General features: G+C 42.4%; 2 protein-coding genes across 6 annotated transcripts; one reads left to right on the forward strand and one right to left on the reverse strand.

Moving 5' to 3' along the window:
* The first annotated feature begins 15,016 nt into the window (after positions 1–15,016).
* Positions 15,017–85,385, forward strand: LOC147623318 (aromatic aminotransferase ISS1-like). 3 transcript variants are annotated; one of them, XM_086821450.1, is made up of 10 exons: positions 15,017–15,233; positions 20,226–20,273; positions 20,388–20,516; positions 20,689–20,748; positions 45,672–45,828; positions 45,967–46,079; positions 46,413–46,471; positions 57,338–57,446; positions 84,401–84,450; positions 84,551–85,385. In XM_086821450.1, the coding sequence occupies exons 1-9, from the start codon at positions 15,111–15,113 to the stop codon at positions 84,422–84,424; spliced, it is 822 nt and encodes a 273-aa protein (XP_086677576.1). In that variant the 5' UTR covers positions 15,017–15,110; the 3' UTR covers positions 84,425–84,450; positions 84,551–85,385. The 3 variants fall into 3 exon arrangements, with proteins under 3 accessions (XP_086677576.1, XP_086677575.1, XP_086677574.1); XM_086821449.1 differs by having other exon boundaries at positions 15,019–15,233; positions 84,320–84,404; positions 84,551–84,590; XM_086821448.1 differs by lacking the exon at positions 84,401–84,450 and having other exon boundaries at positions 15,019–15,233.
* A 16,598-nt stretch (positions 85,386–101,983) lies between these two features.
* LOC147623319 (auxin response factor 12-like) lies at positions 101,984–110,416 on the reverse strand. Of its 3 annotated transcripts, none has more exons than XM_086821453.1 (16): positions 109,495–109,861; positions 108,173–108,879; positions 107,787–107,899; positions 107,597–107,695; positions 106,826–106,882; positions 106,584–106,736; positions 106,386–106,470; positions 106,187–106,277; positions 105,923–106,090; positions 105,645–105,767; positions 105,473–105,548; positions 105,184–105,325; positions 103,581–104,921; positions 103,229–103,488; positions 102,952–103,142; positions 101,984–102,658 (listed from the first exon to the last, which is right to left on the reverse strand). In XM_086821453.1, the coding sequence occupies exons 5-16, from the start codon at positions 106,847–106,849 to the stop codon at positions 102,505–102,507; spliced, it is 2,808 nt and encodes a 935-aa protein (XP_086677579.1). In that variant the 5' UTR covers positions 106,850–106,882; positions 107,597–107,695; positions 107,787–107,899; positions 108,173–108,879; positions 109,495–109,861; the 3' UTR covers positions 101,984–102,504. The 3 variants fall into 3 exon arrangements, with proteins under 3 accessions (XP_086677579.1, XP_086677577.1, XP_086677578.1); XM_086821451.1 differs by having other exon boundaries at positions 108,480–108,879; positions 109,495–109,860; XM_086821452.1 differs by lacking the exon at positions 108,173–108,879 and having other exon boundaries at positions 109,495–110,416.
* Positions 110,417–144,179: the final 33,763 nt, after the last annotated feature.

The following is a 144,179-nucleotide window of genomic DNA, read 5'->3' on the forward strand; positions in this document are numbered from 1 at the left end:
GAATCCTCCCTAGCTGACACATAGCTGACTGCAAATTGAATTAGATGGTTGATGCTGACCCCAGTCTGAAATGAGTCCTCTAGGCTCTCCTATAACCCGTTAGCATCAGCTAACCTCAAACCTACAACCCTAGGACCTCATTGACCAATTTGCTGACCCTCTGCTTATCTTCTACTGATGCTTGTCTGAATCAATCTGACTGAAACTGATTCAGCTATTTGAAATAGACTCGGCTAACTCAACTACCTTAACTGAATCAAAAACTTTCACTTAGGTGTCCTTTGACACTTCTTGAATCTCGAGAAGCTCTAATTTCAAAGATATATCACACCAAAGACTTTGTTGACTACCGCTGACTCACAGCTATAGTCAGCAGACTACAACTGATTCACAACTATATATACCACACAAAAGGCTCTCTGCTGACTACAACTGACTCCAATCTTATTGTTCTAACCAAATCGACTCAGATGACTGTAACTTCCTCTCCTCTTTGTCCTCTAACATGCTCAACCCCTCAAAACACTCAAATCTCACAAGGAACCAGCACTATAAACATTTAGCTGGCTGCAGTTAACTCACTGAGCTGACTTTGAACAATCATTCAGCCCACAAACCCATCCGACTACTGATTGTTGTTGCTGACTACTACTACTGACAATCCTCTAACTGAGATCACACTCATAAACACTTATCCCAAACCCAGATAAGCCAAACCAAGCCCTCTACACCTTTAGCTGATGATACCTGATGCTCAGCTGACCCTATCTGACTCTGAACCTTCAAATCTCATTTTGAGTCAGAATGAGATTTGAGCACTGACTCAATATCAACCCACCAAATAGCCCACCAAACACTAGTTTGACACACATATGTGTTCAATCTCTACACCTTTAACTGATGATACCTGCTGACCTTATCTGACTCTGAACCTTCAAATCTAATTCTGACTAAGTCACTGACTCAATATCAGCCCACCAAACTCTAGTTTGACACACATAGGTGTTCAATCTCTACACCTTTAACAACTGATGATACCTGATGCTCAACTGATGATACCTGATGCTCAACTGACCTTATCTGAATCTGAACCTTCAAATCTAATTCTGACTAAGTCATAATTAGATTTGAGTTAGCACTAACTGATATTGAGTCAACACTGACTCAATATCAGCCCATCAATCACCATTCTAACACACACAAGTGTTCAATCTCCACGAACTCAATCAAAACAACATGTTTACCACAACTAAAACATCAAAACATAAACACTTTGTATCCATTCACAACTGACACCATCCAAACTCTCACACTTCATCATATAACTTCATCATATAGATAAAAACACTAGTGTCTCAACATCCCTGAGACATGGGCTCACACATATCAGGAGAAAATTTACAAAGCTCAAGGATCCTCAATAAATAGATGCGATAACACTTCAAAGAATTATCTCGCCCATGACTTCAAACTTCACAGAAATCAACATTCATCTAACACTCAACTGACTCTTTGGTCTTCAACACACCCTCAGCTCTGACCCAAACGAACCTTCCCACAGTGGGTGCAAACTTGAAAAAATCGATAGGACCTCTAGCATGCAATCTCCAACAAACAAAACAGACCTGCAAGAGACCTCTCCACTGCAGTCCCTCTCTCCCTCTCCTCTCTCTGGTGGTCTCTCTACCCACCTTGTCTTGGAGAGTCCCCTGAAAACTTCCCAATTCTCCTTCTTCAACTCCATCGTTGCCTCACTTTCTTCCAGAACAATGTGCCGCCTGATTCCTTTGCTCTCCCATACACTTTCTTCTTTCGTCTTCCACATGCGCATATCACTTGGTTGCCACATGTTGCTTTTTCCATCTAGTATCCACTTCACACCATCTTATATACATTTTATTCACCAATGCACCATGTTTTGATTGGGCTTGGGATTCTCCTCACATATTGCCCACCCCCCTAGGTGAAACACTTTCAAGTGTCTCATTGTCACCTTTGAGCTCCAAACTCTTTTCTTCCACAAACCACTCTATACAACTTTATTAACAGACTACAAAAGACACCATCCAGCATCTCAACACCCTCTTGGATCAAAAGTGTACAACACCATCTTACAAAGCCATCCAATTGAACTGATCCACCCACTTGGATCAAATACCTACAAATAGTCTTCAGACAACCCCTTAGTCTTGCCTCTATCAAATGGTTGCTCAATCCAAGAAAACTCTGCATCATCAAACCAAAATCCAGAAACATCTTGAACACTATCAAGAAAAGAGCCCAAATTAGCAACCCGCTGCACCCTCTGGTTAAGATCCTTTGCTTCCTCATTCCACAATCTACTCACAACATCTAACAACTCATCATCCCCAACACACACTCTAGTTTCCACATAGGCATCAACTTGCTCACCATCGCCTAGATTCACGGATTTTTCAAACAAATCAAAGACACCCTCCAGGCACTCATCCAATAGAGCACCCCTCCAACTCTGGGTCCACAGCCACACAACCTGCATTCTTTGTAACTTCATGAACATTTTGATCCAATGCTTTTACATCCTCTGACACATCACTCACACAGTGATCCAGGACATCATGCGCAGCGCTACTAGCACAACACACATCAAGCAAATCAAATGTAGTAACTCTACCTGGCCTAGTGGGTGGCATACACAAACCAGCTCTCCATCTCATCTTCCTCTCTCCGTGTACATCGCAATCTTCACGGCTTCCACAAAAGTGAGTGGGTATTTCACCTCCGCCTTCTCCTTGATCCTATCATGTAGCGCTTCAATAAACTTATCCTTCTTCAAAAAATTAGGAGAAACCTGGTTCTCTCCCAAGGTCTTGAGCATCTTCCTTCATGCAGATTCAAACCTATCCACAAAATCAGACACTTCTTCATTCTCTCCTTGGTTCAACCTGGTTAGTTCTCTCCACAAGTCCTCAAGACTAGCTGCCTTTCCATACCTTACCTTTAGGGCTTCTCTCAATCCATCCCAACTTCCTCTCTCAGCATCTATGGCCTCATATTCAAACCACTCCCTGATATATCTTCTAACAACAAATTTGTCATCCTTAGCTTATTGGCATCATTATTCTTGTTATTGCTCAAAGCCACCAATTCAATCCTCCTCAAAAACAGAGTGACATCCTCACCCTTCTCACCTCTAAACACATCATATCCAAAACCAACCACCATCGGTCCTAAGTTGATCTGCCAAGTGGATTCCAACCTGCTGATCAAAGCCCTAAACAAGAACCTTCAGATCCTCATTGGTGGGGGAATCAAACCATATGAGGTTGCTGGGTGATGGCCTCAATAACACCACCAACAGACACACAAGAAGAAAGTGTAAAGGGATCAGAACTAGGGAACGCTAAGATCCCAGCTCTAAGGGCACCAATAAACTCTGCACCTATTCTCAACCCTTCAATTGACACAATCAGACATATCCACACCTTCTAATCTGACTCAGCTGACTCCTCCAGCTATCTTCCCAAGTCGATTCTGACCTCTAACCCTCTAATCTTCCACTTATATAGCCCAGCTAACCTCCTCTGACAACCAGTTGACTTGAATCCACCCCAGCTGACACATAGCTGACTGTAAACCAAATCAAATAGCTAATGCTGACCCCACTCCAAAATGAGTCCTCCAGACTCTCCTATAACCCTTCAGCATCAACTAACCTCAAACCTACAACCCCAGGACCTCACTAAACACTTTGCTGACTTTTTGCTAATGCCTATCTAACTCTAAAACTAATTTAGCTAGTCTGAAATAGACTCGGCTAAATCAGCTGCCTCAACTGAATCAAAAACTTTCATTTAGGTGTTTTCTGACACCTCCTGACTCTCAGGAAACTCTAATTTCAAAGAGATATCACATGAAAGACTCTCTGCTGGCTGCAACTCACTCACATGAAAGACTCTCTGCTGGGCTGCAACTCACTCACATGAAAGACTCTCTGGCTGACTACAGCTGACTCACAACTTACTCCAATTTGACTGTTTTGACCAAACCGACTCAGCTGACTCAGACTTCCTCTCCTCTGACACTCTCAACCCCTCAAAACACTCAAACCTCGTAGGATCCAACACTATGGACACTCAAACCTCCTCTCCTCTAACACTCTCAACCCCTCAAAACACTCAAACCCCGTCTGACGCTGACTGCTGACAATCCTCCGACTGTTAGATCAGACTCACAAACACTTCCCTCGAACCTAGACAAGCCAAACCAAGACCTCTACACCTTTAGCTGATGATACCTGATACTCAAGTGACCTTATCTAACTCTGAACCTTCAAATCTGATTCTAACATCACTGACTCAATATCAACTCACCAAACACCATTCTAACACACACAAGTGTTCAATCTCCATGAGCTCAATCAAAACAACACTTTTACCACAACTAAAACATCAAAACATAAACACTTTGCATCCATTCACAATTGACACAATCCAAACTCTTAGACTTCATCATATAGATAAAAACACCAGGGTCTCAACATCCTTGAGACATGGGCTCACACATATCAGAAGAAAACATTATAAAGCTCAAAGATCCTCCACAGATAGATCCCCATGATAACACTTCAAAGCATCATCTCACCCATGACTTCAAACTTCACAAGAATCAGCATTCACATATCAGGAGAAAACATTAAAAAGCTCAAGGATCCTCCACAGATAGATCCCCATGATAACACTTCAAAGCATCATCTCACCCACGACTTCAAACTTCACAAAAATCAGCATTCACTCAGCAGCTATAGTTGGGCAAGAATCTGGACTGAGTCAAGTCTCTAACAGAGATAATGCACAGAGAACCTAGGGCATACACATCCTAGCTGACTCTCTGGTCTTTAGCACACCCTCTACTCTGACCCAAACAAAACTTTTTACACTACACTGGTCTTCTCTTCTACAAACTTGAAAAAATTACACACACACATAAATAAGGACTAGTTCATGCCCATAAAGCTCTGAATTCCCAACAAAACCCCCATTCAGAGAGTGAAGGTCATGAGACCCTCATGCAAAGAAAGTTACTACCACCTAAGAGCTAGACTCACCATATGTACCTCCCATGCCATGGTCACAGAGTCTCTTCTATCAGGGTAAGACCAAGTGTAGGGAGGCTAAGGCTTTGTCACCCCCTAGCTCCTATCTAGGGTTTTATGGAAATATTAAAAATCCTTTTATAACACAAGGAAATATAAACACACATGACAAACGTGTTTAGGGGGATGACCCAGGCAGAGAACCCATGACTCAACAACACACATAAAAGAAAGAGGGCTTAGAAAGCCCAATCATAGTCTTCCTCATTGAGAGAGATTTGAGGTGTTACTACACTAATCTTGATGATGCCATCACTGGGTTCTTCTTCAATTTAATCATCCTCTATAAAACAAGATTGACATGGTACTTTTCTTGCTCTTTCTCCATCTTGAAGCAATTGGTTTCTTTATGTCCCATCCGATTGTAACCTCATTTTCTTATTATTTTCCTTCCATTCTTGAACTTGTGGAAAAGCCTTATCATACTCAAGGTTGTTTCTAGATGGCTCTCTTTCTTTAATCCTTAAATCCTTTTTGATCAACAAAGCCACCATATCTTCAAATTTTGTTGAAGCTAAATGTAGGGCTTCAAGTGAATGTTGAAATTGAGTAACATCTTGCATACTCTTTGTGAGGACTGCCACTTTGTCTTCGCATCCGCCGGCTCACACTTTACACTAGTGAGTTGGACTAGTGAGTGAAACTTGGCAAGGTGGTTAATCATCATTCATTTGGAGATCATAAAATTTAAGCTTAAGAAATACTTTTGAGTGTAATTATATTGCCAGAAATACCTTCCAGCTTTTCTCAAATTTATCTTTTTCCATGGACTTGAAATCAACATGATGCACCAATTAGTCTACAAGCCTGAGAGCGATGGCTCTTTAGTTGTATTGCTTCCACAATTTTAATTTTGTGCTTGATGTTTGTGGATTCTTCTTCATTGCAAACAACCTCCCATACTCCTTCTTGCATAAGGAGCAATTACATCTTTGATTGCCATGTGGGAAATCCACTTCCTGAGAATATCTTGACAAGTGACACACCTAATGATATCACTGCTTATTTTATAAACACATAATACCTCTCGAGGTGGTTCACATATAAACACACACAAATAAATACACACATAAATAAGGACTGGTTCACACCCATAAAGCTTTGAAATCCCTGACAAACACAGTAGGTTTACCTAACATTATACGGACCAATTATGATTGCCTTAAAGACTCATACGAACATACCTATTCATGTCCTTATTATAAATTTTATTTGTCATAAAATCTGTACAACTAAAAACTTTAAGGAAAATTATAGTCTTTTACAATTATTGGAGAACTACACTATACCCCCAATAAGTACACACCAACCCTTTCATAGGCCCATTCCTAGGTTTCCGTGCCTCAAGTAGACTTACATGAGCCACGTTCATAGAAAAAAGAGGTGAGCATATATAGTTGAGTTTGAACATGTAAGCTTATAGACGTAAGTATAGAGACATGAACCTAGACATGTGAATATGGACACATAAACTAGCTACTTGAGCTTGAACATGTAAACCTGAAAGACATAAGTCTAAAGGTGTGAACTTGGATACATGAGCGTACGTACATGAGCTTGTAAAAATAAGTCTAGTGACATAAACCTGGACACTTGCGCTGGTGGACATAAACTTGTAGATGTGAGCCTAACAAGAAAAAAGCACTAGGACCTTTGATGTGAGCTCAATCTAGACTATACAGTCAGCTATAGTGTATCAAACCACACTTTCTCAAACCCACCAAGCCTTTGATCCCAGTAGTCCAACACTCAATAGAGTGATGCATTGTTAAGAAGTCTAGACTCCTTGGGATTCACCTCGAGAAAGGAGATTATGGGAATAAATGAGCTGATAAAAAACACAGATGTGAGAGCAGAGAACAACGGAACACTTGGAAATAGGAGCTACCATAGTCCTTTTGTGATAAACTAGCTTTGTAAACAATACCATAAATTTTATGAAAAAAGGCATTAAATTACCCTAGCTCGAGTGGAGTGGGAGTAGGACTAAGAACCTCAAGGTTTGTCCCGTAGGAAGTGGCTAAACCATGTCAAACGCCACAATGTTTCAAACCTTTAGTGTCAATCTTGAGCTGGGTTTATCCCAAGCACACCATGACCAACAAGTAGCCCAACAACCATAGTTACGATAGTTAAGAAATGTCTCTAGGGATAAGTGTTCCATAATACACCCAATAGCAAGTGCACACATAGTGCAAGAAGGAATCCTGCTCTCCATAGGAGCTCATTATAGAAGTATCTTTACCATGGAATTCAAATTCTTCTCCGTTTAAACGAGGAACAGAGAACCTAGGGAAGGATAAAGAGCCAATGTCTAGGACTCCCTTAAACGAAAGGGATCCATGAGATCATTCTCATAACATGTCCTCAAAGCCAAGATGAGTGACATTGGAAATTGTACAATCCAAACCCATAGGGCAAGAGATCTCGTACTTTGAAGTAGAGGGTTTTGTGCAACCACCTCCTTACATTCCACTATCATATGTGAACATGTAGAAGACATGCTACAGATGGTGTTTGAAATGGGAAGAGGAGGTTATGACATCATAGCACCTAGAGGCTCAAAGTTGGGCAAAACCAAGACAATCCACATCTCAAGGATGATGACCATATTTGATGGAATTGGATAGTACCTAGAGAAGTTTGATCAAATTTTTGAGGCTATGGAACGGGTTAATGATCCCACCATGGAACTGAAGATCCCATTTAGGACATAGAGAAGCTTGATCGAATTTGTGAGGCCATGGAAAAGATTGATGATCCACGAAGATCTGCTCATTCAAACTTTGCCTTGAAGGCGAAGCAAGCTAGTGGTTTAGATCACTAACTTGCTTGAAAAGGCCAACTACGAGGTCACAATTTCACTATGGGATTCTCACCCAGTGGTGGAGCTAGATCACTAACTTGCTTGAAAAGGCCAACTACGAGGTCACAATTTCACTATGGGATTCTCACCCAGTGGTGGAGCTAGATGAAGCCTCATTACACATATACACAACCCCAAGCAGGGAGGAGGGAGAAGCAATATGGGATTACATTGCTAGAACCAAGTATCTCCATATAAGATGCAACACCCATAAAAGACTAGTTGATTTATCGCCTATTGATCGATTTATGATCGATCTTAAGAGCAAGAGGTTTCACGTGACCCTCTTTAGGTCTAGGCACTACATCTTTGATGAGTGGTGTTGTGAGGCAATACTCGGTAGGATAATATGCAAGATAAGGATGTAGAAGTCATCCAATCGAACCAAGAGATATGGGATGCATCATCCAAAGCCTCATCAGCCAAGGGTGCCTAACCACCAACACCAATCCTAATCAGGGACATGAGCATGGATGAGTTAGTATAGAATCTTCTAAACCATTTAGGCTAGTTGGTAGAGAATCTTCTAAACCATTTAGGCTAGTTAGTATAGAATCTTCTAAACCATTTAGGCTAGTTGGTAGAGAATCTTCTAAACCATTTAGGCTAGTTGGTAGAGAATCTTCTAAACCATTTAGGCCAGATGATGGTAGGGCCAACAGCACTTCAAGTAGGACATCCGCATCTATTCCTATGAAAATATATATCATAGTGTGCAATTTGCCACCAACATTATATAAGTATGGAGTGTCCAATGTTAAGTCCTAGTATAGATAGTGAAAATTTTATGCTCATTATTACCAGTGCCACAAGAGCCATGACATAGCTCATTGTTTGGTACTAAGGAAACCTAGTAGAATGGACTTCAACACCACGACAAATGCTCCCCGCACCAAGGCAGCCATTGACCTTGCTAGCCTCACTAGTCACTTTTTGAAAGGTACAAGCTCTAGTGCCTACGTATCAAAACCCCTTACCTTGATGTATGTATAGATCTCCCTAATTTCCATATCTGATTTTGGTACTACCACATCAACCGGTTCCTCCAAGAATCACATCAATACAACAATACTTGGTGACTCTGCCCGCAAAGCCAGAAAATGAGGAACAAGAGGGCTATGAGTCTTATGACCAACAAGGCCCATATATACGGAGTAACAATATGATTCGTATAGGTATCTTCAACAAGCCCATAGACTATGCCTCTTTGTTCGAAGCCATGGTGCAACAAAGAACAAGAGACCTTAACAATATGATAAGTAGGCCATCAATACAGTGCTTCCGAATGAAAAGGCTCACAAGGTTCCCTCATAAAGACCCTACACCAAATGAAATGCATATTTGCAGGATTTAGTTTCAAAAGCAAAGAGTATCGTTTCTATTAGCCTATGACAAGCAAGATAATAGTGAGTCCGGATTTGGTAATTGCTAATACTCACAATGCAAAAGGCAAATCATAGCTCATTATGGGTCCACAAGATGTGTTTGATTCTTTGTTGCCTTTGTCCTAAAGTGGTGCACTAGATTCTGACAATGTGAATTAGCTTATTAAGGCTTGAACACCCCAAAATCGCTAGCAGCCTAAGTTTTAGCCCATTCATTATGTTGATGATGATCCAAAACAAGCTGCATCATCAACAAGCTAAGTTTTAGCCTATTCATTATGATGATGATGCAGAACATGCTGCTATAAGGGGAGGCCAAAGCAACCCCAAAAAGGCTGTTAGATACTTTGTGGGACAAAAAATTGTCCGCTTCTCAGCCTGGTAGAACAAGATTAGCTAGTCTAAGCTATTTTGTTGTTTAGGTACTCAGAGCTGCAACATGCAATGTGAGGAGCTTGTTTCTTTTGAAGATTCTTCAGAAAGTGAGCATTGGATGGCTATCATGCAATCAAAAATTAATTCCATTCATAATAATGGCATTTGGGAGTTATGTGACATGCCCGCAAAACAAGCATGCCATAGGCACTAAGTGGGTTTACACGCCATAAATTAGATGGTAGCATTGATCGCTGCTACAAGGCGAGGCTAGTCATCACAAAGGAGTATATATCCCCAAAAGTAAGGGATTGACCATAAAGAAACCTTTGTGCCCACTTCACATATGACTACCATAAAGAAACCTTTGTGCCCACTTCACATATGACTACCATACATTGTGTCATTACATTAGTAGCACACTTTGATTGGCAAGTGCATCAATTGAATGTCAAAACATCTTTTCTCAATGGGGATTACTTGAACCATACATTGTGTCATTACATTAGTAGCACACTTTGATTGGCAAGTGCATCAATTGAATGTCAAAACATCTTTTCTCAATGGGGATTACTTGAAGAAGCCTAGGCGCCCAATCTTTAGGTTTTGTTTAGAAGGGTTCAGAGGTCAAGGTATGCCGGTTGAGTAAGGCCTTGTTTGGTCTGAAACAAGTACCCACCACAGGCATGGTACCAAAAAATTCATGCTCACTTGATTGCTCTTGGTTTCAGCTATACTCTGATAGAGAGCACGCTTTATGTTCACAAAGTTGGTGAGGATTTCATTATTCTCATACTTTATGTGGATGATATGCTTTTGACTAGTCCCAAATGAGGAGAAAATTGCAGCCCTTAAGGCTAACTTGCAATGCTCATTTGATGTGATTGATCTAGGCCTTTTGCACTATTACCTTAGCATACAATTTGTATCAGTGAGGGGGTTCTTATCATGTAGCAGTCCAAGTACATTGGACAACTTCTTTAGAGGTTTTGGTCTAAAGATTGCAAGCCATTTGTTTCTACACCTGTAGAAACCGGATTCAAGTTTTCACTAGAGGATATTGAAGAGCCATTTGATGCCTCTCTTTATCAATAGGTTATGGGATGCTTAATTTACTTGTGCAATACTTGGTCGGATATTCAGTTTGGGGTTTCGCAATTGAGGAAATTTATGCACTGCCCCGATAGAAAGCATTGGCAAGCCATGAATCGTGTCTTTCATTATCTCAAAGGCACTCAGACATTGGGTCTCTTCTATGGCAGAGGCTTGTTATCTTCCTTGCATGCTTTTATAGATATCGATTGGGCTGGTTGTTAACGACACAAGAGTGTCCACTAGTGGTAACTATTTCATCCTTGGTGGATCATGCATATCATGGCTCAGCATAAGAAATAGCTTACTGTGGCCACCTCTTGCTATGAGGTTGAATACAGGGCATCATTTTTTACAACTACAATTGAATGTGTATGGGTGAGAAGCTTATTGGTGGGGTTGATCTACGTGTGGAACATTAGTCCTCCACTCCTATCTACACTGACAGCTGTGAGGTGAAAACAAGAAAAAAGACCATGCCTCTATAGCCCTTCACCTCCCAAACTTTGATAAAACACCACGACAACGGGGGCACCACCAGCCACCGGCTGGAACACTTCTCACAATTCACCACCCACCCACACCAGAAAGGTAGCTCAAAACCACGATAGACAAATGATCATCCAGCAAAAACATACACAACATCATCCACACCATAAAACTTTGGGAAAATCAGTCCCATCTTCACCACACTTCAAACAAACTCAACAATTACACCAAAAACCAAGACTCTGGCTTGGATTTACTGCCAAGGGAATTCACCCTTGCGTCTGACAACCAAGCCTCTCTCCCGGTCTCTGCACTGTACTCTCTGCCCACCCACACAAAAACCGGCCACTTCTCTCTCTTCTAAGGGCGCCCCACCAGCAACCCTCGACTTCAGCAGCTCTCTCTCTCTCTGTCACGACCACCAGCAATGCCAACACAAGAGCCTTTGCATCTCTCTCAGCTCGTCAGCCCCTACACACCTTTTAGAGAAACATCCTTCACCTAGAAGGCGGCCACCCTCCAGCCACCACCAACTTCAAGCTTCCCTCTGCTCTTTTGCGCTCTAGCCATGCTGTCCACCAGCCCTATCCACCAAAGCGCTTCACCAAGGCCATCCCCAGAGCCACACTGAGATGGCTTCCTTACAGTCCATCGCCAGCCACACCTGAGACGGCTTCCTTACAGTCCCTCGCCTTCTCTCTGTTGTCCTTCAATCCTTCTGTCGCCAGCCGCCGCTGCCAGTGCCAACTCGTCCAAGGCGGCTCCTTCTCTCGGCTGCACAGTCGCCAGCCTCTCTGTCTGGTATCCTTGCCAGCAGCTACGCCAATAGCACACCTCTCTTCTGTCCTCAAGCTGTGAGCTCTCCACGCTCACCAGAGCGCCTGCGGTTGCTACCCCTTGCGCCTCACGCTCACTCGAGAGCCATCTTCAAGCAAGGCGGCAACCACACCTAAAACCCGACTCCACTCTGGAGCTCCTTTCTCCCCTTTGCTTTGGCGATCACTCAAGAGGCATCCCGGTACATCACAAGGCGGCCACCTTCTTCGAAACCGACTCGCCACTCTTGCCAACCTTCTAGCATCTGCGTTGGCAGCAAACAAAGCTTCCACGTGGTCTTCTTCAAGCTGGCCACATTGATGGTGTATTTTATTCTTTTTTTTATTTTAGAAAATGGCCACTATGCTTTAGAGGGCCTCCTCCTCCTTGTGTTTCACCTGAACATACGACGCCTACAACCTTCCAAAACAAGTGCAAGAACTACCCACAGCCTTCCTTAAGCTGCATCATGACTTACCAAAACACGACCATTGCAGTCGGTGCCATGCTCTTCCGATCATCATCACATTCTTGCTAAAAATGGAGCACCATGTCTGCATCCAGGATCAGCCATATTGACCAACCATCATCACATTCGGGGTTCCCGTAACACTTTCACGTAAAGGCATCACCAAGAGCTCATAAAAAAAAAACATAGAACCACCCACTCTGTACATTTGCCAGGGTATTCAGGGCATTCAGGGCAAAGCTTATTCTCGCAAACCATGCATCCCATATGTACACAGCCTCAAAACACTTCTCAGATTTTTACCTGATAACAGCCAGGGTGTAATTGCGAGGAATCCGGTGTTTCATGCTCGCACAAAGCACATTGAGGTGCATTATCATTATGTCAAGGAAAGGCTCCATGCTAGAGAGATCAACCTGGTGTACATGTCTACAGAGGGTAATGTGGCAGATTTGTTTACGAAGGCTCTTCCAAGAGGAAAGTTTAAAGTCTTCTACAAGACTTTAAGCTTGCTATCGTTTGGGTATTGATATGCTATTCTTTGTATACATTCACATCATTCACTCTAGGGGGGTCTGTTACATGTGTTATGTATACTTTCATGGTCATTCTGGTGTGAATGGACTCTTGTACACTGACACTTTTACCTTCTTGTACACGGGTACTTTTACCTTCTTGTTGGGAAGGATTTTTTCCCTGTGTGACCGCCCTCATAGGTAGTGGTACTTGAGTACTCTAGATTATTATACTATCACTTCCCACATTTGCTTATCCAGAAGAACTATTCTAGCTCTCTTGCTTGTGTGTCTCCATCTCTCTGTGTGTGTGTGTGTGTGTGTGTGAGTGTGAGCTCGATCCCCCTCAACCCAACACGTCCCTTCTAGAGGAATAATGAATTAATCACACAACCACTCCATGTGTTGTAGTTTCATTTCCAAGTGCAATAACATCATCATATCCCCTTACATCGTTTCTTCTAGTATGTGATAGTATGCTAACCAGACCACTTGGGTTAATATGGATCTTCATCGATTATGTATGCACTTCTATTGTTCAAACGTCTTCACTATGTTGAAATGTTAACTTTTCTATGTTATAAGCACTCCATTGATGCTTCTAGGCCTTGTACATCCAAGTTTGAACATGAGAAACTTGGCCTAGAAGGCCAATTAGTTGTAAAAGCCTTGTAACTAATGAAAGGTGGCCTTAGGATCTCACTTACTCCAGAATGACCTAGTGTGAGAAAAGACTAACAAAGTATAACAACCAATTTATCATGCTTGTAACTAATGATAGAAACCCTTGGGATCTCACTTATTCTAGAATGGCCTAGTGAGAAAGACTTACAAAGTATAAAAGCAGGGAAGGGTAGCCCTGTGTGGGTATTTGTAACGTAGTTGCTTAGATTTGTTTTCCTCTATTGTTAGGTGAGGCACATCCTTTACCTTTACGTGTCGAGACTCCTCCTAAAACATGACATCTTTACTTACTTGCAATTTAACCTAGAAACATTTTGGCAAATTTTGGATCCAAAATTTGCATGTTTGCAGGGTACATGCATGTAGCAAAATCACAACAAAAGACTTTGAAATGTGTAACATAAGGCTTTTTATGCGAGTAGGCTTGTTATAGAGTTTTGCCATCCATTATCTTTGCTGCACTTTTTTTATGGATATAAACTTATGTGTCACTACTTTGGATGTAAACTACTGTGTTCACCACTTTGGTCCCAAAAGAATCTGGTAGACCCTTCCCTTTGAGCACGCTTTAAGCCAATGTCTCCATGATTGTCTGATTCTTGCACTATGACAACTACATTTTGCCTATGAAGTATGAGCTATGGTAAGTTATCATATGTTGAATCCCAATTGAAAACAATGATAGAGATAAGAAGAGTATATTATAATAGGCAAAGATACAATGATAGAGAGAAGAAGAGTATATATTACAGTAGGCAAAGATACAAAGATGGCCACATTCCCCACTTGTGCACTTCCACGGAGGGAGCCTAGATGGCTGATAAAACTACTAAGAGTGTGGCTATAAGGCACACTACTTTGGCCCCTAAAGAATATGCACTTCCACGGAGGGAGCCTAGATGGCTGATAAAACTACTAAGAGTGTGGCTATAAGGCACACTACTTTGGCCCCTAAAGAATATGGAAGGCCCTTCCCTTTGAGCACACTTTAAGCCATCTCCATGATTGTCTTATGACATCTCCATTTTGCTTTGGAGTAAGAGCTCTAGCTCTGGTAAGTTATCATGTTGAGTCCCAAATGTTTACGATGGGCCGTGTCCACACGGGGCGCCGGCGGGCGGGGAAAACTCCCCAAGGGACGTGTCACGTGTGTAAACGATACAGGGACTGGGGACCCCCGCAACACGTGTGCAAGGTAGCACTACAATGGGGACCACTCGGCTGAAGTCCCGTCTTTGGTGCAGCGCAGCGCACACTGCGTGCTGCGTTTCTCACCTCGTCGTTCATGCTCTTCTCTGCAGCTGCAAGCACAAAGCCTGCCCCTCATCGGTACTGCGTGCAGACCATGGCAGGCGCCTCTCGACTAGCTAGACGTGTCCTGGCCACCGAGAACCCAGTCATGATCCAGGTAAGCCTCCTTTGCGTAGCTCGAATTTCTCTCTACTTTGTATGATCTCATGTTGGCACTCTTCAATTATCAAGTATTTTCTACTGATTTAAACAGATCCGTCCAATATTCGGACGATTCCCTTTTTAATTGTATGTTGCAAGGGTGTTGCAAGAAAGAAAGAGAGAAAGGTATATTATCGTCTTCAAAGGACCCAATGGGTGGAAAGACCAAAAAAGTCAATAGGGTAGACGAGCTGTATGCCTATCTCATCATCATCATCATCATCATTATAGCGAGCATGTGTGTATACATGTGAAAATATCTCTCCATATCAATACAAAGGACAGCTCATGTGGGTGTGGTTACTGGTATCATCCTCATCCATCCAAAATATCCTGCATGGGGGAGTCCATGACCGGAGAGAGGCTCGCCATGTCCACCATTAGTGAGGGAGAGCCCCTATGTCACTGGAGAATCTCCCCAATCTGGAGCTACCATCTGGAGGGTTGCTGTGGTGGACCGGGGCCTGTGGATGTCGAGTGCATAGCTGGTGGGCACGGTCTAGGATGGCAATAGGGGGTCAAGGTGGGCTGTAGATCGGCATGGTATAGATCGGCATGGTATGGCGATTGGTCCTACTGGGTGGGTCTGAGAGCAATTCACACAGTAAGGTTACCACTATTGCTAGAACCTCTCCTCTTGGGTGATGTTGATGTGAGAAGTAATGTCACAGCACATACTCTAGGCTATACGATTCTTAAAGCCTAGCAGCTGATGTTGCTGCTGCCACTCTCTGCTACTACCTGCTATCAAGAGTGTTGTGCAATGATTAGGGCATGGTAGATTCAAGCGGCTGTGGTAAGGGTTTCTTTGACAAGCAAACAAGGCTATTAAGCCCAAGCCAGTGGGGTTATTTAGAATAGTTCTAAGCTTCATTACCTTAGTGTACTTTTAGGTTAGAGCCAGAGAAGGCGCTTCACTTCTGGAAAGCGAGAAGAAAAATATAAATTGCTTTTTGTGTTTGTAATAAAGGTTTGTTTTTTTGGGTGAAAAGGCATGATGTATGTATGTTCAGTCATGAGACCTTATGTCATGTGTGGAAATTGATGATCTAAGTTAGAAATGAAGGGGCTGAAGGCGACTTGATTTATGTGCTTTGGAATGTGGTGCTCCTATGTTTTATTGGTTAATTACAAGTTTCTTGTTTTTCATTTGAGAGATTATTATTCCTCAAAATAAGTCTGTCAAAACGCATTAAATAAATGTAGGGGAGCGAAAATAATGCTACGATGGAATCCTAGGAAGATTCATTGTTAATGTCCAAAAGCCTGTTTGGTGTGCAAATATGGTGGTGGCCATGGCAAGATTTGTTACATATGGCAGTTGGCTATGCAGAGGATGGACTGTATATCTTGTCTCTAGAGTTGGGCACTACATGATGATCTCCAATGAGAGGGAGGAGCTGCTGTTGTGATGGCAATTATGGTAGATTTGCGCATGGAGCCTGGTAGGAGAGCAAGCCCATGGTATTGGTGGTTAAGGGTCTTCATGGCATAATTTTTTTTGTTCCTGTCTTATATAATACTCTTCTTTCTTGCTGTTTGAAACATGGTGAAAATGAGTCTTCTTTCTTTATGTTATTTCTGGATGCTTGTTCAAGGGTAGAGTGGTTTCTGCTTGAAGTGAGTCCTCACACAGAGGAGGATAATAGAGTACAGGCTAGAGTGGCACCTTATATAGTCATCTCCCTAGGCCTGTTGTTTTGGAGAGGGGTGGTGGGACACGGGATGAGAGCCTTCCCAGCAGCCACCATACTCTCCCGTGGGGGTGCCATTGGATTGCGGTCTCTTGTGTGCTGGCATTGCTGTGGGTGCATACGCCAACTGCTGGAGGTTTCCTACATGGTATTAGAGTGGAGTCTGATGGATCCCTAGGCTGCTTCATCTCTTGTTGGTGGCGTGCCGTGTTGGGGTGGCAAATGGTGTAGCTAATCTCGTGTTGATGCATGGCTGGAAGGTGTGTTGGATTATCCCGATTCCCATTTATGGAACCATGGGAAGTTGAAGATCCATGGATAGGCTAGAGTGGCACCTTGTCATAGTCATCTCCTTGTCATAATCATCTCCCCAGGCCCGTTGTTTTGGGGAGGGATGGTAGGGCAGGAGATGGGAGCCTACCCTTATGCCTTCTTGTGGGGGCGCTGCTAATTTGTAGTCTCCTATATGCAAGCGTTGCTGTTGGTGCATGCGTTGTTGGTTTGTGGTCTCCAATGTGCTGGCGTTGCCGTGGATCTGTACACCAACTGTCGGAGGTTTCCTAGATGGAATGAGAGCAGAGTCTGAAGGAGCCCTAGGCCGCTTCCTCTCTTGTTGATGGTGTGATGTTGAGAGCTGTTTCCAACTCCTACTCTAGCTATAACTAGCTAGCACTGCAAGAGGGCTAGACGAGATCAGGTTTACAAGACACCACTGTTAGCAGTCATCTCCTATCCCTACATATTACACTGTAGGGAGTGAGGGCTAGTGTTGTGGGTGTGCCCGCCTGGTGTGAGTGTTTCTCCATTGTACATATTTTTGCTAGTCGTGGGGTGTTGTTTTTCCCTAGTTGGCTGTAGTAGCTTGCTAGCTAGGAGGGCCATCTGTTTGCTAGCCGACCAGACCTAGTCATGGCCGACTAGGTGGTGTTGGTTGTGGGCCAGCCGACTTGGTTTTTATGCTGGCCGACTAAGCTAGGCCTACTTGGGAGTTGGTTCCGAGGCAGTCAAAACGGTCAGTCATTGGTGTCAAGTGGGGTCTACAAGACTAAGTATACATCCGATGGGTCGGTGGACAAGCACAAGGCGGTCAGACTCGTGGCTAAGGGCTATGCTCAGCCGCCTATCATCATCGGCTATGAGGACACTTTTGAACCGACAGCTAGGATGACTAGGATTCGGACCGTTCTTGCCCTTGCGCCTTCTCCGCAATGGTGGCCGGTGTATCAAATGGATGTGAAATCTACGTTCTTGAATGGTTACTTGCAGGAGGAGGTGTGTGTTGAGCAACCTCCAGGCTTTGAGGTTCCAGGATCAAAAGGTATGGTTTACAGTGAAAGAAAGTGAAGCAAATATAAAACACAGATGTAGGCCTAGGTACAAGACCTGTAAATGCTGGAAACTGATGTTTATTGCTGAAATCTGAGCACGAAGGAAGCCCGTAGGTGCTGTACAATGATGAGAAGCAATAGCAGCTGCTAATGATCTCAACTGAATGCTGAAAAATGAGATGGACTGAGGGAAAGGGAGCCAACCCTTATATACTACCTCAACGCTGGTCGGCTAGCTGTAGCAGGTCGACAGCATGGCTGTGGCATTAAATGCTACATAAAATGCCAAAAATGGTAGAAAAATGTTGAATAATCTCTACTAAGAATCGGCCAACTGTAGTAGGCCAACAGCATGGCTGTAGCATTAAATGCTACATAAAATGCCAAAAAAATACCAAAAGATGGTATCTACCATTGATGGAATTTGCTTACAATAATTCTCATCACACAGCAATAGGAATGAGTCCTTTTCAAGCCGCTTATGGTCATACACGAGTTGTGCCATCAAACTTTGTTCTTCAACACAAGGTGGCATTAGCAGATCAATTAGTTCAAGAAATGCAAGATGTTCTTCTTCAAGTTCAAGATCAGATGATTCGAGTTCAAGAACAATATCAACAAGCAGCCAACCGACATTGCCGACACGATGAATTCAACGAAGGTGACATGGTTCTTTTGTTCGTGGCTCCTCATCGATATAAAACAGTGAAATCAGTTTTTCCAAAGTTGCGACCGCTTTACTATGCTCCTTTTCGGGTTATTAAGAAGAATTCTCCTTTGAGTTATAAGTTGGAGTTACCACTTTCATGGGGAAAGATTCATCCGACTTTTCACATATCATGGATCAAGAAGTTTATACAAGGAGATTCTCCCATTCCAGATATTTCAGATTATGTTCCAGAGATTGAAGATGAGCGTATGATCTTAATCCCAGAAAAGATTCTTGATGTACGACATAAAGAAACTCGGCAGAAGATTATTACAGAATTCGTAGTACAATGAAAAGACTTGGATGATTTAGATTCAACTTGGCAAAGTGATGAAGATCTACAACAATACCCAAAATTACTTCAAGACTTCTTTCGCCAACAACAGTCACTTATATAACCATGGATCTTATTTTAAGTGGGAGGGAATGTCACGATTGTGACTTAATTACCCTTAATTACTCTTAATCATTGAAAGGACACCAATGAAGGGTCACACCTTGTCACATGGGTCATCATCAAAGGACACGTCTCTTCAAAGGGACACATCTATTGATTAAAGGACACACCTCTACGTCCAAAAGACATAACTATTCATTCAAGAGTCGCACCCTTTCGTCAGGGATGTGCCTCTTCATTTGTACCTCTTCGGGCCCTATTTAAACAAGGCCTTGTGTCTCAATGCAAACAACCTAGCTTTCTGCTCTCTAATTGTCTTTAGTTCTTGTATTCAATCTTAGTCATGTCTCTTAAAGTATTAATAGACTAGGAAGTCCTCACAACGATGATGATCCATACATATCTACATAGGGATTAGTGTTAGCTCTTTTTGTTTGTTGTCTTTTTTTCCATGATGAGATTCCATGGACACATTGTATACCTTTTGTCTCATAGACCCGTTTGGTCTTTTGCACGACGTTAATATATCTTCTTCTTCTTCTTCTCTTTAACCCTTATGCATCCCTCCCATGGCTTGAGCTCCATCTTCATTCTCCCTCAAGCCTCATCTCTCTCCACTGCACATGATGATGATGATCTTCCTGTCATAGATCTTGGTGCACCCCCATTTTTTACAGTGTGGGCCTTTGCATTGAAAACATTACATCGATGGTGGCTTCCTTACCTCTGGCTTTACAGTCTCGAACACTTTCATGGCATCTGCATCTAATATATGGGATGTCAATTCACAATGTGATTAGTTTGTGTGTGTGTTTCGCAGATGCAAGAACTGCTACGTGGTACAAAGGATTGTATGTCACTTGCCCAGGTACCACTACTATCCTTGTCACCCTACATGAACTTCTTTTGAATCTATGGAGAGCATACAACTTCGAACACACATGATTTTAAGTCTATTTTAAGTTTTAACACGCTTTGCCAGGGAGTTGTGCATTGGCAACCACCGGCTCAAGCCCTTGAGAAAATTAAGGAGTCCATCTTCATGCCATCAATCAGCAATTATGGCCCTGACGACGGGCTTCCAGAACTCAAAGCTGCTCTTTTAAACAAGGTACGGCCCACACCAGCAGTTAACCTATAAACCTTATTTGGGTTCATGGTTAATTTGAATTTTCTATTTAGTTATGCTGATCTTGCATGGCAGCCCAACACGTTGTAGTTTACAAAAGCTGTGCAGATGCATGCAAGTGCTAGTCTAACTTTAATATTTATTTTCTTCCCAGTTAAGGTTCGAAAACAAACTGAGCAAATCTTCTGTGATGGTTACAGCCGGAGCCAACCAGGTATCTCAAATCTTCATTCATCTGTGATTTTGCTGAGATTAATCAGTTGAATGCATTTTATGGTTTTGTGTTCATGAAGTGCATCAGTTTTTAAAGGGTGGCAGGAGTAGAAGCGTTTAGTATTGGGGTTCTCTCCTATGCTTGCCCAAATGGTCTTGCTGCACTTCTTCCATAGTTAATGGGAACGGCAGTTTTAGGTGGCCTAAAATGGGGAAACGCCATGTCAACAAGGGAGACGTACTATAAGGAGGAAATAGAAGAAGACGAAGAGGAGAAACACATTGACATTTGAGAAATCAAGAGAGTACATGCTTGGAGATTGGGGGAAAGGAGATTGTTGAGGAGAACGAACAAGAAAGAAGTTAATACTGCCTTGAAACTGGGGTTTTGGAGGGGAAACACCAAGTGATACTTGGGGAATGTTTCCCCTGCCGTTTCCCAACAAAAATGCGTTTCAGGCTGAGTCACCGTTTCTTACATGTAGAGGTGCCGTTCCATCCGTTTCCTGTAGTTATGATCTCTTTGGCCAAGAGCTCAGTTTTCAAGCCCAAATTATCATGTGGAACCAGTCTCAACAGCCCAAAGTAGTGCTAGTCCCATGAAATAAAGTCAAACAATTGGTAGATATTCCGGATAGCAAGCTGGCAGCTTCAGAAGGTAGATCTTTAGAAATCTGTTGTATAGAGTAACTAGGTAGAGATGGTAAAAACCCTTTATGAGGGCAAAGATTGTGAGGGAGAGGGAGGAGGGGGGGGTGGGGGGCAGGACTAACGCGTGTGGGGTAGAGGCCTTCGTCATTGTAAGCCCAGCGGGATGTGTCGTGACATATTCAACCATGTGTCCAAGTTATAATGATAGAGAGAGAGGAGAGAGAAAGAAGAAAGAAAGAAAACTATATTAACGTCCTTTAGAGGCCACATCTGACCTATAGGACTAATCAGATACATCCATGTGATTACATTCCACTTCGGGGGCAACAAAATGAAAATAGAGATAAAACTAAAAATAGTTCAAATTCCCTACATGACCGTAGGAGAATCCTAGATAACATGAAGGATTTCTCTAGCAGCTACTCGTCATTACTACCATGTTTGGTTGTCCTGAAATCTGCAATAACAACTCTACCTCTACGGTAGACTGCCCATTTTCCTTGTTTCCTTGCTTCGTATACTTTATTGAGTTCTTGTTTCCTGTTTTTTAGTTGTGTGGCTGTGAGTTCATCCGCCATCCACACCTTCGTTCCCTTAAGTGACCTTGTTTGCTCCATGACTTTAATTTTGTCTTTCATATCTGCATATCTCAAAACCACATGTTTTCCTTTGATTGCCACTGAGGGATCTCCAATGTCGATGAAAGGGATAGCTCTGCACAGCTTTCTTTGTAGAATCTCGCATTCTGGGACATAAGTATCATTCGCAATCTCCTCGTCCTCCAATACCTCCACCTGTTCCCAACCCTCTGACAAACCACCCACCCTAATTTCTTTTGCAATCCATTGCTGCTCGTTCTCTTCATTAATCTGTGATATTACTTCTTTAATGAGAATTTCTTTAGGCTGTGGATCAAGTAAATTTACCTGTGTGATTTCCTTCCTGTTTTCTTTTTCGTGTTGTTGTTCCTTAATGTGTTTCTCCAGGGTTGAAAGATGTTGTTTTGTCTGATGTAGTTCATTTTGCAAGGCTGAATTTGTTTGCTGAAGATGTTGAATCATGCTCAGGAGGTACCGCTCCCATGGTGATGGTTTTTCATTGGGTTTGGTAGGAGGGGAGATAAGGGTTTTGGAGAAGGTTTTCTTGCTGGCCATGTCAAACTACTGGACTGTTTGAGAGGTTGCTCTTCATGAACCCCACCCCCATGAGTTGCAAGCCCTTACCTGCTTGGAGGTGGGTTACAACCCTACCCTACAACTAGGGTGAGCAGGTGGGCAATAGTTGCACAGGTGCGTATGTGAGTAGCAGGAGAGATGGGCAACGGGAAAGAGAGAGAGAGAGAGGGAGAGTTATGTTGCTGCCTTGGGGGCCTGAGCAACGGCGGGTGGCAAAGAGAGGGCGACGGGCGGGATAGAGGCGAAGAGAGAGAGAGAGAGAGAGAGAGAGAGAGAGAGAGAGGGAGGGCGACGAGGAGGTGAAGCAACGGGCGGGAGAGAGGCGAAGAGAGAGATGAGAGAGAGGGGGGCAAGCAGGTGAAGCGACGGGCGGGATGTAGGCATATGCTCACTTATGGTAGTGCTATGTGTGAACAGGGCTTAACCAAGGGCACTTTTTCCCATGTGGTTTTTCCCCTTGGACATCAAGTGTGAAAGGACACTCTAACATATAATATTTTGTACTTCTATATTATATATGGATGTGGCACACATGCAAGGGTTGACTTGCATTTTGTGGATACCACACTTTTGGCTCTCTCTCTCTCTCTCTCTCTCTCTCTCTCTCTCTCTCTCATTTCTGTGTGTGAGCTTCTCTACCCTGCACCTAACCCTAATGTGCAGGTTTGTGTGTGTGAGTGTGTGAGTCCAACATCCAACATTTGGTATCAGAGCTGGGAGCTGGCCTTGGAAATATGCTGCTGGAAAAATTTCTGTGAAATTTTGTCCACAGGCTGCCGAATTCCGTCGCTTGCATTTTTCCGTCCGTCAGATTCCGTCGCCGTTGTGTTTCCGTCCGTCGGAGCTCAGCCGTCCGGCCGCCAGAGACGGGCGGCACTAGTGGGGAGCCCACTACCTCCGCCCAGCCTCGCGGCGGCGCTTCCTCTGTAGCCGGCGACCCAGCACCGGCGCCGCCCAGTTCCGTCAACGTCCAGGTGCGCCCCGCCCCGCCGTTCCGTCCAGGCTCCCGCTCTCGCTCCCGCCTGACGCCGTCCGTTCTGCTCCGTCACGGTCCTGCTCCGGCGTCGCTGTCCGTCCGTCTACGACGTTCAGGCCCCCGTCGCTGTTCCGTCCACGCTGCGTCCGTCCGTCTACGCAGTGTTCGCCGTATGCTCCACTGCTCGCCCGACGCTAGTCCAAGGCCACCGTCTATGCTCCGTCTCGACTGGCGTCCACTCCAGGCGCCCTCTGTTCGCTCCCAGCGCTACCCATGACTGCCTCGTGGTCTTTGTTCGCCGCCTTCGCCTAGTTCATCGCAAGCGACTCCGGCTCCACTGCTTGCCCGCCTCCGTCTGACGACTCGCCCGACGCCTGCCCAGCACGACTATGACACGATGGCTGCCGTTGTTTCTGTTTTTCGCTGCAGCCGGGCCCAGGTGCAGCTACACGTGCAGCTAGCCTACGGCTGCCGTTCCGTCTTTCCTATTGGCTCCGTTAGCTCCAGTCCCAGCTCCCCGTTGGCTGCCCACAGCCATCCGCCTTCTCCACCTGCAACGACTGGCCACCTGCAACGACACCTTGCCTGAAGGTATTTTTCTGTACAAATTTCTAGGTCAAATACAAAACCTGCAGCCATTGCAGGGCAGGTCATATGCCGATTTTGCAGACAATGAATACTGTGCAAGTCGGATTGAAAAGAAAATTGTAGATGAAATTTGGGGGTTTTTGAAATTGAGGTCAAAATCAGCAAATTGAACCTCTTATTTGCAAAAATTTGGGGGTTTTCAAAATTGAGGTCAAAATTGGCAAATTGGAGCTCTTACATTTGCAAAAATTTGGGGCTTTTGTGAAAATTGGCCAATTAGATGCACATTGAAGCAATTGGAGTGCATAAAAATTGGGGATTTTCTGATTGGAGCATGTAATTGGGCATTACAGCTGCGATTTGTCGCGTATGTATACACATTGAGTGTAATTGGACAATTTGGTGCAGGTTTACACTTGCTTTGGTTTGCAGGCATACATTTGCACAGGACATTTGGTTGCCTGGCAGTGCACATTGGTGCTTGGTTTGCTTGCAGATATACTTTGTTGACATGGCACAGAATGCTACGGATGTATTTGGTGTGCTCACCCAGGAGGACAAGCTGGATGGATCTAACTACTCCCTCTGGAGTTTTATGATCCGTAATTTGCTGGTAGCCAAAGGGCTTTGGGGCATCGTGTGTGGTGATGACACACGCCCACATACCATTCAGCCAGCCACGCCTCAAAGGGAAGGTGCTCAAAGAGCTCCTGATGTAGATCCTGCTCCCACACAAGAGCAGAAAAGATGGGACTCTAGAGATGCACAGGCCATGTCATTGATAGCCCTTTCAGTGAAAAGGACTATTATTCCGCACATTCGTTCATGCAAGACATCGAAGCTTGCATGGGACACATTGGAAGCAATGTATCAGGTACGCAACGAAGCAAGAGTTGCCTACTTGAAGAGGCAATTGGATCTTCTTTCTATGGATGAGGGTGACTCCATGGCAGATCATCTCACCAAAGTGGAAGATTTGCAGGAACAATTGCTCAACATTGATGAGGTTATTCCAGACAGACAGATGGTCACCAACACTCTTCATTCTTTACCGCCTTCCTACTTGGGCTTTCACACCTCTCTCAACCTCTCGATGAGAGGAGGTGGTGATCCCGTCACTTTTGAAGAGCTCGTGGGTTTACTCTTGCAGGAAGAGCAAACAAGAGCAAACATATCGAGCAACCGTGGTGGAGAAAAAGCATTTACAGCCAAGGATAAGGGTAAAGCAACGAGCTTTAAGCATGGGGGACAACAGTCTAGCAAGGCTGGTCATGGACAGCCCTCTTCTAGTGGTGAAAAGTCTGACAAAGGGGATGCAAACAAGCCCAAAAAGAAGAGCAAATGTCACTACTACCATAAGCCTGGACACTACATCAGTGAATGTAGGAAAAGGATTGCAAAAGAGAAAAAGAAAGAAGCAGGCAATGCAGAGTAGCATACTCTTCGAATGACAAAGCACAGCAATCAGCTAATGTAATCCAGGAAGAGTACACTTTTTTGGTCACATGCACTAGTGACACACCAGGTGCTTCAGACACTGATATGTCTTGCATTGCATCTGACAGACAGAATGCATCATGGTATTTTGATAGTGGTGCTTCGAGCCACATCACTTCATGCAAAGATGTATTTCAGCACTTGGTTTATGCTTCAAATGGCCGCACTGTATCATGTGCAGATCATACCACATATCCAGTAAAGGGAATTGGTAATGTCATACTTATTGCAGCCAATGGTGCCAATATATGTATGAAAAATGTATTGTATGTTCCAGGGATAAAGAAAAATCTGCTCTCCGTCTCAATGGGGAATGGACTTTGTTGGACCCTTTAGCCCTTTGAAAAGCATGCAAGTGTGACATGTTATCATAGCTAAACGACCAAGGTTTAAAGATTGAATTTGAAGATAAAAAGTGTTTGGTAAAAGACCCATCAAAGGGTTATGAAATAGTCACTTCTGGAACACGATACAAAGGCTTGTATAAGCTGGACAGCTATGACAAGCGCACTTATGATGTAAATACAGTGGCTGCCCACACTCCTGCTATGCATGATGCAGAGCTATGGCATGCTCGTTTTGGGCATGTAAATTTTCAGAGTTTGATGCTTTTGCAGAAGCATCATATGGTTGATAATATGCCGCCTCTTGAGTCTCCACCAAGACATATATGTGAGGGGTGTATTTTGGGAAAGATGCAACGGAAACCATTCCCCAAAGATGGAGCTGTTAGAGCTGAAAGTAAATTACAGCTCATACATAGTGATGTATGTGGTCCAATGCGGACACCATCCATAGGGGGCCATCTTTACTTCGTCACATTCATTGATGACTACTCCAGGTTTGCTTGGGCTTACCCTTTGAAAGCAAAAGAAGATGTGTTTACATGCTTTCGACACTTTGTAGCAATGGCTGAAAATATGTGTGCATGTAAAGTCCAAACACTCCGCTCAGATAGAGGTGGAGAATACATGTCAAATGCATTCAAGGAATATATGCTTCAAAAGGGCATCAAACACCAATGTACTGTGCCTTATACACCGCAGCAGAATGGTGTAGCTGAGAGGAAAAATAGATCTCTCATGGAGATGGCAAGATGCATGGTGAAAGCACAAAAGTTGCCTCACAAATTCTGGATGGAAGCTATAATGTGTGCAACTCATGTGTTGAACAGGTGTCCAACAAAAGCTTTGAAAACCATAACACCATTTGAGGCTTGGTATAGCCGAAAGCCAACAGTGGATTATATGCGTACATTTGGGTGTTTGGCATATGCACATGTGCCAGAACAACTCCAAACAAAGCTAGATGACAAAGCAATTAAATGCATTTTTGTGGGCTACAGCAATGAAAGCAAAGGATACCGTCTTTATAATCCAACTACACGAAAGATTTTTGTGAGTAGAGATGTGGTATTTGCTGAAAATTCAGAACAGCCCATGGGCAGCTTGTATAAAAGCAATGATACAGGCATACAGGACATGTTTGATGGACTTTTACCCATTGCAATTAGGGGAGATTCAGATCAGCCAGCCCCTACACAAGAAAATCCACATGTAGAACATGTGGACCAGCCAGCCATTCAGCCCCCTTCTGTGGAAGAAGTGGAAGATCTTGTCAGGGAAGAGCAAACAGCCATAGACACAGCCAAGTCAGTGCCAAGATGGTTGCTGAAAACTTTGCAAGAAAGCAAACTTGCAGCTCCACTCACAGGTAGAACAAGGGCTAGTTCCAGCCATGCCTTGAATGTACATCGTGGGGAGTCTGCATTCGCAATGGGTGGTCTCTTTGATTCAGAAGAGCCTTCTTCTTATGAAGAAGCACATGAGAATGAGCATTGGTTGTAAGCTATGCAAGCTGAAATTTCTTCTATCATGAAGAATAATACATGGGATCTTGTGGAATTGCCTAAAGGCAAGCATGTAATTGGCACAAAGTGGGTGTACAAAGTCAAAAGAAAGTCTGATGGTACTATTGACAGGTACAAAGCAAGACTTGTGGCTAAAGGCTACTCCCAGAAAAAGGGAATAGATTATGAAGAGACTTTTGCTCCTACTTCGAGAATGACCACAATAAGATCTGTGATTGCATTGGTTGCCCATAAAGGATGGAAAGTGCATCAATTGGATATCAAAACTGCATTCTTAAATGGGGATTTACAGGAGGAAGTATATGTAAATCAGCCCATTGGTTTTGTAGTTCCTGGTGAGGAACATAAAGTATGCAGGTTGCACAAAGCATTGTATGGGTTAAAACAAGCTCCAAGAGCTTGGTATGATAAGATACATGCTCATCTAACCAGCCAAGGTTATGAGAATAGTCCAGCTGAAAGCACATTGTATGTGAAGAAAACCGATGCCGATATTCTCATAGTCATCTTGTATGTAGATGACATGCTCATTACAGGTACTAGCAAAGCACAAATTTCAGATTTCAAATCTGATTTGAAAGCTGAATTTGATATGTCAGATTTGGGGCCTTTACACTACTATCTTGGCATACAGTTTATGCATACAGATGATGGCATTGTTATGCAGCAAACTAAGTACATAAAAAGTTTGCTAAAAAGGTTTCACATGGATGAATGTAAGCCCATTTCTACTCCGGTAGAACCAGGTGTACGGCTTACTATGCATGATATTGGAGAGCCTTTTGAGGCCAGCCTTTATAGCCAGGCAGTGGGATGCCTCATTTACTTGTGTAACACGAGGCCAGACATATCTTTTGGAGTGTCTTTGTTGAGCAAATTCATGCACAGCCCAGGCACAAAGCATTGGCAAGCAGTCAAACGCATCTTTCGTTATCTTAAGGGTACCCTGGATCTTGGTTTGTTCTATCCCGGGGGGGCAGCTTGCAACTTTATGCATACAGTGATTCAGATTGGGCTGGTGATTATGATACCAGGCAATCCACCAGTGGGAATTGTTTTTTTCTTGGGAGTTCATGCATATCTTGGTTGAGTAAAAAGCAACCCACTGTTGCTACATCTACTTGTGAGGCTGAGTACAGGGCAGTCTTTACAGCTACAGTAGATTGTGTATGGTTGAGGAGACTATTGGCTGATCTTCGTGAGTGTCAGCAGACACCCACCACCATTCTCACTGATAGCCAGAGTGCTATGGCCGTGGCACGAAATCCAGTATTTCATGCACGTACCAAGCACATAGAGATTCATTATCACTATGTCAGAGAGAGGCTACATGCAGGGGAGATCAGTTTATCTTATTGCCCTACACAGGATAATGTTGCAGATCTATTCACAAAGGCTTTACCTCGAGAAAAGTTTGAAGCTTTCCGCAAAGCTTTGGGCTTACTCTCATACAGAGAGTGATCTGCTACCTTGTACAGGTTCACACTTCCACTACAGGGGGGATTTGTAGGCATATGCTCACTTATGGTAGTGCTATGTGTGAACAGGGCTTAACCAAGGGCACTTTTTCCCATGTGGTTTTTCCCCTTGGACATCAAGTGTGAAAGGACACTCTGACATATAATATTTTGTACTTCTATATTATATGGATGTGGCACACATGCAAGGGTTGACTTGCATTTTGTGGATACCACACTTTTGGCTCTCTCTCTCTCTCTCTCTCTCTCTCTCTCATTTCTGTGTGTGAGCTTCTCTACCCTGCACCTAACCCTAATGTGCAGGTTTGTGTGTGAGTGTGTGAGTCCAACATCCAAGGCATATGCTCACTTATGGTAGTGCTATGTGTGAACAGGGCTTAACCAAGGGCACTTTTTCCCATGTGGTTTTTCCCCTTAGACATCAAGTGTGAAAGGACACTCTTAACATATAATATTTTGTACTTCTATATTATATGGATGTGGCACACATGCAAGGGTTGACTTGCATTTTGTGGATACCACACTTTTGGCTCTCTCTCTCTCTCTCTCTCTCTCTCTCATTTCTGTGTGTGAGCTTCTCTACCCTGCACCTAACCCTAATGTGCAGGTTTGTGTGTGTGAGTCCAACATCCAACACGGGAGAGAGGCGAAGAGAGAGAGAGAAGGGAATAGGGATCTTGCACAATACACCACACTGAGAGGGCGACGGGCGGGAGAGAGGCGAAGAGAGAGAGAGAGAGAGAGAGAGAGAGAGAGAGAGAGAGGGGGGGGGGGCGGCGAGCAGGAAAAGCAACGGGCGGGAGAGAGGCGAAGAGAGAGATGAGAGAGAGGGCGGCGAGCAGGTGAAGCGACGGACGGGAGAGAGGCGAAGAGAGAGAGAGAGAAGGGAATAGGGATCTTGCACAATACACCACACTGAGCGGGGAACAGGTCCTATCCCCTTTCAGGAATTTATTCAAGAACAATCCACGGCCACGCTGACCAGGATCAATACAATCAATGAATACAAAAGCAAACAAATATGCTGATGTAGAATCCCTAAGTTGAAGTCGGTGTTGAGGCATGAGATCTCTGATGCCGAGCACACCACAGGGATGATGACCAACAAGAATCTCTCACCGGGCTAGTACTAGATCCAATATCTAGAAGTCCAAGTCCAAGTCCAAGAATCACTCACTCATCCCATAAGTAATCTCCACAACTCCTACAACCTTGTCGATGAAGAAAACCATGAAAAGCTCTTTCTGGCAAGAAAACTGATATAAAACCTATTTTAATGGTTTTCGGGCGATAAAAACCACCAAAAGGCAGTTTTTAGGGTTTTTGGAGTAATTTTAGGGTTTTTGAAATTTTTTAGGGTTCTTGAAATTTCAGTCCGTATAGCTCCGCACATGCCTGTGCAGTTCCGCACATGTCCATACAATCCCGTACGGCTATACGGATCCGTACAGTCGTACGGAAAGATGATGACATGGCACTATAGTCAATGAAGGCGCTCTAAATCAATGGGCAACGATGAAAAACTCCATGGTTTGGTTCATGATCAAGAAGATGATTTCCAAGCTTCAACAGAGATGGCAACACCTTAAAGATGAAGAGGTGGTTCTCCACTTGATGCTCAAGAGGCTCATGCTTCTTTTATACTTGAAGAGGTTTTTGCCAAAAGCTTATCCATGCTTTGCTTTTGTCTTTTTACTCTTTGCTTTTCCTTTTTGCTTTTCAATAATAAAATATTAGTTAACTTTTGTCAAAGTTATTTAGCTTTTGCTTTTCTGACTTCAAGGCCTTGCTTTTTGGCCCTAGAGCTACTTTTTGGAAAAGCGGCTTTTAGCTTTTTGGTCCGGCTCAGTCTCCTCTTGCCAGTGGTGCCCTTGGCCCGTGGTTAACCTAGTTTGACTTTTTGCTTTTTCTTGCTTTTTGACCAAAACTGGTGCTTTTTCTTAATCAAACCTTATGGACCTTGTCTACATGTGTTCTTCCACTTGTCTAGTGTCTGGGCATGGGTTTCATCATGTGATATAGAGCTAGGAGAGCTAAATAGTTACATAACCTTCCTCTTATATCGCAATTGTCCTTAACTCTATGGACTACAGCACATCCATATGTTCCATGTATATCCATGTGTTCCAAGTACATCATGTACTACCTCCATATGTTTCAAGGTACTAGCCCCATCTGGTGAGCTTGTGCGTTTGGTTTTTCCCTATATCTGTGGTGTCATCTGCTCATTTGGCAACATCTCAATGTCTGTTCTTTGACCAATAGCTTTATTCTTGATGGTACTTCTTCATGGCCGGTCACATGTGTTAGATGTAATAAATGTATACTTACCTTCTGCAAAAATCTACTCGAAAACCTAAGGGTTCGTTGACCTTCCAAATTCTCATATGGATAAGCCGGAGGAAGGTGGGGATGATGTCAAGACTATCGCTCAAGGCCTGGTCACTAGGACCGCTCGAGAATTCATCATAGTCATCTAGGCCATCTGGTCGCATTGTGTAACTCGCGGCGGGTGCCCAGGGGACTAGGGCCTTTGACACACTTGTTGATACCATCAATGCATATTAAAACATTTATCAGCCTTAACACATATCCATCATCACTTTGCATAAAACATAAAAGCTAGACAAAACATCCACAAATGCTAAAAATGGAGCTTGCACGTGTGACACCGCATAGAGGCCGGAATGGGCCGACCCCCCCCCCTTGGAGTATTTTATTACCCAAGGAGAATAATATCATGTACAAGCTTTGAGGGCCTTACTCTCCCCACGGGAGATGCCGGATTATCCCTATACAAATGCCATAACACAGCCCAACACGAGGCAACCAAGCCGGAACATAGGCTGTAGAAATGCCGAGCCAACAATATAATCCATATACCTCCGTGTGGGTACTGATTCTTCCCCAAAAACCACGGGTCTTCATGCAATAGATAGGGTACAGCAAGTACAACTCTCCATTCAGCCGGTACAACAAGTACAATGGTTGGTACAGCCGGTACCGTGGTTTGTACAGCCGGTACGGTGGCTGGTACAGCCGGTACAGCAAGTACAGAAGCTGGTACAGTCGGTACAATGGGTGGTACAACAAGTACAGAAGCTGGTACAGCCAATACAAGGGTTGGTACAACAAGTACAGCAAGTACAAATGCTAGTACAACAAGTACAATGGCTAGAAATCATAATAAATGATTAAATACCCTTGCCTTCCGTATTTCTTCGCGATGGAAGCCTCCAAAACAGTCCCCAACAGCCGGTATTCTTCATGGGTAGCCTTCAAGAGAGAGAAAGAGAGTAGCCATCATTAGGGCAGCCTGTAACGGTGGTAGAGGCTAGTGTGCAGCAAGAGAGCCTCCATTAATGAAGAGAGAGGGCTCCAATTTATAGATTTGGGTCTCCCATGAGCTAAAATGGCAAGAGAAGGTTACGATGACAAGTGGAGAGCCACACAATAGCTGAAGTGACAAGTGTGAGGCCACGTGTCTCACTTTGATCCTTTTTCTAACAAGTGTCAGGCCACTTGTCTCACTTTGGTCCACTTTCTTGCCACATGTCCCATGGGTCCTTCCATAATCTTTACCTCTAAAAATATCCCAACTGGTAGACATTTTGTCATAGGCACTTTGCCAACTCTTGGTATCTGCTCAATTCCAGATGTAATGACGCGAACAGAATTTCCATCAGAGTCGGGCCAAAAATAGTAACTCTCCTAAATTTTAGGAGTGTGGTCCTTTGTATTCTAGGATAATCTCCCATTCCCAAAGCTTGTACTTTCCAAATATTTAAACATCCTGGAGTCCACCAGACCCCTTTCAGACTAGGAAATGTCCAGGCTGGTGACATCCTCCCCAGCTTCTTAAAAGTTGTCCGCAACTTTAAGCTTCAAGCCATATATTCAAGATATAATCATGTCCCATCGATTGGGCGAGACGAGACAGTCTCAAAAATCCAATATAATTGAAGAATCCATGTCCCAAAGAAATGGGCGAGACTACCATAATACCAATATCAGAATCATGTCCCAAGATAAATGGGCGAGACAAAAACAGTCCCATAAGTCCAAATATCATAATCATGTCCCAAGATAAATGGGCGAGACAAATCGGTCCCATAAGTCCAAATATCATAATCCATGTCCCAAGTAAATGGGCGAGACAAAATAAGTCTCCTGCCAACAAGACATCGGTCCACATGACCCTTGGCATAGACATAAGTCCCGTCATGTCCACTTTACCACTTGCACTCCGTGTTGGTACTCTGACCACACACCTTGGATGAGAGGTGGGCTCAAGTAACAAGATAAAACAATCACTCGCAGGCATAGATAACCTGGTGTTCCATAAGCATTTCTACTACACATAGTTTATAGGCATTTCGGCCACCAATAGTTTGTAGGCATTTCGGCCACCAACTCACACTACCCTCTTAAGTGCCCATGTTCCCTTCCATTTGCTCTCTATTGTTCCACCCACACATGGTAGAAACAATCTTCAAGAGAGCACGTAGGACAAGAGAACATTACACAGGGTATGTTGTGCTTGTCACTACCCTTTGAAGTGTCCATGTTCCCTTCCATCTGCTCTCTATTGTTCTACCCACACATGGTAGAAACAATCTTCAAGACAGCACGTAGGACAAGAGAACACTACACAGGGTATGTTGTGCTTGTCACTACCCTTTGAAGTGCCCATGTTCCCTTCCATCTGCTCTCTATTGTTCCACCCTCACATGGTAGAAACAATCTTCAAGAGAGCACGTAGGACAAGACAACACTACACAGGGTATGTGAACAATGAGTTTCATAAGTCCAATGCATCCCAAATAAAGAGAGCCAAAAAGAATAATCCATAAACCTGAGGATGGATCCAAATCCCTAGAAAAGAAGTGTCCAAGAATCCATAGACCTGTATACCATAATCCTTGTATACCATAACTCTTACCACATACTCTGTGCTAATCACACACCTTGGAGTAGAGGTGGACTTTATCCATAAAAGCATCATATCCATGAGATATCCAATGATTTCTTCTCTATAAACTCGGACAGATTCGTCCATAGAAATTGCTTGTGAAGCCCAATATCTATATAAATCTCGTCCAAGAAAGAAATCTCCATGGATATAATCCATCCCAATAAAGGGAGCCATGAAAAGAATTCATCCCATTAAAGGGAGCCATAAACAATCTTTCCCTGAAACCATCTCAAGGCAAACAACAACACCTTTCTCCTTGCATAGCTATACAAGGGTCAGTGAACATCAAAAACACTTCATAGTAAATAGCAAAAGCACCAACTTTGCAAAGTCAAAGTATACTTAGCTGTTCTTTGCCAGGTTGGTCATGAAGCCAAAAGAAATATCTCCTCACCATATCCTTAAGATATCCCGAGATATATCTCCATATAGCTTGCCTGTAAACTTGATAATATAATCCACAATATCCATATGGAAAGAGTGCTAAATGTGTGCACATAAAGCCAACTCCATACTTCCAAGATAAATTTTGTGAATTCATAAATCCTTAAATCAACAAGCTGTCTACTGCTCATGCTCTTGCTTCATAAGCTATGAAGCGGCTGGCCATGCTTAACAGCAATGATGGTAAGTGTGGTCCCCACTTGAGATCTTTTCTCTTCCTTATTGATAGAAGGAAGCCTCCGCTTCCAAGAAAGCCTATGCTCTGATACCAATGAAACTCGCGGCGGGTGCCCAGGGGACTAGGGCCTTTGACACACTTGTTGATACCATCAATGCAAATTAAAACATTTAAACATGGCCACAGCCTTAACACATATCCATCATCACTTTGCATAAAACATAAAAGCTAGACAAAACATCCACAAATGCTGAAAATGGAGCTTGCACGTGTGACACCGCATAGAGGCCGGAATGGGCCGACCCCCCCCCCCCCCCCCCGTGGAGTATTTTATTACCCAAGGAGAATAATATCATGTACAAGCTTTGAGGGCCTTACTCTCCCCACGGGAGATGCCGGATTATCCATATACAAATGCCATAACACAGCCCAACACGAGGCAACCAAGCCGGAACATAGGCTGTAGAAATGCCGAGCCAACAATATAATCCATATACCTCCGTGTGGGTACTGATTCTTCCCCAAAAACCACAGGTCTTCATGCAATAGAAAGGGTACAGCAAGTACAACTCTCCATTCAGCCGGTACAGCCGGTACAATGGTTGGTATAGCCGGTACAATGGCTGGTACAGCCGATGCGATGGCTGGTACAACAGGTACATCAAGTACAGAAGCTGGTATAGCCGGTACAATGGGTGGTACAACAAGTACAGAAGTTGGTACAACGAATACAAGGGCTGGTACAGCAAGTACAAATGCTGGTACAACAAGGACAATGGCTAGAAATCATAATAAATGATTAAATACCCTTGCCTTCAGTATTTCTTCGCGATGGAAGCCTCCAAAACAGTCCCCAACAGTCGGTATTCTTCATGGGCAGCCTTCAAGAGAGAGAGAGAAAGAGAGTAGCCATCATTAGGGCAGCCTGTAACGGTGGTAGAGGCTAGTGTGCAGCAAGAGAGCCTCCATTAATGAAGAGAGAGGGATCCAATTTATAGATTTGGGCCTTCCATGAGCTAAAATGGCAAGAGAAGGTTACGATGACAAGTGGAGAGCCACACAATAGCTGAAGTGACAAGTGTGAGGCCACGTGTCTCACTTTGATCCTTTTTCTAACAAGTGTCAGGCCACTTGTCTCACTTTGGTCCACTTTCTTGCCACATGTCCCAATCTAAGAGATGGGTCCTTCCATAATCTTTACCATAAAAAATATCCCAACTGGTAGACATTCTGTCGTAGGCACTTTGCCAACTCTTGGTATCTGCTCAATTCCAGATGTAATGACGCGAACAGAATTCCATCGGAGTCGGGCCAAAAATAGCAACTCTCCTAAATTTCAGGAGTGGGGTCCTTTGTATTCTAGGATAGTCCCCCATTCCCAAAGCTTGTACTTTCCAAATATTTAAACATCCTGGAGTCCACCAGATCCCTTTCAGACTGGGAAATGTCCAGGCTGGTGACACATTGACTGCTCAACTATGAAATCCAATACAATCATCTGGGCCATTTGGTCGCATTGACCACCCAACTGTGAAATCCAATACAGTCATGTGCATTGTGGGCCATCTGGTCGCAATGACCGCCCAATTGTGAAGTCCAATACAGTCATCTGGGCTATCTGGTCATAATGACCGCCCTACTGAGAAGTGTAGTCATCTGGACCATCTGGTTGCAATGACCGCCCGACCGCAAAGTCCAATACAGTCATCTGGGCCGTCTGGTCGCAATGATTGCCCGACTGCGAAGTCCAAGATATCTGGCATCGTTGCCGTCAATGAGTCATTTGGCATCGTTGCCTCCCATATACAAATCTTGCTCCTTGGGCTATCGGGCATCGTTGCCACCCAAACTAGAGCATGTCCAAGTAACCATTATATAAGCAGAATAATGGTCAATTCCAGATGTATTTGACGTACAGGCATAGACGTCTTACGAACAAGACAGATTTAAGAGGGAGGGATTGTGCCTCTAGCCCTCTTTATTCTATATGATCAACCGATGGCTAGAGGCACAATCCCTCCCTCTTATCATATAGAATAAAGAGGGCTAGAGGCACAATCCCTCCCTCTTAAATCTGTCTTGTTCGTATGATGTCTTTTTTGTACGTCAAATACATCTGGACCAATTGCTTCCTCATAAGCTCGAAGAATATCTAGGTAGTCCTTGAAGTACTCTTTTGGCATCCATTTCGTATCCATAGGCGAATAATTCTTAAACTTCAAGACGAATTTCTTGACCACCGTCTTTTCTCTTTTTCTCACGGAATGGAGTACAATCTATTCCGCCTGCAAGATTTCTTCTTGTTCTTTCACTTCTGGTGGATCCTCCAAAATAGGTTCCTTTGGGGGTAGTCCTATATATGGCTTTAATAAACTGACATGGAAGGCATTATGTATCCTTCAGTGATCTGGAAGATCCAATTGAGAGCATACATCGTTGATCTTCTCGGTAACCTAAAAGGTCCATAGTATTTGGGGGCAAGCTTGGGTTTCTTGTTCTTGTTAGCTTTAGACTTTCTAAGTCAGCCTTTTTCAAATCGCAATAAAACCCAATCCCCTTCTTCAAAGGTGACCTTTCTTCTGTGCTTATGTGTAGCTTTCTTTTGCTTGGCTTGGAGATTTCTCAATAGCTCTTCGAACCTGTGCAAAGGCTGTATCCACATCTCGAACAAACTTGTCCACATGGAAGATCTCTTCCTTGGTCTTTAGAATGGGCAACAACAGTGATTTGCCATAGATAATCTCAAAAGAAGCTTTGCCTGTAGAGGAGGGAATGGTGGTGTTGTAAGCAAACTCAACCAATGGCAGGTACTTCTCCCATTGTTCGTTTGCTTTGAGAGCATAACACTTTAGCATATCCAAAATAGTGAGGTTTGCAATCTCAATTTATCCATCTGTTTGAGGATGATAAGATCCTCATGTTGTCAAGAAGAGCTCTCCAAAAGAAGCTAGTAGTCCGAGGATCTCTATCCTCGATAATGGATTTGGTTAATCCATGATGTTTGAAAATATGCTGAATAAACAATCTTGCCATATGCTCTATGCGGATAGTCTTTCTTCTTCACGGGAATAAAGTGGGCTTGCTTACTGAATCTATCAATAAGTCCATATTCCATCATTCCTAAATCCTGACTTTGGCAATCCAAAGATAAAATCCATAGCAGGCAATCCAAAGATAAAATCCATAGCAGTGTTCTCCCATAGAGCATTCAATGGGTGCAATAGTCCTGCTGGTGTTTGTCGATCAAACTTGACCTTCTGACAAACCAAACATTCTCGAATCATAAAGTTCAATGTCCTCTCTCATAGTGGGCCAATAGAAGTAGCTCTCCAAAGCTTGAAGTGTAGTCAAGGTGTCTCTATGCCCCATGTAGGGAGGAGCATAGCACTCTTCCATTACTTTGGTCTCAATTCCTTGTGTCACACAAAACCTGGGTTTGCATCATAAGAAAACCCTACTTGATGACAAAAAAAGTCACCAAATCTCTATTCTGCAATCTGTTCCAAAACATCTTTGAAATCCTCTTTGGTAGCATAAGGATCCTTCATCAAAGTGAAATCTATATGGTAATCCATAGAAACCTCATGGCCTAGTAGTCTTTGAGATAATGTATTTGCTTCCTTGTTTTCTTTGACGTTCATAGGCCACAACATGGCCTTCTTGGTTCAAGACTGCTCCAATGCAATCTCATCATGTTCAACCATAAAAAAGGTCTAGAATAACCAACACTGGTTCTTTGCTAGCATAAAGTCTCAATGCTTCAAAGGATTCTGTTCCAACTTTGGTCCACAAAGATCCCACGACTTTCTTTTGTCAAAACTTCCGATCTGTCTGGCTTCTTGCTTTAGCTTGTCAGGACAATTTGCAGCCAAGTGTCCCTTCTTTCCACATTGAAAACACTTTCCTTCTTTGGCATATTCTTCACGTTGCTTGAGTCTTCGAAAGAGTGGAGGTTTGTCCTCACTTCGCTCTCTCTCTGTGAGACTCGGCTCTGGATGGGAATCGGTCTTTAAAATTCTTCCTTTGAGGTGGATCCCGGTTGTCGTTCTTTGTCTTGCCGTTCATCCAAGGCATGTACAAGTCCCGGCTTGTAAAGCCTTGTCTTGAGCTTCTTCCAATGTTTTTGGTCCTGCCATGTAAACTCATCCCATTGCTTCTGCACATCAGCTTCAAAGTTTGCGGGTTGTTGAACAAAGTCGGTCCACGTCTTCGGCTCGGTCCCTTCTTGTACCACTTTTAGCCACCAATTCAAGGCGGCATCCTTCAAATGCATACGAACCATGACTTTTCGGAAAAGTCGTCACCTCCAAAAGCAGTATCAAATTGCTTGACAAAGGATAAAGCTTTATGGGTATCGTGCTTTCCATGAAAAGCATCATCTTCTCTCCTGGCTTGAAGTCCATCTTGCCAGTTGATGTAGTCTCCTTTCCCTTCCTTTCCCTTATCTCTTCCAAAGAAGCTGCATCTGAGAAAGCAGGCTTGAGAATAAGCTCCCTGTTTTCTCCACGAGAAATAAACTGGGTAGCTCTAGATTCGTCTGCAATGGTGACTCCTGTAGCCCGAAGGTAGAGAATAACCTCTGTTGGAAATAAGTGCACACTAGGTGTACTATTTCTCTAGTCTAGTTTCAGTTTAGTCTGTGTGTCTTGAGTCTAGTGCCATGTGGCACCTCTACATTTATCCCATAAGTGAGTCTACTCAATCTTGTACTTCTCACCTATAAATTGTAGGTGTCACATCAATGAATGTATCAATCTTGTGTCTTGTCTACACTCATCTCAAGGTAACTCTTTGTCTTTCATTTGTTCTTGTTTCATTTCTAGTTTTGCTCTTGCTTTCATATTTTCTACATGGTATCAGAGCAGGCTGCTCCTGCCCTGTATTGCCCGCCATAGCTTCAGGCCACCATCTCCCTAGCTGCGCTCAGCTTGTAGGACCAGGCTATTCACATTCTGCACAGGCTGCGCCAGTTTTTTTGCCTTCTGCGACAGGCTGAACCTTCTGTCCGCCAGTTTTTTTGCTGTCCGCCCTGTGCCACTCTGATTTCCAGTAGCTGCTGCGTACTCCTCTCGTTTTCGTGAAGCTTCTACTGCTCTCTCGCTTGGAGCTGCTGCTGCCCGCAGTACTGTTGCAGCTCTCCTTTGACTGCCTTCTTCATCGACTCAAGGTTGTGCATCATCTCAAGGCAGCTGCAGATCGACTTTCCTCCTAACGAGCTATTTGCTGCATTCAGTTCTGCCATCGCTTCCTCTTGAAGAGTCTACAAGGTACTGTGCATTGTCTCCTTCAGTTTGCTGGTCAGTCCTTTTCTTATCCTCATATCTGCAAACTGCTAGTTCCTCATGCTTCGATGGGCTGTCAAATGCTATGGCCTTGACAAGTGGTGAGAGAGCCGGCTTCTAAAAACAGTTTGGATCTCTTCTTTCATTCATTTCTGCAATCTTGTAAGGGAATAGACACTGCCCTAGCATTTTAGCAAGAGGTAAGACCTTCCCACATGGCATCTTCTACTCATTCTCTCATGTCTATCGACAAATTCAATGGGTCCAACTTTCATACTTGGCAAATCAAAATCAAGTGCCATCTTATGAAAGAAAGTCTTTGGGACGTTGTTCACCATGCTGCTCCCGAAGATTCCGACATTGAGCAAGTTATCACTTATGCTCCCACTGCCAAGAATGACAAAGCCTATGCTATCATCTTGCTCGGTCTTGGAGATGATTACATTCATCACATCTCCGACATACAGTCTGCTTCTCGAGCATGGATCACTTTGGATATCCTTTTTGGACCCCGCTCTAAAAATTCTAAGATTGCACTTATGATCTCATTCTTTGATCTATATATGCAGGAGGGAGCTACTATAGCCTCTCATGTCAATTATTTTCGCAGTCTTATGGTTCAACTTGCATCAGTGAAGTCCCCCATCTCCGAAGATATTGCTATTGCTGTGCTTCTCAAAAGCTTACCTGACACCTATGCTACTCTTGTCACTACCTTCAAGTATCACAATAATCCTACTCTTGAAGGTATCATCAATGCTCTCCAAGAAGAGGAAAGAACAAAACAACAAAAGGTAACTGACACTGCATTTTTAGCAAAGAAAGGAGGTTCTAAGGTAAGAAAGCCTTGCACCCATTGTGGAAAAACTAATCATATGGAGAAGGACTGCTTCAAGGCTCATCCATGTACCATTTGTGGCCGTGATAATCACCAGGAGAAGGACTGCTACTCTAAAACCTCTACATCAGCCCCTGCATCTACCTCAGCCCATGTGGCTGCAGCATCTACATCAGCAGATCTTGCTGTTCATTCCTCACATGATGAGGAATGGGCTTTCTGATTACTTCACCTTTCTTGTCTACCACTTTGACCACCGATGATGTAGGTCAAGGGGTTCTATTGTCTTACTCATTATGCTTTTTGACCTCTCTCTTGTCCCTATCCAAGAGGCAGAGATTGCCCTTGAGGAGGGGATGTCTTCAAGGTCCATCTATTTGTCTACAGTCAGTCTTCTGTCTATCTAGTCTTGTCTGTCTGTCCATCTGTTGTCTGTCTATCTGTCTATCAATCTGACTGTGTCTTGTTTTAGATCCATCTTGTCCCTATCCTTGTGGACCCATATGAGGATATCACTTGAGGAGGGGTGTCTCAGGATCTTTTGTCTCTCATGTCTTGTCTCTCAGTCTATCAGTCTTTATGTCTGTCTTTTAGTCTTGTCCATCTTGTCTTCTAGCTTGTCTCTCAATCCTTGTCTAGTCTCTCTGTCTTGGTCTTATCTTTTGTCATGTTATAGTCTTGTCTTTTTGTCTTCCTCCTAGTGTCCACTTAAGGAGGGTGTTGGAAATAAGTGCACACTAGGTGTACTATTTCTCTAGTCTAGTTTCAGTTCAGTCTTTGTGTCTTGAGTCTAGTGCCATGTGGCACCTCTACATTTATCCCATAAGTGAGTCTACTCAATCTTGTACTTCTCACCTATAAATTGTAGGTGTCACATCAATGAATGTATCAATCTTGTGTCTTGTCTACATTCATCTCAAGGTAACTCTTTGTCTTTCATTTGTTCTTGTTTCATTTCTAGTTTTGCTCTTGCTTTCATATTTTCTACAACCTCCACGAGAAATAGACTGGGTAGCTCTAGATTCGTCTGCAATGGTGACTCCTTTAGCCCGAAGGTAGGCCTTCGGCTTCAGTGGCTAGATCCTTGATGAAATCTTCAAACATTTGAGCCCTTCTTTGGTCATGTTCCCTCTTGGTTCTCCAAGCAAGGACTTCTTCGTCTTTGAGAAATCGCCTGAATTGTTGAAAGTCTTGGTACTCTTTTGTTGACCCTAGTTTCCATTTTGAAGTCTTGGATCGGTCTCATAGTTGTTCCCTTCATTAGGCCCTTGGTATCCCTCTATTCTTGCCATGATTCTGTCACCCCAAGAAAGTTCTTCAAGAGAAATCTTGCTTTGATACCACTGTAAGCCAGGTGGGGCGTGTCGTGATAGATTCAACCACGTGTCCAAGATATAATGATAGAGAGAGAGGGGAGAGAGAGAAGGGAATAGGGATCTTGCACAGTACACCACACTGAGCGAGGAATAGGCCCCGTCCTCTTTCAGGAATTTATTCAAGAACAATCCACGGGCACGCTGGCCAGGGTCAATACAATCAATGAATACAAAAGCAAACAAATATGCCGATGTAGAATCCCTAAATCGGAGTCGATGTCAAGAATGTATGCTTAAGCCACCATGGTTAAGAAAACTTAGGAATGCTTGACCAAGTTGCATTATTGAATGCGCTTTTAATTGGGTGTGGGAAAACTCATTCATTTTAGACCACTAACATTGAGTCAAGAGTTAGGTTTTTTTTTTTGGGGCGGGCGCGGGAGGAGGAGGAATGTACACACTCTTTCACCCTTTCGTTATACACTCATAAGAGATTTACTGAAGCTAGTTATACACTCATCTCATGTGACCACCATTGCTAAAAGAACTTGACCCTTTTAATAAGGGGGGGGGGGGGGGGGGGAGGGGGGGGAGGGTGGGGGCTTAACCGGTTTTTCCATAATCTAGTTAATTTCCATGAACCTACGCTTAAGTCACGATGGTGGAGAAAACTTAGGAATGCTTGACCAAGTTGCATTGAATGAGCTCTCAAGTGTGTGTGGGAAAACCCCATTTAGAAAACATCCATAATACGGAGTCAAGAGTCTTTTTTTTTTTTTGATGGAAAGGAGAAATGTACACATACTTTCACCCTTTTAATGGTTTTCGGTCGATAAAAACCTCCAAAAAGCATTTTTGAAATTTTCAGTCCTTAGAGCTCCACACATGCCCGTACGGCTGTACGGATCCATATAGTCGTACGGACAGAAGATGATGTGGCACTACAGTCGATGGAGGCGCTCTGATAAGCGGGCAATAATGAAAAACTCCATGGTTTGGTTCATGATCGAGAATATGATTTCCAAGCTTCAACGGCGATGGCAACACCTTAAAGATGAAGAGGTTGTTCTCCAACTTGATGCTCAAGAGAGGCTCATGCTTCTTTTATACTTGAAGAAGGCCGTGCTTTTTGCCAAAAGCTTATCCATGCTTTGCTTTTGCCTTTTTACTCTTTGCTTTTCAATAATAAAATATTACTCAACTTTTGTCAAGTTATTTAGCTTTTGCTTTTCTAACTTCAAGGCCTTGCTTTTTGGCCCTGGAGTTGCTTTTTGGAAAAGCGGCTTTTAACTTTTTGGTCCGGCTTAGTCTCCTCTTGCCATTGGTGCCCCTGACTCGCAGTCAACCTAGCTTGACTTTTTGCTTTTTCCTGCTTTTTGACCAAAATTGGTGCTTTTTCTTAATCTGACCTTATGGACGTTGTCCCCATGTCTTCTTCCACCTGTCTAGTGTCCAAGCATGGGTTTCATCATGTGAAATAGTGCTAGGAGGGCCAAATAGTTACAATCACACTGTGATCCGATGTGGGCTTAGGCGGAGTGCCATCCTCCTTGTAATGAAGAGCGTGGCATGTTTTCATCTCCCCATGTGATGAATGGAGTGCTATGGTGGTTCTTTGTGAGTAGAGACACTATGTTACACAAGACTTGTTGGGCTTCCGGGCAGTCTTATGGGCAGTACTGTTGGGACCCTTGCATTGCACCAGAGCTAGGAATTAACAGTCTCAGTTGTTATTTCTTTTTCAACCTCCAAGTTGGGAGAAGGCTGTCTATTACGCCAGAGCTAAGGGAACTACTAGTTCCAGTTGTGATCCTTTGACCTCTAGATTATGAGAAGTTTGTCCTTTGATGCTTTCAATGTTAAGCATGAGAACCTAGAAAAGTATCTTGATTCTCCCATTTAACTTGTGCAAAACCTCCTTGAATTTTCATGAGTCTCTTTTCTACATGGTGAACAAACCACGTGTTATGGGAAGAATCTTTAGATTGCTTATCATTCTCCGTTGAGTTTGACTACTCTTGAAAATACCCAATATACCCATGGTGAGCATCCAGAATTCTACCACAAAAACTATAATGGGCTGTCAATCAAAGGAAAAAGTGACCTTGCAGAGGTAGAAGCTTCTTCAGAGGCGTTCCCAGATTCAGCGAGAGTCTGACATGTCATGCTGTGTGTCGATGAGTGTTGTTGTCTGCTGTGGCACTGTGTGGAACATGACTCTGCTGGTGAGTCTAGATGTGAGGCTCAAGGCTTTCCCGGAGCAGTTCTCTGCTGACACTAAGGGCTGACCCTTATTAGGCAACCGAAATTAAAGAAGTGTCGAGAAAAGAAAGGTTTGGGAATCCTAAGCTCTACTACCAAATGTAAGACCTCTATCTAAGGGCGAGTGAGTAGTATTGGAAAAGATGCAATGGAAGGCTTGAACTAACTCAAATCCCAAACTTACGCGGAAATGGGCCCCAAACAGTGCAGAGAAAATGCAGAAAGATTAGACAGGTTCTAGATCAGGGATTGTAGTGGAAGAAATTACAGTGATTTATCAGTGCATAAAAACCATTTTTTACAACTGTTGCAGGCTATCGTACTCCCCACTACTTCACTTGCATGTACTCCCCACTACTTCACTTGCATGTGATCAATCGCCTTAAGTGAGTGAGTCGAAGGGGGAAGAGAAGTGCCCCTTTTATATGCAGCAGTTATAGCAGCTTGAGTGCGACTATCTGAGGATGGTTTACAGCAAGTCAGCTATTTGTTGTGGTGCCCAGGTCAAAGCGGTGCTGAACAAGGAGGTGACCAGCACGTTGATGGGGTAAGCAGGGTGTATTTTTTAAGGCGGCTAGCTGGGAATGGCAGCTGCAGCAAGTCGGCTTGCTAGGAGAATTGTAGTAGCAACTTGACTGCTAGAGAGGTGCCCAACAGGGTGGCCAAAAGGGCACCCAAGAATGCCCAATTAACGGCGAATTATTAAATAAATAAAAAAAACGCCTAATGTACCTTAACATGCTAACTAACAACGGAAGACTTGAGATTATCACAAAGATGCTTGACAGACACAGTAGACTAGAGAGAGATTTGACCTAATCTACTATGCACTGATAAGAATGTAAAATGAAAATGAATGGAAAAGGAAACCCTAGAATTGGGCACTTGGCTGAGAATGAAAATACTAAAGAAAAGGTCCCAAACTCAACCCAAGGAAATCTAGAACCTCTATCTGAAGCTGGATGCTGGCTGCTGGCTGCCTGTGATGGGAGATGATTTGCTGTGGTTCTGGGGCCACTCTTGGGCTGTGCTTGGTCACAGCAAGGCTGAGGCTCACAACAAAGGTGCTCAAGAATTGGGGCCAGGAGAGGCTTCAATAAGCCCATGCTTGCAAGTTAGCGGCAAATGGGCTGTTGGGCTGCTGTGAAAATCGTTTTTCTTACAAACATTATTATTTTGCTTGCTAATGTTTAACGCTTAGGCTTTGACTAATGTTCACACCCTGTAGAATGCCCCATACTTTGGCACCTTGCCTTGCATCGTTTGCATGGCAGCTTTGATGGACTTTTATTCAAGTGGCTTTGTTCCCTTTTAAGTGAATGATGGTAGTTATCTATGTCAGAGTTTTTGCGGTCCATCATTTACTTACTTTAGATTCTGTTCATGCCAATCAGGCTTTTGTAAGCCTGGTTCTTACTCTGTGTGATGCAGGTGATTCAGTGGTCATGTTTACACCCTACTACTTCAATGCATACATGAGTTTTCAGATGACCGGGGTTACAGACATATTGGTTGGCCCTAATGATCCGGCCACTCTTCAGCCGGATGCAGGTCATTTTCATTCTGTAGTGTCTACCTAGATTTCTATTTTTTCGTTTAGAAGTTCCTTCCAAAGATCGTCTTTAGTGTATGCCCTTTATTTCTTACACTACTTCCAAAGCCTTATCGGTTTTGGTGTCTGTCGTTCAGACTGGCTGGAAGATATCCTCTCTCCAAAAGAAGGCAAGGTCATTCCAAAGCTGGTTACTGTGGTGAACCCAGGAAACCCATCTGGCATGTGTATTTCAGAACCCCTCTTACAAGTAAGTGTCAGAACCCATCTGGCATGTGTATTTCAGAACCCCTCTTACAAGTAAGTTTCCTACCTTTTGTTTTCAAATCCAAAGATAGTTTCCCTTGGAAATACCAATAAGTAGTAGGCCTGTTGTGGTGTCATCCCTTGTGCTGCTCAGGTCTTTCTCTGACATGATAGTGAAAGGACTACCAGCAGACATTTTTTCTCCTTTAAGGCTTCCAACTTCATGGCATGTGTCTCTGAGCTTTAGATAGAATTTAATAAGTTGTAGATAATCATTCTTACAGTGGTTGGAATCATTACTCATTTTTTCCTTGTTTGTCCCTCTGTGCACATGCAGAGAATATCGAAACTATGCCTAAAAGCAGGAGCATGGCTTTTAGTAGACAACACTTACGAGTAAGGAAAAGTAGTTGCTTTTGTTTGCACTTGCAACACTTTTTTTTTTCCCACTTAAGTGTTCAACATGCAAATTAGTTTCACACCATACATTTGAATCCTATTGTTGAATACCATAGCAGATTTAATATGAACAAAGATAAAGGTCTTTGCATGATAATATACAACTATGGGCCATGGCTACAGCCAGAGGTGACATTATGTCACCAGCCAAATGTAGTTTCTTCAGAGGGGATAGATTTTAGTGAAGACTGGAGATCTCATGGTGGATCTTTGTGGTGCTTAAGGAAGTGTTTGATGTGGTGCTGCCTGAATCTACTTGCTTTAGTGCCTTGAGCTTGGAGCCCCTACTGTACACTGACTTTATCTATGGGTCATCATCTTCTCCTCCAGAGGCTCTTATTGTTCTTGCTCTCCATTTCGCTCATATCATTGTCATACCTACAGGACTGAACTGATAGACCTTTTATGTCTACCTGTATGAGCTGTTAGTCTTGAAGAGTCCCTCTCTATGTCTTAGCACTTCCTCAATGAAAAATGCGATGCTTGTTTAATTTGGGCATAGTGCAACTGGTGAGAAAACAGTATTTTCCCCAGCCCTAAAAAGGGTATTTTCTTGGGTATTTTATGATTTTTTGGGGTTTTTTGTCTTGGCTGTTGGCCTACACCTTTTAGGAGCACCCCCCTCTCAGTATATATAGCCTCGCCTCTCTCTCATCATTTATGTACCACTTCATTGTTATATCCGGTACCATCTGGCCACTACCTGGGACAGCAGCCCACTCTCTGCTACAGGCCACCGTGGGACAGCAGCCCTCTCTGCTATCATCTGCGTTTTACATCTGCTGGTACAGGCCGCCTACATCAGGCTGACTTCAGCATTTCACGTCAGGCTGACATCAGTGTTTCACATCAGCCTGTCTTCAGCGTTTATTTCAGGTGTACATCAGCAGACTTCAGGCTTACATCGGCTCTTACTTCAGGCTTACATTGGCGCTTACTTCAGGCTTACATCAGCACTGTCATCTGCGTTTTACATCAGCATACATCAGCACTTCATCTGCGTTTTACATTAGCGGACATCTGTGCTTACATCAGCACATCAGCGTTTGCATCATGAGATCATCTGTGCTTACATCAGCACATCAGCGTTTTCTCCACAGCTCATGGGACAGCAGCCCCCTCTGCTATACATAGAGCATATCAGCGTTTTGGCCTCAGCTCTCACCATCGGGACGGCATCCCACTCTCTACTATATCGGGACGGCAGTCCACTCTCTGCTTAGCTTCACCATCAACATCACATCAGGTACGCAGCACCTGTGTCACCAGAGCTTGCACCACTTGTAACTTGGTTGAACACAATGCTAATCAATACACTTAAATACACTAAGATTTGATGGACACTTGCTCAAATACATGAAGTAAATTGCTGAATTGACAAGAGAGACACAATGAGCCGGAACGGCCTACCCCTCCCTCAAATAAAGTATATTGATCTTGGGAGAATCAATGTAGACTTGCAATCCAGACTACCCTCTCAAGTGCCCATGTTCCCTACCATCTACTCTCTATTGTTCCACCAACACATGGTAGCAACAATCTGCAAGAGAGCACGTAGGACAAGAGAACACTACACAGGGTATGTGATCTTGTAATCCGGTTCCTCCCTCCTGCTACTTGCTTCCATATTTAAGCATTAAAGCTTACCAATTGCAAGTAGAGTCGATGACAGCGGGAGTCTTCGCGATGAAAGTCCTTGGAGTGAAGAGATCTTCGATTTATCGCATTTCTTCGCGACAAAAGTCTTCAAGAGGATGAAGGGAACCTTGGGAAAGCTTCCCCTATGGTTCAACTTGAGAAAGCAAGGTTGAAATTAGGGTTTTCAGCAAAAAGACCAGAAATTACAGCAATAAAGAGAGTAGTTTTGCTGAATTTCAATCATTGGGAGTGTGTAGGAGAGTGATTAGCCTCCAGAAACACTCTTGGAAGCTTGAGAAACACCTTAGCAAGCTTGGAAATGGAGTTGGGAAAGAGAAAGTGTAGAAAATGCAACCCAACAAAAATACTCTTGGAAGCTTGAGAAACACCTTAGCAAGCTTGGAAATGGAGTTGGGAAAGAGAAAGTGTAGAAAATGCAACTCAACAGCCCTCATGAAGGAGGCGTCCATCTCTAGAGAGAGGAGGAGGAGTGAGGTGGTGAGTTGTCCAGTGTAGGTGGTAGGCAGGTGCTTTGTGGAGCAAGCTAGAGTGGACACATGGTTGGTTACTCCCTTTGTACAAAGGGAATAAGGTCTGGGCGGTGGACATTGGGTTATGTCCACCTCGGGACATCAGTGTGTGTAAACACCGGGCTGGTCATAATTTATAAGTGAGTTTTGGTTGCCCAAAACTTAATGAAGTGTGTACACACTCGCTTATAAATTAGTGCTAACTCCTAAGGCTAGGTTTATGACCAATACTTACCACCTGTCACATGCCACATAACCATGTCAACAGACAGTTTCACACGCACGGTTCGCGGGCGGGCGTCCCCTTACTCGGAACTACACATTAGTCAAGCAAGCATGAAAACAGCATGCAATTTCAATTGCAAGCAAGCACATAAAGGTACTATGCAATGCAGCATTGGTATGGACAATCCCCGTTCATGAGACTATACCAAAATAGACATGTTCGAGGCAAGTACACGAGGTACTAGACCCAATGGAACACCAATCCACCAAGCATTTCCAGGCATGTACACGGAGGCACAAGTCCCAACGGAAAGCCAAGTCCACTGTATCACATGAGTGGCATCAATTCCCGGCATATACAACTGCCATGGACACTAGTCCAATGTACATACATGATAAGAAAGCACGGGTGGTCCAATTGGGTGGCCAAATGATGACATCCTCCATGGCTTCTAAGCAGTTGTCCACCGCAACTGAAAAGCATCCAAATATGTCTGAAGCACATGCGGGCAATCTCTAAAGAACTCATCTACCCATTTAGCATCAATGGGAAGATAGTTGGCCACTTCATTGATCTTCTCGATCACTCGAAAAGGCCCATAGTACCTGGTTGCAAGCTTAGGATATGCACCCTCTTTGCCAAGCTTGTTTGCAAGTCTTGCTTTCTCAAATTTCAGCAATATCCAATCATTCTCTTTAACATCCAATTGCCTTCTATACTTGTCGGCAGCCTTTTTATGTTTGTCTTGTGACTTTGCAATGGCTGTCCGCACACCTGAGCAAAAAGTCTCTTACATATTTATCAGCTGCAAATATCTCATCCTTTGTGCGAAGGATGGGTGGCAAAACCACCTTACCATAAACAATCTCAAACAGGGCCTTTCCCGTAGATGCATGTACCGTGTTGTTGTATGCAAATTCCACAAGCGGTAAGTACTTCTCCCAAGAAGACTTCTGATCTGCCACATAACATTTCAAGAGATCCAACACGGCTGAATTTGCAGCCTCACTTTGCCCATCCGTTTGAGGGTGATAAGCTGATAAGAAGCACCAATTTGGTGTCCATATTATCAAATAAGGCCCGCCAAAAGAGACTTGTAGTCCTGGGATCTCTATCCCCCACAATGGACTTCAGCATTCCATGATACTTGAACACTTGCGCAAGATATATTTTAACCATATACTCAACTTTGATGGTCTTTTTGACCGGCAAGAAATGAGCTTGCTTGCTTAACCTATCCACAATTGTCCAAATTGCATCATTACCCTGTTGGGTCCGTGGCAAGTCCATAATGAAATCCATTGTAATACTTTCCCATGGCTACGTGGGAATAGGCAATGGCTGAAGCAAACCTGGTGCCTTTTGCCTATCAAATTTCACATTTTGACAGGTGATACATGCACGTACATGTGCCTCTATGTTCTTCCGTATACCTTACCGCTCAATCATGTGCGTAGTAGGCATTATGCCTCTATGACCATCATATGGAGAAGCATGGCACTCATCCAAAACCTTTTGCCTCATGTCAGACACCACACATAGGCAATTATCTTTCATGAGATAACCCTCTTTGATCACATATGAGGCATGTGCATGACCAGCCATCAAATAAGCCCAAATAGTGACAAAATCAGCATCCGTATGATACAAATCACGCATGGCAGACAAGTCCCCATGAGAGGCAACCGAGATAGCTGCTACATACGGCTTTCGTGACAATGCATCGGCCACTACATTCTTCTTTCCTGGGGTGTGCAAGATCTGAAAATGAAACATAGAGAGGAAATTGGCTATCCTCATATGCTTCTCTGACAACTTAGTTTGGGTAAGAAAATACCTCAAACTCTGGTGATCTGTCTTCACAGTGAAATTAGCCCCAAGAAGGTAATGTTTCCATATAGTAAGTGCATGAATTACAGCCAAGAGCTCTTTCTCATAAATACCAAGAGAGAGCTCTCCATCATGCAATCTACGGCTCTCATAAGCCATGGCATGTCCCTCTTGATTAAGGACAGCTCCTATGCAATTTCCAGATGCATCACATTCCACACTAAAAGGCTTTTGTAAATCTGGAATGATCAACACTGGACCATGAGTAGTTGCATCTTTCAATTTGAGGAATGCATCCCTCTCTACATTAGTCCATTTGAACACGGCTTTCTTTGTCAAATCATGCAAAGGAGAAGCAATCCATGCAAAGTGCCGAATGAACCTGCGGTAGTAAGAGCATAATCCAAGAAAACTACGGATCTCATGCACTGAACTCAATTCGGGCCAATTCCGAATTGCATCAATTTTTGCAGGATCCATCCGCACTCTGTCTTTGGACACAATATGCCCAAGATGATATATCTCTGACAAGAAGAACTCACTCTTCTTTGCATTTATGAAGAGTTTATGCTTACGGAGTTCTTCAAAAACAATGGCCAAATGAGCTTTATGCTCTTCTTCGGTCTTCGAGAAGACTAGGATGTCATCAAAGAAGATACCTGTAAATTTCCTGTACCCACGGAATATACGATCCATCATTCTATTGAATGTAGCCGGGGCATTTGTAAGACCAAAAGGCATAACAAGATACTCATAAAGCCCAAATGCTGTCCTGAAAGCAGTTTTGTGTACATCCTCAAGCACTACACGCACTTGATGATACCCACTCTTGAGATCAACTCGGCTAAAGGATGCCGATCCATCCAACTTGTCAAGGATGTCGTCTATGCGTGGAATCGAAAACCGATTCTTGATGGTAAGCTTATTCAAAGCTCTATAATCCACACGCATACGAAAGGATCCATCCTTCTTTTGAACCAAGAGGACGGGTGAACAATATGGGGAAGAGCTTGGCTGAACCAAACCCTTCTTAAGAAGCTCATTCAGCCTTGAATGTGTATGCGCAACTTGCCAAAAATAGGTATGACCTGCACTTCTCTACCAACAAAGGCAGCCCTTGCTTCAATTTGAGGACCCATGTCCTCCACTTCAATACCCAAAGCAGCTGCCATCTGTGTGGATATGAAATTTTCAGATGCACAATCATCAAACATGAACAAAGCGGGCTGATCCTTGAACTGTCCCCAAGCTTTACATATAACCCTGTCTTTGCTATCATGTGAAGTGTTGCCCTGCACATCCGGAACCATATGCACATTAGACTTTGATGCATTTGCATTATCACGCTTCTTCTTGTTTGGGCATGCCTTTGCAATATGCTCGGTGCTACCACAAGTAAATCATTTCCCCTCACTCATATATTGCTTTTTCTGCTCCAGAGTGAGACCATAGTCTCTTAGTTTGAAGGGACGCTTCTTGGTATTATGCATTGGGAGGCAAGAATTGAGCATAGAACCTCTCCTTGAACTCTTCCCATGATCTAACAGGATTCGGTGAGAGCTTCTCTATGGGCCACCAATGGGCAGCAGTGCCTTTCATGAACATGCTTACATGCCGGATATGGATTTCTGAGTGAAATCCTCATCACTGAAAGCAATATCAAATTGGGCAATAAAAGAAAGTGCCTTTGATGCATTATATTCCCCATGATATGTGTCAAACTTCACAGATTTGTCTCCGGCTTTGAAGTCACGAGACTTTGATGCATGTGCCTGCATCTCAGCATGTTTTCTCCCATGTTTGTCCATTGGGACAGCCCCTGTGACTGGCATCATTTTAGGACCAAAAGGTGACGCATAAGGCATAGATACATGTGCCTTGTAAGCATGAGGCATGGTTGGCCCCTCAACATGCATTGATACATTTTCAGCCATAGCTTCTCTCACAAGCACACTTGAAGGCATGAGAGATACCGGAATACCTGCACCAACAGAAAATTGCAGCCCATGTTGCACGTGTTGTGCATGCACATTTTCAGTCGGGAATGGCATTTGACATACATTTTAATTTTTGACCACTGCCATAAACATTGTATCCTTCACAGGCACATTTTCAGTCGGGAATGGCATTTGACATACATTTTAATTTTTGACCACTGCCATAAACATTGTATCCTTCACAGGCTACATAAGGTATTTCTGCATAGCGTGAAGTCATTGATTGTTCCTCTCCCATAGCATGGAGATTCATCCTCTTAGACATAAGTTCTTGTTCGGGCACCTCTGGGGATTCCAAGACATGTGGGATGGCTGCCTTTTTTGCATAGGCATCCTCGGTACGAGCCAAGTATGCACGTGCTGCATCCCTCGGTTGCATGTGCAACTCTTGAGCAATCATTGCCATTGCGTGATCCATATAAGATTCAGCTTTCTTGGCCTTCAAACGGTCATGTACCAATGGATCCTCGCGGCGGTAGAGGTTCAATTCTTCTTGTTGTGCATGGAGAAGAGTCTACATACAAGTAAGTTTAGCCCTCAAGACTATGGACTCTTCTTCTTGTATCTTCTCTTTGCCACGGGACGGCTGTCCCACATATTCAAGTTCCCTATTGTGCACCACATGAGTTTGCTCATCCTGTAAAGCATTGGAGGCATGCATTTCATTGTCCTTGCCTCTAGCTAGAGTGGACACATGGCTAGTTACTCCCTTTGTACAAAGGGAATAAGGTCTGGGCGGTGGACATTGGGTTATGTCCACCTCGGGATATCAGTGTGTGTGAACACCGAGCTGGTCATAATTTATAAGGACACTCACTTATAAATTAGTGCTAACTCCTAAGGCTAGGTTTATGACCAATACTTACCACCTGTCACATGCCACATAACCATGTCAGCGGACAGTTTCACACGCACGGTTCGCGGGCGGGCGTCCCCTCACCCGGAACTACATGTTGGTCAAGCAAGCATGAAAACAACATGCAATTTCAATTGCAAGCAAGCACATAAAGATGCTATGCAATGCAGCATTGGTATGGACAATCCCCGTTCATGAGACTATACCAAAATAGACATGTTCCAGGCAAGTACACGAGATACCAGACCCAATGGAACACCAATCCACCATGCATTTCCGGGCATGTACACGGAGGCACAAGTCCCAACGGAAAGCCAAGTCCACAGTATTACATGAGTGGCATCAATCCCCGATATATACAACTGCCATGGACACCACTCCAATGTACATACATGATAAGAAAGCACAGGTGGACCAATTGGGTGGCCAAATGGTGACACCACTCGGGACGGCAACCCTCTCTGCTCCTCACCACCCCTCAAGTACGCAGCACCCTTGTCATCAGAGCTTGCACCCTTCAGGTACGCAGCACCCTTGTCATCAGATCTCACACCACCACCACCACCACTTAGGACGGTGGCCCTCTTTGCTCTTCATCTACCTCCTCAGGTATAGCAGCACCCTTGTCATCAAAGCTCACACCACCACCACCACCGCTCGGGACGGTGGCCCTCTCTGCTCTTCATCTACCTCCTCAAGTACAGCAGCACCTGTAACTTGCGGATGCCCAGGGGACTAGGGCCTTTGACACACTTGTTGATACTATCAATGCATATTAAAACACTTAAACATGGCCACATCCTTAACACATATCCATCATCACTTTGCATAAAACATAAAAGCTGGACAAAACATCCATAAATGCTGAAAATGGACTTGCACATGTGACACCACATACAGGCCGGAATGGGCTGACCCCCCCCCCCCCCCCCCCCCCCCCTTGGAGTATTTTATTACCGAAGGAGAATAATATCATGTACAAGCTTTGAGGGCCTTACTCTCCCCACGGGAGATGGCGGATTGTGCTGGATTATCCATATACAAATGCCATAACACAGCCCAACACGAGGCAACCAAGCCGGAACATAGGCTGTAGAAATGCCGAGCCAACAATATAATCCATATACCTCCGTGTGGATATTGATTCTTCCTCAAAAAACAACGGGTCTTCATGCAATAGAGCTGGTACAACAAGTACAACTCTCCATTCAGCCGGTACAACAAGTACAATGGTTGGTACAACATGTACAGTGGCTGGTACAGTAGGTACAGTGGTTGGTACAGCAGGTATTGCAAGTACAAGGGCTGATACACCTAGTACAGTGGCTGGTACAGCAGATACAAGGGCTTGTATAGCCAGTACAGTGGCTGGTACAACAAGTACAAGGGCTGGTACAACAAGTACAAGGGCTAGAAATCATAATAAACTATAGAGGAAAAATGTGTCATTATGATGTCCATTCAGGATCACCAGACGTCAGTGCCCTTTTATGTGGCAAGTAAGTCCAAGGCAGTGGTAGAGGCTGTTCTCGGTCGATCATGGTTAAGTGCTACCAATTGTTCATTAGATTGGAGGAATAGACAATATAAATTGCAAATTGACTCTGATTGCATCTTGGGATTTGCTACTCCACGAGCTTTATCATGTCAAAAGGGTGGTGTTTCTACCTTACACAACCCACTTTACCCTTGCCTTTAGTATTTCTTCGTGATGGAAGCCTCCAAAACAGTCCCCAACAGTCGGTATTCTTCATGGGCAGCCTTCAAGAGAGAGAGAGAGAAAGAGAGTAGCCATCATTAGGGCAGCTTGTAACGGTGGTAGAGGCTAGTGTGCAGCAAGAGAGCCTCCATTAATGAAGAGAGAGGGCTCCAATTTATAGATTTGGGGCTCCCATGAGTGAAAATGGAAAGAGAAGGCTATGATGACAAGTTGAGAGCCACACAATAGCTGGAGTGACAAGTGTGAGGCCACTCGTCTCACTTTGATCCACTTTCTTTCCACATCTCCTAATGTAGAGATGGGTTCTCCCATAATCTTACCTCTAAAAATATCCCAACTAGTAGACATTCTATCATAGGCACTTGTCCAACTCTTGGTATCTGCTCAATTCCAGATGTAATGATGCGAACACAATTTCCATCGGAGTTGGGCCAAAAATAGCAACTCTCCTAAATTTTAGGAGTGTGGTCCTTTGTATTCTAGGATAATCCCCCATTCCCAAAGCTTGTACTTTCCAAATATTTAGACATCCTGGAGTCCACCAGACCCCTTTCATACTCGGAAATGTCCAGGCTGGTGACAGCACCCTTGTCATCAGAGCTTGCATCACCTCATCTTCCGCTGCCACTATTACCTCGGAGTGCCTATGCTTCCACCGACGTGAGCCTTCGACACCGACCACCACTTGGAGTGCCTTGCCTCACATCAACACGAGCCTTCGCCATCGACCGTGCTTCAGCTCCAACATCATCTCTGCTTCTGCAGTGGTCTTTCTACTTAGAGTCACCTCACACCTGAGGGCTCTTGTACATATTTGCACTCACCATTATATATATATTCACTCACATTTTTCATGCTGTGTGGTTTTGCTCTGATCTCTCGAACACCTGGTCCTTTTGCCCTCACAACCTGTGAATAGAGGCATGAACAAGACCCTCCGATCTCATAGGAAAGTGGAGATCTGAAAAAGTTGCACTCCTTTCTCTGTGTCTTCTAGTGGGCGTCTTCCCTTTACAAATGTGGGAGCAAAAGTAACTTTTTCCCTACGAATGTGGGAGCCCATGTCTATCCTTATCCATGCCGTTTTTATCCTAAACCTACTGGTCCATGCACAAGCATTTGTATGACAATCCATACATTTTATGGTTCAAATCTTGCCTACTCTGTTCTACACACAGGGCCTACACAGTACGTTGATCCTGTCATTTTCTTTTCGTAGCTTTTTTGTTTTTTTTCCATGTTGTCTTGACATCGAGTTTATTCATGGATCACATGTAACATCTTTTCTGTCTCATAGACCCTTCGGGTCTTCGCAGACATTATAAACATCTTTCTTTCTCATATGATTTTTAGTGAAGGTGACTATACTTGATGCATGGTATTGCATATTTACTAGTTGATCATCAGGATGTTTTCTTGAATGCTTTTTTGCTAAACCTTGGATTTAGTTCAAGACCGGCATGGTCTTTATGTTATGTATTTGGCCTCATAGGTCAGGTTCTCTCATATGGTTTTTAGAGAAGGTGACTATACTTGATGCATGGTATTGCATATTTACTAGTTGATCATCAGGATGTTTTCTTGAATGCTTTTTTGCTAGACCTTAGATTTAGCTCAAGACGGGCATGGTCTTTATGTCCTGTATTTGGCCTCATAGACATTAATATTTATTTTTTCTTTCTTTGTCTCACCAGTTCTATTTTTGCTTCTTTTGGCAGCTAGTTTTTTTTGACATGTTGTCTTGACATCTAGTCTACTCATGGATGATATGTAACATCTTTTTGGTCTCATAGACCCTCTGGGTTTTTTGTAGACGTTAATACGTTCTTTCTCTCCCCACAATAATATTCAAGGCCGGCCTTAAGGAAATCTTCTCTTGTTTGAATAAATGCAACTTTACCAATTGGTTACTCGATTTGTTTTCTATTAATAGTTGAGATATCTATTTCTATATTTGAGTTGTGAGTTCTTTCTTTATTAATTGCATTAATTGTTTCATCTTTCAGGTACTTTATGTACAATGGACTTAAGCATTCATGCATTGAAGGGGATCACATTGTGAACATATTTTCTTTCTCAAAAGCTTACGGCATGATGGGATGGAGAATTGGATATGTGAGCTCCTTCATTTCATTCCATCGTTTGTCTAGTGTGGTGATTTGTGACAACATTGCCTTGATGGAGCTAATCATTAACGTATTATAATATCAATGTGTTCCAATAAATTTTTTACTCGTCATAAATGTGTTGTCTTCCAAGTGGGTGTGATAACCAATCACGGTGCTTGTGGTTAAAGTAACAATAAACATTCCTTCCGAGCTCTCCCACCTTAGCTTCCGCGGTCGTTACCGCCACTCTTGATGGTGTATCCCGGGTTCTTGTGCTTGTTCCTGACCCATCGATTACTGACGATCATGTTATGCTTCAGAGACCCAACGGATCTCATTTCCGCCAGAGGATGGAGATTGCAGGCTGACCTGACCAGTGTCGGATTTATCGTCGCGACAGGGCCACATTGCTAGAGATTGTCCTAGATCGAGGGGCCATGCTAGGAGGCGGCGTGGTCTTGCCCATCAGAGGCCTTCTGCAGTTGCCGAGATTCCAGTTGCTCCTTTGCCACAGCAGACCACACAGCGTTGGGTTGTGGTTAGGGATGGCAGGCACCCTCAGACCCCCGTACCTGCCCCTTCACCCACACCCCTTGTGGAGCACCCTAACCCTTATGCAGCTCTTGCCTCACAGGATGTTGATCCTTCTTTGGAGGATGAGGCTTTGGAAGCACATGATTTGGATCCTTCACAAGAGGATGTTGCATTACAGTTACAGGATGATTGTACCCTTGAGGATGATGTTGCGCATTCGCATTGTCATGGTACCTCTCCAGTTCTGAGGACTAGCCTTGGCTTTTCCGTGGAGTGGGAGAGAGAGGTAAGGTTTACATCGTCAGATTTTCCCCCCCTTACCTATGCGAGACGTACTCCCGCCTCTAAAGGGGGTCCTTCGTTGACCATGAGATCTAGTCGTTCCTACTCTTAGTCCTTATGAGGATTGTCTCTTGGAACATTCAGGGTCTTGGGGGTTTTTTTCCACGTCGGCGGAAACAAATTGTAAAAACCCAGCTTCATTGTGCAGTCACAGGTGGACCTATGGATGTATTGCTCTTGCAAGAGCATTAACTAGATGCTAGCCAGTGTGGGAGATCAGGCAAGCTTCTCTTGGGTGCTTTTGGTACCAAGGGTGGTGTCTGTATCTCTGTTTCAGCTTTGATCTTGCCTTGCATCATTGAACATGGTGTCATTTTGCCTCCAAGAGCACAGTGGATCCTTCTTATGCAGGGTACTACGCGCATTGGTATTCTCACCCTCTATGCTCCTAACCATAGAGGTGAGAGGATTGCCTTTTGGAGATCTCTCACTACACTGATGCCTCTTGCCGACCATTGGATTATTGGTGGGGATTTTAACATGGTTGAGATGCCAACGGATAAAAGAGGTGGACATGAGGGCTTGGTGCGTCCTCTTGAAAGAGCGTCTTGGGAGAGGTTTATACTCTCCATTCATGGCAGAGATTGTTGGCATGAGGATGACGTTTCGAGGAGACCATCCACTCTACTTTATTCATAGTCTAACAGGAGAAGAGATGCAGGATGTATTTATGTACGGTTAGACATATTTTATGTGGATGATTGGGTGCTTGACAGAGGTGGGCATACTTTTAGTGCTACAGGCACCTCTAAATCAGATCATTGCCCAGTGGTTTTATGTATTAGAGATCCGAATTGCCATGGATCAACACCCCATGTACGCATCCCCGATCATTTATTTTCAGATGCAGAGCTATCGCGTCATATGCTTGATATTTGGAGATCTCATGATTTCTCACAGGCCTCTCAAAGCCTAGCCTCTGCTCTCTGTGATATTAGTGACTTTTATCACACATGTGCCCTATCTAAGAGGCAAGAGGCCTTGGATTTAGAAAGGGCTATTAGACATAGATTGGCTGCCTTACAGAAAGAGCACGAGAAGCATCCTCATGCTCAATGGGTTGCAGATTCTTTATGTATTGTTAGGACAAAACTTCATCACTCTCTTGAGTAGAGCGCAGAGTACCGTTTCCATTCCCAGGAATCCTTTTGGACACAGGTGGGTGGCAGATGTAACAAACATTTCTTTGCTACTCACGGCCCATCTCATGCCAGAGATAGTGTCAGACAGTTGCAGGATTCACATGGCACTCTTCACTAAGATCCTCTTATGGTTAGACAGATTGCAATTGATTTCTATCCCCAGCTTCTTAGTGCTGAGCCGCACTCTGACTTGAGACACAGGGCACAAAGGAAGGTTTGGAATGCATTGCCACATTTGATCACTGAGGAGATGTGTGCTGCTCTGGATGCCCCTTTTTCTATGCAGGAGTTCAGTCATGCTCTTCATGCCTTACCTCATGGTAAGTGTCCAGGGGAGGATGGCCTCTCCCTTGATTTTTTCATTACTTTTTGGGATGAGATTGGGGCTGAGATCACATCGGCTCTGCAGGAGATGTGGGACACAGGTTCAATGCCTTCTTCTCTCACTGAGGGGCTTATTTATCTAACTCCTAAGAGTGGGAATAAGACATTGATTGGCCAGTGGAGGCCTATCACCTTACTTGGGACTGCATATAAGATTCTTGCTAAGGCAGTGAGCATTAGATTGCAACCAATTTTGCAAGATGTCATTCATGATACTCAAAATGGATTCTTACACGGAAGGAGCATCTTTGATAACATTTTCTTGTTTTGGGAGGCCGTCAAATGGGCTAAAGCGAGCAATCAGCCCTTAGCCATTCTGCTCTTGGATTTTGAGAAGGCCTATGATAGAGTGGATTGGGACTTCCTTGAGGGTACTCTTAGCGATATGGGCTTCTCTCAGAGATGGATCAAGGGAGTTTCACGCATGTATCGTGATGCCCACAATAGAGTGCTCACTTGCAGTGATAAAGGAGAGCGGTTTTAGATTTCTCACTCAGTACGGCAGGGTTACCCTTTAGCCCCACTATTATATATCATAGTTGCAGAGGCCATGAGCATCTTTCTCCACTCCACTGCTGTTATTTCTAGATTGAGGTTGCCTCTTTGTAGTCAAGAGAAATTGATTGACTCTAAGTTAGCTGATGACACAGCCATGTTCCTGGAGGCTTCACATATATGCTTATGTTCCTTCCAGGTAGCACTAGAGGAGTTCTGTTTGACAGTAGGGATACTCATTAATTGGCACAAATCTGTTGGTTTTTGGGTTAGTGATTCACCGAGAGTTGCTTGGGGTGCAGAGCTTGGCTTTACTTGGATCAGCAGAGGATGCACTGCTAGATATTTGGGATGCCAAGTTGGGATTGATATTTCTCTTGCACAGCAGTTTGCTCTGGTACTTATGAGTATCTAGAAGAAGCTCCTCCATTGGAGCTCCAGGAGATTAGATTTAGCTTCCAGAGCTTTGGTGGCCAATCGGTATTGCTTGCCTCAGCTTGGTTTATTGCCTCTTGTTGGTGCTTCTCTCGTGGCATTGGCCAATTGCGGAGATTGATCTGTTATTTTCTCTAGTCGGGTTTGGATGGCACCTCGGACACTTGTGCCAGGGTAGCTTGGCTCATAGTTATTCAGCCCAAACGAGAGGGGGGCTTGAATATTATTGATCCGGATGTTCAGTGCAGGGCGTTGCTTTGCAAACTTGTGGTCAGAGATTTCCTACCATGGAAGGATTTTTTCTCGTCTCAGATTTTTGGAGGTACACCAAGGGTCGGGAGAGAGTGGATGCCCAGCACACGATTTTTGTTCACAGAGGCTGATATCAAGGCACCATCTTTCCCTCTTATTGTAGCCATTGTTAGAGCATGGAGAAGCATGCGATCTTTTTTGCGACAAAGGCTTCCTAGGTCTTTGGATGAGGCTGACTGACAACCTATTATGCGGAACGAGCTCATCAAGGATGAGGCTAGTCGGCCACTTGCTGAAGTATCGAGAAACTTCAAGTCCCAACTCAACAGCCTACTGTGTCAAGGTAATCAAGACTGAGAACAATTATAATGAGTAGGAACCTATCTTGGTCAATCTCTGACTACATGAAGTATCAAGAAACTTCAAGTCCCAACTCAACAACCTATTGTGTCAAGGTAATCAAGACGCAAGTGAAATCTTCCAACTTCAACACTCTTTGGATCGAGATCGATCTAGAATAACCCCACCAGTCAAATATTTTGCTACACGGTCTTGGATATCATCTAATAATCTAGATATTTGCCACGTCAGAGGCGTGGCCCATAAACCATACATGTGTCACATCAAAGGTGTGGCTAATGTACTCACCATGAACTAGGCATCCATCAATCGAGAGAGCTTTGGATAACTATCCCATCGAACATGTTATGTTCGGTATGGGTGTCAACCCAAGTTTCCCTTGAGAATTAGAACTTGAAGATGTAGTTCTAGGTGCAAATAGCCCTAGAAAGAAGTGACCTACTATACAGCCAATTCCACAGTTGTGTATTTGGCAAAGGATATGGTACAAAAGGAGAGTTATATCATGGGTGTTCTGGTTTAGACACAGTCTTGATAGGAACACTTTTCGAGAGTGTTTAGATATCTGATAGTTCTATGATTCTCATAGAGGGAAGGCAACTTTTTAATACCAAGGAATTACCCAATCTTGATAGAATAGGTAATTTTTTTGGCTACGACAATTATCTCTGTGATGTCAGATTATTTGATTCCTCGAGAGTTGGATTGAGGGATTGTTGTGTTCCTGATGACTTTGGTTCAAGTTGGTCTATCTTTAGTTCCATTGAGATAGTTGTAGGAACGGTGGCTACAGATTTAGTCAGATCCTATGGTAGAGTTATGAGCAAACATGGTGAACCAAATTATGGAGTCAGTTGTCAGATGTAGTTTGAGATTCCCTTGTTTATTTCCAAGAGTGGGAATGTCTTAGGAGGGGAAGTCTAGTCTTTCATGTCGGTAGACTAAAAGAGATGCTGGGAGCTGATTATAGCAATGTGACTCGGTTGAGGACTTGTCTTATGTTCCACATGAACTGGAAATGGTAATTGATTTAAGGGAAAGACAACTTAGAAATAAGTTGATCCCTAAGTATAACATAGTGGAAAGATAGGACAGAGGACTCCTCGACTTTTTAGACAGTTGCTAGTTTACAGCATAGGTTTTCGAGTTCTCTTTCTTAGATAGATTTTGTTTCCAAGAGTGAAAACAAGAGGGGAAATATGTTACGTACCTAGTGCTACTCCTTATGATTAGTAGCCTAATCCAACAGGCTTAGGGGAGCCCTTGGATTAGGAGAAAGCAGGCTAATACAGGCAGCTAAGGTGTAATACCACCAGGTAGGTGTGAACGTTCCAGGGTACCGTTTTGTGAACAATATGCTCATCAACACTTAAATATGGACCAACAACAATGCAACAGATAGCTGAAAAATGCACACCATTGATCAAGATAACACTAAAAAGATGGAGATTGCACAGTACACCACTGGGGCCGAATGGGCTGACCCCCACCTCAATACTGTTGTATATTGGAATATTTCATCTGTGTACAAAGTGCCAAGGGTTTTCCAGCTAGATATTCCATGCAATGCAAGTAATGAATACATTACCCAAACAAGACTGTGTCAAAGTAGAATGTCGATGTAGGACTCGTCGAAAGAGTCAAAATGACCAGACCACTAATCTCATACACTTGGATTGGAGTGAACGTGACAACTGTCATTCCGAGACCACGTGCATACAGGCACTCTCGTACTAGAGCTTGGCTCACTCCCTTGCAGAGGCGGTGGTGCAGGTCCGGGAAGCACAAGTACAGAAGGAGGTACTCATACTATGACAAGTACACGAACGGGCACTTGTAGAAGAATAGGTACTCAAGCAGGTACAAGGTACTGTAGGTAGAAGCCGGTAAATGGCTGCAGGCACCTCTTGGCAGGAGAACTATTCAGCAATGTTGCAGGTTCAGCACAGCAGGTACCGGTGCAGGTTCTGCACAGCAGGTACTGGCAAGTTCTGTAGGGCAGCCTGGTACAGCAAAGTACTCAGTCGGTACAGTAGGTACTGTCGAGTACAGCCAATGGTGCACACTAGGTATGGCCAGATTCAGCACAGCACAGTAAGTTACCGTCGGGTTCAACAGAGGGCACAGAGCAGGTACAGCAGGTACTTGTAGATGGTACGGCTGCTGGAGCAGGTACAGCAGGTACTTGCAGATGTTACGGTTGCTGGAGCAGCAGCGCACAGCAGCTACGGCAGCTATGGAGCAGTTGAATTCTGCACAGCAGGCACTGGCACGTACTGAAGGACAGCTGGGTACAGCACAGTAGGTGCAGCCGGCAGTTTTTGTTGGGATAGAGCTTATATGTGTGACAGTGTATAGCCCCTTAAAAGGCTGGTAGTGTGTATGCGTGTGTGCATGTGAACCACCTCTTAGTAGGAGGGTGGATAAGCATGCATTAAATAAGGGTCGAATGGTTTGGTGTGAGAAAGGCCTATATAGCAAGGGCTTGTACTTCATTTTAATCATTAATCAAATCCATCATTGAGTCCTGCAATCATTTCTCATGTCTTGATCTTGTCACATCTCTCTCTCACTTTCTCTCTCTCTGCTTGTCCACCATGGTGGTCTACTACCCACCATAACCTTTCCCTGCGAGCTTTAATTGCCTCTATTGGTCAAAGCAGCGCTACCGTCGGCTCTCCCTACGCCACCAGCTTGTGCGCCATAGTTGTCAAGTACGAAGGTACAAAACGAGACGAAGGTATGAAAAAACAGTACCGGTATGGGACTTTTTATTTTGGAAAAATAAGTTCGTTAGAGGTACGATTGACTTTAAAAAACACTTGAAAAATATATACTTGTACACATTTAGAGATGCAAAGTTGAGAGAAAGCCCCCATTGCCCAAACAGACTTGGCAAGGTAGAAAGCCCCCATTGCCCAAACAGCCATAAAAAACAGTAAAACAAAACAAGAAGAAAAAAAACGGGCATAAAAAAAGTCACCAAAAAAAACAGCCAATTAATTTTTTTTTTTTTAAATCACATTAGATTCGCTTGCATAGTTTCTGTCAGAATATGCAACGGAGATGAAGACAAAATCTGAGAACACAAGAGCAACTGTACTGCAGAAAAATACAGCAATAGAGAAGGAGAGAGAGAGGCGTGTAACTCTGCTATATATACACAAGAAAATCCCGAATACCTAATACAACAAGTGGGGGAGCAAGGGGCCATTTTATATAGCCCCGCATGAGCAGTCGGCTAGCATAAGGACAGCTGACAGCCTACTGATGACCCACGACCTGCACCAGCTCGAGTGGGCCAGCCCCAATGAGTGGGCCCTCACACATGTGGAGTCGGCCAGCATCTAGACCAAGTCGGCCTGCTACAGAAGACTACCTAGGGACAGCAGACTCAGTCGGCCACCATCTGGATCAGCCAGGAGCCACAGAACAACCTCCCACACCTGAGGAAAAATAGGGCAAAAACAGTGAAAAATATGGGAGTGGGGAAAATGAGAAAACACCTAAATTGGGCGGGCACACCTACAACAGAGGCCCTGGTGTAAATATACAGACCAGAGATGACTGCTAACACCCCCTCTCAGCTCCTGGATGTGGAACCAACCCCAGTGAGCTGGAGCGTTGCCGGAGCAAAGCCTGAGATAGAGACTTTGTGAAGAGGTCCACCGCACTGTCCTCCGTCGAATAGAACTCTAGCAAGATGTCATCAGCAAGGATCTTTTCACAAACAAAATGCCTCTGGATAGCCGTGGGTTCCACCAATGGAAACCCAATCCAGCCAAGCAACCTCTACAACCTCACCACCTCGCAAGCAGCACCACAAGCAGCCTGGTACTTTACCTCTGTCGATGACAAGGCAATAGATGGCTGCCTCTTACTGCTCCTGAGCCAAGTGAAAAACTGTAGCCTGATGTCAAGGTCCTCGTGTCTGGCTCTCCTCCCCAATCTCAGTCACTCCAAGGAGTCTGACTCCATCCATCAATCCCCCTCCTGTGTAAAAGTCCAAGATCCTTCGCATGCTGCAAAAACCCCAAGATATGCAATCCAGCCTCCCAAAGAGTCCTCTGCAAACATGAGCTCAACAGCCTCATTAGAAAGCTCCCGTCCAATCTGGTATCCAGCAACCAGATCAATGAACTATTCTGCTTCCGAGTCAAGGAGGCATCATACTGCTCACAAGGATCAACACCTATTACGGTGGGATGCCAAGTCTTGGAAACCTGCTGAAGACCACTCAAGGCCTTCGTAAAGCTGTAAACCACCCCCTCTGAGTCCAGGTACACAAAGCCTGGAGAATGTGCAACATCCACCTCCTTCTGCAAGTAATTAACTGCCACCTACCTGGCTTTCCAATAGGTCCCCGTGGAAAGAGCTTCCTCAACTACAGGAATTTATGTGTCCCGAATGCTATGAGACATCAGAGCATAGGTTACGTGTAAAGTTTCCTCTGACTGACGAACACAAGAACTACCAACATCTGTACTGGAAAGTTTCTGCCAACTGCTGCCATCAACTGGCAAGCCATCCACCATCTGGTCCGGGAAAGCCTGCACCTACAGCGTATCCACACTTAAGTGGCCATTACCAAACTGCCACTCATCACAAAACTGAGGACCTGGGAGAGAGAGTGCTGAAAGTTTGTAAACTCCATTCTCCACTCCGCCTTTCCAAACTACCTAGCCTGTTGCCTTGTCCCAGAGAGTAACAAAATGCTCATCAAACTCCCCGTACGCCAGTCTTGCAAACCTGATGCACTGACAACAGATAAAAACCAAGTGATGGAACATACAACACCTGGGAGGAATGCTTCCCCCCTCTGCCATTGAGAAGTATCTCCAACCTGCCCTCATTGTGAACTGGGATAGTGGATGTATCCCTTGTAAGAATGTGACCAAAATACCTACAGAGATCCTGTAAATCTGAACGGGGAGGAGTCATGTGCCTGGAAGCACCATTGTCTAGAATCCACTCCCAAGTATCCGTAGCGGAGAGTACTCCAACCTCCTCCCTGTCTGAAGAAAATGAAACATCGATGTCCATCACCTCCAGGTGCACAAAAGTTGGAGTCTTCACGGTTGCTGTTGAAGATTCTGCACCCTTCTCGGTGCTCCGCTTGGGACACTGCGTCCAATAGTAGCCTTTCTCGCCACAATCATTACAGGTCCTCTCTGCCTTGAGTTTCTCACGATCTGAGTCGGACATCTTCTCAGAAGACTTCTTCGATGAAGCCTTCCCTTTGCCCTTGTTGTTACGGCCTTTCGACCATTGGCCAGTTAAGGCCTCCGAACCTCCACCCTGTGGAGGGTTTTCCTCCTAGTCCAAGACCATTTGCACAAGCTCCTCCTATGTGATGGTGCTAAGCCTGCCACTGGTAATCAAAGAAGAGTAGAAAGCTGAGTACTGAGAGGGCAAATGCGACAGCAACGTGATGGCCATATCCTCCGATGATATCTCCTTCCCAGCCTGAAGAACTTCCTGCTGAACAGCCTGCAGCTTGTTAATGTGCTCCCGCATCGTCGATGACTTTGCAGGATTCATAACCCGCATCCGTACTTCCAAGGAAATCCTCTTCATGGGCGATACCCTGTTATAGAGAGAAGCCAAATGCTGTCATATACCTATGGCCAGCGTCATATGCTTGATATGATTGATTACCTACGGTCTGCAGTTGAGGAAAATGAAAGAACGGACCCTGGCATTGACACGATCCCATAACTGTGCCTATGCCTCGCATTCCTTCCGAATCGAGGGTAACTCCCCTTCCTCTACCTCTGGCCGTGGAACCCCAACAACAATGAAATCAGCAAGGTCATAAGACTCCAAAACAGATTCCATCATTACCTTCCATATGCAATAGTTGTTCCCGTCCAACTGAGGGTCCACTGGGAACGTGGGGAGTGTCAGGATCTTCACATGCCTCTCAGCCAGCTCAAGTAAATCTGCCATTGCAGGGGTGTAACTGAAAAGGGTGGGTGGGTGGGAAAAAGAAGAACATAAACCTGCAAGTGGCTGTCCAGCAAATCAGCCCGCCTTCCTCTTGCTTCTCCTCTTCTAGCAGTCCACCAATCAGCAACAAAACAGCCCCCCTCTTGCTCACACAGTTTCCAAGATCTATCAAGAGCCTAGAGCTCTGATACCATGTCAGAATATGCAGCGGAGATGAAGACAAAATCTGAGAACACAAGAGCAAGTGCACTGCAGAAAAATACAGCAATAGAGAAGGAGAGAGAGAGGCGTGTAACTGCTATATATACACAAGAAAATCCCGAATACCGAATACAACAAGTGGGGGAGCAAGGGGCCATTTTATATGGCCCCACATGAGCAGTCGGCCAGCAGTAAGGACAGCCGTTAGCCTACTGATGACCCACGACCTGCACCAGCTCTAGTCGGCCAGCCCCAGTGAGTCGGCCCTCACACGTGTGGAGTCAGCCAGCATCTGGACCAAGCCGGCCTGCCTACAGAAGACTACCTAGGGGCAGCAGACTCAGTCGGCCACCATCTGGATTAGCCAGGAGCCACAGAACAGCCTCCCACACCTGAGGAAAACTAGGTGAAAAATATGGAGAGTGGGGAAAAATGAGAAAACACCTAAATCGGGCGGGCAGCGGGACTAGTTTCGCATACAACTATGCTGTGCGCCCTCTACAGCTCTACTACCCGGCATGGTTACTTTTGCGGTGCTAGTAGCCAGCGACCTCCTAGCTAGTCTACCTCTGGTTTGCTGACTTGCCTTCCCAACTGCATCGCTGTGCAGCTCACTTATTCCCAGCTCTGTTGGCCTCTAAGGCATAAGCGACTTCATTGTCATTGGACCAACAGCCACTGTACGTGCTACCATGTCATCAGCAACTCCATGTTTGTGTCAGCAGAGCAAAACAAAAAATTTAGGGCTTTTCTAGAAATCAGAGAATTTTGCTCAAATTGCAACTCTTGCAACAACATAAATTTGGGGTTCTTATCAAAAATCTACTCAATATCATGGCCCTATCAGTACCAGCAATGGACCTTTTCTCTAGCACTAGGTTCCCTATGTGGCAGGCCAAGATGCAACTACTGTGGAGGACTGTGATTTTTGGCGATGATCAAGATCCTAAAACAACGAGCGAAACAAATACAGTGGAATCATCGAAATGAAAGATCTATTGCATTGATCGGCCTCAGCCTTGTAGACATGCTCATTCATCACATAGACTTCTATAACAAGGGTCTGTACTTCATTGTAATCATCAATCAAATCCATCATTGAGTCGTGCAATTGTTTCTCATGTCTTGAGCTTGTCACATCTCTCTCCTCACTCTCTCTCTTTGCCCGTCATCTCCACCACGGTGGTCTACTACCCACATAACCTTTCCCTGTGAGCTTCAGTTTTCTTTCTAGTAGTGGAGGAAGTCGACTTGCATACGGAGAGCTAGCTAGAGAGAGATGCGCCGATTTAATAATTGAGAGGAAAGATAGAGTCGTGTCATGGAAGAGGAGTTTTCTTGGGGTCCATTCTTCTTGTGCCATGTGTCCTAACCTTTCCTTGTGAGCTTCATTTTTCTTTCTAGTAGTGGAGGAAGTCGACTTGCATAGGGAGAGCTAGCTAGAGAGAGATGCGCCGATTTAATAATTGAGAGGAAAGATAGAGTCGTGTTGTTGTGGAAGAGGTTGGTGGAGAGGAGTTTTCCTGGGGTCCATTCTTCTTGTGCCATGTGGCATAGCGCACCAAGTTTAATGGTGGACAGCTCCATTAAGTGCCTAGACATTAAACTAGGCACAAGGTGGCTTTGAAATGGCCAAATGAATGGGAGAGAGAATTAGGGTTAGAGATTCATGTGGGAGACATACACAGAGAGAACAAGAGAGAGAGAGAGAAAGAGAGTTGTGGGGATAAGTCAACTCATCAAGATGAGTGTGTGACTCCCCTATCACACATGTATATTGCACTAGTACACATAGTGCACTTAGTACATTAAAAGCACTAAGTGTACTATGTACTATAACTTATGGGCTTGTACACACTATAAGGGTGGGCATAATGCCTTTATCCCAACAACCTCCCACTTAAAGGCAAAGTGCCCTTAAATGAAGGAAAAGAAAAAAAATCAGCATGTACATGATAATATACAAGGCCATATCAAGGCTGAAACTGGCCTCATCCAATGCCCATCAAGTGTCTGCAATGAGCAAACCGCTCCGGAGGCAAACTTTTTGTCAACAGATCAGCCGGGTTGTCATCCGTATGAATCTTAACAAGCTGAATTTGCTTGTTCTCTATCACCTCTCTGATGAAGTGATACTTCACATCCACATGCTTCGTCTTTGCATGAAAGACAGGGTTCTTTGCCAACTGGATGGCACTCTGACTGTCACAATGCAACAATGGAATATCCCCTGTATAACCCAAATCAACCACTAACCGAGATAGCCATAATGCCTCCTTGCAAGCCTCTGTGGCTGCAATATACTCGGCCTCTGTAGTAGATAAGGCTGTGCACTTCTGCATCCTGGATATCCATGACAGAGCACCTCCTGTGAATGTAAACACATAACTGGTAGTAGACTTCCGGTTATCTGGATGACCGGCATAATCCGAATCCGTGTAACCATGCACTAATGCATCCTGTTGGCCAAAACATATGCACATATCCTGTGTGCCCTTCAGGTATCTCATGACACCTTTCACTGCTTCCCAATGCTTCTTGCCAGGTTTAGCCATGTATCTAGAAACTACTCCCACTGCAAATGCAATGTCCGGCCTAGTAGCAACCATGGCATACATGAGACTGCCACAAGCTGAAGCATACGGAACCTTGGCCATATCAGCCCTGTCTCTATCCGACTGTGGGCTGTCCATAGCACTGAGTTTCACATATGGAGGCAAAGGAGTACTAGTCTTCTTCCCCCCGTCCATATTGAACCTCTGCAAAACTTTGCCAATGTATTCCTTCTGAGACAAATACAACACATGCTCGAAGTATCCGCATACCCAAAATGTGATTTGCATCACCCAAATCCTTCATATCAAAGGTCTGATGCAGCCTCTTCTTCAAGGCATCCATCTCTTTACGAGATTTCCCGGCAATCAACATATCATCAACATACAAGATGAGGATCAATAGACTGCCATCCAAAGCTTTCTTGGTGTATAAGCAGTGATCTATGTCACTTCTCCTGAATTTCTGGGATTTCATGAATGTATCAAATTTATGATACCATTCCCTTGGTGCCTGTTTGAGCCCATAAAGACTCTTTTTCAGCTTGCATACAAGCTTCTCCTTTCCACTTACTGCATAACCCTCTGGCTGTTGCATATATATCTCCTCATGGAGATCACCGTGAAGAAAAGCAGTCTTAACATCCATCTGAATCAAGTCCAGATCATCAAGCGCAACCAAAGCTAACACAGCTCTAAGTGTGGTCATTTTGACCACTGGAGAGAAGATCTCATCAAAGTCCACACCATATTCCTGCTTGAAGCCCTTAGCCACTAACCTGGCTTTGTATCTTGGCTTTGCATCTGGTGCAACTTTGAGCCTGTAAACCCACTTGCATGGCAAAACTTTCTTGCCTGCAGGCAAATGCACCAACTTCCATGTTCCATTTTTGTGTAGAGAATCCATCTCTGACTTCATGGCACGCTCCCAAAGAGCCTTGTCTGCCCTCTGTAAAGCCTCCTAATAACATGAGGGCTCCCCACAGTCGGTAAGCATCAAGTAGTCAACCCCTGGAACAAACCTGTCAGGGGCTCTGGAGGGTCTAGTGGACCTCCGTACCCAATGACCATCATTTGCAGGGATATCTTCTGCCATCTCTGGCTGTCCATTTGGACCATTTTCAGCACCATTTAAGGGCTGGTTTTCCTGCTGTAATGGCTGATTTACAGCCCTTGGTTGTTGTCCATGATGTCCATCATCATCAAAGATGACTCTGCTAGGCTCCTGTTGCCTTGCAAGCTCCTTATACATGCATGTTTCATCAAAAATGACATCATTGTTGCGTATAATCTTTCTATTCACGGGATCCCAAAGTCTATACCCCATTTCACCTCTGTCACCATATCCTAGGAATATGCATTTGTGAGACTTAGGATCAAGTTTGGTGCGCATTTCCCTGCGTATGTGCACGTACGCAACGCAACCAAACACTTTCAAGTGCTTGTATGACGGAGGCTTCCCTGTCCATACTTCCTCTGGCACTTTCCACCAAGCCTCGTGTTAGGTGACCTCTTAATAAGATGAACGGCTGTCATAACAGCTTCAGCCCAAAAACCATGAGGTGACGCAGCATGTGACAACATAGAACGAACCTTCTCCTGAATGGTCCTGTTCATCCTCTCTGCTGTCCCGTTTTGTGGAGGATCATAAGGAGTAGAGAGCTCCCTCTTGATGCCTTTAGCATCACAAAAGTCCTGAAATTGTTTGGACATATACTCTCCACCATTGTCGGAACGCAAAGCCTTCAGTGTTTTGCCAGTTTGATTCTCAACAAGAGCAACAAACTTCTGAAACACTGAGAATGTATCACTCTTCAAACGAAGAGGATAGACCCACACCTTGCGTGTGGCATCATCAATAAAAGACACACAGTATTTTGCCCCTCCCAAAGAAAGCTGAGGCATCTCACATACATCTGTATGCACAAGCTCTAACTGAGCATCTTTCTGTCCAAGAGCTTTCTTGTGGGGGCACTGTAGTTGCCTACCATATATACAATGCTCACAAAACTGAAAACTTGAACACTTTAGAGAAGGCAAGTAACCCAAACGAGACAATTGCTCCATTCCTTTGACACTCATGTGTCCCAACCGGCTATGCCACATAGAAATTTCCGGCAGCTCGGTTGCATTTACATTAGCATGGTGACAAACACCTGCATGCATGAAATAAAGAGTGTCCACCTTAGAGCCTCTGGCAACAACCAGTGAGCCCTTACTAATCTTCCACTTTCCACGACCAAATGTGGTAACATAATCAGCATCATCAAGCTGTCCAGTAGAAAGCAGGTTCTTCTTGATCTCAGGCACATGTCTAACATCATGGAGCATAAGCTGTGAGCCATCTGAAAACACAAGCCTCACATCACCTCTGCCAAGAATCTTGCATGCATGGTTATCACCCAAATAAACCACTCCTTCATTGCCAGCAGTATACCTGACAAACAAGTCTCTGCAACCTGTGACATGAAAGGAGGCACCTGAATCAATGATCCATGAGTGCATACCATGACCATCTCCTGTAAGAAGTGAATGGGCATCAAGTGAAGACGTGAATAGGACCTCATCCTCACTGTCACCTGCATGTGACACATTGATTTCTTCAATCTTGACTCCACTTTTGCCCTTTTGCTTTGCATCTTTGGCTTCATCTTTGTCTTTGTCTTTGCCTTTTCCCTTTTCCTTTTGATCATTTTTCCATTTGTAGCATTGCTTTTTAATGTGTCCCTTCTTGCCACAATAATGGCATTCCAAGTCCTTTTTGGAACGAGACTTGCTCCTTCCCCGTTCTTGGCTTTTACCCCTTTGCTGGGATCTCCCACGTGCATTCATTGCATTGGACTTTCCAACAGAGTTGTTTTTCCTATTCATCTCTTCTTGAAGAAGAGCGCCCTCAACATCTGCATATGACAGCATAGCATTCGAATTGCTAGTGGCTGTCCTGAATGTGTCCCAACTCTTTGGCAAAGTGCATAAGAGAAAAGTGGCTTTGAACTCATCGTCCATTGCCAACTTTTGATTTATAACTTGGCTGACAATACCATTAAACTCATTTAGATGGGCTGTCATAGACGCCCCTTCCTTCATCTGAAGACCTATGAGTTTCTTCAACCAATACACTTTGCTTGAGGCACTTTGTTGGGCATACAAGTCCTGCAATCTCTGCCACATTCCCCAAGCTGTCTTCTCTTCACGAATGCTGAAAAGTAAAGAGTCTGACACAGACAATATGATAGTAGATCTTGCCAGCTCATCCATATCTTCCCACTCTTCAGCAGTAAGAGAAGCGGGCATTACACCCCTTTCTTTGATAGGCTTGTGCTGCTTCTTCTGGAGCAACACATTATAGCACTGGGTTTGCCAAATATCATAGTTATGTGAGCCTTCAAGCTTCTTGATGTGAAGCAATGAAGAGCTCTCACCTGTGGTTGCCATAGCAATATGCAACCTGTCAATGCCTGACTCCCTGCTGCAAAATGTGCAAACACTGCACCAAAAGCACACAAAGTGCTCACAGTTATTCTCCCAAACTTTATCTCCCATTGCGGAAGCACAAATGCAACTTTTCTCCCACTGTATGTGATGAAATCACCAAAATCTGGTTGCTGCAGATTTAGGACAGCACCTTAAATGTGCTCTGTTGCCCTTCCAAAGTACTGTACAACAATACCAAGTGCTCACCTGTGATGTACCAGACCTGTACCAGCAAGTACAGCAGCTGAAATTGAACCTTTTCCTCACTCAAATCAGTGTACAGCCATGCCAAAACTTACACAAAGCTGTGCCAAATCTGGACCAGCAGGTACAGTAGCAATAAATGCTCTCCTGGCTGTCCAAATGAGTGAAAATCAGACTTTTACAGTCCCGAACACTGCATATAACAGTCCCGAACAGAAATTGGGCAAAAGCCCCTTGACTGCAAGCTGATTTCTGAGGATTCAAGGCATAAAAGTCTTGCCTGCTGCTTTGCCAAGCTCAACAAGCATAAAATCTTGAAAAGCCCCTTGATTTAAGATCAATTGCTGATCATACATGGTACATTGACGCACATGAAAGCATCCAGAGTCTTCACGATGCTTCCCCCTGGCCACATATACATCCAATACATGAAAGCCCCTTGATTTACAGGCACATTGAGTGCTTGTCAAGCATCAACACATTGCCCAAAGCATCAAATGTGATTGCCTGCATGCAAATCAACTTAATCGGCACAAAAGCCCCTTGATTTGCACTGCAATTTGCTGCAATTTTGCCCGAATGTGCGATTTCTCACATCATACAGCATGTATGAATGCTTAATTGCACAATTACATCAAAAGCCCCAAATTTCGACAACCAATTTCCTGCAAATTGATCCTGATTGTGACCAATGTCACCCAATTTTGCCAATTTTGCTCAAAAATTGAGCAATTTGGCACCTGTACCTGCTCAATTGATAATTGTACCTGCTCAATTGCAAATCCCAAAAAGAAATTGAAGCATGTACCTAAGATAATTTTCTGAATTTTTTTTTTTTGTTGCAGGAAAAGGGGGGTTTGTTGATGCTGCTGCAGAAAGAGTGCTGCACGATGATGCTGCTGCTGCTCGTGTACATGTGCTTCATACAAGCGCAATTTTGCAGCTCACACTATCCTGTACTATATGGCCTTCTGTCAGCGCTACAGCCTCCTTGTATTCAGCGCTTCAGTCTCCTTGTTACGCTACACAAAGGAGGATCGCTTTTAAGAAAAAAAAAACGATGCACAGCTTGTAGCGAATCTGCCCACATAATCTCTACATTGCCTTCGCCGCCTCCGCCTGGTGTGAAAAAGGAGCAGCTCCGTCGGGTGATTAGCCACCCGCAAGCACTGGCCCAGTGCGAGCAGACCCTGACCAGAATAGGACTGGCGAGCAAAGGAAGGCCAGTCGTGTTGCTCACCGCACCAACGAAACTCCTCAGCAGGGACAGACACACACGCCTTGGAGAAGGCGGCCTGGAGGGAGCGCTTCGCCCTCTTCTACAAGTTCGCCAGCATCGCCGATGGGCAGAGACAAACCCCTGAAGCGTTGGTCGGCGGACGCCGATGTTGAAGAATTTATCCGCCCCTCACCTTCTTCTCCTCTACGACAAACATCACTGCACCAATGGGAGGTCTGAGGACAGCTGCTGTTGCTGGATTCCCAAATACAAAGACTGGCTGCCCGTAAAAGCCATCAATGCAGGATACCCTAATCGAGCAGAGAAAACCTGAAAACCTGTGTGTGTGTATCACCGCAGAGATGAATAGCAACGCCTTCAATAAGTGCGGCTGGCTATGGCTCTGATACCAGTTGAATGGGAGAGAGAATTAGGGTTAGAGATTCATGTGGGAGACATACACAGAGAGAACAAGAGAGAGAGAGAGAGAGAAAGAGAGTTGTGGGGATAAGTCAACTCATCAAGATGAGTGTGTGACTCCCCTATCACACATGTATATTGCACTAGTACACATAGTGCACTTAGTACATTAAAAGTACTAAGTGTACTATGTACTATAACTTATGGGCTTGTACACACTATAAGGGTGGGCATAATGCCTTTACCCCAACACCAAATGGGTGTCCAAGGTTTAGGTTGTCCACACATGGCCTTAGGGGCCGGGGCACAACCCAATGGGCGGTCCAAACTTTAATGAAGTATGAATGCCCAAAGGTTATAAAACCTTTGCCCACTAATTAAGGGGTAAACAAGATACTTAGTCACACGAAATCCCTTTCAAGCAAGTGGAGATGTGTGCACATTGTTGAAATGTGCAATGTAAAATGTGTGAGAATGAATCTTGTGCTTGAGTATGTGAATGCACCCTAGAGGTGCTAGATATTATCTTGAGTGTGTGGATGGATAAGAATGCCACATAGGTGAACACATGTATCGATATTTGGGCTTGAGGCTTCCATGATTTTGACGATGGCGGTGACTCCATTTGCACTTCATTCAAACTTAATAATAGCAGCTTCAAATCTCTCAAATCAGCAACATCATAATCTCTCTCCAAATGTAGTACTAATGATAATGTGTGCTTAAATTTTTTTCATAATAAAATGAAAATAATACTTAATCAAATAACCTCATAAACAAGAAAACTATACATAGATATGCACATGATCAAGAGCCCATCCTAGCTATGATACCATGTTGAGAATCCTAATATGGGATTGATCATGGTGATTAGCATAGATTAAGCAGAAAGATTAAGATGGGTTAAACCACACCAAGAAAGCCATTGCTAGAGAGAGAGAGAGAGAGAGAGAGAGAGAGAGAGAGTAGCACACTCAACACAAGATCTCTATTGCATATGCTTGTATGAACCATACAAATGAGAGGCTTCTAATATAGATAGCCTCAAGCCCAAATATCCATACATGTGTCCACCTATGTGGCACTCTTATCCATCCACACACTGAAGATAATATCTAGCATCTCTAGGGTGCGTTCACATACTCAAGCCCAAGATTCACTCCCACACATTTTACATTGCACATTTCAACACCCCTTCTCAATGTAAACTTGGGTGTGTGCATGCCAAGCAATTTGATCAACTCACCTCTCATCCCAATCAATTTGGCATTGCCAATCTCAACACACATGCATTATGCAATGATATATCTCCCGTTCTTGGAACCTCTAAATAGTAGGTCCTCTCGAGCACGGAACTGGCTCAATGGGAAGCCTAAAAGTGGGATCCCTGATAGTGGGTTTCACCTCCTAGCCACACACTACGGGGGACACGAGGCCTAGCCTTCCGTAAGTGTCTGCAAGAAAGAGGCCCACTCATCACATGGAGTAGACAACAAGGGTGTAGGTCACCAATATTAGATCTCATATGGGAGAAGCTCACCATGAAAGCTTGAACATGAGCACCAAGACGACATAGATGTTTGTAGAGTGATTATGATCAAAAGGGTACAATGGCCCATGAGCCCTATGTGTAATATAGCCCAAGGTCCCCAAAAGTACACATGTAAATGACCCTAAGTCCAAGTGCCTAGGCCCCATCCCCCATGTGCATGTGCAACCAAATCTACTTCATTACAAACCATCCCCTCCTCCAATGATTTCGTCCTCGAAATCAAAGGGTGGTCGTGTATCTTCTTCACAAGCCATGGGTGGAGAAAAGCAATGTGTTAAGTTCTATGGTAGAGCCACTACTAGTGAAGGCAAGATAAGGTCGATCAATGTATGTGAATTCTTGGTACCATCTCTTGGTTTACGTCTTACTTTGAGTGGGTATGGAAGAGCTACTATATACTCTATTTTAAAAGAGGATGACTTTACTAAGAACAAACGAGGACTTCTATTCACTATCACATTTGTTCATTGCATAGAGTATGACTATGTGGTTCTTTATGCACACATTGTGGGTTGCTGTAATTTGTGGACAACGAGTAAATGAGGAGATTTCGATGCCGGTTCTTTCTCGACAAGTCATTACCAATGTGTTCGTGTGGTCACAAGTTGAAAATGGAAATGCTTGGATTACTTTCATAAGTGCTTTGATTGATACATTTTCAGTTTATGATATGATGCCACGAGATGATGAAGACGTGATCATTGAGGATGTTTTAGATGTGCATGCAATTGTTGTTGATATAAGGAATGATAAATCATGTGATGATGTACATGCCTATAAGGATGCATTTGACATAGGCCCTGCACATGAGGATGAGGATTACACACATGGTGGAGACACATGCAATGTTAGTCATGGTGACATTAGGCATTTTGATGATGATGCTCATGTTGGTATTGATGACTCATCTACCATCATTCTTAGTGATGAGGAGAGCATCTATGTTGATGTGGATGATGATAGTGTGCATACATATGATACGTATGATGAGAATGAGTTCTATGATGCTAGCGAGCATATGGAGGATATCATCGATGTGGTTGACATTGATGATATGGATGACATCGATGATGAGGCTACTCATGCATTTAGTAGTGAGCAGCTATTGGGTATCTCATGGAGGATCTATGGAAACCCAATCTATTGACCCTTTCTTGAGAGATAAGTGGAGAGTCTATGATTGTGAGCTCTACAAGAGTCATGCGGACAGTGATGAGGATTATGCCTTGGTACATATGGATCATGTTTAGATAGTCACTTGTGATGTGGATCATGCCTATGGACCTACGCATGGTGATGGATGCAGTGAGGACATGGATTCACATTTGATGGAGCATGCTATGGAGTATGAGGCATTCTCCTTTTATGCTCATGGATGCCTATGCATTGACACAGACATAGTCTATTAGGCATTCACTTTTGGACATGATATATTCACGTATAATCCGAGTGGGTGATTCTATACGGACTATCATGTACCCACAGGGTCCTATGTATGGGTGCATTATCCTTTTGATCCAAGGGGACATTGGATGCATCTCATCGATGGATGGATGTGCTGCATTACATCGTCCATTTGATCCAGGAGGAGGCAGGATCGATACGGTCGTGGATCATGCATTGCTTGGATTTCCATTTGATCCAGGCATCATTATCATTAGCCTCACCGTCGACGACACCCTCCTATCCTTTCCGTTCGATCCGGGTGAGCATCGTGGACATGTTTTTAATTGCGGATACACCTAGATCATGAGTGCATTTTTGGCTTTTGTTGAATGGAATATGAACATCACTCCTTGGGAATCTTGAGCCTTCATTCCTTGGATTTAGAAATACATGACCCTTGCCTTTGGCTTCATTGGGTGTGTATGGAAACATTGGGTTGCGCATAGCACCATAAGTAGAATGAAAACTGGGTGATGATTCTCTTTGTCTTTAACATGAGCTTGTCGAACATTGTGAGATGATCCACTCTTATCTTCATCCATGCTCTTTATGTTATCACAAATACTCCTAAGCTCTTGTATCATGCTTTCCACAAATGGTTGCATCACGGTTCCCATCATGCCTATCATCATCATCATCATTTGTGACATGTCATTTGTCATAACGGGCATCGCTTGTATATTTGCTCCTCCAAACTGATTTGATGCATTGGCCACACTTGCAAAATTTGGCCCAATTTGCACATGATTTGTTGCATGTATCATATTTGCATTATTGTTGTTACCTTTATAATTATAATTCATATCCTCTTCACCAATCACCTCTACATACATGATCCTCATTCACCATTTCCCTGTCTTCCCTTATCTCTTGAAGTCCCATCGCTTGGTTAGATGGATGTCCCTTTAGCATAATGACTAAAAATGGAAAATGGCTAGTAGAAGGCTTAAATGGTGTCAAAAAATGATGATCTAGGGCTCTATGGATAGATATTGCGTAGTATCCAAATATACAAGAACAGATATTTTTTGGATAGCCATAATATTCTCTGTTTTAGGGTTTATACAACCCTGCTGAAAATAGAAATTAGGCTATAGATTCCTCAAAACTCACCGGATTTAAATAAAATTTGGTGTGTGAGCTTGTGATAATGAGTACTAACTATGCCTAAGAAGTCAAAGTGCAGATATACTCTGTTTTGACTTTTTGGTCAAAGTCAACCATCTAGGTTTGACCATCCAAACGACATCGGATTCGGGTGTACTATGGATTGTTGGAAAGCCCTAATGATGTGCATCCATCTTATGATGTCATTTGTCCCAAATAATTTGTTGTTTCTAACTGGATCGAAGTTTGACCTCCGATTAAAAATGGCAAGTTGGGGATCCAAATGGTGTCAAAACGGAGAGGTTGAAGGCTTGTTGGAAAGGTCAAGTGCTCTTTTGGTACCCATTTGCCTTCCGCATGTTCCACATGTTCTATCCTTGCTTCCAAGCAACTTTGGCATCCAAAAGCACCTTACGTGTGTCTACAAATGCCCTCAATCCAATCCATGCATGTAATTTTTGAAAATTTTTGACATGGTCTCCTTTGTATTAGGAGCCAAATGTCAAGGTTTCCAATGAACTTAATCCAACAATCAATGCTTCCTTGGCATTTGGCATAGAATCAAAAGCATATCCTCATTGCATCATACATTGACCAATGGCATATTGCATGTAACCTTTGTGCCGATAAAGCAATGTAATCTTTGTACTGATAAAGATTGAGTGTTGATGGAGAGCTTTGCTTGTTAATCTCCTAGCCAAGCCTTCCCACCTCCTTAGTGAATATTGTCAAGCCAAGGGTTGGGACCAAGTCTTCACCGCCAATACCTAATCCTCCACCTTACCACTTTTCCAAGACACTCACGGTAGGGAGGATTCACGAAGATCATCTCCAACCGATTGCCAAGGTATCCTCACACACATTCAAGATTCTAGGAAGAGAAATGTGAATACAATGTGTGTGTGGGATTTGTGTAGGATGCTTGAAAAGATTAGTAACTTCACTTACAAGGTTGTTTTCATGAACTCATGTCAATATCATAACCATTTACATTTCTTACCATGCACTCATGCTCTTCTCATCTTCAATATCATAACCATTTACATTTCTTACCATGCACTCATGCTCTTCTCATCTTCAAGGCATAGTTCCATAGCTTTCAAATGAACTCAACACATCAAGTGTCCATAGTATGCCCTTACCATGGCATGGGATAAGCATAGGCAGTCCAACAAAGCATCACTTAAGCATAGGTTGCATCAACGCATGTGTATAATGAAGACTCTCTCAAAAACCCTTGTTTGGATATACCAATTGACTCAATCTTGCTTGATATATGTGAATCATGCAAGAGAATCTCTAATCAAGACATTAACCATTAATGTCATTATGCATCAAGTTTCTCAATCTTGCTAGATATGGTGTAAATTCATGTAAAAGAGTCTCAAATGAGACATGCTTTACCTTAATGATAAATCCCCAAACTTATCCATCAAGAAACATCAAGACATAGTCCATAAGCTCTAATGTCCATAGTATGCCCTTACCATGGCATAAGATAAGCATAGGCAATCCAACATAGCATCACTTAAGCATAGATTGCATCAAAGCATGTGTATGATGAAGACTCTCTCAAAAACCCTTGATTGGATATACCAATTGACTCAATCTTGCTTGATATGTGTAAATCATGCAAGAGAATCTCTAATCAAGACATCAATTATCTCAATCTTGCTACATATGGTGTGAATTCATGCAAAAGAGTCTCAAATGAGACATGCTTTACCCTAATGATAAATCCCCAAACTTATCATGGAGAAACATCAAGACATAGCCCATAAGCCTTAAGAAGACTCACCGTTTGTTTCAAGCTTTGCAAAATCAAGTGTATGAAGCCTTTAAGAATCCATTTGAAACCTTGATTAAGAGCAATGGCAAATGATTTACCACAAATAGTAGCTCCAAGGTTGCAGAAAAAGCGCAGCTGAATCTGCTTAAATCGCCCAACTACTCTTCCCCAAGATCAAGCTTAAAGGGGATCTAGTGCTTGCTTAAGCTTTAGGTCATACCTTGGCTCAACTAAAATAGCACGAATCGCGCCATTAGCAGACTGAATTGTGCGCAGAAAACACCTTCGATTAAAGCTTGAGAATAAGGTAGACTCCTTCTTGTGGCATCTCTAGGCTTTGCTAAGCCTTAAGCCACACAATGGCTAAGCAAACGTGGTGTATTTTGCTCCTTAACAATCCCCAGTCGCGCAGCAAAAGTCTCCGCCTAACGGGCAAGATTCACCAAGAAGAACTCCATTACTTGGCTCATTATGAAGCTCATAATGTGGCATGTCAAAACCCTAAGTCAATGCTAGTGCTCAGCCAAAGATTGAAGCCCTAATTCCTTTGAGATCAAGCAAGAAGAAGAGGGAATGAGTATAGCACTAATCAAGATTAGTAAAATCTTCCCCAATATTGGTCCCGAGATTCAAATTTGATAAAGCTACCCCAAAAGTTTGGTCTACAGTAACCCATAGCTCCCAAAAGCTTAGGAAATAGATCAAGAAATGGAACTTTACCCAATCAAAATCAGCATACCCATCTTCTTGATCAAGAAATCAAGAAATCAAGAAAATCAAGAAAACTCCAAGAATTCAAGAAAATTCAAGGAAATGGATCAAAATCAAAGCTCTGATACCACTATAAGAAAGAGGCTCACTCATCACATGGAGTAAACATCAAGGGTGTAGGTCACCATCCTAGATCTCATATGGAAGAAGCCCACCATGAAAGCTTGGGCATGAGCACCAAGAATACATAGATGTCTATTGAGTGAATAGGATCACAATGCCCATGAGCCCTATGTGTAATATAGCCCAAGGCCCCCAAAAGTACACATGTAAATGACCCTAAGCCCAAGTGCCTAGGCCCCATCCCCCATGTGCATGTGCAACCAAATCTACTTTATTACAGTGACACCAGTGTCCTGGTCTCAATACGAGTGACACGAAGCTCCCTGGCCTCCCGTACCTTGGCACAAAATAGGGGAGAGCCACTTAGGCGGCCAAATGGTGACATCCCTCCAGACTTCTAAACAATTGTCCTCAATTGAAAAGCCTCCAGATATGCTTGAAGAAGTTGTGGGTAATCTTTGAAGTAATCTTCATCAATCCATTTCACGAGGATAGGCAAGTAGTTCTTGAACTTCACAAGGTATCGCTTGGAAAGCTTCCCAGCAGGCACGTAGCTTCTCTCCTTGTGAAATGTAATCTGATCAAGTTGAAGAACTTTTTCTAGCTCATCAATCTTTGGCGGGTTTTCTATGACAGGCTCTTCTAGCTCTAGCCCTACATACTTCCGCAATAGACTCACACGAAAAGCATTGTGAAGCCTCCAATGATTTGGCAATGCAAGCCAAAAAGCAACCTCATTGATGTGCTTGATCACCTTAAAAGGTCCGTGATACCTAGTAGAGAGCTTAGAACATGCTCCCTCCTTTCTTGGCCTCTTACGGAGTCTTGCTTTCTCAAATTTCAATAATACCCAATACCTCCATGGAGCAAAGTCAATAATACCCAATACCTCCATCATCCATGGAGCAAAGTCCTACAGATCCAGTCCCCTCTTGCAAAGCCCTCTGCTCTCCCTATCTCCACTCTGAGGCAGTGAGATGAAACCCGTATCTGCCCTATTGCAATCCTCATGGCATGTGACATATGTCCTTGGAGGTATCCTGGCCTCTGGACTAATCTATCTGCTGTGATCTGCAGAAAATGATCCCTGTAAAACTGCATCTTCGTGGGAAGCTCTGCGGGCACAATCCAGATGGTTTGAGTGTGCATCAAACTGGATAATCGACTTGGTGTCCTGATGGGTGAGACAGAGAGAGGGGGCATCTAACCTAATAAACTATACCTGGTGGTAGGCTATCCATCTAGAGCTCCTCTATCATCATAGGAGCTGCCCCGAACTCTGCTTGGATAATAGGGTGTGGTACTGATGGTTTTCTGCTGATCATATGTGAGAGCATCATGACCTGAAGCCTCTCAATCGTACAATCCTCCTCATCTGCAAAAAGGAGCCTCATATATCATTGTCAGATTGGAGAGAGAGAGAGAGAGAGAGAGAGAGTAATTAAAGGCTTTTAATAAAGGGACATTTGGATGCTATAAAACTTTTTGATAAAGAAATAAGCAATTGAGGAAATAAATGGAGCAAAAGCATTGAAATGAGCTGGGGAAATTTCAGGAGAGCAGCTTGGCATGCTGAGTCTGATTTTTGTGACATTTGGATGTTATAAAACTTGTGCCTTGCGGCTGGCTGCAAGAAAAGCTTTGTCGTTTAAAACGTGCATAGAACCTAGTGTGACTTTTTGTAATGTTGAAGGTTGGGTAGTGTTGGTGCAGAAATGCACATTGTGCTTAAGAAAACACTGCAACGTAATAAACAATTTCTTCATCTTAGAGCCGTGAGGGTGCCTGATCGGGCTCCACAACCCGAGGACAGTGTCTTGGGATAAACTCCACGAGCATGTAGCCTATTTTGCCAGGTGTGCCAAACCCTTCTAAGCTGTCTGCAAACCATCTGGCCTCCCAGTACATACGTGGCCATGGCAACTCCTTGTAATGGGGACCTTACATACATGAGCTAGCCAGCCCTCGGGCAATAAATACAAGGGTGGAGCGTTGTTATTCAATAAATAATGTAGGCCAACTAAACTTATTATTATGACATGGTTTATCTTTTCCCCTTCCCGATGCAGTCTTACATTTTTCGTATTTTTGTTCAACAGTTTGAAGGCGAAGAGTATATCACTACTCTGTTACTATATCTTATATTTCCATAAAATGTTTGTGATACGGCCTTCTATTGTCTTGGACAGAGTTCTTTGAGAGTAATGGTATTACTTCTAAAAGTAATTATGTAGCAATTCATCCTTGCTGAAAGTCATTTTTTACTCCAGGAAGGTAACTTCTTCAAGGCATGAAAGACATGCAAGTCCAATTAGTAGAGGTGTGTGCATGCATGCCTGTCTGTCTGGTGTATTTTGTGTTATAAGTAAATTTTGAAGGTGAACTTAGTACAGAGTTTAAGAAAATGTGTTGCAATGCAGATAGCATACCCATCAGATGTAGAGGGCCTTGGTGCTCAGCTGCTTAAAGTGCAAGACAACATTCCAATCTGTGCCTCTATCATCGGACAAAAACTGGCTTTGTTCTCTCTGGAGGTGGGTCCCGAATGGGTGCATGAGCGTGTGCAAGAGCTCTCAAAGAACATCAATATAGTGAAGGAAGCATTGTTACCCTTAGGAAAGGATGCAGTGAAGGGTGGTGAAGGTGCGATCTACTTATGGGCAAAGTTGCCAGATAATGCAATAGAAGATGGTGCTGTGGTTCAATGGTTAGCAAAGAAACATGGGGTCATGGTGGTCCCGGGCAGTGCCAGTGGAGGACCTGGGCATATTCGAGTTTCTTTTGGTGGCTTACCCGAGGACCGCTGCAGGTTAGCAGCAGCCCGGTTGAGGAAGGGCTTGGAGCAACTTGTAAAGGAGGGATTGGCTCCATGACAAACCGGATATTTGTACCGTTCCAATTGGTGATTGTTCTTGGCATTTCAAAAGAATTCTTTGATGTTCATTAGATTACTTGAATAATATATCAGTAATTCTTCATTGGCACGTCTCATCCATCAATCACGGAGCTCCAGAGTCTCGTGGAACCTCGGTGGGAATTTGATGGCATGATTCTGTCACTAATGGATCATGGCAGTGGAAAGGCAGAACTCCTTATTTGGGCATTGAATATTCCAGGAGCTCATTACCCTACATACATTGACGCTTGGACAAAGTTCTTGTACAGAAAACAATGTGTGTATTTTCTTGTCACATGAATGGGCAGCTGAAATGCATAGATCTAATCTGAGCGGATGAAGAGAATGCTGTTAGAAATTGTTATAGTCCTTGTGTAATTGTGTCCCATGCAATGTAAGATATATGTCTGCTATGAAATGCATGGCCTTGCCCAATCTCGTAAGTCATGCTAAGTGGTCTCAAAATATAGGTTAGACCAGTGATTTCCAACGATTACATGCGAAGCAAGCTCTTAAGGGTTAAAAACACAAGAGCAAGCTATCAAGCTTTGGGTGGATGGTGAACAAGAAACATTGATTTGCTTGATGCAGTGCTTCAGGCCTCCTCATTGCTACCTCAGAGAGCTCACTTGTATGGAGCATTTCTTCCAAGGCCGATGTTAGGCGTGGCTCCAATTATTATCACTACGAATCACAATCTAATTTCCCTTTCAGAAAAAGGTTATAGGATCTCCCCCCTTTTTTTGGCAAAACCAGTGCAGAATACACTCCACACAGTTGCTGCCATTTGACTATGCTCCTCCCCCACTATGTACACTGGGAGATAAGACTATACCAAGGTATACCTGAATCACAAACGACATGCAAAGCATGCTCTTTTGAAGGGCGATAAACTCAATAATACATACTGGAAGTGCTTAGCTTAGGCTGCTACTCATACATGCTTCCCTTGCATATTTGAAAGGAGGCTATGATATCTGTACCTTGCTTTTGTAGAGCAGGCAAAGACCATTGCCATGCTATCACCATTGCCAATGCCATCTCTTATTAGAGATCTACTCTTATGCTTACACATCCATGATTCTTGATATTTTATTTGTGATTGATTGGGTGTCATTATGTCTTCAATGGATTGCTCTCTCTCTCTCTCTCTCTCTCTCTCTCTCTCTCTCTCTCTCTCTCTCTCTCTCTCTCTCTCTATATATATATATATATATATATATATGTGTGTGTGTGTGTGTGTGTGTGTGTGTGTGTGTGTGTGTGCGCGCGCGCGCGCGCGCGCGGTGTGTGTGTGTGTGGAGTGTGTGTGTGTGAGAGCATGTTCTAGGATTCACGACCTGCTATATAGCTCGCTTTTCTTCTCTGTGCGCTCGTGTGTGTGTGTGCGCGCGCGCGCACGTGTGTGAGAGAGAGGCCTGCTCGCCTGCGACCCAGTTTGTCTGTTCGACTGCTCGCCTGCGATCCAGTTCGCCCATCGCTTGCAACCCAGTTCGCTTATCGCCTGCGACTCCCTTTGCCTTCGAAGCTACGACTCTACTCGCTTGCGACCCAGTTCGCCTGTTCGACTGCTCGCCTGCGACCCAGTTCGCCTATCGCCTGAAACTCAATTCACCCATCGCTTGCGACCTTGTTCGCCTCTTCGCCTGCGACTCCTTTTGCTTCGAAGCTGCGACTCTACTCGCCTAAATTTCAAAGGCTCTTGTATACAGCATACAGCTTTCAAAAAAAAAAGAGTTGTTTAGCAGTGTTGTATAGACTTTACTCTTGCAATTATGTCTGAGACTGTTGTGACCTATGCTCGCCGGGATAATGCTGCAGACAGTAACAAGAGCGAGAAAATCTCATCTATGCAACTTGCTCATTTATTTATTGAGAAGTTGATTAGTCTTTATGGCTTGCCATTTGTTATTGTTAGTGATCAAGATCCTAAGTTAACTAGACATTTTTGGCCTAAGGTGTTCAAGAAATTGGACACTAAGCTGAGTATGAGTGATCATCCTGAGTTTGATGGATGAACTAAGTCTGATGGACTATAGACTGAGAACATATGAATCAGACCATGGAAGACATGCTACCCGCATAGGTCTCTGTGAGTAATGTTGTTTGGGTGATTGTTTGTGACCGACTCATCAAATTGGCTAGGCTCATCTCTATGGAAGGGAAAATCTCAGATGTGCAACTTGCTAGTTTTTTTATTGAGAAGTTGTTTAGCATTTATGGCTTACCATGTGATATTGTCAATGGGATCAAGATCCTAAGTTCATTAGACATTTTTGGCGTGAGGCGTTCAAGAAATTAACACTAAGCTGAGTAAGTTCATTCAATCATCTTGAGTCTAATGGATAGGCTGAGAACATGTGAATCGGATTGTGGAGGACATGATGCATGCATATGTCTCAGTTGTGCAACCTGCTCATTTGTTTATTGAGAAGTTGTTTAGCCTTTATAAGTGATCTAGATCCTAAGAGATAGCATTAAGAGTACGCAAGGTAGAGTGCAGTTTTTTCCTAACTAGAAGCGATAATCTAGAGTCCTAGGGAAGGAGGCCGATGGGTTTACTTGAGAATCCCAAAAGACTACGGTAATGTAGTCTCGAAAAGTCCATAAGTTGTCTTCGAGATTTGCTAGACCTTTTACAATCTTAAAAAAGATTAATGAGGCTTCTTATAGGTTACAGATGGAGAGTATGCATGCATCACGTCTTTCATCTTGTTAGTAGACTAAAAGAGATGCTCAGTATAGAAGATAACTTGGTTTTCGAACTAGGAGCCGCTCCTATGTTGCTCATGAGCCAATCATTGTTGTGGATCGTAGGGATCACACCCTTAGGAATCAAATTATTCATGAGTGGTTTATTAGATGGAGGGATCGTACGGATGAAGACAACAATTCAGAGAATGTTGCTTCACTTCGATGCCAATATCTAGATTTTATATCCTAGTCTTTCGCTCATTAGTAGAGGGATAATGTTATGTCCCGTGTTGTATGGACATATGGCTAGTGTTTAGAGACCGACTGAATACTTATTATATTACATTGTGATAGGGCTATCTAGTTGGGATTGTGGCTCATTTTTGTGAGCTTTCCAACGTAAGAAGGACCAAAGCCTTACTCTCGAGTCAATTATTTCAAAGACTTTGAATGCTAAGCGTATTTCGGGGACTAGACCATGACATATCTTAGAAGTTCCGAGCATAGATGTACCGACGGCATTCAACATGACCTCTATTTGTTTGATTCCTTGAACCTATACTTGTTCGATTAGTCTATTGGAAGGGGTTAGGATGTGTGGATTGACTGATTTCTCTCTTCCCAATCGGGATCTTGGCTCAGAAAGTCAGTCAAAGCAGGACCTGTGCTATTGGCCACCTCTAAAGCAGATAGAACCAGAATCGGATCGTGAAAGAATGATGGAATGAGTGACATGGCCGAATAATTGTTTAGCTAGTGAGAGATTTTACGGGTCTTAAACATTGCATGCTTCTCGGGGTGTTGAAGTATTGAACCTTTCTTTCCTCATCACCTAGCCCAAGATTTAGTGAAATTCCTCTTACACTTTTCAAGACTAAATGATCATTTCAAATGGACGACACATCCTCCCTCCTTCTGTATCCACTCTTGATACTCATCAGCCCGCCCCTTCCACCCACCATAGTGCTCCCCATCCGTTACTTCACCTCAGTGCTCTCCTGCCCACGTAACATTATGAGAGGATTAAGAACAACAACAGTGATGGTGTAGCAAGGGAAAGCTAAATTAAAAAATGGCTATAGGAATATGAAGGACTCCCTTTGTTGTGAAAAAGAAAGTGTCAATTGTCTATTCTTTAAGAACTCATGGAAAACTAATCTCTCCTAGAGGACACGTGTGGGAAGTATTCGTTTCTAACAATCTCAAAGTCTTTAAGGTTTTGACCATTTGGTGTAACCATTAGGATGCTCCAAAAGCACTAGAGTACAGGAAGGAAACACTGCTGTCAAAGCATACCACTTCTTGTTCTTCCTGGATGGATGATTTGCCCCGTCTGATGCCATCGTGTGAGTTGTTTTCATGATTTAGGAATTCAACTGATTTTAGGTAATCCATCTTTCTGTGGCACAACATGAAATGTGCTATGAAAAACACGTAACTGACCAAATTATGTGAAATGGATAAATCATTTTGGTTAGGGCATTCTTTAGAACTTACTTGAGGAAGAATCATCCAAGGCTGCGGTTGCGGTTTCTTCTTTCTCGTATCCATAATCTTTTTCCTTCCAAAAGCTGGAAAATCAGAGTCTTTTCACAAGTGACCATGCCCTATTTAACGTGTTGCCAGATAGACATGGATATGGTCCAAGAGCAGATTACCTCTCTATTGGGGACGGAAGATTGAACGACATCCCGGCAAAAAACGTGGGACCTTTCAATTCTTATCTTATTATGGTCCCAACCATCCACGCACGTAACATTGGTGAGATATTTGGCGGTGGGAGGAAAGCCCCGAGAGAGGTCAGAGGGCCCATACCACCTGCCTACTACCTTTTAGGAACTGGGAAGGCACTTGGCGAATGCCAAGTAGAAGGGAAGGAGCCTATACATTTGTCATACCCTTCGAAATAGAATAACTTTAAGGCAAGCAAGTTTTACCTGACTACATGAAAAAGCAAGCCATTTTCCTCTCTTCAAACTCCAGGAGGGAGTGGATCATAGGGAAGGAAGGGCCACAAGGGGGGAACTTGTGAAGGAGTTTCCACCCTCCTTTCGGTCATTTCGCCACATTGATCACACTGAAAAACCCATAACTTGTATGGAACACATGCCTTGTGGATGCAAGCTTACCAGGGTTATGCAGGTGTCTAGCTTAGTGTGTGGCTTACCACTACAGAGCCACTACATGTGGTTTGGAGCCTATGGTTGGGTGGCGAGAGTGCTAGAGAGTCAAACCCCCGTACTTTTCATTTGTTCGTGTAATGTTGTATGTGCACGGTTGTAGTGATTTGTATGAGCTTCTCGGGCTTACAACTATGAGTATTGTGATGTTGCCTATTTCAATAGGAGGAGCCCCTTTGGACTATATATGTCCTTTCATATACCACAATATCTTTGTATTACTTGGCATTCCTTTTCACATCTTGCAATCCACATTACCCATGCAAGATTTGCATGTCCCATAGAATGCATATTGCATTTTAAACCTCTCCCTTAGTATATGCAACTCATTGATTTTTTGCAAGGCCTCAATGGATGCGATTAGCTTTACAACACTCAAAGCTTTTCAAAAGAAGTGTTCAAACACATCTTTTGCCTTTCAAGCAAAACATTGTTCACCTTAATAAGTGATATATGGATGTCCTCATTGTTTACCTTCAAAAAAGTTAAAAGGAATCATGGACTCAGATCAGCTCAAGAGCAAACTCCATGTACAGTGGTCCTAAGCGTCCATGTTCCCATCGAAGAAGAGTCACCCATAGTGCCAAACCCTGAGAAGAACTGTACATTCTATGGCACCGTCGAGCACCCAGGGCTCAAAAAGATCGCCCCGAACCCGCAACACCTGTGTGTGCCCCATCACAACACCAACGCATAAGATGGAACAACTCAAAAGACAGCTCAATCAAGCGTACCAGCAAAGCCATGCATAGTGGCATCCAGGATTTTGGTGTAGATGGGTAAGCGACTCTCCACCTTCGCTAGTGCGAGGCCACAGTAAGCCGAAACCTTAAAACCTCATTGTACATATGTAGTGTAGCACTTCCTATTAATTGTACATACAAATATACCTGGAAATAATTAGAAACTCGAAACTCAAAACAAAACCAAACCAAAAAAACGATTAAAAATCAAAAACAGTCACATGCACCTCCGAGCATCACACCCACACTCACTTGCATGTGCACCCACACATACACATATGCACGCTCAATCTTGCCCGTACAAACCACCTTTCCTTAGGCCTTTTCAATTTTTATCTCCTTTAGATCCTTTAAAATTCTCCCCTTTGAAGTTTTGAAACACCCCCCTACCTTAGGAGAAAATTTCCACACACCCAAATACAAACTCTCTCTCTCTCTCTCTCTCTCTCTCTCTCTCTCTCTCTCTCTCTCTCTCTCTCTCTCTCTCTCTCTCTATATATATATATATATATATATATATATATATATATATATATATATATATATTTCTTGGAAAAAAATGTTGACTCACGTCATCACATAGACTCGCGTTGTCACACTCACCCCTGGAAAAAAAAATCTTAGAGATGGAAGAGTCAATGGCGATAGAAGATTGTGCTTGATTGTTAATGTACGCAATTGGGTTCTTATGTTGTGATATATGGCTTTGGATTGATGCAATTTATAGCAAGCTTATACAGGAATAAATAGATAATGTGATGGAAGGCATACATTTAGATTATTCAAGGCTATGAAAGGCTTAACGTACATGATGGGGTTTTATGGTGTGATGGATGGGATTTTTATGGAGTAACGTGTGTAGTAGTTAGCATAAGGTTGCCATGAATCCAAGGTCATGATTTCAAATCCTAGGCACTACAAGTAGCCCCCATACACATAAATTTTTAAAATACCTGAAATGTATAATTATTTACCATTGAAAATGTAGGCAATGCCAAATTTGAGTTAGAAAAAATATACTACAAGTGACCCCCATACAGATTCTTATATAAATTGACTGCTCTACTCATAAATTTTCAAAATACCTGAAATGTATAAAATTTTACACTTGAAATTGTAGGAGCCAGGAAAAATACACTACAAAGTGCATCACAAATCACAACGTAGTGAGTAGTACATGGCTCCTTGATGACCATGTAACTGTCAGAATGCAGAGCAAAAATGAAGACAACTGCTGTAGAGAGAAAAACGCAGATGTGTGTGTGTGTGTGTGTGTGTGTGTGTGTGTGTGTGTGTGTGTGTGTGTGTGTGTGTGTGTGAGAGAGAGAGAGAGAGAGAGAGAGAGAGAGAGAGAGAGAGAGAGAGAGAGAGAGAGAAGTTGTGTAACTCTTCTATATACACACCAAAAAATCTTGAAATGTACAATGGCAAGTGTGGGAGGCAAGGGGCCATTTTATATGGCCCCATGCTGCTAGTCGGCCAATCCAAAACAAGCTAACAACAACATATGTGCTCACGACTAATAACAGCAGCCCACGACCAGCAAAAAGAAGGTCGACCAGGTATCCAACAATCAGCCAGTGCTACACACAGCAGGTCGGGTATCAACTCATCAGGAGTCAGCCAGCATCTGATACAACCGACATGTCTACCACACCCAGGAAAAATGGAAAACATATATGGAGATTGAGGAAAAATGGGGGAACACCAAAACTGGGCAAGCACACCCACAACAAAGGCCCTAGTGTAATGTACAGACAAGAGATGATTGCTAACACCCCCTCTCAGCTCCTGGATGTGGAACCAACCCCAGTGTTGCCGGAGCATAGCCTGAGGTAGAGACTTCATGAAGAGGTCTGCCGCATTGTCCTCCGTTGAACAATAAAGAAGCAAAATGTCACCAGCCAAAATCTTCTCACGAACAAAGTGATATTGTATCTCTATGTGCTTGGTCTGGGCATGGAAGACCGGATTCTGAGCAATAGCGATACAGCTCTGGTTATGGCACTGGATGACCATGGGCTCCTTCTGTGGAAACCCAATCTCGCCAAGCAACCTCCATAGCCACACCACCTCGCAAGCAGCACCACAAGTAGCCCGATACTCTACCTCGATAAGGCAATAGTTGGCTGCCTCTTGTTGCTCCCTGAAACAGCTCCTGAGCCAAGGGTAAAATTGTAGCCTGATGTAGATCTCCTCGTGTCGGGATCTCCTCCCCAATCCAAGTCACTCCAGCCTTGGAGTCGGAGTCGGTCCTTCGTTTCCCCTCTAGTGTCGTAGAAGAGTCCAAGATCCTTCGTACCCTACAAATATCGCAAGATCCACAATCCTACGTCCCAATGAGACTTCAAAGGTGTCTGCATCATTGAACGAGCTCAGTAGCCCCACATGAAGAGTCCAAGATCCTTCGTACCCTACAAATACCGCAAGATCCACAATCCTACGTCGTCCCAATGAGACTTCAAAGGTGTCTGCATTGAACGAGCTCAGTAGCCCCACATGTCAAGTCCAATCTGATGTTCAGCAACAACCAGATCAATGAACCAACCAGCTTTCGATACTACAAAGAGGCATCAATCGGGGACAAGGAAGATCACAATACTCCAACATCGTCCTCGCCATCTCCACTATAGTACGGGTCTTATGCTCAACCACTCCATTCTCTGAAGGCGAACCTGTATTGGCCAGATTCCGCTTGATGCCATGTTTCCGCACAAACACATTGGAAGAAAACTCTCCTCCTTTGTCAGCCCGAAGAGTCTTTATCTGCAATAATCCAAACTCTTTCTCCACCATCACATGCCACTCCTTGAACCGAGCAAAAGCTTGGTCCTTCTGGGAAAGGAAATAAACCCATGTGAATCTGCTACAATCATCAACAAGCAACATAAAATACAAAGAACCTCCCAAGGATGGGGTCTGAATAGGTCCACACAAGTCAGTGTGTACCAACTCCAAAGGTTTCAAAGCCCGCCGGGAAGCCTGCTTCGGAAAAGATTCCCTATACTGCTTACCACACCACAAATGCAAGAACTACAGCGTCCCTGCCTGCTGCCAACATCTAGCAAGCCAACCACCATCTGGTCCCCCCGGAAAGCCCGCCGCAGCGCATCCACATTCAAGTGACCAAACCGAAAGTGCCACAAGTCACTGATCTCACAGCCTGTCAAAGAGGAGAGTGCTGAGAGTTTGTAGATACCGTTCTCCACTCCGCCTTCCCATACAACCTAGCATGTTTCTCTGTCCCGTAGAGCAATAGAATGCTCCTCAAACTCCACCCGTAAGCCAGTCTTGCAAATTTCATGCACTGACAATAAATGAAAACCAAGTGCGGGGACATAAAGAACACGAGAGGAATGCTTCCCCCCTCTGCCATCGGGAATGATCTCCATGATGCCCTCACTATGAATCAATATAGTGGAATTGTCGCCAATGAAAATGCGACCTGACTGCCGTTTAAGATCTTGTAAGAACTCACGGGAAGGAGTCATATGCCTGGAAGCACCACTATCAAGAATCCACTCCCGAGTATAGTGAAGCCAACTGCCTCCTCGCTCTCGAAGAAGATGAAACATCTGTCCCCAAAATCTTGAAGTGCACAAAAGCTGGAGTCTTTGCAGCTGAAGCTGAAGAAACAGCACTCTTCCCGGTATTCCGCTTTTGGGACACTTCCTCCAATAGTCGCCTTTCTCGCCCCACCACAATCGTTACAGGTCCGCTCGGCCTTCAGTTTCTCATGGTCTGAATCAGGCTTCTTCTCAGAAGACTTCTCCGATGAAGACTTCCCTTTGCTCTTATTGTTGTTGTTACGGCCTTTCGACTGTTGGCCAGTAAAGGCCTCAGAACCTCCGCCTTGTGGAGGGTTCGTAAATCGCTCTTCCAAGTCCAAGACCATGGGCACAAGCTCTTTCTACGTGATGGTATTGAGCCTGCCACACTGGTGATCAAAGAGAAGTATTAAAATGCTGAGTACTGAGAGGGCAAATGGGACAACAACGTGATGGCCATGTCCTCTAAAGATATCTCTTTCCCAACCTGAAGAACCTCCTGCTAAAGAGCCTCCAGCTTGTTGATGTGCTCCCACATCATCGACAACTTTGCAGGATTCATCATCCGCATCTAACTTCCAAGGAGATCTGTTTCATGGTGGGTGATACCCTGTTATACCAGAGAAGCCAAATGCTGCCAAATCCCTCTAGCCAGTGTCATATGCTTTATATGGTTGATCACATGTGTGCAATTTAGGAAGATGAAAGGACGGACGCGAGCATTAACACGATCCCATAAATATGCCTGAGCCTCCTCATTCCTTCCGTATAGAGAGTAACTCCTCGTCTTCTAACTCCGACGATGGAACACCAACTACAATGAAATCAGCCAAGTCATAAGACTCCAAAACGGACTCCATCATTATCTTTCATATGCCGTAGTTGTTCCCATCCAACTGTCGGTCCACCGAGGATGTGGGAAGTGTAGGGATCTTCACGTGCTTCTCAGCCATCTCAAGCAAGTTTGCCATCTCAAGGGTTCACAAGGTCTTGTGTAGGGAGGATGGCTGGGAAAAAAGAAGAAGAGGTTGCAAATAATATGCAAGGTGATTGTCCAATGGTGACAGCCGCCTTCTACCAGATCTCCAAGTCCTGAACAGCCCAAGCAATCTCCAATCAGCACCTCAAATCAGCAAATCCTCGAGGTCCCACTATCTCCAAGATTCAAGCCACCTAGGGCTCTGATACCATGTCAGAATGCACAACGAAAATGAAGACAACTGCTATAGAGAGCAAAACGCACAGAGAGAGAGAGAGAGAGAGAGAGAGAGAGAGAGAGAGAGAGAGAGAGAGAGAGAGAGAGAGAGAGAGAGAGAGAGAGAGAGAGAGAAGCTGTGTAACTCTGCTATATACACACCAAAAAAATCCCAAAATGTACAATGGCAAGTGTGGTTTCAAGGGGCCATTTTATATGGCTCCAGGCTGCTGGTCGGCCAGTCCAAAACAAGCCGACAGTAGCATGTGTTCACGACCAGTAATAGCAGCTCAACGACAAGCAAAAAGCAAGTTGGCCAGGTATCCACCAACAATCGGCCAGTGCTGCACAGCAAATCGGGTATCAGTCGGCCAGCATCTTACACAACCGACATGCCTCCCACACCCCAAAAAATGGAAAAAATATATCAAAAGTGAAAAAAATAGAGAATCACCAAAATTGGACGAGCACACCCACAAAACAGAGGCCCTTGTGTAATGTACAGACAAGAGATGACTGCTAACAGTAACGACCCCTAGGATGTCCACTACATGTCTAGTTATGAGTGACTTTAGTGCACTTTCTTTAATGACTCCACTCTACACTCTAGAGTATAGCAACTCAATCAAGAAAGGTTGTGTTATTTCACCGAATTAATCACAATGTTGGCCTTCTTAAATAAAGTCATACATAGAGTTTAAACCTAAGCTAGTTCCATACTAACTCGTATCATGCAAATAAGAGATCAATAAGAGAAAGCATGTGTGGTCCTTTGGAAACTAGAGAAAATGACAGAATTAAATACGGTAAGCTCTACTAATACTTAAGTCTAGCTTTCTATCCCTTTATTTTTTACAAAATAATTAAGCCTATGGACATTATCGAGCATACCTTAGTGTTACCACGTACTTCTAATGCTACACATTGACTTATTGATAGACAAGTCCAAGTTAGCTTTTTCCAGACTACATGACTCGTTGATAACACAAGTTTAGTTCATTTGTCGTTAGGAACCCAACCATGACCGACCTAAGACCAACTCAATATTTTTTTAATAACCTATTTTAGGTAAATGATCCAAATCCAACCAAATTTGATAATGAATAGATGAATCCTTATTTTACCTTTGACCATTGTCTAACCTCAACCACAACCTAGTATTTTTGGGTAAGTAGCAATTTGACCCATCAATCTCTTGATCAACCAGACTCCCCCGTGAAAAGATGCAGGGGGGAAGAGAGCTTGAGCTCTTGCGAGCACACACACATACTCACAAAACCCTAATAGAGAACACACAAGGTGAGAGGCTGAAAATCTTCTTCTTCTCTACTCAACACTCAACACACCATATACAAGATAAGAGTACACAATAATATGAAAGGTACTCAACCAAATACATACACGGGTTCTCTATAGTGTGAACCCGACTAAATGAGCTGGCGCTATAACTATGCCAGTCTCTAGAATGGCTGTCACACAGCCTGTCATCCCACTGGCCGCATATCACCCAAGATCTCACCAACCATGCCAGTGGTGTAAGTGTGGGACCTATCCCCCAGGCGGGTCATCAGTGGCCACCGCCTCACTAGATGAGCTCGATATCTCAACACTCCCCCTCGAGCTCAACTCCATCTCATGTACACCAAGCGAAGCCCTGAATCTGCGGAGCTTCTCTGTACCCAATGCTTTGGTGAAGATGTCAGCTACCTGATCCTCTGTGCTGACATAAACAAGGTCAAGGTCAAGGTCTCCTGCTGCCAAGACCTTCTCTCTGACGAAGTGGTAGTGAACCTCTATGTGCTTCGTACGAGCATGAAAGACTGGGTTCCTGGCCAACTGTATACTGCTAATGTTATCACAGAAAATGACAACTTGTCTATCCACTGATAGACCCAAATCTGCAAGTAGCTTCCTCAACCAAGCTACCTCACATGCTGCCATAGCAGCTCCTCTGTACTCGGCCTCTGTACTCGATAGAGCAACCGTAGGCTGCTTCTTGCTGCTCCAAGTCACAGCAGCACTCCCCAAAGAAAACATGAATCCACTGGTAGATCTTCTGTCTGAGATACTACCAGCCCAATCAGCATCTGTGTACCCATGTACACATATCTCTGTCCCAGTCTCATAGAATAGTCCACAGTGCAAAGTAGACTTCACATACCTCAGTATGCGTCTCACTGCATCCAAATGCGGTTTCCGTGGAACCTGCATAAACTGACTCACCAACCCAACAGCATAGCTCAAATCTGGTCTGATGATCGTCATGTAGATCAAACTTCCTACTATGCGTCTGTACATAGTAGGATCCTCCAAGATCTCTCCTGAATCTGCACTCAACTTGCCATTCTGATCCAATGGCACAGAAATAGGCTTACAGCCTATCATACCATACTTGGACAACATGTCCAAGCCATACTGTCTCTGCAGTAATCCAATACCATGTGGTGACCTAATCACCTCAATGCCCAAGAAATATCTGAGCTCCCCCAGATCCTTCATCTCAAACTTCTGTCTTAGCAAGATCTTTACATCAAAGATCTCTGCATCATGGTCCCCCGTAATGATCAAGTCATCTACATAGATGACAACAAGCACAACTCCTCTATCACCATGTCTCACATACAATGAGAAATCTGCATTGGCTACATGAAAGCCAATAGTGACAAGATATTCAGAGATCTTGTCAGACCATGCTCTTGGTGCTTGCTTTAAGCCATACAAGGCTTTCTTCAACCTGCAAACATGCTCGGGGTGATCCACATCCTCATATCCAGGTGGCTGCAACATATACACCTCTTCTTACAAATCCCCATGCAAGAATGCATTCTTTACATCCATCTGATGTAAAGACCATTGCTTTGACGCAGCCACTGCTATCACAACTCTCACCGTTGCCATCTTGGCAACTGGGCTGAAAGTTTTCTCATAATCAATCCCATATGTCTGCGCATATCCTTTGGCTATCAACTAGCCTTGTACCTGTTTATGCTTCCATCACTGTTATGTTTAACTTTGTACACCCACTTGCATCCAATGGCTTTCTTGCCTTCAGGCAATTGCACTAAATCCCAAGTTTCATTTCCATATAGTGCATCCATCTCCTCATCCATAGCTTTCTCCCAACACACATTTCCAACAGCCTCATCAATGCATGTGGGCTCAACAACCTGCACAACCTTTGCCATATATGCATAGTGATGTGCCACATAACCATCATATGTAAATCTTTGGACAGGGTTCTTCACTCTCCCTGATCTTCGCAGCTTTTCATTCATGGCTTCCATCGCCTTCTTTACACCAGGTGTTCTCATAGCTGGGATCCCAAGCTCCTCATCAAGGCTCATATCTGAGCCACTAGACTCTCCATCAACATGAGAATGCCCTGCAGAAATGTCAGGCATACCAAGGGGCTCAACCACTTTCTCTTTTCCTTTACGTGATGTAGTAATCACATTTGCAGGACTGGTATTATGACGCAGCCTGCCACTCCATGGTCTATCAACAGACCCACTAGTTGAGGACTCTCCTGGTCCACTCAAAGACTGTGATTGCTGACCTGCATTCTGTGCAACCACACTTCCACTCAAATCAGCCCCAACAGCTTCTTTTTCAGCAGCATACCAGCTGCTCATCTCATCAAAGACAACATCCCTGCTTACCCTCAACTCACGTGTAGTAGGGTTATAACACCTATATCCCTTTTGCTCAAGGGAATATCCAATAAACACACATTTTTCAGCTTTCGGATCCAGCTTAGTTCTCAGCTCATCTGGCACATGCACATATGCAATGCATCCAAAGACTTTCAGATGAGACAAATCTGATTTTCTGCCAGTAAACCTCTCCTCTGGAGTTACATCATGTATGGCTGCAGTTGGAGTCCTGTTCATGATGTATACTGCTGTAGAAACAGCCTCAGCCCAATAGCAATGCGACATATTCTTCTCTTCCATCAATGCTCGCGCAATCTCAGCAATGTGCTTGTTTTTCCGCTCAGCAACTCCATTTTGCTGCGGAGTGTATCTGCATGTAAACTGTCTCCGAATACCATTCTTCTTCAAAAATTCAGAGAACTCATTGGAGAAGTACTCTCCCCCTCCATCTGACCTTAGGCACTTCACATATTTTCCTGTTTGCTTTTCAACCAAAATTCTGAAATTTTGAAAGTGAGTGAACACCTCACTCTTCTCCTTCATGAAATATACCTACACTTTCCTCGTGTAGTCATCAATGAAAGTCACATAATACCTGCAGCCTCCCATAGATATGGTCTTCGTAGGACCCCATACATCTAAATGCACAACATCTAGTGCATTTCTGCTCACATATCTGTTACGTGAAAACACATGCTTTGTTTGCTTCCCAAATTGGCATGCTTCCCGACTAAATGAGCTGGTGCTATAACTATGCCAGTCTCTAGAATGGTTGTCACACAGCCTGTCATCCCACTGGCCGCATATCACCCAAGATCTCACCAACCATGCCAGTGGTGTAAGTGTGGGACCTATCCCCCAGGCGGGTCATCAGTGGCCACCGCCTCACTAGATGAGCTCGATATCTCAACACCCCGTACAATCTTCTCAAAATAATGTGACTTCTCCATGCCTTAGGTATTCTAAACACTAGGGTCCATGCACCCGAACAAGTGTATGTGTAAACTGTCTTAATGCAATCGATATCGTTCGCTATTCCTTGATTTATGTATTATAATCATCTTGACTGTTTGTTCAACCCAAGGCTAAAGTATAGAGATCAAATCTATGTACCTTTTCTTCAAACATCAGAAGCCAAGGGATATCTACAGCAACTTTGATTTCCCAAAGAACAGACTGCCAAGTACACGAGCACAAAACTTTCAAGAGGGTTGTGCATCATTGTATGCTACTTAATGTTTAGTTGTGTTTTATTTAGGTGAACCCCTCATGAGCACACATGATGCTGATAAGCTCAGACCTACATGATTTTACTTGGCTTGAGGTGGTATATTATAGAGACTAGTATTGCACCCGCGCATTGCTGCGACCGACCGAGGTTCCAGAAAATAACTATTCCCTCTACAACCATCTCTCTCACACACACACATGCACATGCACATGACCCTCTCCCTCTCTCTGTCACGTACACACTCTCAAATGTTGAAACTCTCTCACATGCACATACATATACACGTGCTCTCTCTCTCTCTCTCTCTCTCACATACACTCCCTCTCTTCTTACACTCTCCCACACATAGAAACGCTCTCTCTCTCTCTTTCAATCTCTCTCTCTCTCTCTCTCTCTCTCTCTCACGCACACATGTAAATATATAGTATATACAATATTATGTTTTAGATACATAAACCTACACATAGACACACATACTTATACATATATACATGTATTTAAAAATATAAATACAAACATCGACATAATTTAATTAATTTTGATTAAATTTTAATGTGCGAAGATGGGTGATAAGTTGTGGTCACTTTGAAATATATAGATAGATATATCATACACACATCTAAACACACACCACACAAACATACATACATATATATATATGTATGTATATATATATATATATATACATATATATGTATATATGTATATATATATATACACATGTATATGTATATATAAATGTAAATAAAAACACATGTATACACATACATATATGTTTTCTATTTAATTTATATTTTATTAAAAAATACTTTTTATTCTCTTTTCACCCTCCCTCATTACATCTCTCTTTATCTCTCTCCAAGCCTGCCCCATCTCACTCTCTCAAGCACATTCTACACATAGATGCAAATGTACAGACATTCATGCATATACTCACACACACACACACACACGTACACACCGCACATACACTAATCTAAACGCACTCTCTCCTCCCACACAAACTATCTCTTACGTAAAAATTATTTGTCGCCTCACATGTACACACCACACATACACTAATGAAAACACACACTATCTCCTCCTACACAAACTATCTCCTACATAGAAATTCTCAACCTCTCATGTACACATGCACTCTCTTCACGCACACATAAAAACTCTCTCTCTCTCTCTCTCACACACACACACACACACTTAAATAGATTTACACATAATTTTAATTAATTAAATTTAAGATTAAATTTTAATGATAGGGATGAGTGGTGAGGTGTGCTCACTCTGCATCTTAAATGTAATCTCTCTTTCTCTCTCACACATGCACATGCACACTATTTATATATACATGCTTACATACCTATAGATACACATATACATAATATATATAAATGTGTGTATCTGTAGGTATGTAAGCATGTATACAAAGATTTTATTGAAAGATATGAGATGAGATCTTCTTAGATTCAAATTCAAAATTGTATTGAAAAATGTGAGATTTGGCTCCTCCTCACGCTTGCAAGAGGAAAGGTTATTTTGAAATAACCCCACCACCTTTCCCCACGTGGAGGGAGGTGGGGTTGTAGTTAATCCTGTATAGATAGATTCAAAACCACATCTAGTTCATAATTTGACAAAAGCATGAGATTCAAGGCCCGGACATTCCGTGTACAGTGTCACACGCTCTAGAGATTTGCACACATACGAGCATGGCAATTTTCAAAAGACATTTAATGTCCAAGAATGTACAACATATGATACAAAATCAACCCACCAGACCCACTTCAACGTCCTGATCAGAAGACCCACCACAAACTCCTTGTCAGAAACCAAGAAATGGATCCATAAGTGCCCATTCCAGAAAATTTGAAAACCAGAAGATCCATGTCTACCCCCCTTCTGTCCAACTGCCCAAGGCACCAAGTTGATGTGGTTGTTGTCAAACATTTTACAAGCTTGCGACAGTTGACCTAATGCAAATAAACCCATCAGCATCTAAGTCATGCGGGAGACGACTGGCCATGGCCAGCTGGAGAGAGAAATCCCATAGTGCAATCAACTTCCGGTAGCTAGAAAGGCTCAAAATTTTCAGGCTTCAAAAGTTGCAGCAGGAGGGAGTCCCTTCGTCCTATACGTCAATGAGCTTGAAAAACAGTCAAGTGCTTGACATCTTGACCACCATCAATGAGCCGGCTTTCAAGTTGTTAACCGATCAAGGTAATCCCTCTCTAAGAGTGTTATGCATCCTTCCAAACTTGGCAATCTTCAGAGCTGCTGCTTGTCTGCTGCTGCATTGGAAGACTGCTGAGTTGCTCCAAACCTTCCTGATTCATTTGAAGAACTTGTGCAGTTGAAAGAATCTTGATAACCCGGACACAACTTACAAACTCGCTGCTCATAAAAAGCCATCCAATCAAAAAGCCAATCAAAGGCAATCAAAAATTTGTTTTCAATTTTTTTCCTACTGATACTCTTCATGTTTACAGTAGCGCACGTAATCACCCACATACATAGGTACATATATACATTGCACCCATGCATGCAAACAGACATGCATACAAATGTACATACACAAGCATGCGTGCATATTTATTAAACACATGTGCATACACATGTATGATGTACATATATACACAGACACATGCATGCACACATTCATGAAGGAAAGCAAAGCGGCAACTTACTCCCAAGGGTCATCCCCAACCAGTAGAATATCCCCAACATTATCCACAAACACTAGTTGCCAATACGATCTCTGAGGATCCTCTAGTTGCCCTTCTACATTGAACATCCGAGCAAGCTCCCGTCGCAACTCGTCATAGCTTTTCAACCTAGAAAGGTCTATTGACCTTCCAACAGACCCCGACTTATGAACCTACAAATACCATTTGCTAGAATTGAGCATAGATGCAACCCAAGTTGAGAGGTTTTTCAAATCTAGCAAAAGTTGCTAAGTGAAACCTTCGTAAACGTTCGGACAGGGGCTGGCACTTGTGACCAGTTGCAGTTGCGTGGCAAAACTGCCTCGTCTAGCACTCCATTAGTCATGATTCCCGCATTCATGCGACCACCATCTGGAGTTGTAGATGTGAATGATCCGGATGGTGATGAGAAGGATCCCATAATAGTGTCATTTAATGCCCTGCATGGCACGTCCTTGTTCATGTTACTAAATCTTGTTTGAAAAGACGCAGTGGCAGTTGGAAGTAGTAAAGGATTATCTGTTCACCAAAACAGTAGTGTTAGAAGACACTCTTAACACAGCAAAAACTAAACAAGACCACTAGGAGGAAGCGTGGAGATGCACTCTGACCTAAAGACTCAGGAGGAAGTGAGTACGAGCACGAAGTGACCACAGACGACGATGTATCGGACTGTCCTATTGGTATATTTGATAACATTGGTGATTCACATTGAGTGGTTTCCCTTGAGAAAGGAAACCAGCTTCCTGTAAGCTGTGTCTCTATCTGTGGTAGGCTAGACAGCACTGGCAACGAATCCTGTGAATGTGGATGATGTTGCTGTTGCTGTGGCTGTGGCTGTGGCTGGGGCTGGGGCTGGGGCTGGGGCTGGGGCTGGGGCTGTGGCTGTGGCTGTGGCTGTGGCTGTGGCTGTGGCTGTGACTGCAGCACAATATTTTGTTGCTGCTGTTGTGGCAGCTGCACCATGCTTTGATTAACTCGTAACAGACTGGAGAGCTGCCCATTATCATCTGAATTGAAAGTTCCCACATGAGTTCTTCCAAGCATGCCTTGCAACGAAAATGAGCTTGCACTTCCTGATGAAGACCCAAAGCCTAAATCTGATTCAGTAAAGGCTGTGAACGACCTAACCACAGGCATGTTAAGTGATGCTTGAGATCGACTATAAGACAGCTGTGACAATTGTGCAGGCATGTCTGAAGTCTGTGCAGTTTGCTGCTGTGTCTGTGATAAAGACTGCTGTGTTTGTGATGATAAGGACTGATGTGTCTGGGATAAGGCCTGATGTATCTGTGATAAGGCCGGCTGTGTCTGTGATAAGGACTGCTGTGACTGCCCTTGTGAGGTTGGCTGTATTACTAGCTGATGCGTCTGCTGCTGCAGCTGCTGTTGAAGCTGAGCAGGATAAAGATGTTGATGAGATAAAGGGCTCTGCAGACGTGGCTGTGCCAATGGTAGAGGTAAAGATGGCTGTGGTATTGCTAATGGAGTTGTTTGTGGAAGTGGAATTGGCTGTGAATGTGATGTTATATGTGATTGTGATTGGGTTGGTGGCAATGATGGTTGTGGAAGCGATGGCATCGGCTGCTGGTTTTGAAAAACCTGTTGTTGATGAACATTAGCCTGTGGCCACAGAATGTGCGATTGCTGTGGCTCCTGCTGCTGCAATGGTTGCTGCCGCTGTTGCAGCAATCTAAACTGCCCCTGTTGCAGCGCTGGTTGTTGCAGCACCTTGGATGCATCTATAGTCCTCAACTCCTGAAGAGCAGCTGCAGCTACTGCATCATACATATCCGGTTTAGCTGACTCTGCTCGTTGTTGGAACTGTATCCATGATGAGTCTCCACCTAGGCTTTGAAACGTGGAGCCTGCCAGGTCCCTGCTGCTACTATTCTCTCCTCGAAGCCATGTCAGGCACCTCTTCATGCTTCCTTCCATGTCACTCTCATCTCCTGAGGATTCAATAAACATGTGCAATTATTAGATAGGAAAAAGAGAGACCATCTTTATGTACAAAAGTAGATTAAAACCAAATCTTCATAGTAAGGCTGGTTACCCGTAAAGGTCCCTGCCTGTGGCAGGGACCACCTGTAAAGATTTAGACAGGCAACCTTGCTTGTCCAAAGCCCCCACCCATCCCAAAAGGCAGGGAGTTGTGTGTATCCAACCTAAACCTACCACTCGTATTCTCATAAACCAGTGCCGAAAACTTACCCAACAGACCAGGATGCGGTGGACGTTTCGGTCTCAAAGCGAACGGAGGAGGACAAATGAGAAATGGAGTGGACACAGGCTCAATCTCCCAAAGGGATACTCGATGAGGCCTTTCACCAGCACTTGACTCATCCCAGCCAACCTGCTCAAGATCAACCATGCACAAAGGTAAGCTCCATTCAAATCCTTATCTAGAAGAAATGGAAAAATGAGCTATGATGAATGGTAGCATTGATGTACATCAGAAAACAACCTAATCAACACTACATTAAACCTGCTTGATATCTACCTCAAGATTACGCCATTTGGAACCAGGCCAGCGGCTGCCATCTAGATCCCCAATTCCAGTTACAGTGCCCATATACCTGCTCAAAAAGATCAAAAGGAGTCATCTGAGCAAAATCTAGCCATTTTATTTGTGATAGGAGACAGGAGACCATTAATTATCCCACAGGCGTTACCTTCGCAAAGTTGACTCCTCGGTTTCAAAGACCATCCGGAAGCGCATCCCTACGGATACCTGAGTGAAGTGAACTGCCTTCCTATATTTTGACAATGGGATCACAAATTCTGATGGGCTTGTCCTGACAAACCACAAAAAAAACAACGATTTCTTCAGGTTTAAAAACTTGATTTATTTGACTTGAGCACACAAAAACAGGAGGACGAGCTCAGCAACAACTTATGAAAATTACCAAGGTTAAAAACCTCTCACAAGGGTAGAAGGATATTGGCAAACCTCGGATTATAGAATACTTGGAAGCGGCTGCTAGTGGCTGCAGCATGGGCTGCAGCCGCAAGCACCCCTATGTGCATGCTGTCACTTGAAAGTACAGAAGACGGCATCACAGTCTGTTGCCTACTACTGGCCCGCCGGATTCCTAGAAGCAATTGTCCTTTATCATCTCTGCAGCACACCTTTAATACATAAATGCACAACCATATCCAAGCAGTCCAAGGATTTAGCATCCCCTCAGCCCTCGCCAATACCTGAGATTATTACCTGATAAATAGCACCGAATCACCTGCTACAAGACGCTTAGCACTGACAAACACACTCCATCCTGTGGTAAGGAGATGCCTCTTTGGTTGACCTGCCAAGTTAGTTGAGTTGTTTTAGCCAAGCATCTCGTGCAAAGAAGCTAAGCACTAAGACATAATGCTAAAAAAGAGAAAGTTGCCAGATATGCATTCGAATCAACCTCGATAAATGTGCCGAAAAGTCCAGACATTATCATGCAAATCCTTGGCCCGAAGCTCTTGAGCTGGAGGCTGCTTGTTGAAATCCTGATGCAGAAAAAAACCTCCTTGTTTACATTACTTGGAACAAGACACCACACAAATGAAGCATGAAGATGGTAACACTTAGACAAGAGGTATTGATATGTTTGAGGGCATACAAGAGGAGGGAACACTTTCTCTGCAGCTCGCCTTGGAACAGAGAAACCTCCATGGGTGCTAGTGTCACTTGCGGTCAAAGTCTTACAGAAGAAATCAGTTGGCTGTCGGTTTTGAGTGCCGACATCGGGGGGCAAAAACAGTTCTTTTTCTTGCTGCAAGCACCAAAATGAAAAGTTCAGCTAGATTCATACTACCATTGTTGTTTGTTTTGAGTGCATCAAAACAACAGAGGAATACTTACTTCATTCACAGGCTGTAATGTCATTTGTGCAAAAACCTCATCAGTCTCGAGGTCCGCCTGAAAAAGATGGAGTCAAATATGAGAAATTCTTAAAATGACTCAATCCTATTTTATTTCTAGGCACCATTAGCCTGCAGTGCACACACAGACACGTGCACGCAAGTAAAAAGGTTCCCAATCTCATATCCCTCCCCTCCTCAGGCAGTTGACAGACACAGTGTGCTGACTGTTACAATCTTCGCATGGACTCGCCAAAGGTCAAAACTCTGTGGGTGATGCAAGGTGTAGCATAAGTTGGGTCAATTAAAAGTCCCAGAATAGTAGGGTTCTTACTAGGTTATGGACGGTGTGTACATAACTGAGTATTGCAATGTTGTCTAGCCCATAAGGTGGATATAGGAGTGTCAAACCGCATGTTGGTTGCCAGGTGTGGTATGGGACACAACCAGTGGTCATCCACAGGCAAAATGATCTATGATCTCCGGGCCTCACACTCCGGTGTATTCACATGTCCTTATTTCTCCTCACTAGGGGGTGGTCAAGAGCTCTTGGGCCGATGGTTGGGTTGGTAAGATCATCAGCCGCTTTCCTTGTGTATTCTAAGCATATATGTAAGTCTCTTTGGTACTAGCGACACAGGCTGGTCCTGGATTTTTACACGAGGGTGTTACAATGACCAAATATCCACTTGAAAGATCATTAATATACCATTATACAGCTCGCTAGAATGAGACTCCAAAAAAACAAAGAAATTTGAAGGTGACACCATACATGCAGTGCAACATTGTGAAGCTGGCAAACGAGTTGAGATTGAAGGTTTGGATAGTTTGGGATGTGCCCATCAACTTCTTTCAGAGTTGAAGCTGCCACCTGAACAAACAAACATACGCAGCAACAATATAGCTTCAAACTCATGTAAGAATTTGTATTTCTTGCAAGGACTGCCATAAAAACCACTAACCTGCTCACTGTGGCCCTGCGGAAAGTAAACCACAAGACTGCCAATAGATGGCAACGAAACACGGGGTCCCGCACATGCATGCCACAACTCTGAATTGACACTCCTCCTCTCCCCTGCCAAAACAACATTGCCCATATGAAAAACCACAAAAGCCTCTGGCATCTGATCTTCTCAAACCAAGAGGTTAAAAACAAACCCAGTAGGACTAAGTATCCTTGTGGCATCACCAGCCATGCAATGTGGAGCTAGGTTCACAATACTCATATGGAATCAGAAGGATGGATGTGCCATGTGGTGTTTCAAAGAACAGGTGAATAGTCAAAAGAACGGGTGAATAGGCATGTATGTATCTATCAACCCCACCACATGCAAATTCAAATACACACCGTACACAAGCAGGCTTTGAATTCTTGATCTTGCAGCAAATGCAGAGCATCCAGCTAGATCTTGAGTCCAGATTTCACAACACCACTTAAGACATCCAAAGATCTCTCTTCATTTATATAGTCCCTTTAGACTTCCACACTGGCACAAACATATTGCAGATGAACTACCAGCTAGATCTGGAGTCCAAATTCACAACACCACCAAAGCCATCCAGAGATCACTCTTCATTTATAGTCCCTTTAGACACTGGCACAAACATATTGCAGATATTCTACCAGAGACTGGTACAGAACTCCATAGCCCCACCTGACTGCCTTGGATCTACCCACTTCAAAGTAGCCATATGACTCTTTGCGTTTTCTCTCCTTAATGCCTAAAAGTAAAACCTTCCAGTGAACAAGCAGAACCTGATCTTTCTCCAACTGTCCACTTCAAGTTGGCGTTTGAACTCCATCACATGATGGGAGCACCGTCTCCTTGCACATCAGTTCCTAACCGTCATTTTCTCCTTTATCAAGTTGATCATCCAAGGGGTCTCTGACCACCGTAGATCACTTTTCCCTTAATAACAAGGCCTCCATGCTTCCTGAGATAGGACCATTTCAATCGACAAGGATTAGTGCTGCAGCTGATGAAACCAAGTTATCCGAAGACCTTTGACGCATGCTCAGTGAGGTCTGCTCCTGCACACTTTCTGGTGGAGTATCTGTAAGTTTGACAAGAGTGCCAATACCCACATTACACACGCTTCAAACACTTTGCTGATGAAAGTGATGAAAAGAATAGGTCAAAAAATGATGTCCATCTTTCACTATATCCAGCCTTCCCTTTACAGTAGATCCGCTTTCCGTGGGTGTAAATGTGCCTTCAATATAAAATCCAGATCATGTAGGAACGCTGGACCTCAGAACAGCCGATTTTGCTGCAGAAGGTGATGTGTTCCTTGGATACCAGTGCGCGTGCATGCATGCATGGTGCACACTCATGAATGCATGTGTGCGCGTGCGCACACGCGCTTGTGTGTGTGTGTGTGTGTGTGTGTGTGTGTGTGTGTGTGAGAGAGAGAGAGAGAGAGAGAGAGAGAGAGAGAGAGAGAGAGATCATCCTCATTGAAAAAACCTGGATTCAAGCCTCACTTCCAACATCATCTGATGCATCATTTGCTGGTTGATGTCAAAACAGCTCTCTCTCTCTCTCTCTCTCTCTCTCTCTCTCTCATGCAAAGGCACATTATCTCTTCAACCCATGATGGAGGCAAAGCATGCATCAATTTCTAACCCAAAAAACAAAGGACAGTCCCAACATGGGAAATCGGGTTTACCTTCCATGGGTTGCAGGTTGATTATGTCAAGATGATGGAGAGGTCGGCACTTGATATGTCAACACATAAATGCTGTGCTTTACTTCCCATATGTGCAGTGCCCTTGCTAGTTAGATTTCACTTCCTGCAGAGAACACCCTAACAGCCAACCATCCAGGCCATCTGCTGTGAACAGAAATTTCCTGCTTTGTACATGAAAATTGCAGATCTAGCACCTTGCTTCAGTAAAGACCCGCCATAGCCATAGATTTGAAAGCCAAAAAGACCCTGAAACCCTAGTCTGTGCTACCTACAACGATCCAGAGGAAACCAAACAACCAGAAGCCAGCTTTGCTGCAGGTGATCGAGTATTCCTCATCCTTGTTAATATGGAAACCCTACAATGTGAGCTCACCTTCCGCCAGGCTATGGAGAAACCCAGAATCAAAGTAGGGCTGTTAGCCAAGTCTCAAATCAAATTTCAGCTTCTTACCAGGATACGGCGAAACCCTAATTCTGCTTCTTACCAGGCTATGGAGGAGCTCTGCTCATAGCCGGCTGTGGTGGGCTTGAAGAAGAAAGGGCCCCATTGGGGTGTAGAAGGAAACGGTGTAGCAAAAAAGCCCGAGATGAGGGGGCTGTAATTTCACACAGTAACTGTGCGTGTGGCTATGGAGCTCACATAAACAAGAAAAAGGAGGGCACAGCACGATGGGAATAACGAAGGAGAAGGTGAAAAAAAATGGTTAAAAATCAAATAAAATAGTAAAGAAGAAAAGAAAAAGAGGGTGTAGTTGGAAATGCACTAATTTTATGTAATTAACGGGGCTGATGAAGGGTTAAGAGCGGGTTAGTATTGTAATCATTATTAGTGAGATGGATTAAGGTCAAACGAGAGTAGGAGACAGGAAGACAGCCAGACAGGCAGACACTCCGCCTCGCTGACGAGATAACAGGGAACCAGGTACATGTCCACCGGCTGCAGCCCGTCGACCCCACCTGCATATGCTCATACCGGTTATAGCCGGCGGGGCCGGTCGAGCCGGTTGACGTGGGGGATACACGTGGAGAGATGTCATTGGGGGAGGTCGCTCTCAGTCCGTACTGCGGTAGTGTCAGGCCATGTGATGCACCATGGAAATGGCCATGAGCAAATGATGGTCATTCATGAATCATGATGCATACCCCACGCGCTCTCCCATTAATATATGATGCGGCGGGACCCATGAAACTGTAGTCTACATCATGCATGCGGCAAAGTATACATACACATAAGTATACATGTGTACACATCATGTATGATGTGACCATGTCCATCCATGGTATAATAATATGATTTGTCAATAGTTTATAAGCACTAACATCATGCCATCTCCCTCCATGGCGCCAACCTGCCACGTATGCACTTTGGGACCTATGCCCCTTGCCTCATAATTTGTAAACAATGGTTTCCTAACCCACCAAGCCCTCCTTTTAAAAAATTAACCCAACCTTTGGTTTTTCAAATGATCCCCACCTTGGCATCAAGAGACACGTTGTCTTATTAATAAACTCCTGTTAAGGATAAAGCTTACCCCCCCCCTTCAATCAAGGGGCGTCCATGTCTATTTTCTAAACACGTTGTTGGCTCACTCTGCTGGACCCACTTTCAAACCCTTTCCATCGATCAATCATGTAAAAGGGTTGCTTGGTTGTTTCCAAGGAGGTGGCCAGAGAAGCAGCCATCTCCATCGACCCCCCCCCTCCTCCTCGGGGAGCTGATTATGGCCTTAGTTTCATGAGATAATCACAGTAGAAGATAAGGGACTACCACTTGCCATTATGAAGACCCAAATTGACACTTATGTACTAGACTTTTGATTATTCTTTCTATCTCTACAGGCCCAATGCCACATGGAAAGCTCTCCAAGCTCTCGAGTAATATGATCCCTCCTAGTTAACATGGAAAAGTCAAATCCTACCATCTCTTAAAATAATTTTGAGGGTTTAATAATCATGAAATGAAGTCACTCCTTCTCACCAACAATATAAATCATAGTAGAGGGGCACACATGCATGCACATTGCAAAATAAGAGCCATAATAAAATGTTTGTGGTGTGAGTGCTTTGCTCGACGTCTCTTTCCTTGGGAAACCAACAAACAGCTCGAAAGACTGGGGGCGGCCAAGAGTTAGACTTTACAATAGATATTTGGCATTTGAGCTCCATCGATTGCACCTAACCTCGATCCCCTCATTTGCCACATGCACCTCCTTGTAGTTTGAGCCTCACCTTCTTTTTTGCACAATCCACTACACACCAATAGCCCATGTTGACTTTAGTATTCTCCATTCTTCCTACAGAGGTTTTCATGCAGCATCGTCCACCCATCCCCTAATTATATTTATAATACCATGCCAACAACCTATAACCATGACCATTATACTTTTTTGGCTTGTCACTATCAACTTGCAATCCCATTCCTCATCATCTTGTGAACTTTGACCACGCATCAAGATGACTCCATTGCAATGTGGAAAATAAACATTGAGAAGTAGCCTCGTCTTCTCAAAGGTAATTATTTAATCATTATTTCCATGCACATCCTTCCAATTTCATAAGGGAGGTCTTATAAAGGAGCTCTACCAATGTTGATTTTCCCATAAATAATAATTTTACAATGGAAAGTGAGTTTTGAGAGTAGATTGGAGCAATTTGAGGCTTATAAGGAAAAGACCAACGAATGAAGGCTTGCTCATTAACTTTCTTTGTCAAGTCACATCAATGCTCAAGCTCACTTAAAGGTAATAAAATCAAGCATGACCTACCAAGGCTTAGTTCTTTCATGTGGCTCCATTCCCCAGCCCCTCCCCCCCCCCAAAAAAAGAAAAAAGAAAAGAAAAAAAAAGCCCCCCCAAAAAAAGAGAGAAAAGAAAAAGAAACCGCCACCACCACCCAAAAAAAAAACGATTGATGTGCAATATGATTATAAGAACAAGCAATAATGCTTTAGAAAAAATAATCTCAAGTTTTAAAATAATATCAAGTTTAAAAACTCTTACCATTTCCCATGCTAAAAAGAAATAAATACTTTTATCCTTCCCAATTTACCTTCCCAATTGATGTGCAATAATTGATGTGCAATGCAATTATAAGAACAAGCAATAATGCTTTAGAAAAAATAATAGCAAGTTTAATAACTCTTACCATTTCCCATGCTATAAATAAATAAATACTTTTAGCCCTCCCAATTTATCTAAAACCAAATTTTATCTTCTTAAATTTTTCAAAGGGCAAGTGTTTGAGTGGTAAGTTGTGGTGGTGATTTAAAAACTCCCAAAAATATAATGATGCAAGTTGTGATGTGCATTCTTCCTTTTACTATTTTTGCCTTTATGCTGTGATCATGAACACATTTTTTTTCTCACCAATTTCTCTCCCCTTTTTCTAAAAAAGATTCATTACTTCATTTGAAATATTCAAGCTAGTCTCACTAGAGCCAAAACAATCAACTAGTGGCTCTACCTTGATGTTTTCATGTGCTAGGACACTTTTAGTTTGTAAACAAAATAGAGTGAGAACAGCACCCATTGAACTAACTCTTAAGAAATATTACAATCTTTTAGGCTTTAACAACTATATAATGTTAAATGACCATGACACGATGACAAGGTGTCACACATTTTATACCTTTCTCTTAATGATTCAAAATGATCTCAATGGAGTTGATGGACCACAACAGTGAAGTATAATCACAAACACTATGCTAAAAGAAGAGGGAGAATTCCTTTGGATGTTCTTTTTTTGTAAAAGAATGTTTTTTGCCTCTCCTTTTCAAATGTGGATGCTCTTTAGCCTCATTTAAATATCCTACTTTGTCTTTGAGTGTTATAAAAAGGTTAAAATGTCTAGCAAAGGGTCTCTTGTCACAAACTTACCTAAGCCTAATCTGACCATCTTGCCTCCTCTTCAACTAGCACTTGGAATCTTAGTCTACAAACTATATTAATCCAAGTCACAAAAGACTTTAATAAGCCTTTAGAATGTGTACTTTCATATATAGATTCTTTAAATATTTACCATCTAAAAACATTGAACCTTCATTTAAAATGACATAGTTTCATTCAAAACATTGAACCTTCATTTAAAATGACATAGTTTCATTCAAAACTTGTTATTTTTAATTTGATAAAGTTTTTTAAAAATAGTTGAGGTTATCATGAAATTTCTTTTTGTCCATTGTAGCTAAGAAAATTGAATGATTCAATAATCAAACACAAGGAAAGTAATAGACATAATTTTGTCTATTTAAGTATGCAACAATATATGTAAGCCTTTATAAGATCATTTGCTTTGTTATAATGAGCATAAGTTAAAGGAACTAGACCAAAACTATCCACACACAAAAAAGTTATGTATGTGCATAGATAAGGAATTCCCTCCTCGGGTATTTAGTGTCCTCGTCGTCGCGAGAAGATGGGTCCTTGTTGTTCTCATGGTCATTCGAGGTGTAAGAGAGTCAAAGAAATATCAAGAATAATTTGGGACATCATTAAAGAGCCTTAGATTCTAGAATAAGCCATATTACTTGCTTCATACATGCTCATGAATTACACATTTGATTTGTCTAGAATGTGCGTTTACATTTGTCTTTTGAGTTATCAAGTTAGAGTAAACAAGTTATGTCCCATTCTTTGTAATAAGGCTTTATTCAAACTAGTTTTAGGAATCTACATGGTATACAAATTGGATTGTCATTCTTCTTTTGTATTTGCACAAACACACACACACACACACACACACACACACACGTGCGTGCGCGTGCACGGTTTTGAATTGGTACACATGTAATACTTTTCTTTAGAATTGGCCCGTAGTCATGTATTCTTCCATATATCAATATGCATTCAGCATCAAAAAAAACTTAGCATTGCTCTACTTTAAGTCATTGCTTGGTGATCAAAATTTGTGAACTATGATAAGCTTTAACAAACAAAATCTCCCTAATCCAAATGCTCTATGTTAACTTAGCTAGTCTAAACATCATCAATATTTGATTTTGAAATAAGTTTCAACAAGGGGAAAGAGATGAAATTTACAACACTAAAATACACAGCTCTTATTTCACAAAAACATTTACAGATATAGTAATTCCCTTACAAAATTATGAAGAAGGCATAGAGAGTGAAATGAGGCTTCACACTTGCCCCTCCCTCAAAAATCTCTATCCTCCAAGAAAAAGGATAGATACTCTCCAGACAACTTATCCCATCCTCCCAATTTCTATTGGATACAAATCCCACTTACTCTAGCGACCCTATTTCTAAGGTCTTTTAACTTCATATCCAAAATTGTCTCTCTAGCTTTACCTTCATGGTTTCATCTTCCTATAATCCTACAAAATATGACTAAGGTTCGAAACAAACTTTTTGAACATTTGTGACTCCACCACCCTTTGAGGTTGTACTTGTTGTAGCCATTTATATTGTATTGATGTGTGGACGTGGGCTAATAATGGGCCGGGGGACTTATTCCCTCCTTAGGAGGTTTTTCCCCTCGAGCGTGAGTACATACTCTTATGAGTGAGCATGAGTACACTCTTATGAGTGAGTGTGTAAGTAACCTTGTCATGCCACTTCACTCATTCTCATTAATCTAACTTTGAGTGTTGTGATTCTCTATATTTATGTCTGCTTGTTATCTCTCTCTCTCTCTCTACCTTTGTTTCCACTCCAATAATTGGTATTAGAGCAAGTTCTCTTGGCCCTCACCCCCTTGTCATCACCTCCTTAAGTTGCTCTTATGAGTGTCTCAAAGTGAGCTATCCTCTTAGGTGCAGAAGGTATAACCTATAGTATAATGGTAACTACGGGTGTGATTCAGGGCTCATTCACATGTTGTAAGGTTTCCTCAGACATCCCATAGAAGTATTGATTTTAGGTTTTCTACACTAGGGTAGCATACATTTGGTGTGCAAACAAGGCTATCATCTCATCAATTCTCCGTCTTCATCAACATTGCATCTTCAAGCTCATTATCAATAGCTTTGTTAGCGTCGCCATTTATTGTCATCAACTTTTACATCCCTGCTAGACTCTACACTTTACCATTTTTCATGTACTTTGCATGTTTCTTTATCATCAATGATCTACTACCCATCTTGATTGCATTCAATAGGCATTGATAGTACATGCAAGTTGTTAGGATATTTACACTTTGTGTTAGAGATTCGTTATTTGCAAGCTGAAATGGCAAGTAGTTGGGATACTTTATGCTAAGGATAAGCTTGATGGGACCAATTACCCGTTGTGGTCCTATGTAATGCATCATGTATTTGTTGCCAAAGGGCTTTAGAATGTTGTAAATAACATTAAGGCACACCTTGTCTCACTAGTGCAAGTCAAAACAAGTACTTCGGATGTTGTTATTGGCATTGAGTCACTCCCTGTCTTACTACTAGCACATGATAGTAAATATATTTCGGATAGTGGTACTAATTTAGATGTAATTGTATCATCTTCTTGCACCTCCCACAGTGGCACAAGCTAAGCGGGATGGCAAGTATACACACGCACATGCATTGGTGGCACTTTCTGTGAAAAGAAGAATTATCCCTCATATTTTTTCATGTAAAACTTCCAAGAATACTTGATATTATTGTGCTTTACTAGGTGAGTGGCCTACTTGCATAAGTAGTTAGAGTCCAAGAATATAACAACTTGCATAAGTAGTTAGAGTCCAAGAATATAAATGAGGAAGATATAATGGATGGGTTTCTCACAAGGATTAAAGATATCAAAGAGAATCTTGCATGTAATGGATGAGTTTCTCACAAGGATTAAAGATCTCAAAGAGAAGCTTGCATGTATTGGTGAGGCCTATCCAGACAATTTATTAATGTCTACTGTTCTTATAGCTTTACCGAATTCATACTAGGCATTTTCATCCACACTTTGGCTCATGATAAAGGGTAACCCTGATTCCCTTATGTTTAATGAGTTGGTTACAATGCTCTTGCAAGAAGAGCAATCCTAGAAAAACCGAACTAGTATGTGTGTGGAAGATTATGCATTCGCCTCTAATTAAAAAGATAAAGGCAAGGCCTTTTCTTAGGGGGCGTCTACAAGTCAAAGCAGAATCAACCTAAAATGTATTTTATCGCCTTATCATCCATCTTATTGCATTGCTATTCAGGTAGAAAGACAAAAAAAACACGCAAATAAGCCATAAAGGGCTTCATACCATTGCAGCTTCATAAGAAGTAATTGTCTTGATAGGGCATCTGTTTAGTACATAAGTGGCACACATAACTACTGCCTTTAACCAAAAAAACATGAGGTTCCTATTGCTCCTCTTAGCCATACCATTTTGTTGATGTGTGTAAGGCACCATGCATTGATGTTTTATGCCTTTTTTAACTATATACATGAAATTCCTTTAGCATATGCTTCCCTCCTCGATTTATATAAAGGGTGTCAACTTTACATGTACACATTTTCACCCATAGAAACAAAGTGTCTAAGGCATGTAAAAACCTCTGGCTTTGCCTTCAATAGATACACCTAGGTGTGCCTGAAGAAGTCATAATGTAGAGATATCCTTTGATTGATGGTGCCTGAAGAAGTCATAATGTAGAGATATCCTTTGATTGATGGTGTTCTCACAGGACCACATACATCACTATGTATCTGCTATAATTTTTTATATTCCTTACTAATCCATCTTTTGGGAATGATGCATGTTGCATCTTGCCCAAAATGTACTCCTCATATACATCTTTGATAGGGGCCTCAAGTTTTGGTAACTCTGTCACCATCTTTTACCTTTTAAGGCTCAACAAACTATCAAAATTTAAGTGACTAAAGTGGGCGTGCCATAGATCCCATGTCACTCACATAGCACGTGTGGTAGTAACTGAACAAGCATTAAGTGCCAATTCCTCAAACCTATCCAACCTGTAAAGAACAAACAATACTTTTGAGAGAGTGGTTGTCTCACAATTTTTGCAATGATGAGAGCATAACCTTACCAACTCCTTTCGTTGGATATGAGGAGTTGTTTACAGATGTAATTGTGCCTTCTTGAGGATCAGACTCAAGAGAGACTATCAAAACATGCTAATATGTCACTGACATGCATGCATCATGGATAGAAGGGTAAAAACTATAGTGCACCATGAATGCCAAATCATCTAGTGCATAGTTCATTGTCCTTCTTTTCAGCACACATTAGCCCACTTCCATGCATGACTCTTTCTTGTTCTCCTTCTCTAGCCTTTTTTTACATTCACTAATATAATGACTTGGGTTTCTAAAATAGTTACATTTGCCTTTCTTCTTAGGCTTACTGCCCCTTCTTCTCAGCATCCCTGCCAGAAGATTTTCGAATCGATAAAAAATTACATGAGAAGGTATTTTTTATTATATATAAAGATTTATGTTCTAAATTAGTTGAAGCTAAATTCACTATTCTTTTTTGATTTAATCTAAAAAAAGGAAAATTATAATGCCTTTTGTGCATTTGATCCCAAAAAAGGAAAAACCATAGTACCTTTTTATGCTCAAATTGCATCAAAAAAGACACAAAAATATCAAATTTAATTAATTTTAAAAAATATTTAACACTTTTAAATTTTTTTAAGTTAACTAAATTAAGCTTCTTTTGCATTATGAGAGATGATGAAAACAAAATGAGTCTTCTTCACCAAAAAGCTTTAATCAATTAGCAGATCGATAACTTGATGATGTTGAAGGATGATGAGGCAAAGCATGTGAGAAGCCACTAGACCAGTATCAAGAAAAGATAAAAGTAAGAATATTGTGCTATTATATGTAAGTTACAATCAACCAAAGGCAACTAATTGGTTGGTATCAAGAAAAGACAAAAGTAAGCATATTGTGCTATTATATGTAAGTTATAATTCAACCAAAAGCAACCCCAAGGTTAAATTTGTGAAGAGACTCATATTGTGCTATTATATGCAAGTTATAATTCAACCAAAAGCAACCCTAAGATTAAATTTGTGAAGAGACTCATATTGTGCTATTATATGTAAGTTACAATTCAACCAAAAGCAACCACAAGATCAAATTTGTGAAGTAAATCACATGATTAGAATGTTTGTACCACAAGATCAAATTTGTGAAGTGAATCACATGATTAGAATGTTTGTACCATAACTTTCATATTCTTTGTAAATAAGCCTGCACTTAGAAGAAGACGATCCTGTGTTTAGCCTTGTTGATCCAAGGGTCATCATGGGTCTTATTGTAGTGCTATCACCCAACCTCCTAAAATGGTAGAATCTATGCATACTTACACTCCACTATGTTGTCATATGTTGTAGTGGTCTTCAATCCACTGGGTATGGAGCATTGTTTGGGTGGAGAGCTATGTGGGCATATCTAGTCACATACCATGCTAGCCTTTAACACTCTAGCCTTACACACAAGATACAAAAGAAACCTATTGTGATAATGTGCAAGAAATCCCCCTCTCACATACACACAACCACAATTAGCACACACAACATGCAAGAGAGTAAGGGAGTACACTCTAGTTTGGATAATGGAATTGTGTCTAGCAATAAGTATCTTATATACATGACCACCTTTTCACATGTGGCCACCCACCAAGATTGTGTTTAGGGTGCCCCCTGGTCCAAAACTACTTTGTACAAAGCTTTTTTAGCTTCTAGATCTATGCAATGTGGACAAAATCTCCATTATCTCTTGACATGAAGCACTGAGCATAGAGGATTACAAAATATGTGCTACCGCCCTTAGTGTAGAGAATTAGAAAATATGTGCTATTGCACTTATAAAAATATGGCCCAAAGTGTTGTTAACATTGACCATGGGTGTTTAACATGTAGGCTCCTTCCAAATTGATTCCATTTTTGGATTTAAATATTACCCCTTGTTAAAGTAGTTATAAGTAGAGGGTACATTTATAGAGTAGGTTGTAGGGCTCATGCTTAAAGTAGATGTGTGAATAGAAATGTGTCCCTTGAAGTCCTTAAGAAGATATGAAAATGGTGTTGTTATTGGCTCACCCTAACCCTCTTTGAAACACATATAAAAAGAGATTACTTGGTGAACCACAACTGTCCTGAGAGGATCTTTCCAATGACTGAGCTTGTAACCCTTGAGGTCTCCAAGCTCTACAACTCCTTGAGAAGCAATTCCACTGCGTCTCCCGTGAGCGTTGTCACACCGCCCCCCGCGTTGCACTACGGATACTCATCTCTCCTCTCAGGTCACTTCACTCACACACACTCACTAGCATGCATTAGGAAGAGAGATTAGCAAGAGGATTAGCAAGAGCAAGACTCAATTGCACAATGGGAGAGTATGTTGTATTATGAGAGAAATTCACTTATATACATGGCCATAAGTGTTCACACTCACTCAAACTGTGGTCGACCGGGCACTTTAGGCTGATAAGAGGCCTAATGCTATTACAATGACTACTCTCATAATATATCCATGAAGTACATCACTTAGGACTTCATCCTAACTTGCTACCACACGCTCTTGAAGCGGGAATCGCCATAAATACTCATTCACACCATTACAAGTGCCCGTCCAAGTTGTAGCTTTGGACACTATTGCTTCATATCTTGAATGTATGACACTTTGGTGTATCTACCATGACTCCTTGATGTAAGATAATGGTGGTAGCTCTTGTTAATCCTAGAATTGGATTAATAATCCCCCCCTTCCTGATGGCGATCGCGTTGAAGACCTTTGTGTGGGGAGAATGAACAAGCTTTGGCGATGGCTTTGATGTTGAATGTCATTCAATGGTCTTTGTTCCTCCGGAAGGAATAAGAAAAAGCTAGTTAATGAATGAAGAGGTTAGTGGTTTATTGAAAATTCCTAACGAGGTGGTGGGTGGGGTTTTTTTGCGCAAATGATTGCATTTTTATATTTGTGCGAGCTCTTTTCTTTTCTTTTCTTTTCTTTTTTGGTTTTAATGGGTCATCTAGGTCATGCTTTGCAAGCAACAACTTCTCGTGCGCTCATTTCTCACTTCCAGAGGGGTGACAAGAGCATTGTTATTTTGTTCTTGAAACGCTCCTAAGTCTCCGTATTAGATCTTGAATTTGTTGCTGAAATGATGTTGAGGCAGTAAGGAAGACTGTTGATTGTTTGCTTGAACAGACAAGTGCTTGTGTTGGTGCTGAATGTATGAGAGTGGTTGAGTGATTTGCTTGCTGTTTCTTGGACCTCCATTTCTTGTCGAACTATAGGTGAAGTTGTTGGGGTTGAAGTGGGTGGTGAGGTTTTCTTCACATTGTTCGATTTTGGCAACCATATGATGGAATTACCATCATAGTATCCTTGTTGGAGTACATGCACAGGCACCCATCTTTGACCAAACATGGCATGTTCAAGTCTTTTGTAAAGGTAATCCTTTTAGGATGTGTCTTGAGTGTTGGTTGACCTAACAAATATCATAGCTCGAGAGTCGAAATTGTGTTCTCATGTTGGATAAAGCTGTGCTTGGGCTAAGGTGATTTTATTTGAAATTTCCAATCCAACTAGAATCCTAGGGATCTTTTCAGTAAGATAGTTTCTTGATTTGTGACTTTTGTGATCAAACCTATCCATAAACCCTAGTTTTCTTCCACATTTACCTAGTTTCAAAGGAAACCTTGAAAATTTGGAGGGAATTGTTTTGTAATGTAGCAAAACTAAGGTCCAAAATATGTAAATAATGGGCCATGGGGAAGGCTACTATAAATAGGGCCTTGGGTTCAAAATATGTAAATAATGTAAATAATGGGCCATGGGAAAGGCTACTATAAATAGGGCCTTGGGTTCATTGTAGGGACCTTTTAGTCATTCATATCTTGGACACTTACATGTACTCTTGGCTCCTTTCATGGAGATGGCCTTTCATGGTCTAGGGCTTATGGCAAGCTTGATAGTCATCCTCATGGTCAACGGGTTAAATCACTTAGGCCTTATGCACATACCTTCTTTGCTACACATGTGCACATGGATTTCTTCTCTTTTCACTATAATCACATGGATTTCTCATATGTGTTTGATGCTCATCAAATGGATGCTAGATTTGGAATTTATGTGTTGATTTCTATTTGGTCTAGATCCATTTCAATTGGTATCAGAGCTTTGATTTTGATCCAATTTCTTGAAATTTCTTGAAAATCTTTTGAGTTTTCTTGATTTTCTAGATTTTCTTGATGGGTTGCTTCATCTAAAATTTTTTCTAAGGTTTTTGGGTAAGATTTGGGTACTGGATCAATATTTTGGACCAAATCTGAGCACATGACTAAATTTTAAAAGGCTATAAACCAAATTTGAACTAAGTGAGAGTGATTAGTGATAATTTTTTGATAATCACATTTTTACTTTCTCTTCCACTTTTCTTCAAGCTTTCCATGGCTAGGGTTCATCACACAGTAGCCGTTTTCACACATAACCTTGGGCATTGGTCGGGGTCATCTTTAGCAACACATAGAGCACCATTTTGGGATATTTTTGAAGCTTGGAATTTTTTATTTTTCTCCCTCTTCCCTTGATTCAAGAAACCCTAAAAATGGTGTTGTCTAGCTTCCAATGTGTTCAAGAATTATAAGGCACACCATATTACGAGTGATCTTTGTTTTTGTGACCATATTATATGTGATCTTGACTTCCCAATCCCACTAGGGTTGGGAAGTCAAGATCTTTGTTTTTGTGACCATATTACGAGTGATCTTGACTTCCCAATCCCACTAGGGTTGGCGGAAAATTCAGCATGTGAGAGGGTTTCTTTCACTTCGATAAATTGATTGGTGCAAGGTTTGAAGGCCTCTATAGCTTAGCATCACTATTGGGAGCTTAAAAAAGATGTTCTTGGTGATTTCCTTGATGATTTTGGAGTTCTTGGAGCTTTCTGAAGAGGGCCAAAACAAAGATTGGGCTTCACAAATCTACATAAGGTAGAGGCTTTTCTTCATCAACAAATAAGTTAGAGGTTTCAGGTGGTAATCATTGATCAATTGCTACACATTTTCTTGCATTATATGGTGGATTTCTTGAGTTCTTGAATCCATTATCAAGAATTAGGAATTTCTTTGAAGAAACCTTAATCTCATGGATTAAGCCTTGATTACATGCTGATCAACTTGCCAAGAAAGTCATGGAAGCCACATTATGGTCATTGGATTGGCTTGATTGAATGCATATTGGAAAAGGGGATTGCATTGAGTAATGGATGCATTATGATGGATTTAGTTCATGCTTATGCTCAATGTGGATACCTTTCTTTGTACTCTTGAGCCCATGTTGAGGGGATTTGGAATGGAATCATTTGGAACAAGGAAAAGGCTATTGGATCTATGAGTTGTAATGATTGGCATGTTCTATAAATGCCATTGGTATGTCTCTTATGCTCTCATCCATTTCTATGCTATTGGATCTATGAGTTGTAACGATTGGCATGTTCTATAAATGCCATTGGTATGTCTCTTACGCTCTCATCCATTTCTATGCTTTCCATTGATTCTTGCTCTATTAGAAAGCTAGTTATGTGGTGAGGGTACCTTTGCAATTGGTGGAGAGGCCAAGGGGAGAATGTCTTGAACCTGGTGTGCCATGAGTGCCTTGAAAAAGTGGTACATGAGAGGATTAGGTACATGGAGTGAAGACATGGCCTCAACTCTTGCCATTGGATTTAAAACTTTGGTAAGAGGGTGAAAAGGCTTGGCCAGGAGATCGGCAAGCAAAAGCTCTACACTGACTTACCTCAAAAGCTCTACACTGACTTACCTCAAAAGCTCTACATCGAATCCCCTCAATCCAATCAAGTGGAAATGGTTTCAAGGACACTTGGCAATGCACTTGGCTATCAATGGTTCACAATGTGGTTATGCAAGGATGCATAGTTGATCTTTTTGGTTGCATTAGATTAGGTTTGTATTGATTGAGATCCACTTCCAAATGCAATAAAGTTATGGCAATTTTTTTTCAAAAGTGAGTCAAGATGAATTGAAAGGATGCTAATTGGATGCCACATGATGCTTTGGGTATGCCAAGATGCATTGGTGAGACGAGGAAGCACAAGCTTTATGTGAAGGAGAGAAAATGTGCATTTATGGTTAATGAAGTAGAATATCTTGGACAGTTGGTGGGAGAGAAGGGCATTAGGGCTGATCCAAAGAAAGTAGCATGCATCAAAGAATGGCCAACCCCTAGCAATGCAATGCGATTGAGAGGATTTTTAGGATTGTCTTATTTTTATAAAAGATTTACGGAGCATTATGCAACTATTGTGGCACCTCTTACTGATAAACTTAAGAGGGAAGCTTTCTTTTGGGATGCTATTGCTAACAAGAGTTTTAATGAATTCAAAACCTTGCTCACATCAACTCCTATTCTTATTTTCCCCGATTTCTCAAAGACATTTTATGTGAGCGGATGCAAGTGGAAGACATTTTATGTGAGCGGATGCAAGTGGAAGAGGGCTTGGGGAAGTTTTATATAAAGAGCATGGTGTCATTGCATTTGAGAGTAGAAAGCTTTCTGATGCAATCAAGAAATGGCATCAATATCTTTATGGTGCACATTTCAAGGTGAGAAGTGATCATACGGTGTTGAAATTTTTCCTCTCCCAAACCAATCTTTCTCCCAAACAAAAGAGATGGTTGGCTACTCTTCAAGGATATGATTTTGAGATATCCTACACACCCGAGAAGGATAATGTGGTTGCGGATGCATTGTCAAGAATGTGGGCTTGCACTGTGACTTCAATTATGGAAGCATATAGTGAATCGATTAGAGGGATTCAAGAGGAATATCTTATCAATGAAGGTGCTGCCCATATTTATAGGAAATTATAACAAAGAGATGATGGAGAATTCCCTCATACAACCTTTGTAATGGTCTCTTATGGCATAAGGATAAGGTGTACTTGGTTTCTATCTCATCCTACATTCCCAAGGTGATTTATGAGATGCATTTTTCACCACTTTTGGGACATCTTAGTGTGCTTAAAACTTTTGACAAAGTGGGAAAGAGCTTATATTGGAAAGACATGTGGAGAGATTTCAAGAATTTTGTGTTGGAATGTTTGTCTTGCCAAAAGAATAAGGATAGCCATCAACTTCCAAGTGGATTTCTTCATCCTTTGCCAATTCTGGATGGGAAATAGACTCACATTTCTATGGACTTCATTACGAGTTTACCAAGGACAAAGCATGGATGGGATCAAATATTTGTGGTGGTGGATAGACTCACAAAATCAGTCCATTTCATTGCTTCAAAGGGGCCTCTCACATTGCCAAACAATTCATGGAACATGTATTCAAGATACATGGTTTTTCACTTAACATAGTTTGTGATAGGGATACCAAGTTCATGGGTACTTTTTGGAGGACATTATATGAGAGCTTGGGAACCCAAATCACTCTATCTACAGCCTATCACCCTCAAACGAATGGGAAAACAAAGTGTACCCACACAAATGGCTTGACGTGTATTTGAGACACTATTGTCACGATATGTAAGTATCTTGGGATGAATGGCTCTATCTTGCTGAATTTTGTCATAATTCAGGCAAGCACTTGAGTATCGGGATGTCACCTTTTGAGGCTCTTTATGGGTATCAAGTACATGTGTCATATATTTCCTTTCATGAGGACAAAATTGTTAATCCTTTGGCCAAGGAAGAGTTGGAAAGGATGAGACAGCTTCTTCAACTTTGCAAGGATAATATGAAGAAGGCTCAAGATGTCATGGGAAATGCGGATGAGCATAGGTGTAAGATGGAGTTTGAAGAAGGTGACTATGTGCTATTAAAGCTTCCTAAGAGCCGTCATAATATCCTCAAGGGACCTTCCAATCCAAAATTGGCTGATAGATATTATGGTCCATACATGGTAGTTAAGAAGGTGGGTGACTTGGCTTACAAGCTTGATTTTCCTTCTTCTATACAAGAATTCATAATGTGTTTCATGTGTCCAACCTTAAGAGGTTTGTGGGCACTCTTCCACAAGAGATTGAAGAGCTACCACCCATGAATGAAGAAGGGGAGAGCATATATGAGCTGGAAAGGATTGTGGACAAGAGGATAAGGGAGTTGAGGAATAGGAACATTGAAGAATTCCTTGTTAAGTGGAAGCCATTGCCCATGGATGAGGCTACTTGGCAATATTTGGAGTATGTGCAACAACATGGTCTACTTGAGGAAGATTTTCCTTGACCAAGTGACATGATTTGTATGGAGAAAATGGGCAATACTTGGGATTATATGCATGCTATAATTTCTGGACAGTTTTGTTAAGGTACATTGTTGGGGTTGATGCTCTACTCTAACAAGCTTCATTGGTAATCACAATGGAATAATATGATGCGAGACATGATTGGTTAAGTGTATGCATCATTTTTAGCCTATTCCATGGAGTTTTCATGAAGAATCTTTCAAAGGATTTCATCTACAACAAGGGCTGCCATAACAAACCCACACATATGCATTAGAGATAAAGACTTATGGACTTCCTTACATTTGGAGAGCACATTTGGGCCTTCACCAATTCCCATTGATTTAATTTGAGACTATGATGAATTGTAGATCTCTTGTATGATTTAGAGGACAAAATCTTTGGGAAGGGACAAAATCTTTGGGAAGGGATGGTTTTGCAATGTAGCAAAACTAAAGTCCAAAATATGTAAATAATGGGCCATAGGCAAGGCTACCATAAATAAGGCCTCGGGTTCATTGTAGGGATCTTTTAGTCATTCATATCTCGGACACTTACATGTACTCTTGGCTCCTTTCATGGAGATGGCCTTTCATGGAGATGGCCTTTCATGGTCTAGGGCTCATGGTAAGCTTAATAGCCATCCTCATGTGGTGAGAGGTTAAATCACTTAGGCCTTATGCAAATACCTTCTTTGCTACATGTGCACATGGATTTCTTCTCTTTTCATCATAATCACATAGATTTCTCATATGTGTTTGATGCTCATTAAATGGATGCGAGATTTGGACTTTATGTAATGATTTCTTGATATTTGGTCTATATCCATTTCAACTGTTAGTTGTCGTGCAAATCTTGGTGTAGAGTTCAAGAAGGGGTGTAGATTGTAGTCCTGATTAGAGTATATTTGTAGTTTTGATTATAAATTAGAGTAGATTTTTGTGCAATTTATAGTTCTATTTTCAGATTTATAGAGTGAAGTAGTTTACAAATCTATTGAAGATTATACAGAATGTGCTATACAAAGTTTACAAATATATCGAAGATTGTACAGAATGTGCTATGCAAAGCGTAGTTTATAAGATTCTTGATGAAGATTTGTAAAGTTTGCAAGAACATGTGGAGAAATCAACAAATCTTGCTACAAACTTGAACAGTGAGTTATTCTTGATTAAAACTTTTCTAATCGTAATCATTTCTTACAAGGTTGTGCTTCTTTAAGAGAAAATTGTAACAAATTCAAGAAACCATGATATTATTGAAACTAATGTGAGAAGCAATACTAATACATCTTATTAAAAGAAATATAAGATTATGGTACTAGTTTGATGATTTGATCTGATGTAGCAAAGTTTGGATAGTTCTTAATCAAGAAAGTCATTAACAGTAGATTATAAGTGCTTAGCTTACAATTGGTGACTAATCTTGATGAATCTTAACAAAATCAAAGTGAATTATAGTAATTTACAATAGTTAGTAAGAGATTAAGTTGTTGATTAACATCTACCATATGGGTTTAACAATTAAAAGCTTGATTGAAGATTCTTAAGTTTGATTGAGACAGCATCAAAACAATATGGGTTTAACAATTAAAAGCTTGATTGAAGATTCTTAAGTTTGATTGAGACAGCATCTACCATATGGGTTTAACAATTAAAAGCTTGATTGAAGATTCTTAAGCTTGATTGAGACAGCATCTACCATATGGGTTTAACAATTAAAAGCTTGATTGAAGATTCTTAAGTTTGATTGAGACAGCATCAAAACAATATTTATATTTGTACAACCCTATTGGGAGTTGAACCCAACCGAACCCCAATCGGTGCTTGGGGTTTTCCATACTTGCATAATACAAGAGTCAATAATAGTTTGGAGAGGAAACCAGCAAAGCATGAAAGAAAGCAAACTTACAAACTGATCTACCTACCTTACAACAACATATGACATTAGGCAATACAAAGAAACAAGATTGCAATACTAGTAGTAGCCAATGTTTTAAGTTAGTGCAAAACATTACCTGAAGTGCAGCGCATAGCAATGTGTGATCATCAACAACAAGGTGGTACAATATTAGAGGTTTCAAATTCTTGGTTGATGCAAATAGAGTAATGATGCAAATGCAGTAAGCTACAAGAGCAATTTTACAAGAAAATTTACTTACCTTCATAATGAAACCCTAACCAACAAGCCTCATCATCATAAATCAGATAGTACAGGGCATGCATACATTAGGAAGATTTATTAGCCCCCAGTGAAGAGTGTATTGTTAGGCTTTAGGTGGTAAAGAAAGACGTGCAGAAGAGTCCCAATGAAGGAGCCTATGCAGTGCAAAGATCATTAGTCTCTCAGCCCACTAGAGATAATCATAGGCACAGACTCGATGACTAGGGGATAATCACAAGCATAGACTCGGATTGTAAGATTCCTCCCTTCGGCTTTTGAGGTGTGTAGGTGTAAGAGCCTCCCTTTTTGATCTTATAATTATTCCCCTCTCTGAAATAAAAGAAAGATCCTGTTTTACCTTGTTTTAGCCTAGAGAGAGAAAATGTCTAGAGGGAGCTAATTCAAAATTAAGATATTTTTGGATATAAAAATCCTCCTAGTGTTTAAAATGATTTTCCCTAAAATAAAAATTCAAAAAGAACTTTCCAATGTGCAATTGGAATTAATTGAAAATAAAAGGACCTTAACTTAAGGGTCCAGATTTTCAAAAATTTTTGAATTATACTCCAATTAAGGTTCCTATGGACCAATAAGATTAATAAAAATGTAGGGAGAAGATAAATTGAAGAATAAAAGAAATTCCTCCAAAAATGAGTAAATACTCACATAAGATGAGAAGAGTTGACTAAGGACAAGGTTTATTAGTTAAAAGGGAAGAGATATTTAGAAGAAATGATACATTTTTGACACCTCAGTGTGGGGATATTCCCTCATGAAGGAGGCACCTATTCACATGTGTGGAGGAGTTTTAAACTCATAAATAATGAGATATTTTCATCTCTCCTCTCTCCTGTTTCAACTAGATTCAAAAAGTAAGCTAAACTGACCCAAAAATGGTCAAAAACTGACCAAACTGATCTGAAAAATTCTAGAATCAGTTTGCTTGATTAGAGGCTCACTTTTTCCTATAAAGAGAAGCCTCCCCCTTTGTAAAAGCTTAATGGTGTTTATGCAATGTTACTCTGCTTGTGTCGTCCTAAGCCATTTAACATTGAATTTCTTGATAATTCAATTATTTTTGGCCTGATCCTCTCCAAGTGAATTTGGTGGCCACTCTTGCTGGCAAACAAGAGTAGAACCCTCAATCCCTCAGGCTAAAGGAAAGCTTACAAGCTCCATGTAAGCTTAATTCTTATTTATTGTGAATTTTAAATCTATGGTTTTCTTAAATTTTATGCTTTGTAAATGTTTGAATTAAAATTTGATGCTATGCCTTGATGGAAAGGCCACCCCCCTTCTCGTCTTTACAATTCAGTCCTTCTTAATCCTAGAAAGTTTAATTAAAAGATTGATTAAACTCTTTTCATTGTTTACTCTCTTGATTTTTGGAAAATGGAGTAGATTAGAGATATTAGAATTCAAATTGGATTAATTCAAGTCATAAATTGAATGTTAAAATTGAGAAATGGTCAGCCATACAAAGGAGGTTATGGTAAAATTTTTCAAAATTTTGTGAAAAATAAAGTTTGTTTTTATGTTAATTCAAAAGAGTAATTTTCACCCTTCTTTGCATCTAAAAGAAATATCCTAATTACTCCATGTACATATTCATCTATGAATATGCATGGATATCATTGATATCAAATTTGAATATGCATGGATATCTATGAATATGCATGGATATCATTGATATTAATTATTTTGCATGGATATCATTGATATTAATTATTTTTTATGCATAGAAAGATGCATAAAGAAACAAATTTAATTTTATGCATAGAAAGATGCATAAAGAACACCTTCTTAACTCGTAATCACTTTTGATCAATACTAACTAATCATGTATTACTTTGCAAGCTTCCACGGAGACCTTCTCCCATGTCTTAGAATCCATGTAAATGATGTCTACATGTATTACTTTGCAAGCTTCCACACGGAGACCTTCTCCCATGTCTTAGAATCCATGTAAATGATGTCTACATGTCTCTAAACTCTATGTAAACGAGTTTCCTCTCCCGTCCTTCCTTTTATTTTCTATCTTTTATGTTTTACACAAGGCAATGCCTCAATTCCTTTTGTTTATAAACATGAGAGATGGAAAAGGTTTGTAAACCTAAAGAATTAGGTCATTGCCTTGGTTAAAACACAAGAGAAAGAAAAGGTTCCTAAACAAAAGGTGGTATGATATTCTCTACTTTGTTGAGATATGCTTAAAGGTTGATAGTGGAGGTTCTCCATCTCATGAAAGATTTCTTAAAGCTATGACTTTTGGTTTTCTATTGGAGTTAGTCATTAGCATGGCTTGATGATGTTAGGTGAGAAGGCAAACCCTCACTATCGACCTTTTAGTAACCTTGATGCATTTCTCGACTAGAGAATATCATAGTACCTTTTTTTAGGAACCTTTCCTATCTCTTGTGTTTTAGACAAAGCAATGCCCTAATTCCTTTTGTTTAGATAAATATCTTGTCTAAAAAACAAGAGATAGAAAAGGCAATGCCCCATTTCCCTTTGTTTAGAAACCTTTTTTAACTATTTTGATTAGAAACCTTTTTTTAACTATTTTGATTAGAAAACTTTTTTAACTATTGTGTTTAGAAACCTTTCGTGTCTCTTGTGTTTTAGACAAAGCAATGCCCTAATTCTGTTTGTTTAGATAAATGTCTTGACCAAAACAAAAGAGATAGAAAAGGCAATGCCCCATTTCCCTTTATTTAGAAACCTTTTTAACTTTTTTGTTTGCAGAGCTGGGGATGATAGCCCATTGGTGGAGGTGGATCCTCCCTCTCCCCCAAGGGATGCAGATTTGAGTTCTAACCCTCACCCCCCCCTCTGCGCCTCCAAATCATTCCTCAAGTGGTGAGGTAAAATTAGTGTGTGTGATGCACTTCCTTGCATAATTAAAAAAATACTCTCATGTTTTAAACTATGTAAATCTTTTCTTTTAAATCATTATTACAAAATCTAATCATCATAGTAAATCAATTCTTAAATTATAGTAATATCTTTGGCCTTTTGACAAAAGTAATTACATCTTATGAAAATACTTAATATATTTGTTCACAATTATCTTGTGTTGAGTGATTTTTTTCGGAAGAATTTTGTTTAGAACATATTTGCTTGTTTGCTTATATAAGGTGAAAGTTGAGGAGTTGATTACCCTTGTGTATAAAAAAATTAATACACTTAGGGTTTGGATAATTGAAATAAGGGTTGAGGAGATCAACACCCAAACCATAGGAAACTCCCATGGATTGGGTTGTTGTTCTTGTTGCTAAATTGAACTGTAGATTGATTAGCAAAGCGTTCGCAGAAAGAGTTTTGTTGAGAGGTAAAGTTCCATGTCCTAGGTACCAATTTTGATGAGGTAAATACCTATGTCCAAAAAGCACCTAATTTGAGGTAAATGTCTATGTCCAAAAAAGCAATTTGGAGGAGGTAAAGTTCCATGTCCGAGGTAACTTTAGATGTCTTAGGCTTAGGCTATAGCATAAATTGAGGCATGTCTCCCTAAAAAGGAATTGAGTGGCATGGGATCTAGTAGTAGACAAATAGTTTCATGTGCCATGCACTTCATGGTATTACAAATTTACAAGCATTCATTTACTTACAATTCTCCTATTCTCAATAATTAGATCACAATTACCTTGGCCAACTAAGAGTACTTCATTGATAGGCAGAGGGCCATGGAGAGCAGCCCCAAGGGTTGTTGTTCTACACCAAGGGCTTTGTCCAAGTCTAGTCATGCAAGGGGGGCCTTCTTTGACTTCCCTCTTGTGCTTCCAATGTATTGATTGCACAAGTCTGTTGACCGCATTATGTCTCCTAGTCTTCTTTGACTCCTCATGTGCTGCGAAGGTGGAATTTAAATAATTATTTAATCATTGTCTCCTTAATTACCTTAGCATTAATTGAATTAACCCATTCAACCATTGTCTTATACCTTAACATTTATTAAATTAACCCAAATGCCACCTAATAAATTAGAAATCTTACAAAACTATAAAAAGCCACAAAACATTTTTTCCTAAAAATTACAAAACTAGTGCTAGAGGTAATATGTTGTTATAAGTTTGTACATTGTCAAGGCCATGTTGAAAAGGCAATAATGGAAGTTATAGGAGTAGTGAAATGATCTAATATCGTACTAAGTGGTATAAGATGTGGATAGATCTCTAATGAGTTAGCAAGTATGAGATAGAAGGCTTTGAGATTGTCAATAAGAGATAAGGTGAGATTGATTCTTTAAAAAGTTATGACTATAAGATTGTCGACGATAAGAGATAAGGTGAGGTTGATGCTTCAAAGAGTTATGAGGGGCTATGAGATTGTCGATAAGAGATAAGGTGAGGTTGATGCTTCAAAGAGTTATGCGATGTATTATAAAGACAACTTTCCCAAATAGGTATGAGAGGTATTAAAAAGATATAGGTTCATTGGGAACTCTTACAAGAATTTCCCATGGGCAGCTAATAGTAAACTTGTCCTTCTGATATCCTAACTCTGCCAAAATCACAACTTGCTCTTTTTACAAAAATAGAGCAGCCATTACACTCAAACTTTACTTGAACCAATTTGCGCTTTTTGCATGATAGATGAAACTTACTTATTTGGAGGTAAGCTGGAGAGCGGGCAATGAGTTGCAACTTCTCGATTGTGAGTTGTTGCTGCTTCTCATGCCAATCTTGGTACTTAAAAACCACATCAAAGAAATCTTTTCCATTTGCAGGATTTGCAATGGCTACGAATGTGTACCGCTTTTTCATGAAAATCATCTCTCTTTCCTTCAAGTAATTCTGGTACACCTCCTCCATCATCTTCTGTGCATTCCCCTTCCTTTTCATTTGAATCATCTTCTTGAAGTCATCTTGTTCTTACAAATCAATGGGATCACCTTACCACCAAGAAAAAATTAGTCTCAGAAACAATGAACTCTCCCATTGACGGCACATATCCTGCCTATTGAAACTCTCTTCAAGTTCCAAAAGATGGTCATCTGTAGTTCAAATGGTTGGATTCACACAAAGCCTATTCAATGGTACAGGTGGTCGTCTCACATCATCGACAAAGTGTGAAGACAACCAGTTCTACAACATCTCAGTTTGCACCAACCTCTCAAATTTTTTTGGTAGAGAGGGTAAGTTCTCGTCCTCCTCTTTCACCGATTGCCTGACAACACTTTTTCGAGAGCTTTGTGGGGTAGAGGAGCTTGCTACATTTGTTTCTTGGACCACATTTGACACAATCTCACTTGGCCCTACATTTTCAGTGCTCTTAGACAATATCGTTTGAGAAATGTTAACGACATTTGGTTGCTGTGACAAGCTTTTCGAGATCGGGTTGATGAAGCCATTCTGCAACATACACCATTGCAAATGAGTTCAAAGTCAAGAGGAGAGGTGACTTGTGTGTATTACTAGTGTATGGGGGGATAGAGTGCATGCAAGAAGTGAGTGTACTTGTACATGAGTGTGTTTTAGTATGTGTGCATATACTAGAGTGTATGGGGGAAAGAGACAGATAAAGAGAGAGAGAGATGGATAGAGACGTAAGTGTTAAAAAATGATAAAAGATAGAGAGAGAACGTCACCTCCTTGCTCTTGACGGTGGTTAATACAAAAAAAAAAGACATTAAGACGCCCTTTTCTACACAAATAAAAAACTAACCATGGTTAAATCTAACCCAACCCAAAACCTAACCTAACCACTCCAGTTACTCATCTACATCTTATGCAACTAGATCACATAGAGTGGAAGTAATAATGGTGGAGAGTCATCATAAGCTCAAATGTAGGTACCAGCTACAAGGAGATATAGAGATGCTTAATGTTTTAAAAGCCCACGCACAACAATTATATCAAGTATAATAGAAGGATTTAATCTAAAGCCACCATTGTGGTTTTAAAAAATAGCCCTCTTAATCACAAGTAGAGTCTAGCATGTTTAATAAGGAGAACATAGTGTAGCTTCCAAATATCTCTTCAATCAAAGCACAAGAAATTGCAACATAAAAGCAAGGAAAATCTAGCACCACCAAGATAACAACCTCCAAGCTTATGAAAGAAGCATATGCCTATGCCCAAAAGATGAGACATGTATCTCTCTTAAGAGCCATTTAAGGTGTAAATGCTAGATTTGAATTTCCCATTGGATTCTTTTGCAAAAGAAATGCTAGACACATGCTTGGACACTAGAAGATCACAACAAAGAGAGATCAAGAAGCTATTTGTTTTAAATAATCAAAAGGAAGCCTCTAAGAATAGTAAGTGAAACAAATGAAAAGGGGAGCAGAGCTAGTAGATAAATAAAATAAGGATCAAGAAGTTGAGAAAGCTTAGAAGGAGACACAAAAAGAAAAAGGAGAATCTGATTTTGATCCAAAAGATATGAAGCAACTAGAGAAGAGCCATACAAGGAGATATAGAGATGCCCAATGTTTTAAAAGCCCACACACAACAATAATATCAAGTATAATAGCAACAATTTAATCTAAGGCCACCATTGTGGTTTTTAAAAAACAGCCCTCTCAATCACAAGTAGAGTCTAGCATGTTTAATATGGAGAACATAATGTAGCTTCCAAATATGCCTATGCATGTTTCAACATTGACCTTCTCTTTTTTGAAACTAAAGCAAGCAACATGAAACTCTAGCACGCAGTGTGAAGAGGGCGGCAAGCGACAAGATGAATCACAGGTGCAAACTCAAACGCTACGCATTGATGATGGAGAAGATGAGAGGAAAGCTACGCGTCGATGATGGAAAAGATAAAACGAACACTGCGCCTCCTCTTATAGCATGTTAAGGTGAGTGATGTGGCCTTAATGTGCCATGTCACTCGACTCCATACCATGCTGTCAATTGGTGTTGCCCAACACGTGCATAGAAGGGCATGCTTACTCTCGATATCAATGAGGGAGGGCAACAAGGAGCACGTTAACGTTGTCAATGTCGTGAAGTGGAAGTCATAGACGTGAACCAAATGGAGGGTGATGTGGCCTCAATGTGCCATGTCATATTTGGCAATATGACATGGCACATTGAGGCCATATCACCCTCCATTTGGTCCACGCCTACAACTTCCACTTCAGGACATTAACAACGTTGATGCGTTCCTTGTTGCCATCCCTCATTGATATCGAGAGTAAGCATGCCCTTCCAAGCACGTGTTAGCAACACCAATTGATAATATGGTATGGAGTATGGTGAAATTCTGTCCGGAGTGATAACATTGGCATCATCGTGCATGTGATGATGATGATGAAGAGTTGAAGTCTGTGTTGCATCTGTTGAAGTCCCAACGGTGGAAGTCATAGGCGTTGAAGTGGGACAATCGGCCAGCCATGCCATCAAGGTTGTAGGTGTTGAAGTGGGACAATCGGCTATATTGCCGAAGCTCGACAATATGATGTGGCATGAACTTGGAGAGGAGAAAGGTATAGTATTTCACTTCAAAGTATAGACTCTCTCTCTCTATAGACACACACTCTCTCTCTACACATGCAACGGTGTGTATGCTATGATGTGTCCCTCACATGGCTAACTCACTGATATATGAGTTTCTTAAGGCATTCAAAGTTTATAATAACTAGCTAAAATATATCACAAGTCATCATGGAATACTACCATTAGAAAAGTAGAATGTGATAAATTACCAAGTTTGATACCAAGGCATGCAAACTATCCTTAAATAAAGGAAGACCTCAAAGCAGTATAAGATTATAAACCATAAATGACATAGAATAGCCAAGCAACTATGTTGATCAATGAATGGCATATCGGCATTATGTTTAGAATCAAGTCTTACATACCACTAAATCACATACAAGTGACCCATGCCATTATCATGGGTAGGGGTTTTACCAACCAAATATGTTCTAGACATTCACAGCAACAAAGAGCAAGACCACAACTATAAGCCCACTAGTATAGACTCACTTCAAAGTATAGTATTTCTCTAGACTCTCTCTCTCTCTCTCTCTCTCTCTCTCTATACACACACTCTCTCTCTATACACACACACTCTCTCTCCCCACACACACACACACACACACACTCTCTATACACACACTCTCTCTCTCTCCCCACACACACTCTCTCTCACAGCAGCTTTACACTTGGGTGTCCCCCCTCTCTCCCTTCACATCTCACCCGTGGGAATTTCTGTACTATTTTAGCATCAATCCATGTACTATTTTAGCATGGGCAAAGAGAGATGAACAAGGGAGACTCCTCATCCCACAAGATTTTTATTAGGTCCACTATCGACCCCAAAAATGTGTAAAGGCCCTTAGATTGCCCACCCAATTTGATGGCTATCTCATTAAGCTTCAACATAATAATCAATCACCTATATCTCATTGAGTCTATCCTCATTAAGTGGTGCAAGGTTCAATTTGATGGCTATCTCATTAAGCTTCAACATAATAATCAATCACCTATATCTCATTGAGTCTATCCTCATTAAGCTTCAACATAATAATCAATCACCTATATCTCATTGAGTCTATCCTCATTGAGTGGTGCAAGGTATGCTCTCTCTTTTGTTCCATCATACACTTGTTGTAACACAAGTCCTCTCTCTCTCTCTCTCTCTCTCATCTCATCCACCTTATTGTCTACATAGAATACCACTCCCCACCATGAAAAATAAACATGTGCTCTCTCTTTTGTTCGATCTCTATAGTCATCATAGCACAAGTCATCTCTCTCTCGTATGTAACATATGCTCTCTCTTGTTTCATCATGTGTACTCTATAGTCATCGTAGTCCAAGTCCTCTCTCTCTCTCTCTCTCTCTCTCTCTCTCTCTCTCTCTCTCGGAACTCATCTACATCATTATCTACACAGCAATACCGCTCCCCCACCAATGAAAAGCAATGCTCATGAACACAATGATGAGTTCAAGGGCATCAAGGATAAAGTTTCAAAGTCCAAGGGGAGAGAACACCAACACCAACACCAAAAATGAGTCGTGAAACATATGCTCTCTCTTTTATTTCATCATGTTTACTCTACAATAATAGTTACCATAGTGCAAGTCATCTTTCTCTCGTATCTCATTTGCCTCATTATCTACATAGCAATACCACTCCCCCCCCCAATGAAACACAGTGCTCATGAAAGCAATGATGAGCTCACGGGCAAAGATAAATAAAAGAATAATAAAAAATTTAAAAACGTTTAGGGGAAAATTAAATTGTTTTACTTTTTCAAACACTGAAGTTAAAATGGTTAACACTAACACTAACCCTAATCCTAATACAAATGGTAATGTAAATGATATTTTGGTAATTATTTATTTAGGACCTCCTAACTAGTGATCTCTCTCTCACACATCTCTCTATCTCTCTCTCACACACACATCTCTCTCTCTCTATCTTTATTATGGAGGCTCTGCTTATTTTTCCCAACAATGATACATGTGAGATGAGGGTGCCTTTGAGCAATGGCAAAGGCTTTGTGAATAAAGAATTTCTTATTCAAAAATGTTTACCTTCACAGTTGAAGGGTTTAGAGGTGATCACAATCACAGTAGATAATGAGACACGTGTTGTCCTTGTTCCACTTTAAGATATAGAAGGCAAGGAGCTCTACCTCCTTGGTGACCTAATATCTCTTACATATGAGGTATGTGTAAGCTCAAAATCCAATACATCAATTGGTACCTCTAATTATGTGAATATTGAAAGTTCAACAAATTTTGATGATAGTGTGCTATATCGAATGTCAACTTTCCAGGGATGTGTAGGATAATCCATTGCATTGGTAAAATGCATTGTTTACACACCACATGCCTTTAGTGTTTGAACAATGGCCTCCTTAATGACATTAGTTTTAAAGTGTGTATAAAGAAAACTTGTGAAGTTAGTGTCCTCACCATTAATGATGGAAAGCTCAATTGTCACTATTACAAAAAGCCAGCTACTTGCAAGGCATCTTGTGTGTGCTATGTGTATTATGTCATGCCTAGGGATGATAGTCTAACATGGCTTCTAATACACACCGAAATTCACTATTACAAAAAGCCAGCTACTTGTAAGGCATCTTGTGTGTGCTATGTGTATTATGTCATGCCTAGTGATGATAGTCTAACATGGCTTCTAATACACACCGAAATTCATTCACATGGTGTCTAGGCTGGAACATCAAAGGCATTGCTTGATAAGACTAAAGCAATGGTTCAAAGAGTAATTTCTTGATAAGACTAAAGTAATTACAGTAGATATAGGTGTTGGTCCAAGGAAGGTGCAGACATGTGTTGCCAAGGAGTTGGTGCTAACCTCATTAGTCCGAGAAGGAGATTAAGGACATGAGCTTGGCGATAAAGAATTCAATAATGTGCTAGAAGAACTCGGCCCGCTAGTTGAGAACAAGTGGTGAGTTAAATTAGAGAAGCATTTGTTAAGGCCATATATACAAAGTGATTAAAAGTTCCTTTCTTTTAGGTTTCGAAGGTCACGCACGCCAAGGACCACCAAAGTCATCATTTGGCTTGACTTGCTATGTTTGAAGAGGGATAGACCTCTACATCATCATGAGAAAAAGTAAACAATGACAAGCTGAACCATCAAAGACTTGATTATATTGGAGATTACCCAGCTTGATTATATTGGAGATTACCCAGCTTTTAAAGACATGGGAAAAAACTATGCAAACATGCACATGCTATAGATTTACATGATGAATGATGCATATCTCTTTAATCCTCATCATCTACATCATGCTTGAATATCCAACAATCTAGACAATCATGATCAAATGAGGGGGGCAAGGAAGTACTCTCTTGTGTCAATCTGCATAATAAAATCCAAGAGTGGGGAGTCCTAAACACTTTTTCAATTTGGAGAGACGGGTACAAGCAAGCTTACCAGGGCACCAACACACGGCCTCATCAAGGAAATCATGTAGTATATCATTTTGGAAAAGCTTTTTCCTCAAGTTGTGACAGCTTCTTCATCCCCACAATCACACCAAGGTCTTCAACGGATACAGCACTTCTTCTAAGACACGAGCTTGCCAACAGTGGAATGAATAGCTCTTCCCCAGTGTAACTACTATCATGTACAATGGAGCTTTCTCTTAAGTGGCACAGCAGCGGGCTCTAGCTTTAAGAGTCCCAATACAACCTCCCTAGTATCTCTCACCAAACCAGCAGTATTTCAGCCACCTCCACTCCCCTTTCTTCCATTAGCTTGCAAACCTACAACATGGAAAGTGTGGCCACTTGGACCTTCTCCATCACAGGTGGACCACCATTCCTATCTCGATCCCATCCAGAAGGCCAGCATATCGCATGCCGTTCACAATCCAGTCGGCTGCAGTTTCCTGTCATTTTTGGTTGGCCAAGGCTAAAACCTTGCAATTAAACTTTAACCTTTTTTTGAGTGTTGGCCCTTGTTCCCATGCTAAATGTAAAGCCACTACACAAAGCACACACACTAGCAATGCTAGCACTAGTTCATATGCTGGGTTACCTCCTTCAAACATACCCCTTGCACCTCCAATACCAAGGCTATTCTCTCTGGCTAGTGTTGTCAAGATACCACCACCATTAAGTTCAAAACACAGTAACAAAGGAACTCTTAGCCAAGATATCATCATCATTTCCCAGGCCATGCCACACATAAACAAACACATGCTATATTTTATACAAAGATAAAAATGTAATGCACAATCCATAATGCAAACACACAGGTTGGTTATTAGTGTTGGTTATCATTATTACTTCATCATTTACCAGCAAAGGATCCTATTACTACTCCAGCAATCACATCTAGCAAGACCAAATGGGTGGATCGAATCTAGATGCACATGCCTTGGCCTCTCTTGTACATGATTTTTGGGTTCACTAAAAACTTCTAACAACGTGAACCATTTTGAAGTGTTTCACGGCATGAAACAATCCTGAGCGTTTCACGACGTGAACTAGCTTGAACCGATTCACGACGTGAAACAGCTTGTACCCTTATGCATGCAAATATTGATACCCTATTGTTTTCTATATGCTCAAACACTCCATAGCAAGATATTATGCATTCTGAGGAGTAGTTGTATACACGTGAAACGAATAAACATGTTTCACGACCTGAAAAGCATACCCCTTTACCTTGTAAACCATTTGTTAGAGTTGGGTACCCCTCATCATCCTCCTTCCTTTTAGTGCCATGAGAACCAATGTTATACTTTGGAGCTTATGGGTATATGTTGTTGCAACCACATAAGTTCTGAGTGAGAACTTTTGATTTTTCCCTCCATCCAGTGGAGGAGTACATCCACCGAGTCTTGGTGAACCTGTTTTGATTCCTGTGCATGTGAGTGCACATCTTTCTCACCTTGGTCCACAACTTGGTTTAGCTTTTCCTCCTTGGTGGATGACATTGGCGGTGTCGCTCTCCCTTAATTACTTTGCTTGAACTTGTTTCTTTTACCAGAGAAACTTTGGTGCTTCCTTAGCATTTGATTTAGCTGGGACTTGGTCCTGTCTGTGCTTATGACACTCTCCTATTTTTTTGAAAGTACATTAGGAATTGGGTTTTGGATTTGTTTTTGGTACCCATACCGTTTCGTTTCCTTGATAATAGCCGTGCCGTAGTAAGTCTTTTTGGACCCACCGTTGTTGAATGCTAAGTTGTGTGCAGGCTTACTTTGAATGTAGCTTCTTGTCCTTCTCTGGTCATCCTTGTCTCTTACTTGTAACATGTATTTTTTGCTCTATTACCCATGAGGCTTTGTCTATCTCATAGTATCCTTGTGTTGGGCCTTGGGAACCCATTGTTTTTTTCTTGGATACTTTTGTTACCTTTGCTTTGGTTCTTTAAAGGGGGATGACCTTTTGATGTGGATGCTTGTTTTATTAAGTCTTCTATTTTTCATGGCAATGGAGATTCCATGTTGCATGCCACTACATGTTTCCTCTTATTCAATGGACTCCATAATGGAATGGTGATGGTGTCTTTGCCATCATTGAGTTTTACTTCTTGTTTTGTCCATTGGATGTGGCAGTTATTGCTGGCACAAATCCAGGATCGTCCAAGAAGCATTTCCTCTTCCATGGTTCTTGTAGGCATAACAAACACCTTCCCGACCAAGGGATTATTTCTGATAGAGATTTTTATATTCAAAAGCTCTATTGTATGTGTAATAGATGGATGCACACTTCGAACCTCTGCATTAGTTGCCTCTAGGGGAGGTTTGTTTAAGGCTACCTATGTCTCATAGGAAATCAAGTTATGACTTGACCCCATATCAATGAGTGCAATGCTTGTTGTGTGGCCCTCCTTTGTAGAGACCTTTATACTGAGTCGTGCAGGTTCAATATCCAAGTCATCCTTGTTAAGCAAGGTGAATGAAGCCATGTTGATGTGTAGCGTTCTTCCTTAGCGTCTTTGTTTTGCCTTGGCTTCTCTCGCCTTGGATTCCTCTTGAGCTTGTTTGATCTTTTCTTTGACTAGCTCTTTTTTTTTTGTTTTAGGAGATGCTCTTGTGGGAGCATTTCCTGGGTCATGGGTCCATAATATCTCTTGAGTGTACTTCCATTTGTTATACCCTTCCATTTCTACCCCTTCGATAGTTTCAATTCAGACTAATCCTTGAGGGGTGATTTTGGACACACTAAAAGGCCCTAACCCTCTATATTTTAGTTTCTTTTTCTTGGTACTTCCCACACCATACATGAGGACGAGGTCCCACGTTTCCAATTCTTTGTGTTTTAAGTTATGGTCAAACCAGTGTTTTCTTCGTAGTTTTTCGACCATAAGCCCATGAGAGGCTATCAGCCGGGTTTCACCGAGTTTTTCCAAGTCAACCAACCTTTCGGCTAATGCATTTTCACCGAGTTTTTCCAAGTCAACCAACCTTTCGGCTAATGCATTTTCAGTGAGCCTTTCTTGTATAGCAATTCACAGGTTGAGAACTAAAAATTCCATAGGCATTACCGCATTAATGCCATAAGCTAGACGGAAGGGAGTGTATCCCATTGTTACCCTAGTGCTGCCAGTCAGCTTATGTTGCCAATCCGTGCTCTCTTCTTGTCCATATGCTTGCAAGAAATCCTGTAAGTAATTATTCAATCACCTCATTAATGAAATGTGAACCCCGGTCACACTGACTAATTCAAGTGGGTAGCCAAATCTGGAAATGATCTGTTCATATAAGAACTTGGCCGTAGTCCTGGCCGTAGTCCAAGCATGAGCTCTTTTAGAGGCTCTCGCCTCTTCCCACTTAGTGAAATAATATGTAGCCATGATCATATAATGGGCTTGTGAGACGGATGCGCTGCTGGACTAATGGGGCCAACAAAATCAATACCCCATTTCTCAAAGAGTTGTCTCACAATCACAGGGGCGAGTGGCATCTTGTCCTTTTCTTGCGGAATAGAAAATCGTTGACATTATTTGCATCTCTTTACAAATTCTATGGCATCCTTGAATAACGTAGGCCACGTCCTTCTTGAAGCACTTTGCAAGCTGTAACTTCTCCCGCAAAATGTTCTCTCCAGCTATTCTTGTGTTTGCTTCTTCTAAGATTGTGACAAACTCATCGTCTTACACACATCTCCTGAGGATATTGTCCTTGCCTAGATCATATAATTCTCCAACAATCAATTGATAAGGTGTAGCCCCAACTTAATAAGCCTACACATCTTATCTTTGTTCAAGGGTTGATCTTGTGAGAACTCATGAGCTAGATAGTCGGATATTTCCTCACTCCACACTCAGGCACCATGTCAAGTTTGAATAGACAAGCATTTGGAAGGTCATCGTCAATGCATGTTGCTGGTTCTCCATTAGGAATTCCAAACATATGGTCCACTAAAACATGATGTGTTCCTTTTCTCCGTAAAGTCAAATTCCAGAAGTAGAAGCAATCATCATGTGATTCTTCTTGTGGTGCAAGGCTTGTCCACCAAATATAATAGGGCCTAATGGTCCACAAAGAAGACAAATTTATTGGCCAACAGGTAATATCTGTATTTCTTAACAGCATAAACCATGGCCAACCCTTCACGCTCCGTGGTAGTGTAGTTTATCTCTGCATCATTCAATTGGGGACTGGCAAAGCAAACTGGGTAATCCAATTTGAATTCCCTAGGTTGTGCCAATACGCATCCTATAGCGAAGTTTGATGCATTGATGTGCATGTGGAATACAAGATCCCAGTTGGGTGGTCTCAGGATTGGTACACGAGCCAGTGCATTCTTCAACTTATCATAGGCCTCTTGGCATTCCTCAGTCCATTCAAAGACAATAAGTAGTTTATACAATGGCATGGCAATTTCAGCATAGAATATGATGAAGCGTCGATAATACCCAACGTGGCCCATAAACCACTGTACGCCTTTGTAGTTGGTTGGTGGGGGTGATTTCAAGATCAATCATTACCTTGCTCTCATCAGTGGAGGAGATACCATTTTTAGACACAATGTGCTTTAAGATTACACCATGCTTGATCCAAAATTGACACTTTAAAGGGTTTAAGGATATATGATATAATCAAAATATTTCAAACACCTTCCTTAAGCAAGCCAAGTCCTCAATCCAGCATAAGTGTGCACACAGATCACCAATGAATACCTCCAGCCACTTTTGCCAAGTAGTCCTTGAAGGCCGTGCACATCAGCCGCGCGTCAGAAAGTTGCTGGGACAGAGGCCAAAAGGCAAGCATATGTTCCCCACATCGTATTGAAGGCCGTCTTGTGCTGGTCTTTCGGTGTTATGGACACCTGATTATAGCTTGAAAACTCATCTAAGAAGCTATAGGCTTCTTCACTTGCTACCTGTTCCAATACATGTTCTATGTATGGCAGTGGGTAATGGTCCTTCCTGTGCTGGTGGCTGCATTGACCTTTTTGAGATCAACACAAACTCTCAATTTTTTATGTTTCTTTGGTACAATTAGGATTGGTGAAAGCCAATCTGTGTGCTCAATTTCATAGATGAAATCCAGAGCAATGAGTTTATCAATTTCCTCCTTTTTTTTACAATTGTTGCATATTTTGGATTCATCTGATATGGGTTTTGCCTGGATGGTCTCGATCCTTCCATGATTGGGATAGTGTGCTGAACCATCTCGGGGGTGGTACACCCTTCATTTCCATGTACTTCCAAGCAAAGCAGTCCTTGAATTTCTTTAAGAAAGCAATGAGCTCTTCTTCTTCAGTCATAGTTAAGTCTTTAGCAATGTAGACAGGTTTGGTGTCCTCCCCTGGCTCTACAATATCAACCTCCTTAACTTCAGTTGAGCCGTTCATAAGACGTGGATTGGCCATCTTCCTTTACCGTTTTAGTCGTCAATTGGACCACCTTTTGTTCATCAATTGGCGTATATTTTAAAATGGTCTGGCACTGAGAGCAA

The sequence above is a fragment of the Cibotium barometz genome, chromosome 27 (assembly GCF_041138505.1).
Source record: "Cibotium barometz isolate CiBa-2024 chromosome 27, ASM4113850v1, whole genome shotgun sequence".
Classification (NCBI taxonomy): Eukaryota; Viridiplantae; Streptophyta; class Polypodiopsida; order Cyatheales; family Cibotiaceae; genus Cibotium; species Cibotium barometz.

Bases quoted from the DNA above. Each gene is read 5' to 3' on its own strand.
- LOC147623318 (XM_086821448.1), top strand. From the start codon at position 15,111: ATGCTCTTCTCTGCAGCTGCAAGCACAAAGCCTGCCCCTCATCGGTAC. The intron at 20,749-45,671 runs GTATCTCAAATC...CATGCCAATCAG, and splicing joins TTACAGCCGGAGCCAACCAG to GCTTTTGTAAGCCTGGTTCT. The intron at 45,829-45,966 runs GTCATTTTCATT...TCTGTCGTTCAG, and splicing joins CACTCTTCAGCCGGATGCAG to ACTGGCTGGAAGATATCCTC.
- LOC147623319 (XM_086821451.1), bottom strand. From the start codon at position 108,516: ATGGCTACTTTGAAGTGGGTAGATCCAAGGCAGTCAG. The intron at 106,091-106,186 runs GTAATAATCTCA...GGTGTGCTGCAG, and splicing joins GATTCGGTGCTATTTATCAG to AGATGATAAAGGACAATTGC. The intron at 105,768-105,922 runs GTTTGCCAATAT...GTGGTTTGTCAG, and splicing joins CAAGTATTCTATAATCCGAG to GACAAGCCCATCAGAATTTG.